We start from the raw sequence: 144,179 nt of genomic DNA, 5'->3' as shown, positions 1-144,179 counted from the left end.
GCCGCAATTTGGTGTAGACGGGGGAAAGTGTACAGAGCCAACTCGGACAGAAAATGCCAACTATGGCGGCAAATGTCACGATAAATTAAAATCATTATGATTATTTTGCGATTCACCATCCCTACATACAAACCAACCATGTTTGCCATGGCTGTCTCCTTCGGTGTCACGAAAAAAGAAATCAGTCCTGTAGAAAGATTGCATGAACTCCAATTTAACATCTGTTGCTGTCTATTGCATCAACGGAGGAGGGAGGCCGGGTCCCCCTTAGTGAGAGAGTTGGCACATGGCTGCCTCTCCGTTAACCCATTTAGGTCTAGCAATATTGACTGCTTTAACCAGTGAAAAATAGCAGATATACAAGCTCACAGCGCGGCACCGAGTGCCGCGCTGCGAGCTTGTAGATCTGCTATTTTTGAAAAATCATGATTTTTCTTTGCCAGTTTTTGAATATATCTATTTAAAAGCGAACATTTGTAACACAAATATCTGCTTCTGGGTGGTCCCTGGAACAACATATTTTGAGATGGGGGTCCGCGGCCAAATACCTGTAATTTTGGGGGTCCTTGACATGAAAAAGTTTGAGAACAACATGATTTAGAAGAAGGATTTAGAAGTCGGGTCAAAGATCGGGTCAAAGATATTCAAAGACTTGGACACGTTTTCACGATTTTTCAAAAATAGCAGATCTACAAGCTCGCAGTGCGGCACTCGGTGCCGCGCTGTGAGCTTGTATATCTGCTATTTTTCAACAGTTAAAGCATAAAATAATGGTTAAAGTGGTTCAAATCTAACGCGACTCGGGCGCGTTCCAGGTATTTGAGCGTTAATGTCAGCCTCCAAGCTGCTGGTTGCACTTCTCGGAGGCAACGAGGTGGTCATCTGTCACTGTGGATGTGTACTTTGACTTGAAGCAGGGCTGTGATGATAATATTATGATCATATTATTTATTCTAATCAATATTACCTTTATTTCAAACTTTGCCTCTATTACAATTACTAGCCCTTACCCGTTCAAAGATATGAGCTCCGAAATGATGTGCAGTGTGTGGATTATGGGATGTGCACTGTGCACACAGTATATGAGGGATGGAAAGTAACTTTAACTGGTGCTTGCATGCTAATATGTAGGAGCATCAATGTAAGAAATACCCGTTCCATTTAACGGCTACAGAGATACTGTGTACCGATCTGCATGATTTTGGACAACATCTGTAACAGGGCCAGAACCACCCCCCCCCCCCCCCCCCCCCCCCCCCCCGCCCGCCCGCCCGCCTGCCCGCCTGCACACACACACTCCCCCCCCCCCCCCCCCCCCCCCGTGTGTGTGTGTGTGTGTGTGTGTGTGGGTTTGTGTGTGATTGTGCATGGCCTGAACAACAGCGCCCCTCCCTTAACATGTGTGGTCACAAAAGGTACTGTAGGCTAAATAGATATAGATACACCATAAAAATGCAATTATACAGCATACGATTTGTGAAAGTGACAAACAGGCTTCACAGTTATGTCAGGTGTGTTCATATGCTGATGGTGATGCGATTTCAGATCAATTGCTCCAGCCACTGAGGAGAAACGCGGTTTCAGACAGACAGACACTCAGACAGACAGACAGACATTCGGAAAATTATATGTCAGATGTATGTATGTAATTATGTATGTTTTAATGGTGAAAATATCAGATCTACAGCTTGTACATTGTCTATTTTTGTACGACACTGTGGAAGTGTAATACAGGGTTTAAGTGCTTAAAGAGTCATGAAACCCAAAATCACTTTTTCTATAAATATATATTATATCAATGAGTCACTTGTGATAGGGAGCAATGATATGGTTCAATTTGCCCATAGGCTTGTGGATTCAGAGCGTTCTGCTGTCTCTGTAGCTATTTCTGTGTTCTTCTCTAGTCCTGCCATTGGCAAGACAGTAGATTTCAAGTGGATTGGCAGAATATTGAGCTTGTAGATCAGCTATTTTTATGACCTTCTCTGACTTCCAAGTTTAAATCTACCTATGAAGGTGGATTCTGCTTTCCAAAGGGAATGGAGTGGTTTCTTGCCATTTGTAGGTTTCTGCAACAAACAAAAAAAACGCTCCATTCTCCATAAAAATTTGAAATGCAAAACAGGGAAAGAAGCCTGTGGAAAAAATGCTTTTCCAGTAAAACAGGAAGACTTGAAACGGCACATCTGTATTCAGTATAGGATATTATTAAATAATTATCTTCCCATTCTGTGTGGGAAATGTAGACTCGTAAAACCACCACTTCCGGAAATCACATTTGCATTCTGAAGTCAAATGCAAATGCGATTTCCAGAAGTAATGGTTTACGAGGCTGTGGGAAATGCATGTCTTTAGTCTCTTGGTACCTCTCCCTAAACTAGTTTCCCAATGGCTGTTGTCTCGTCTTGTCAGCTCTGGTTGAAAAGTCGTATGGGACTGGTTAGGTTTGGCTAAACCTGTTGGGTAACAGGTTTGCGCATTGTTTCTGCTCTACTGGTCATTCTTAAAGACATGGTTTCCCAACCGCCTGGTGTGTTGGCCCAGCCCTTAGGATCAGATTATTTGTGTCAGAATAGGGATGCTAGGGTTCAAGTGGTTAATGTTATTCTTTACAAAAAATAAATAAATAAAAAAAGATCCCTTTCCCACACAAATATTTGGCAGCTTCCCTGCAGTAACTCTGAGGACCCCCACTCCCCCCACCCCAGGGGTCCCCGGACCCCCGTTGTAATAATAATAATAATCGATATTGTCCCCAAAGGGATATTTGTCTTCACAAGTCTGTTAAAAAACAACAATACATAACCATGCAACACAAAACAAATCATGAGGTCCCCACTGTAGACAAAATAACATCCTATCGACGGGGGCGAGGCAGTTTGTTTAGTGCAGCGATGGCTGAGGGGACAAAAGCTCCTGCCAAAAACGAACCTCATGTCACTTCAGGGTTCTGAATCTTTGGTTGAAGTAGCGATACAGGGGATGATCAATGTCATTTGTTATTGAAAGTGCTAAACGTGTGATGGCCTTATTGTTCATATCAGCAAGTGTGGGTGTGGGAAATCTTGCTTTACTGTCTCAAGGACAAGCTGTACCAAAAACAAGACGAGCTGTACCAAAAAACAATAGCTGTCGGGCCTTTAAGCAGAGGCATCTTGGCTCTTAGAACAGTGGGGGGTCCCTAAATTATTTTGGGGGATCCCCAGATGATTAACCTAATGTGCAACATTGTTTTCTCACTCAACAGTAAACAAACAACAAAGTTTAGGTGTATAGAGGGTGTATGCAAATTTCTAAAGTGACAATTTAAGGACTTTTTAATACCTCTGAAATCACAAATTAAACATTGGCCAAATTGTCAAATATTAGAGGAAGAAATTGTGAAAATAGCTGAGCTTTGTGAGGCGTTGTGAGCATGTTGATCGGCTATTTTCACAATAGAACCGTGTTAGACAAAATGTAATGCCTCAACTCATCAGGGTGGGGGGGTCCCCAGTTGAAATATGATTATTTTGGGGGTCGTGGCCTGAAAAGGCTGAGAACCACTGTCTTAGAACATGATGCAACCTATCATACTGGCACAATGATGATGACCAACATGATGGATTGGGATTAGATAATATAAATAACAATGTCATGGAATTCTTCCTCAGCGTACGTGCATGTGTTGCACAGGACAGGCACAGTCAGGGCTGTCATGATTAGGACATTTTACGATTATTTGCCGCACAAATAATTACCATTAACAATTTCTTTTTTTTTATTTTTGGCTTTCAGGCTTTGTAAACTAAAGGTGCACAGGGCAGATATAACAAATAACTTGCATATCATAGCTTTATAAAAATATTTTCTATTTCCACTATTTTTGAAAATGTATGACTAAATGTATGACTATTATGCAAAATAATTGTGATTATGTAATACTTAGGTACACTACACGTAAACACATGCAAATGAGCAGGTTTATATTTATCCATTGGGTGCCACAGTGTGTGTTACAGTATCTACGTATATGCCTACACCTTGTTATTTCTGTCCCATTGATGTGTATTGAATGGCTTCTCGTTAGGCGTGCTGTGAATATCTCATCTCTTCATGTACTGTAACTGTACTGTACAAGCTACTGTACAAGCACAAAAGCTGCTCTATAATTAGACCTCGCCCTTTTGAGTCAACGTTCCTGCTTCCGATTTTTGTGTGCATGCATGCTGCGTTAATTTATGTACATGACTATATGGATGCATGCATGAATGTAGCGATTGTCTGCCAGTGCCTGGTGGCAGTAGCTGAGTGGGTGGAGAGCGCCCTTTTGAGTTGGCAGCCAACTCAAAAGACAGTCTGCCATGCATTCATTTATATGGTCGCTGAGCTGGAGCTTGGAGAAGGGCTATTTTTGGCATGACACCCTTTGTACGTCAGAAGTCTCGTCAAATTAGTAAATTATTTAAAAAAATAATACAACTAAATGAAGTGCTTGATTTGTGTGTGTGTGTGTGTGTGTGTGTGTGTGTGTGTGTGTGTGTGTGTGTGTGTGTGTGTGTGTGTGTGTGTGTGTGTGTGTGTGTGTGTGTGTGTGTGTGTGTGTGTGTGTGTGTGTGTGTGTGTGTGTGTGTGTGTGTGTGTGTGTGTGTGTGTGTGTAGAAAGATGTATGATGGAATATTCATTTATGAGATAATAGATAATTACAGCCCTAAACTGAACGTGTGAGTGTGTGTGTGTGTGTGTGCCTGCATGTCCGTTTTCCCAGCTTCCTTTGTATGAAATCGTTGCTGTCAGGCTGCAGGCAGAAACCTTATTATAACTCCATATTTCAACGTTTTAATATTTCTTTCTTTTTTCGGGAATTAACACTCTACTTCATTATACATGAATGTAACACAAATGTAGTGGAAAATATTAGATACAAGCTCACAACAAGCTTGTGAGCAGCTATTTTCACTATTTTTAATAATGATTCTAAAAAAGGAACGGTTTTGGGACAAACAAGGTTTTTCCGCACCAACAGTTACAGTAATGTACATGTGCATATTGACTGAATGATTGATTGAATACTTTATCAGACAGAGATACAAACAGTACAGGTACAGTCACACATTAGGGCTAAGAGAAGAAAAAAGTCCTGTTGTATTTATTCAATTTATCAACATACTGTAGCATAAAAAAATATAACACCAAAATACAACATCACGAACAAATATAAAACACTATATTGCATGTGCAGAGTAGAAGGGGGGGGGGGGGGATGAGTGCATTGAAGCTCAGTTGTGCATCTACCTAGTACAGTGGCAGCATAGCTCAGGGGTAGTGAAACCGTTATTAGAGCACAAAGGGTTCCTGAAGGGTGCCCAGTTCGAATCCGGGCTCCCCCTGAGTTAATGTCGAAGGGTCCTTGGGCAAGACTCTGAACCCCACATTGCTCCCGGTGAGCTGGTTGGTGCCTTGCATGGTTTCCTCCGCCACCGGTGTATGAATGTGTGCGTGAATGGGTGAATGTAATGCACAAATCTCTGTAAAGCACTTTGGATAAAAGCGCTATATAAATGCACCATTTACCCTTTACCATTTACAATGGTTTTCAACCCTTTTCATATCAAGGACATTTATTTATTTGGTATTTGAGCCACGGACCACCATTTGATGAGATTTATCCTCTCAGACCCAATAACTAATATTTTATTAATTCGTTGGATAAGAAGTTTTCCACACTTCCATGCTGTATTGATGTGGTAGGAGAGATAAACAGGCAAACCTTGATCAAAATAACAATTCTTATACATTCTCTAATAGGGTAGACTTCTTGTAAATTAAGTCATGCAGATGGTTTAACAATAATTTAACTCTTGAGAGCGTAAAATGAAACCAAATGGACCCGTAAAGGTCCATTTGTTTTCATGTTTTACTCAAGAGTTTTAACTCTCCATGCATCATTTAGCTGGGGACCACCTGGAACCCACTCAATGACCACTGGTGGTCCCCGGGGCCACTGGTTGAGAACCACTGATCTAGTATAGGACGGGACAGGTCAGTGCTTCTTTTATCTAGCATGGCTGTAAATAACAAACAGTGGAGGTTATTAATAGACCCACATATTACATAAAGCCTGTGCCCTCCTGAAAGAAAGAAAAGCAATGTATTGATGACCTGCTGGCCTCTTCTGGTTCACTGCACTGGGAACACAGCTAGTTTACATTACAATGATGGGAGAATACATGGTCACTGTCGGCTGGCAACCTTGTATGTCCAAAACTGTTCCTTGTCAAGAAATGGGGGGGGGGGGGGGGGGAGAACCTGTGTTCTAATGTATTTTATTGCATATTGTCACTGTCCAGCAGAAAACTTTTTTTTTTTATGCCCTACTTGATCATACTACACCGTCACACAAAAGCATCAAAGCGCGTTTTGAGCTTGTAGATCGGATACTTTTGCTATTGTTGTTTTAATCTTGAAAACTGATTTGGACATAATGAGGTTGTCACCAGACAGACAATGTTAAGGTTGGGTCTATATTATATAATGCATTATAAGCGCGTTAATAGGTGCATAATTATTGCACTTATAAATTATATTAAATAATACTTCATAAAACTTGTTATAGGTTTATTATGCATCATTATAAACTTTTTTTTATACTATACTATTTATAACAAGTTTTATAATGCCTTGTAACAGCATTATAGTGCATACAATGTAATAGGGCTACTGTTCAGTTAACTGTTAAGTTGAAACGCAGTCACTGATTGGCCCGGTCAATTTCTGATTTCTCATACTCGCTCCTAATGGGCCGAAGTCCAGGCTGATACCATGGAGGAACGCCTGGGTGAATCCACGTTATCAGTCTGGCTAATGCCAGGCTAACACTATAGTGCAGGGGTCTTCAACAGGGGGTCCGGGACCCCTAGGGGGTCCTCAGAGTTACTACAGGGGGTCCTCCAAATCTTTGTGTGATAGAAGCTTGTTTTTCCCCCCTACATTATATTAACCACTTGAACCCTAGCGTCCATATTCTGAGAACTTTAGCCAAAAATAGCAGATCTACAAGCTCACAACGCCTCGCGCTGCGAGGCGTTGTGAGCTTGTAGATCGGCTATTTTTGGCAAAGAGCTTTGGAGGGGGAAAAGAGTCCCTGCTTCATCTCTCTCTTGACTAAGGCGTCCTTGGCCTGAAAATGTTGAAGACCACTGATATAGTGTATAAAGTCTTACCCATGGTTTCTGAGCCGACAAGCGACAATACATTTTCTTCCACTGATGGTCTTGTTCAAAGGCAGCACCCCAGTTTTCCTACCACTCTCTCCTCCTGTCAACAAACACTGATGTGTCCATGGGTGCTTTGCTTCCCCCAGGCTAATGTGTGCATGTGACTCCAGAAAACCTTGTATCTCATTATTTGAACTATTTGGGGGTAAAATTCATGCCCTACTTCATCATATTAGTGGCGCACAAAAGTAGTGAAAATAGAAGATCTACAAGCTCCCTTTTAGATATTTTCACTATTAGACCTGAATACTCACTCCAAATCTTCCGTCGTAGTCTGAAGACTCAACTGTTCAGACTCCAGCACTTAACTTAGCCTTGAACTTGAAGACATTACAGCCAGGCCTATGCAAAGGCTAAAATATATTTTAGACAACATGTTATGTAGACTGATGCCAGGTCATTCGTAGACCTGGTGTCCTATAGTGTGTATAGTTTCAATATTATAGATCTTTTGACATTATACTGTTTAGACTGATGATAGGTTCTTGTTTTACCTACGGTCCTCGATTACTACGTCTATGTGTGTTTTCTTTCTAACTGTAAATCGCTCTGGATGAAGAGCGTAAAACGTAAATGGCATTTTAATGTTTTCAAAATAATAATAAAACAGGAATAAATAAGTAGAAAGTTGATCGGAGAGGCTTATTGTCCGTATCAGCCGAGAATGCGGGTGTCTATCCCCGGTACAATGACTTTGACCCCTGGGAGATGTTTTGCTGAGGTGGAATGCCAACACCTTCCATCAGCTCACAGTACTTTACGACCTGCCGCCCGCCAAAGCTGTGCTACTCATACGCTGAGTAGGCGGTACCCGGGATCGAACCCATAACCTTGTGGTCCAAAGGGGAGAGCTCTACCGACTACCGGCTACCCAAAGAAAAGGATTGAGAGAAAAAAAAAGAAGTGGAATAGAATAGTTTTTGATATATAAGGTTTCCACCCGACAGCAGCGATATATTTATTTAAAAACATCGACCTGTTTGTGCCTCTGGCCTCCTTTGTAGACAGAGGCATGAGTAATGGCCTTTGAAGGCCACCAAAAATAAAGTTTTTCGAAAAAGGTTTTTCATGCTACCACCCAGGGTGTCACACAGGGCAATGTTATGTTTTTTGACAAATACAATCCGACATAGGCTACTCTTGCAAGTGTAGCTTTATCATAGAGAGTTGCATCACAGATTTTGATCTGACCTTTGCCTTTTATTAATATTCATATTATTATTGCTGTTGTGTAATCGTTTAAGGCTGTTGAGAACACATATTTTTTTCACTTGATTTAAAAGTAGTGTGACTTGGCTAATTTCTCAGATCCAGTGTTAATTATGAGAACAGGTCTCTGAAGGAAAGCCCTGCTAATGGACTGCTAATGTCTTCATTAATTCATTAACTCATCTGCCGCCTTACACGTTTATAAACGTTCTATTTTGCCCAGCTATCTACCGCCTCACACGTTACTGTACGTTCTACCATTTTTGGCCACTGGGGGTCACTGTTCACTAATATATGAGACAGCAATGGGTTCACTGCTCTTTGGGCAGCCTGTGATGCTGATAAAAAAATATAAAAATGTTATTCATGTAATCAGCTTTCTGCACACCTTCTTCAAGATGGCTGCCAAAATGGCCACCATCCACATGCTGTAATTGTTTGTGTGTGTTAATCTAAAAATAGATTTTTCTTGGGGTTGATTATATGTTTCTGCCAACTGCAAGGGGGCAATGGACATCTTCTGAGAGCTTATTTTTTTTCAAAAAATGTTTATTTATTTTTTTATTTTCAATTTTTTTTTTTGTAAAAAGCCGGGCAGTACTAAGATAGATTTCTTTTTAACCCTTGGCAGGCATTGTGTTAACAGCCTTTGTCCAGTAGCCTTTGTCTCTCTGCCCAGTCCAGCATTGTATTACAGCACCACAGCTTTCATTATTCTCATCGCTGCTCTCATGACTTTGGATACTCAGTGATTTCGTTTTTCCACAAAGGAAATTGTCTGACATGTCTGTCTGTGTCTCCGTCTGTCCGTCTTGGGCAATGGGCATGTCAATGTCCTTACTGTCAAAATATTTATTTTTTATGGGTAACTTGTCTGGTATACATCACTGGAGTTCCCTGATGTCATCCCTGATGTCAGAAGGGCAAGGTTGCTTGTCGCCCTGTGGTGTCTTACTAGTACTATACTAGTAGCAGGGCCGGGGGTCCCTGCTTCATTTTTCTGTCAGCTAAGGGGTCCTAGGCCTGTTTCAGAGAGCTGCAGCCTCGGGTAACAGCACAGCAGCACTGCTGTCTGTGAGGTCACTACTACTGTGACCTGCCTGCACCTCCCAGGCTAAATAGGGACCAGAGTCACATGCCTTCCTGACACTGTGGTGGAGGAAGGCTAATGTTTCACACTGACTGCCCAGGAATCTCCTCTTCATCACGTCATCACACACACACACACACACACACACACACACTCTGTGCCTGTGTTTACTTGCTTCACTGACTGGCAAAAACAGCGGGTTAGCCGCGTAGCTAAACCCTCTTCTCCTCTTACAGAAACACTCTTGAGTGACATACCGCACTGTACTTGGATCACTTCTTATTCCGTCTACACTGAAATCTCTCTGTCGTGGTGTGTTTCAGCTTGTAGATCTGCAATTTTTTGGGGGGGGGCAGTGTTCCGACAAGAATATGGTTAATGTGTCCATCTCGCTCTTTCGATGTGTCATTATTTCGACAACCAGGTTACTCTGGTTACTTTTTTTCTTTTAAGATTTGTTTTGGGGCTTTTTTATGCCTTTATTTGATAGGATAGTAGACTGACAGGAAATGGGGAGAGAGATGGGGAATGACATGTGGCAAAGGTCGTCCGGATCGGTAATCGAACCGGCGACCCCAGCAGGCATCATAGCCTAGTATGTGGTATGCGCCTTGACCACCAGGCCAGCGGGCGCCCGACTCTGTTTGATTTCTGATCTGGAAAAGATCTTACAAAAAAAAAAACATAGACCACTGACACGGATGTCTACTAGTGACAGACATGTGACAACACACAGTGACAACAATAGTACCTTTGCATAAAGTACCAAATGCCTCTATCAACTTATATTCATATAGTTTTGAGTGACCACGTCCATTTGATCACTGAAGTTGTAATTACAGTAAGAGTGAAGGAAGTGCCCCGTAGAGCGTTACACCCAAATCATTTACGTGCTGTGACATGTTGTTAGCTTGTAGATCTGTTGTTGTTTTTGGCAAGTGACAACCCTGGTGAGAGGGAGGAAATCAAGCTGTGTTGAACAATGTGCTCTGTCAGGGGTAGCTGTACTGACTTGGGTGTGCATGCAATAAAGGTTTTCCTAAGGTTAAGAAGAAGTCAAATTGTGACGTTGAACAAGTTTATGTGGACATTCACTTGTTCTACAGTCTCGCATGACCACTCTTTAAATGTAAGCGTACATTTTAGCAAGAGTGACTTAAGACAGTGGCTCTCAAACATTTCCATGCCATGGAACACCAAAGTGATATTTATTAGTTTGCATGACATTTTTTTATCACAACACTAAACCAACAAACCCTTTTGCCTTTTCACGAAAGCATGCAGTAATAAATACTTCCCCTGTTTGATCTGGCAAGTGATATGTATTAGCCAATGGATTGACCACTGAAACTCAAGACTTTAGGCTCTTTAGTTGGTCTGCTCTTCCCCCCCCCCCCCCCTCAAACCACTTTACTGAAAATAACAGATCTACAACCTCACAACACGTCGTGCTGTGACACGTTGTGAGCTTGTAGATCTGCTATTTCCGATTTTCAACGGTCCTACCAGAATAGGGATACGAGGGTTCAAGTGGTTAACTCATTCGTAGTTTACGGCCGTAAAGCCCGTTAATTTCTCTGTCTTTCACTGCCGGCTTCTCCGAGTCCTACCTGTTAACGTGGGCGCTCGTCCAGTTCCCATCGTGCGTGATCGGACACTGCTCGTGTGTTCGCGTATTCCATCAGCTTCTCAAAACTTTTTCAATTGATCAATAAGTTCTCCATCTGTAAGCCGCGGAGTGCAGACAGTAAGCTGGGCCAAAATAGAGGACGGACTTCCGCTTCCGGTTCAGGGACTCCAATGTTAAAGGTGTCCGCTCAATAATGTGTCCGTGTAGAAACCGATCACGGAGCATTAGTTCCGGCCTATTTTAGTTGCGTTTCGATAAAAAAATGTTTTTTAATACATTTTTATTACATTTACGGGTTCTACGGGCATGGCAGAGAAGGGGTACAATGGGGTATTTTGATGGCAGAGTTTGTGTTAATGTAAAAAAGAAGGGAAAAAAATACCTAAAAAAGAAGGAAAAAAAATACCTATCACATAAAGATTTGGTGGCCCCCCTGTAGTAACTCTGGGGACCCTCTAGGGGTCCCAGACCCCCTGTTGAAGACCCATGACTTAAAGGATCCCTAGCTAATGCCTTATAACTACAGCATAAAATAGAAATAAGCTTTTGCTCAAGGGGGACAACGCAGCGCCCGTCTCAAGATGATGATGTCAATTGTACATGTGTGGTCCAGCCCTGTTGGAATGCATTGAACATTTTTTATCACAACACTAAACCAATAAACCTGTTTGCTTTTTCATGAAAGCATGCAATAGTAAATACCTCCCCTGTTTAATCTGGCACTCCCCTCCTGGCGTGCTGCTAACATACCTGTACTTTAAGCCAAAGGTTTATCGTAAGCCAGAGACTGTGGCATGTACAAGGTTTCTGTGTAAAAGATTTGAAAAGTCTGAGAAGACTCATTGTATGGCACCACTGCTGTTGGTATGTGCTCTTTAGCATAGTACACACTACCTTAAAGGCATAGTATGCAACTTTGCCCTGTGTTTACATAACAAAAAACATATTACAGGGGTCTTCAACAGGGGGTCCGGGACCCTTTAAGAGTTACTACAGGGGGGCCGCCAAATCTTTGTGTGATAGGATCATGTTTTTTACATTAACCATTTGAAGCCTAGTATCCCTATTCTGAGTGGAACATTAGCCAAAAATTATGGCGTTGTAAGCTTGTAGATCGGCTATTTTTGGCAAAGAGTTTTGTAGAGGGAAAGGAAGAGCAGACTAAGTTACGTTTAAGTGGTTAAATGTCTGAAAATACACACTACTCTAACATGATGACAGTGTTGTCAAACAAGTCTAAGCTGTCTAAGAAATCTATGAAAATGTTTAATCTGCAACACAATTTTATACAATATGTAGTGGGGGTCCCTGCTTCATCTCTCTCTCTCTCAGCTAAGGGGTCCCTGGCCTGAAAACGTTGAAGACCCCTGGTATAGACTATAGAGCAGGGGTCAACAGCTTTTTGAAATGAAGTGCCATGTTTTTATTTTCTAGATAGTGTGCCATCATGTCAACATGTTTTGATTTGCAGGACATTGTTATAACGATCATTAGACTCAGAGCAATAACCCAGTATCTCCCCGACTCCCTCCCCAGTCAAAGTTCAACATTTTAATGAATGTAGAATTATGTGCAGGATGTAATTTGTTGCAAATTAGATGACCATGTTTAAAACAATATTTGATTTTAAAATATAAATCTTCTCTCCCACACTACTGCAAGTGTGCCAGTCATCACCCTCCCCTGTGCCATTGTTGGCACCCGTGCCAAAGGTTACATATATATATATATATATATATATATATATATATATATATATATATATATATATATATATATATATAGGTTAACGCAGGGCAAAGTTGCATACTTTGACTTTAAATAATGGATTGTCAAACCTATTATATAAAAACTTCTTTCTAATATAAAGGACCATATAAAGTTTATAGGATCCTGGAGATCTGCATCGGTGCTTTCTACACTCCAGGAATTCATGTGCAGAAGATGACATAGATAGACAGATGAAACCTTTATTGATCCAGAGGGGAAATTCAGTTGTCCTAGCAGCTCTGTAGATAAGGATGAAACATTGATACGGGTGAAGAGCAGAGCGATGCAGAACAAGTACTGTAGTTATAGTAGGCAACACACTGAAAGAACACTGGCCATCTGCACCTGGCCTGGTCAGGTTTGCATAATGTATGAATGAACCATTAGCAGATATGATGCACCATGCAAAACAAAACAAAACAAAAGGACATACCAGGCAAGTTTGTTCTGCACTCATGTAGGGCTGTCATGATTATGTCATTTTACATGACGATTAAATGTCACTCAAATAATTGCGATTAACGATTTAATTGTGTTTTTGTTGTTGACAATTACATTTCTGTTTGGCTTTTAGGCTTTGAAGTTGCACATGGTAGATATGACACATAACCTAAATATACGAAGAAATTACTGACATATTTGACAAGTAGGTCGGGAGTGGCTTATTGTCGGTATCAGCCGGTAACACCCTTTACAATGCGCTAGACCCCTGGGAGATGGACTGCTGAGGTGGAGCGCCACACCTACCATCAGCTTCCAGTATTTGCCGCACGACTTGCCAAGCCGTGCCACTCATACGCTGAGTTGGCGGTGCCCGGAATCGAACCCATGACCTTGTGGGCCAAAGGCGAGAGCTCTACCTAGGCACAAATATATAGGCACATATTTGACAACTTTATACTTAAAAAAGAACATTGATAGTGGAAATAGCCGATCTGCAAGCTCACAACGTGTCGCAATGTGACGTGTTGTGAGCTGTAGATCTGCTATTTCCACTATTTTTTACTTAAAAAATATATATCTATGAACACATAATTATATGAAAAATAATCGTGATTATGTCAAATAATCGACAAGCTCACAGCGCGGCACCGAGTGCCGTGCTGCAAGCTTGTAGATCTGCTATTTTTGAAAAAGTCGTGAAAATGTGTGCAAATCCTTGAATAGATGTATTTTCAAAGCGAACGTTTGTAACTCAAATTTTGCTTCTGGGTGGTCCCTGGAACTAGATATTTTGAGATGGGGGGTCTGTGGCCAAATAAATATCATTTTGGGGGTCCGTCACATGAAAAGGTTTGAGAACCACTGACATAGTAGTCTCTCAAGAACAGACTAACTGAGACTAATAAGTGAAAAGGACCTTTTCTTTGACGATGGCTGGCCAGATTGCTGACAAAGAAACATCGGGTTTTTCAAAAAGTCTTAGAAGGATTCAAAAGACACTTAGAATCAGGTCAAAATTCTAATTTTCATGATTTTTCAAAAATAGCAGATCTACAAGCTCGCAGCGCGGCACTCGGTGTCGCGCTGTGAGCTTGTATATCTGCTATTTTTCAATAGTTAAAGCATAAAATAATGATACACAAAATGTGTACCCGTTCTAAATGGGTTAATCTGATATTGGAGAAGCAAGTTTTTTTTTAAATATATTATATATTTATTTATTTAATTTCTTAATTTAATGGCTGTCAAAATATCCTGAAGCCAAGTCTGACGATGACAGATAATAAAACAAAACAAAGATCCAAGGCGTTGTCAACATCCCAGGATACCAATTATGTGTGATGATGGTGCCTCGTCATCACTATGTTCTTTTAGAGATCTGAGCTTGATTGACTTGTGGTAACCGAGTGCTAGCCCAGGGTCTTCCTTGAGCAAAACAAAGTAGTTAAGAACGGTCGCGCAGCCTAAAGTGTGTAACCCCACCTTTTTGAGATTCGGGATTTGTCTGATGTAAGCAAACACTGGATCAATGGTGGTTTGAGTGGCGCATCCTTAATTCTGTTCGAGAAGCACTTTGAGAAAGCCAGCTTTGTGGAAAAGGGGGCTAAGCGTGCACCTATTCACTTGTGGCCATTGAGCACAGCAAGCTCTGTTCTATATCGGTGTATATTCATTCACTCCAAGCAGGTGGAAGAAAGCTGCTGGTTTTAGTATTGAAAGGTTCACTTTCAATACTATAAAACCTCTTTTGAAGCAGGGCGTCCACTTGAAAATCTCAAAAGCGTTAGCTTTTCTGACATTAAGTGGTCTGATGGGTGGGCCGTCTTTATGGCGTGTTACTTATTTATGATCAACCAAACGACTGTTTTCCAGCTTGGATCAGTGGAACTAACGTAGTATTCTTTACGTTTCTATAGCACTATCTAAATGAACAGTTCCGTTTCAAGGATTTGAAGAACACACACACACACACACACACACACACACACACACACACACACACACACACACACAGGGCTAATGTGTCCTAGTGTATGAGGACCTTTTTTCAATGTGTCATATGGGCACAGAGCCTTCAATAACATTCTGCCAGCTTTGCAAGCTCAACAGAAATGACAGCAGTTTAGTATTCTACCTCAGTAAGCAGAAAAAGGACTCCTGTTTGCATTGTCATGGATGTCAGTATGAACCCAGAACACAGGCAAGCTGCCATTAAGAATACTGCAAAAAGAGGGCAGCACATTAAAAATGATGTGAGACGTGCATGTTTGCAGCTGTTGTTGACAGTGAGACTTAAATCGGGCATGGAACCCAAGACTGATGTTTAGCATGTGGATCCTTTTAGGATTTTAATGATTCTGGTTCCTTAACGATTGCCTCTTAACGGTCCGATTCCTTAAGGGTTCCCTTTTAACGATTCCTATAGGGGGTTCCAAATGGACCCTTACAGGTCTGTAACTGTAACTCTTGAGAGTGTACTAATTGAATCTAATGGACCCTTATGGGTCTGTAACTCTAGGAGTGTACAAATGGACTCTTACAGGTCTGTAACTCTGGGAGTGTACAAATGGAATCAAATGGACCCTTACTGGTCTGTAACTCTGAGAGTGTACAAATGGAACCAAATGAACCCTTACATGTCTGTAATTCAAGGAATTATGATGGTAAGTTTGAGAACCACTGGTCCGGTATTGTAATTGTATAGCAGACGTGAAGTCCATATACCTGCTCTGACAGTGAGATAATATTTAAAAAAAAGTTTTGGAAATGGTTCCATGTGATGGAATACAGAGTCCGGGTTCCTTCAATCCAACTGTCGTTATTTGTTTTCTAATTCAGGTTTAAAAAAAACATAGAGCAGGGGCAGGCTAATACAGTAAGCAACACAGCTGCAGCTAATCAAATAAATTATGTTGTATGTGTTACTGTAGATATAGCTGTGCCCAGAGCCATGGGTGTGCCAATGTAAGCATAATGCAGTATTGACTTAGTATCCAAATCTAACACCCATTATTAATTTGACTATCTATACAGCAGCTTTGCTTACATCACAGGGTACTACTATACACAGTATAAGGTCAGTCTCATGCAAGTATTTCTTTATTATTTTTAACTAGCTGTAGTTTTGAACCTTAACTCAGTGGTTCTCAAACCTTTTCTTGCCAAGGACCCCCAAATTAATATGCATTTGGTCGCAGAACCCCATCTGTTAAAATATTAAGAACATTAAAACATTCTTGCAAGTATCATACAGTATCTACACTGCCTTTGTCTTGGAGGATTTGCCTCGATACATGGGCTGCAGGGGCATTGACACTGCCATTTCTTTTGAGACATGGGTAACCTCCGGCATCAACTTTGCCTCCAGTTACCCATACTCAGATTCCGAGCTGGGCTGACTTCCGGCCCAGAGATGGGTGGTGTGGGAGATGGTTGATTTCGGCAGTCACACCTGGTGGTCACTCTACCACAAATAAATGCTTTGAAACTTCAACCTGACTGTGACCCTGTGTGAGGGGAATCAAGAGTTCCATACATTAAGCAGGCGTAGAGTCAGTCAATTTTGTCAATAATACATGCCATTATTGACAGAACTCTTGGGATAAGTCTCCATTATGAAAGAGAAATGTAAACAAGAAAAAGGAATTGTCAAGTGATACAAAAAAGGGATTAGCATAATATTCCACCGCTCACTATCGGACCCTTTTTTTTAGATGTTCTGGGTTATCATAATATCAGATTAATGTAATAAAACGGCTAGTCCGGAATTCTCCTTTAAATAATTTTGCTGGGGACCCCCTGGAACCCTCTCGAGGACAGCTGGGGGTCCCCCACATTGGCTGTACCCCACATTGGCTGTCTTTCGGACCAATGGGGTTGGAGAAAAATCCATCGTGATCCTTTGGATCAACGATCAAAAAGTCATGAGAAAGTGACTGCTAGTGACGTAAAATGACTTTATTTCACAACTGTTTGTAGGCTCCCTGGCTGTCACCAGCCAGAGCACAGAAAACCCCCCAGTACAGACATGTCAGCCATTCAGAAAAAGCAATCAGGACCTCTATCCCTGCCTCCTGAATACCTCCGGGGGTTTCTCTGTGTGGATCTATTTCTTGAGGCTGGAGAGATTGCTTGACGCATCTGTAGATTCAGTACACGTAACCGCCAGAAATATATACAGCGTTCTTTTTTTTTCTTTTTTCTTTTTTTCATACCTAACCCGACTTATAGCACAGTCTGGTAGAGACTGCCACAGCCCAGCACTTGACAGTGTGACAGATGGAGTCTTTCAATGTGAAATGGGCGGGTCACAAGTCCTTTCCATTGCATCTAACAGCATTTGTGTTGCGGTGCATTGCAGCTGCACTTGTGGCAGCGGCAGTGTGTGTGTGTGTGTGAGGGACAAAAGTATATTTGAGACAATAGCGAGGACAATTTTCCTTATCCTCGCCAAGGTTCATGGCTGCACTCTCTATCTGTCAGTCCCTTTTATGCCGATTTATGGAGATTTCCGTGTCGTGTTTGCATGCAGGTATTTATAGGCCAAGGATGTGGTTTGTACAACTATTCACAGCCTGTGAACCTACAGGAAACTACTGTTAAAGGGGAAGTTCACCAAAAAATGTTTCCTATAAATTACTTACCTAAATAGGTGTATGACATTTAAGAAAGAAGAATAAGAATTTACCTACGTCATCCCACGAGGGAAATTCAGCTTGACCCAGCTGAACCCAGTGCTGCCCACAAGGATCGCGGGGGAGGGCAGCAGTTAGGGGTTAGGTGTCTTGCTCATGGACACTTCGACACATAGCTGGAGCTGGAAACGTACCTGCAGCATCTGGGACCTCCGGAGTCCTAGGTATGGACACTAACCATTCAGCTATGGCCGCCCCATAAACATTTGTTTATGGTTATGTGACGTCAGAGGTCCACCAGCCTAAGCCAATTTTGATATAGGATGGGATAGGTTTTTTGAGATATTAGACAGGTGCCCGTTTAGTTGGGCACCCGACCCGACCTACTTGGGAACACATTCCCACACCTTGTTATGCAACACCCGCTGCCAGAGTACCCGTTCTAACCGTCTGTCTGTGACCACTAGCATAGAAGCATGGCCCTGGGCTGAGTGAATAGACCTCCTCCTGTCTCACACTCCTCTAACATGACCTGGAGCTGGGAAGGCCTTGCATGTGATGATGAGGGCAGTGAGGGCAGAGGACTGGCCAGGGCCGGCGGCCTGGGCTATTAAATAGAGGCCTGTATGCTAATATGTTCCACACTTACATAAGAGCCCGGGCTACAGATTGTACTGCAGTTCATTCTCAGTTTGACCCCCTTTTTAGCTAATGGTCAGCACGGTATTAGCATTCAATTTGAGAACTTGTAACTTTTAAGTATAAACAAATAACTGAACGTAAACAGAAACACAAACTTTTTGATGAAATGCGTTCTTATTTTAACCACCTATTAAAGTCTTATTCAAAAAATGAATACATTTGAGCTTGTAGATCGGTCTGTTTTTACTCTTGAAAACCAAAATGGGGACTCCAGGTTGAGCATGGTTTTACTTTATTAACAAGCTTGTTAACACTACAGGTACAGTAGGGCTGTCACGATTATGACATTTTACATGACCATTAATTGTCACTCAAATAATTGTGATTAACGATTTAATTGTGTTTTTGTTGTTGACAATTACATTTCTGTTTGGCTTTTAGCCTTTGAAGTTGCACATGGCAGATATGACACATAACCTAAATATAGAAAGAAATTACTTACATATTGACATAAATATTTGACAACTTTATACTTAAAAAAGAACATTGATAGTGTTAGGGCGATGCGACATGTTGTGAGCTTGTAGATCTGCTATTTCCACTTTATTTTTTTTAATAACATTTTTCAACATGGAAACGATTATGACGATTATGAAAAATAATCGGGATTATGTCAAATAATTGCGATTAGACGATTGTGTAATAATTTTGACAGCCCTAACTACAGGTAGTTGTACAGTGAAAGGTGGGTAACATTAAACGTTCCTGGGGGCTTGTTTCCATTGCGGTCCATTATACTTGATTCATCTTTTTAAAATCGGAACACACCGGCTGCGTATTTACCGATTATCGATATTGTAAAGAGTCAAATAATAGCCGATAAATCACAGTACAGCACGACAGCCATTCAACAGAAGCAATCAGAACCTCCAGTACTGCCTTCGGATTCGGAATCCCGCCGAGGCTTTCTGTCTGTCCGCGGAGGGCCGAAAGCTATTTGTCCAGGCTTTAGAATGGAGTTCAGTTTGCTCCTGGGGGATCAGGAGATGTATAGATCATAGTCTTCAATCACAGAGATTGATGCATCGCTATAAGCTACCGGACGGGCCACGCACTGCATGTTGAGCTCTTCTGCAATAAACTGAAATGTATATACTGTATATTTCCTCATTGCTTACAAGGGCATATGTAGTGCATGAAAATAATTCGCGCCGCGTTGTGAGCTTGTAGATTGGCAACACCCATTATGTCCATGAATTGAATGCCAAGGACTTCCAACGTAAAAAATGCCGTAAAAGGACTTATTTGGGATGTTCCTTTTAGGTAGGGTGTTTATCTGTACTTGTACTGTACTGCTTTTCTATTGCATTGACTATACTTGTACTGTTCTCCATTTTTGGCTAATAAAATAATCAATCAATGAAACCCTTGTATGACGAAGTAGGGCATTCATTTACGAAAAGAAACGTTGAAAGTTGAAATATGGAGATAAGAGGTTTTTGCCTGACAATAATGTAGTAGTTGAGAGTGAGACCACGCCAGGCATTAATGTTAATTTTCAAACCTTGCCTTTATAGGGTTCCTTGCTCTGACAAGGGAGATGTGTTGCTTCCAAATGGAACGAGATTTTGTGTGGTTTTGGCACTAGGAAAAATGTATAATAATAAGATAATATATCATTTTGATCCTATAAAGTAAAGTTCATGTCTGTTAAATTGCACCAATTTGTGTTGCAGTTGACGTACTGTACACAGTATGTGTGCGAGAGTTAGGGCTGTCACCATTATGACATTTGATTTTACATGACGATTAATTGTCACTCAAATAATTGCGACATGGTAGATATGACACATAACCTAAATATACAAAGAAATGTGTGATATATTTGACTAACTTTACACTTAAAAAAGAACATTGATAGTGGAAATAGCTGATCTACAAGCTCACAGCGCGCCACGCTGCGACGCGTTGTGACGCGTTGTGAGCTTGTAGATCGTCTATTTCCGCTATTTTTGACTTAAAGTATATATTTCAACATGGAAACGATTATGATGATTATGAAAAATAATCACGATTATGTCAAATAATTGCGATTAGACGATTATGTAATAATTGTGACAGCCCTAGCGAGAGTGCATGCAGGTATATTGGCTTTGTGGCTTAGATTGTGATTTGCACAACCAGGCCTCTCACAATTATAATCATCGTTTTGCATAATTGTCATAGTCGTTTTCAAGTTGGTAAAAACAAAAAAGTTAAATTTTCAGAGCGTTGTAGAACTTGTAGCCTGGCAACAGCCGATGCATGTAGGTTTAAAGTGCCTCTTGGCCTTGTAGGCCACTTCTTTTTGGGCTTTTTTTCATAGACCTTAACCCATTTAGGCCTAGGGTTATTGAATGCTTTAACCAGTGAAAAATAGCAGATATACAAGCTCACAGCGCGGCACCGAGTGCCGCGCTGCGAGCTTGTAGATCTGCTATTTTGGCCAAATAAATATCATTTTGGGGGTCCTTCGCATGAAAAGGTTTGAGAACCACTGACATAGTAGTCCCTCAAGAACAGACTAACTGAGCTGCAGTTAAGTGAAAAGGACCTTCTCTTTGACGATGGCCAGTCAGATTGCTGACATAGAAGCATAGGGTTTTTCAAAAAGTCTTAGTAGGATTCAAAAGACACTTATAGAATCGGGTCAAAATTCTAATTTTCACGATTTTTCAAAAATAGCAGATCTACAAGCTCGCAGCGCGGCACTCGGTGCCGCGCTGTGAGCTTGTATATCTGCTGTTTTTCAATAGTTAAAGCATAAAATAATGATACACAAAATGTGTACCCGTTCTAAATGGGTTAATATTACTGGTCTGGTACTTGAGGGCAGGAAATCCAGGAGGTGGTCGATGGAGTGGAGGCGCTCTGACAGACAGTTCATTTCCTTCCTGGCATGAGTCACCTTCTTGCCAAATGTCTAAATTAAGACCCATCACATCACTTATCTGACCTGCGTGGTTCCTGGAGCCGTGGTTCTGAACTGGCTGTCAGTGGGGAAAGTCCAACATAACAGAGCTGCTGGTGGAGAAGCCAGCCTGGCTGTATGAATGTGTTTTCCTCTGGTGGAGTGATCTTAAGACTGACGCAAAAGGATATCTGAAGGATATAGGGCCATAGCAGTGGTTTACTGGTGCCACTAAAAAATATCACATTCATTTTCCCCATAGACTTTTACAAAAAATATTTATATCAATTATTTTAAGCCTAGAGTCAAGCTATCCAGGATCCTAGTATAGACTGGCGTAATTAGGTGAATCATGACCGTAAAACCTTTGATTCTATTATATACCGGTACTACATTTAACACTTTGATTGTCATAGTTTTGCCATAACTATAATGTAGATTACTGCCAAGGCTTTTTGCTATTGTATGTACCTGATTTTTGGGGGCTCCGGTTCCGGTCTATGTCGACACAGTTTAAGGTTCTTGATTCAGTTTTTAGGTATTTGATATGCCCCCCTTCCTACACAAACTACATTTTAACCATGATAGATTCATCAGAAACCCCTGTCTTCGGTTCTGGTGACTCATACTGTCCTTCTACAGTCATACGTGAGGGGCTTTTTTTATATATACATTTAATTTCTTTAAAATAAGTAATAAAAAAAAAATGGCCCCTCACACATTAGAATGCCAATATCAGTCACCAGAACTAACGACGGGTGTTTTCAATGAATCTAACGTGGTTAAAATGAGGTTTGAAGTGTATCAAATATCTAAATATAAGCAACTTCAAGCAACTTCAAAACTGTCTGGGGTGCTCACAGAAGTCACTAAAATGACCCCAAACATGTTTGAAAGTGAAATATCCCCTTAATTCAACACTCACTGACCTTGGTGTGAAGCAGATTGCCCCTTTCCCCTCTCTTAAGAACAAGGAATCATAAAAGGTCACCAGTAGAACAATAAACATTAACAGTGCACTGGACAGTGGCGTTTTAATGCGTGCTCGGTACTATAATCTATCAAGTCGACACTGGTAACGGGGGGCCACCGACACCGTGATGACTTAACTGGAGTGACACCATGCCCTCTGTGGTGTTGCAATGACATCATTAGTTAAAAGGCGGAAAAAAGGTGGGGAAAGCGAGCAGACGGTTGTGCCTGAATTTGACAGCTTCCTCATTATTTATTCGCATCAGGAGGAGGGACTACCGGGGCCATTTTGAATATTTATAACCCAATAACATTGAGCCCGCAGTGTCACAGGTTGGTGTGTGTTGATACTGTATGGAGGAACATGTTCCAGCGAGGTGGATGGATGGTGGCTGCCGGTCAGGGGCGTAAATTGGGTATGGCAGGGTATGCAGCTGCCATACCCTGGGTCCAGGGGGGAAAATAAAAGTTACTTTTAAATATAAATCCATGAATGTCTCTTTGTCTATCTGCGCTGGTTATTATGTTGTTAAATTACAGTAAAATAACTACAAATGCAAAATTTAACAAAACTTCTCTTTAACAAGTTATTATATCTTGACAAAATGGTATATTACCAGGTTCCGCAGGTCAGCTGCACAGGTGCAATGCATTATTGTTAATTGTGGCACTTTTACTAACATGCTAAGTTTAGCTGCATTTGAAAAAACATTCCAGGCTGCCATATCCAGCCCAAGAAACCGTAGAAACCTGTGTAAAAAAACTGACATTGTTTTCAGACATTGTGAAAATAGCCATTCTACATGCTCACAACGCCTCGCGCTGCGATGCGTTGTGAGCATGTAGATCGGCTATTTTCACAATAGAACCGTGTTATCCAAAATGTAATGCCTATTTGCCATACCCTAGCTTTTGCTGAACTGACGCCACTGCTGCCGGTCCCCGTGTGTGATTGTTGTCGCTGTCGGCCTGTGTGAAGACTTATGGGGTGGGCAGATAATGGATCATCAATATTAAGCCACAGACAGACATAACCACTCACAACAAGCTTATAGATCTGCTAGTTTTGCTACTTTATTGTAACACTAGTATGATGAGGTAGGACATTAATTTATAATAAAATAAAATAAAAAGTGAAAAGGGAGATGAGCAGTTTCTGCCCGCCGGTGATGATACACGCTTCCAAAGTCATTTGAACTCTTTGCTTTCCGATGATTCATTGGGTTGGAAAATATTATTCTCCTTCAGTCCACCAAAAGTAGTGAAGACAGTAGATCATAAGATGATAGAATTTAGTTTGATTAGCTGTTTCACTCACCCCTACGGGCATGTCCATATTTTGGCATAATCCGAGCACATTCTAGACACTGCCCGCCGGTGTTACTTTAGACAGCACATTTTGATTTAGTCTTTTGAATAAAATTCTGTTTAGTTTAAGTCATAAAATAGACGAAATAGCCAAACTACAAACTCAAAGCAGCGCATCACAGACACTCTGTGCGCTTGTAGATTGGCTATTTTCGAAGTGCGACACCCACACACTACCATATATAAAATGGCTTGTCTTTTAGTTCTACTGGATCTCTTCTCCACTAGTCCCTCTCTAAACATTTCAGTCTAGCTTTTATTTGTCTTTATATAGGCTATATACTGTATTTAGTCTTAGTTTCAGTCATCATAGCTTAGGTTTTATTTATTTTTTTGTGTAATTTTCGTCAGTGAAAAAAAAGATGGCCAATAAAAAAAAATGTTGTCATTGTTTTTATTCGACACAATTAACACTGCTGACTGCCACAGACATCTGGAGCTTAATATAGAAGACAGAGTTACTGTGAAGACAGCCGGAGGACAGGTTTAGCATTTTAGACGTGACATTTTGGTCCCGCTGTGCGTCTCTCGGTCCCGTAGGTAAAATGCTTTAGCTTTGTTGTCTTTAAACTTTCATGACAGCCTCCGTCTTCTGCCACTCTCTGCCCTTTTGTCACGTTTAATGATGCAACAGCGCAGTGTGTTTAAACATGCAACAGTCACCATTGTCAACGTTTAAAGTAGACAACAGTGCAGCGTCATCATTATGAAGTTTATCCACTTTGCCCCCCCAGGTCTCTGTGCTAGTAACTTTTCTGTTTTCTCTATTAGATCAATGGTTTTCAACCCTTTCCATAGCAAGGTTATTTATTCGGCATTTGAGCCACGGACCACCATTCGACGAGATTTGGCCTCTCAGACCCAAGACTTGAAATATTTTGTTGTCATTGGATAGGATTTTGTCCACAATTACATGCTGTATTGATGTGGTTGCATACAGTAGGAGAGATAACAGGCAAACGTTGATCAAGATAACAATTATTCTGCATGCTCTTATTGTGTAGACTTCTTGTAAATTGAGTAATGCAGATGTTTAACAATAATTTTAACATTTGTAAGTGTAAACTAAAACCAAATGGACCCATAGGGGACCATTGTGGTCCTATGTATTCAATTCATCAACATGGCATACAAAATGTATGTACTGTATAGGTTCTAAACAAACAGTATTTGTACAACAGAGATGGTAAAATTACATTTACCTCCCCTTGTTGTCTCCTTATAGACATATTTTCCCAATGTTGAAAGAAACCTGTGATTATGGATGCTGGGGGTTTAAGTGATTAAGCTGCTGCCGCTCATCACTGGAGGCTCCATGAGTATTGAATTATTGACCAGTTTAGGGCCTCGTTGTAACCGGTAACCTTCGTGTGAAAGTGTAATACAAAGCTGTCCGTACAGCCCTGAGCCAAAGCACACTCCCAAGGTCAGGGTCAGGAATCACTTAGCTGTTCTCTTCCTTTTTCTGTCTAGAAGTAGAAACCCAGCTCCGCCCTCTGGAGAAAGTGGGTTCTCCAGAGGGCAGTCTGGGTCCTCATTTGAAGTGGAAGACATCAGAGAAATCTTTATTTATAACGTTTCGGTCCTCAGACTGAAACTAGGAGAGGAATATTTTTTTGTTTTGTTTTAGCCAAGTAGCCAATTATTTTTTACCCTCTTTTTCTTCAAAAATGTGTCACTATTCCAATTAATTCCTCCCCACACACTTTTCTGTGTTGTCACTGCTGTTGCATCCTACTGTCTCACCTGCCAGTGAGGAGCCCCCACCGGGAGGACGTAGGGCCTTCGTCCTACTTCTCCCGCCCAACACCCAAAGGACCAATGTCACCCTCCCAATTGTGTTCACATACACGCCCGACAAAGGCAGCTGCACTATGGTGGATTTGGACCCACAACCTCCATGGTGGTGGGCAGAGACTTAACCGCTGTGCCACGCGAGCGCCAGAGAGGAAGACTTCAAAATACAAAGTAAACGTCTGAGCAGTAGATCAAAATCTAACCTAAACTATACTTATTGCCCAAACTTGCTATTTATTATGTCCATAATATGTCCTTGTCAATTATGTCCATGAATTAAATACAGAGGGTTTCCAACGTAAAAAAAAAGACAGTAAAAGGTCTTATTTGGGATGTTCCTCTTTGGCAGGGTGTTCAACTGTACTTGTACTGTACTTCATTTCAATTTTATTGACGATACTTGTACTGTTCTAGCCTAGTTCCAGACCCTGAATCGCTAGCCACACCCCTTTAAATTTACGAAATGTCAATTCAGGCTGAGTGTCAGGCTAGTACTGTTCTCCATTTTTGTCTAATAAAATAATCAATCGATCAATCAATCAAAAACTAGCCCAAACTATACTAAAAATGATGAATCTCAGAACTGGGGGTTAAGTAAATGTACTCTCAGTAAAAGTCCTGAATGACCAGAATCAAACTATTAGAATTTTAGAAAACACATCCCGACACTTTCACAACCTTCCAAACCTTTCCAGTCCTCTGAGAAGATTCAGTGAGAGGTTATTGTTATAAGTGTATTCTCACATTGAGATCAGCAAATAAAAGGACCTGTAGTATTTTTCTTACTTGAGGGTGTTTGACTTTTTAAAGAAACCTTTTTTTTTTTCTTCCTCTCTTTTATTGCACCTTCGTTTCTGGAGTTGTGTGAGCACTCTGTGTTGAACTAATTAAGCTGCAGATTATGCGTTTGCCCTACTCCAGGTCTCTGCCATCTGCTATACCTGCAACATCTCTCTCTCTCTCTCTCTCCACAACTTGACAGCTATAGAGATGGGATGTTCACTGTGTGTTTGCAACCACACTAGACCTAATTAATCTCTGCTAGGAGACGCTGTGTGTGTTGTGTGTGTGTGCGTGCGTGCGTGCGTGCGTGCGTGCGTTAGGGTTTGGATCCTTTCGAATATTTAGTAAACATTGTGTGGACAAAATGTCTGGATGTGTCATGGCAGGCCTGCGTTGATTATGGGTATTCAACATGGGGTTCAGTACCCCTAGGGAGTCCACAGAGTTACTACAGGGGCATGACATGAATTATTATTTTTATTATTATATTTGTATACCAGTAAGACTCCCTAATCGGGAGATAAGCGACCGTCAGGTCGCATACACAAACTTTAGAAGGCAATCATAGCCAATCAGGAGGGAATATGGGAAATGGGACAGATCCATGTTGATGACATGACTTTAGAGATACTGTGTGTACGGTTCTGCGTCATTTTTGGGCAAAATCTATAGGAGCAGTGTCCAAAATGTGTTTAGCAAAAATCTAGAAGAGAAGCCATGTGAGAAATCAGGGCTGGAGATTTTGTTTTGCCAGCCAAGGAGAGTGTGTGTGCAAAGTTTGGCATGGATAGGGGCAACGGTGGCGGAGATAAGAGTAGGGCCAAAAGCGTGACGCGACGGACAGACGGACGGACAGCCATTGGAGTTTTTCATAGTAACTTGCGACCTGACGGTCGCAATTTTTAACCATTTGAATAGCAGCCATATTCAGGGGGAATATTCACCGAAAATAGACAAAATAAACCTGTGGCACGTTGTAAGCTTAGATCAGCTATTCTAGAGATACAGTGTAGAAAGGTGTGGAAAAAAGAGCAGACCAAGTACTGTCTAAAAACACACACATTAATGTCATCACATCCAACTTTATTTGTAGAGCACATTTACTTGCAACCAGAGATTGTCCAAAGTGCTGCACAGAAAGAACAAAACACCAGAACATCAAGAGGATCAATATGCACGTGCCTATGAGCCTTCGAAGGCACCAGACATACATAACATAACATGACATAACATGGAGGAAACACAGATACATAAATAAACATTAGTGAACCTCAGTGGACGAGGCTGATCTAATTGGAAGGGGCAGACTATTCCAGAGCCTGGGGGCAGCAGCAGCAAAACCCTGCTAACATATTAATCATTGGTTTGGAAGAGTAGGCCTACTCTTTTTGGAGCGGTGAAAGCGCTCCCAATGAACAGGTATATCCGTGGGTATGTGGCTGGCTGGCTGGCTGGGTGGGTGGGTGGCTGGCTGGCCCTGTCCGTAGCCTGGGCAATACCTTGAGTGGCCACACACAACACACTAGTTAAAGGAGGGGCGCTGTTTTGTGCAGGCCAGGCACACTCACCACTCACTCACAGGCACAGTTTACACTCACTCACTCACTCACATAGGGTACAGCTGCTCAAATTCACCGCTCCACTTCGAACCGAGGTTTGATTTTTAAGTAAAAGTACCAATACTGCAATGTAGAAATACTCTTGTTACAAGTAAAATTCTGACATAAAGGGTTCATTATGCAGAATGTCCCATTTCACAAGTTTGAAAATGGCAGATCTACGCGCTCACAAAGCTACATTATGCTACTAGTCAGGGGATATTAATAAAACCTGGGAATAAATTCCTTATCAAACTATTTCTTCACCAACGTGTTCATAAAGGTGTCTAGTAACCTATCTAAAAAGTTTGAAATTCAAAATCCCTAGGATAATCTTTGACAGCTAGGATAACTTTACACTTACACTATACTATAAAGGAAAACATTACTCCCAAAAATTCTGCTTCAAGTGGGATGTGAGGGATCTGACAATGGATTCAGAATAATTAAAAACACCTAGTTAGACCCCTCACATCCCACTTAAAGCAGATTTTTTGGGAGTATATAATAATTTTTTCCTTTACAGTATAGTGCATAGTAAGTGAATGAGACCCAAACTTACCCTAGCTGTCAAAGATTCTCCTAGGGGTTTTGAATTTCAAACTTTGTTAGATATGTTACCTTTATGAACACATTGGTGAAGAAATCGTTTGGTAAGGAATTTATTCCCATCCTTGACAGGTATTCTGATAATATTCCCTGACTATACAGTATTTTGGAGTGACTTATTGGAAGTATATTTTTCCCCCCTCTATGGGTACAGCTGGCTAATCCACTGATATCTGTGCAGCATCTCTGTGTATCATCTATCACTGAGTCGCTCTATCAGGCCCACATCCTTTCTATCAGGTTTCTCATCTTCATCACGCAGCCTTCCTCTCTCCGTTTCATCTTTCCCACACATTCCATTCTGCCAGGGAGAGGAGAGAGTGTCTGCGTGTGTGCGCGCGTGTTCCTTAATGCTGCATTCCTGTTTTCTGCTTATGTGTGTTCCTGGTCATGTCCAGGCATGTGCACACATAGACATCAAAAGGGGCTTGAGCCCCTGCCCTTTTATCTGTCTGTAAAAAGTGCCCTCTCCATGGTGAAAGAAATGCAAATGCACCCTTTCCATGCCATACCTGAAGGCAGCATTCAAGAGAATTGCCTTTTCCAAACTCTCCTGAACTTAATGCAGCATCTTATGTTGAACGAATTGACCGAATTCACGTTACGCAACTTCCTGGTGCTGACGTCACGGTTGAAGGGGAAAACCCTACTAAAAGCCTGTAGAGTTAACACAGAAATCGCAAATTTAATGCAATTTCCGAATAGTACAGTATAAAATACGGCTAGCATGATCAAGAACACAAGATAGTAAAAGGCACAAAGCGTTATAATTTACTTTACCGTTCGAAATAATTATATGTTGGCTTAGTCCAGCAATTTCTGTACCCTTCAAAGCTGGTGTCAGCACCAGGAAGTTGCTGAGAAATTTGCTGAGTGCGCGTGCTTGGGCGGGCCGTGAATAGGGTCTATTGCCCTCTTTGTGTAGAAATACATGCCGTAAACCACATCTCCATGCAGTATTCACTTGATTATGCATAGTGTGGTATCAAGTACCGAAAATAACCGACCTCCAAGCTCACGTGTCGCGCTGCGACATGTCATGAGCATGGAGGTCTGCTATTTTCAATAGTTTCACCAAAAGCCCCCTTTTGAAATGTCAGCTCCTGCCTCTCTAACGTTCTCAGCACCTCCCTGATCATGTCTCTCTACTCTTTCTTTGCTACAACCTGTGTTGCCAGATTTTGCGAGAGAAACGACCAACCGGGTCTATTAGAAAACAAGCCCAAAAGAAGCGACTGATAGGCCAAGCCATGTGAATCGTAATAAGCAGACTTTGCAACACTGGCTTCAACTCTTCTTTTATATTCCACATCACTCCTCCTCTCTTTCCTTTTTTCCCCACATAATGGACTCTGGCCCTCCAGCTGTTCATTTGTTCTCTCTCTCTCTCTCTCTCTCTCTCTCTCTCTCTCTCTCTCTCTCTCTCTCTCTCTCTCCCTCTCCCTCTCCCTCTCTCTCTCTCTCTCTCTCTCCCCCCCCACCTTCTCTTGTCCTTTGCCAACTGTGTCAGGAGCCACCTCACAGTCAGTGTTGCCAAGTCTGCTTATTATAAGCAATGTTGGGCTTGATTTTCCTGTAAAGTTGCTTGTAAAAATGTTTTGTGCCAGGTACCTCATTGATAAGATTGGTGTAAGGCAATGGGTACTCTGACCAAGCCCACACTATGACTCAGACATACATAGTGGTTGGATCTGTGGTGCGATGTATGTGTGAGTGTGAGGGCCCGTTAGTTTTAGTAAATCATAATTCATTTAAAATTATGGAAAAGTTATCTTTGCAAATTGTGCATTGCAAAGTGTGTAGTACTTGTAAGTTGTAACATTGCTAGTCTGTAATAATAGCCCCAGTGAGGTTTGTGACTGTGATGACAGTGTTGAGACGTGACAGGTTTATGAGGTGAGAAGAGACACTTCGTTCTGCACAGTGGGTTAACACTTAAAGGAGCTATAGTCAACTTTTTCTTGAAAAACGGATGCTAAAATAAAAATAATGTTTCGAAAATATTTTATAAAAATATAAGCTTCATATATGTGTTTCTATTCAAAAATGACCACAAAAAGCATAAAATAATGATAAAATGATCATTTTGGCCATTGTCAGACCGACAATTTGTTTACATTCTAGTCTATAGTCTAGGATGTAAACAAAGTGTCGGCCCTACAATGAAAAAGTTGACTATAGCTCCTTTAAGTTGCAGTGATTTTTTCTCTTCAATGTCCTGCGATGCCATGGTCTCCATAGACTTCCATGTAATTTATAGTGCACGGATCGTGCACGCCCATGCCTAGATGATGCACCACGTGTGTGCACACTGTTCACAGCTTTTAAACAAAAAAAATCCGCTTGGAAATCCGTTCAGGCATTCATGATTTATCAGCCATTATGTTTTCTTCAGATGTAAACAAACATGGATGCCATGTTTGAAAGAATGGGTTGGTATGGGGGTTAAACATGCAATTTCGCGATCGCGATCATGCCTAATACATTTCTGGAGGTCCAAAAAAAACATTTTTGAAAAAAGAAATGAAAAAAATATATATATATTTTTTTCTTCAAAAACGGTCCAAACTCGGGAAACTCGGGGTTGGCACAGGGGTGGTACCTTTTCAAACTCGGGAAACTCGGGTTTGGCACCAGATGTGTTATCTATTCATTATCACCTATAGCTGAGCCTTCTACAGGTTGCAGTGACAGTTTCACTTGTATTTTCTGTTTTCAGTTCAAGATATTCACCCTTCTATTAGTCCTATATTGTCGCTGTCGGTGGAAACTTAGTAAGTCCAAAACTGTTACTTTACACAAGAGCCTGTGTTCCATTGGATTCAACGTAGTTATGATCCCGACACGTTGTGAGCTTGTAAATCGGTGAAAACGGGTCCGAGTACAGAGCCAACTCTGGTCCAGAGGTTTACATTTCCCACTGCTACCAAAAATAACTTCTTTGCATACGTGTTTGTGTGCGAGTTGTGAACAGGAAGACCATAAACAATCATGCACTGTGTACAGTACAGAGCAGCATGCGCTGCCATGTTTATGTTTTGTGAGAGGGTAATGACCTTTGTTTAATCCACTTCTACACCAAGGAATGTATCTTTGTGTGACTGGCTCAGAGCTGTGAGAGACGCTCGGCTCAGCAACCTGTCGTGGCTTCGGGGTGAAAATACTATTTATAATTGGGGTGTTTAGCGTATGCTCTTCTGTCCAGAGAGACTTGTACACCGTACGTGCAAAATGGGAATAAGCAGAGTGAGCATGAACTCTACCAACAAACACAAAGGTAAACAGTCATGTAAATGTAGCTTTGATTGAAGCTAAATATGCTACAGACGCTCCTAGGGCTGATACTATAGATAAGTGATTATTCTATTGTTAACTTTTTTTTGATTAAATCAGATAGTCAAGAATATATGAATGGAATATCCAATCCAGCATTATTTTATACTTTGAGTTAGAATAGCACAAGGTCACAATGTGTCGCATCGCAACACATTATGAGATTTTTGATTGACCATTTTTGTTCTTTTTTTTTCTTTTGCTTTTCACCTATAATGACGGTCCCAAAATAAGGATTGATGATCAACAGACATTTTCATTAAATCATCAAAAGTATTTTTTGTAGAAGTGATTAAATGGATTCGCTTGATTGATTGTTGCAGTCACTTTCCCTCCCCAGCGCAACAAGGGGTTTGTCTCCTCAGACGACAAATGTCACCTCCTCCCTCCCTCCCTCCCTCCCTCTTTCCTCCCTCCCTCCCTCTTTCCTCCTTAGAGGACAAATGTCACCTCCTTTCTCCTTCCCTCTCTCCCCCTGTTGCAGCTCAATTACAGAGACCAACAGGTGTGGAAGAAGTACTCACATTGTTTTACTTATAGACGTATCAATACCGCAATCTAGAAATACTCTGTTGCCGGGACGTGCAGAGAATGTTAGAGAGGCAGGGGCTGAAATTTCTAAAAGGGCCTTTTGGTGAAAATATCCAAAATAGCAGACCTCCAAGCTCACAACGCATCGCGCTGCGACGCGTTGTGAGCTTGGAGGTCGGCTATTTTTGATGCTTGATTTCTAGACAGAGTGGCCAATTCTTTCAACATGATGCAACAGATGCTGCAGTCAAGTTTAGGAAAGTCTGGACAAGGCAATTCTCTTGAATGCTGCCTTCAGGTGTGGCATGGAAAGAGGGGCTTTTACATTTCTTTCAACATAGCGAAAACTGCTTTCATGGTCTGGAAAGGGCACTTTTTACAGACGGGTAAAAGGGCAGGGGCTCAAGCCCCCTTTGATGTCTATGTGTGCATGTAAAGTTGAAAGTTTGTTTTATTTGACAGGGACCGTGCTCATTAATGGACATGTCAGTTTTCACTTCAATGTAAATGAGCCAGAGTTAGCCAGCCGTAGGCTAATTTTCATCTGTGGTCCCTGGACCCCCCTTGGTGGTGATCACCTTGTGCCTGCTCTGTTGCAAGTAAAAGTTTGCTATTCAAAATGTACTTACTTTACTTTACTTTTCCACATGCCCTTTATGCTGGCTGGCATAAAGGGCATAAAGAGTACTTTACTTACTTACTCCTATTACCCCTTCTGGGGCTTAGGCCGTCAACAAGAGTTCTCAAAGCATCTCGGTCCTGAGCCAACATCTCAAGCTGGCCCTAAGTGTGGCCCATTTACTTGGCATCTGCCTCCAAGTCTCGGCGCCAGGTGTTTCGTGACCGACCTCTCTTTCTTTTCCCCTTGGGGGTTCCACTTGAGCGACTGTCCTGTGGTGTTTGAGGCTGGTTTACGGAGAGGATGGCTTATCCATCTCCAAACGCAGTCCGAGGATCTCTTCGTCATTTTTGGTTGGTGCGTCGCCACAGCTCTTGGTTGCTGATTTTGTTAGGCCAGCGGATCTGGAGGATTTGTCGCAGACAGATATTGATGAATGACTGGATTAAAAATGTCCTTGGATTTAAAATACTTAAACCTGATTTATGCTTTGACGAAAAAGTGTCATGCGACGTAATGGTGTTGAGGACATTTGTCAATGACAAAGTTTCAGGATTAAAACATTTCAACCCGGTGTCCCTACTGCATTTTCCCTTCCCTTCCATGCAGCCACAACAGGAAAGATCATGGGGTCACCTATGTTTCTGCCTATGTTTCAAAAGTAAACGTCCCAATTCACAAGTGTCGCGACGCGTTGTGAGCTTGTAGAAAAAAATCCAAAGTATGTATAGGGCTGAAGTGTTTAATGTATGTTTTGTAATAATAATCTTTACGTCTATAAAGTAACTAGTAACTCAATTTTTCAAATAATTGCGGGGGACTAAAAGGAGCAATATTTGCCTCTGAGATGAGTTGAAGTAAAAGTATTGAAAATTGGAATATTCCAGAAAAGTAAAAGTGCCACAAGTACAGTACTCAAGTACAGTACTTGAGTAAATGTACTGCAATTCACCCTTTGTCAAGTCCGGCCTGTTGTCCCGCCCCTCTTCACACCCATTGGTTGCTGTGTCTTGGTGGGACACTCAGTGGGACACTCCATCCACTACCATTTTAATTCAGTTGCTTCGTATTGTTATTCTGTGTTTTAAATTCTAATTTCAAACTTGGTTTCAGTAAAATGGAGCTGTTCAGTGGCAGTATAGTGACTCAGCATGTTTTTAAATGTTTTTGTTTCTCCAAAAATTATGTTTTAGCAAATTCAACATAAAAAAAAGGTGGAACCAGGGCGGGACAAGGCAGATAGAGCCTGCTGGTTGGTCAGTCAGGGACCAACCAGAAGGCTAACAAAGGTTTTTTTATTTGTTTTATTAAGCTTATGCAGATACAGGCTTTATGAAAAAGACATTCAAAGAACCTATCATTGATCTGCAGCTACTCTGCAGCTACTCAGTCAACCTTCACTGGCTAAGTGAAGGTTTTCCTAAGCTTTTCAGGAATTGTATTGAACATTGGTGAAATACTCCAGTGAAAGATTGTACTTCTAATTGAGTACATATACTTTCCATCACACTGGGGACCAAGTAGGTCAAGGTGCTGGTGTTCCATGCCAGACCATTCATTTTTAATGAGCGCTAACAGGTGCTAAACGAGACAGGCTTTCATAGCTGCCAAATTTATCTTCCTTTTCTTCTCCTCTTTCCCCTTGCTTTTGCTTTCAGAGTAGAAAGGTCATTATAGGATCGAGGATACGTCGGGTGGAAAGCTTGTTTGTCCAAAAATCTTTCCTTTTATTATTATTTAAAACATTTAGAAATAGTGAAAATAGCCGAACTACAAGCGTTGTGAGCTTGTAAATTGGCTATTTTCACTGTGTTTTGTGTTACTCTTGTATGGTGAAGTATGGCATTCATTTTATGGAAAAAAATGTTTTTTTTTGTTTGTTTTTTGTAAATGGAGTCGAGACACAAGGTTTCTGCCCAATAGCAACAATATATGAGTGTGACGTTATGGTGTTTGACGTTATAATTTACCCGGCACTATTTATGAATGCAGCACTTTGAAATGTCACACATCCTTAAAGGAGTAGTTCACCCCCAAAATGACTTTTTTTCTATTGATTAGTCACGCCATGTAGACTAGAGTTCAATAATATTTTTAGTTTGTTGTCGCATTCCTAAGACAAAAATGTGATAACAATGAATTTACCCCCATTCGTTCCGGATGGTGACCCGTTTCGAAACGGGTCACCATCCGGAATCAATGGGGGTAAATTTACTCGAATCAAATTTTTGTCTTAGGAATGTGACAAAAAACAAAAAATATTATTGAACTCTAGTCTACATGGCGTGACTAATCAATAGAAAAAAAGTCATTTTGGGGGTGAACTACTCCTTTAATGGACACCACGACAACAACACATGCACAAACGCACACTCACACACTGTATACTGTTGTACAGGAAAACAATAGCACGCACACTAGGATCGGGCAATTAGCAATTAGCCGGAAATATGTGGAAACCGATGTTTGCAACCAATAACCAACTTAATCTTGCTCATGTAGGTTTACCAATTAAAGAGAAGCAGGTTTTGTCTTGATATAATACCTCATACAGTATATCATCTCTGTTGAATGGAAACCTCATTATGTCTAAAACCTTTCAGGATTCAAATTCAAAAACATTAAAAGTAGCAGTTCTACTAACAAGCCCAAAATGCCACATTTCGAGCTTGCAGAGCTGCTACTTTTGATACTTTTGTGCGACACTGTAGTATGATCAAGTAGTAGGGGCATTCATTTATGACAAAATACCTTTCCTTGATCATGGCCAGCTTGAACATCTCGAAAGTGTTCGCAGAGGCCACACCCACATGACCACTTTAACTGAAAGCCTGTCGGCCTGTCGGCTTTCAGTTAAATTAGCACTTAGGATTTTACTGCCACTTTATACTAAGGAACAGCAAATAACCGCACAAAAAACAAAACAAGTGGTGCGTTTGTTCCTGTGCATACATGCGTGCATAAGCATAATATATTTACAAAGTACTAATAGTCCCATGTGCTCTGTTATTGTTACGTAACTGTGCTTTTAGGAGTAGAGTTTGTTGTCTTTCCTTGGTGTTGAGCCTCTCTTGATTAACTATTACGGTGCGGATGATTGGAAATCTGTTGGATTTGCAAGTTGGCAGCAGCTGTGTGAAAGTCTGTGGCTTAATGACATCTGGGTCGTTTGACTACGTCCAGCTGAGGAATGTTGACGATGAGAAGGAGATGAAATGTTGTTTTCTGCTGAGCCAGATATTTTTCTTTTTGCACCCAAACAGCTTCCCATACCAATGTATCGTTGCTGTTGCACAGAAACCTCTTACAGTATCTCCATATTCTAACGTTTTTTTTTTTTGTTTTTTTTTTCATAAATGAATGCCCTACTTCAGGGGTCTTCAACGTTTTCAGGCCAAGGACCCCTTAGTTGAGAGAGAGACGAAGCAGGGACCCCCACAACCTGTTCATAGATTCCATATAGTTTCATCGTTTGACCGCACAATCATCAGTGTATTTTTGGATTCATGTCAATTTGTGTTCTCAGATATTTAACCACTTGAACTGTCAATACTTCTCCCCTCTACACCAAACCTCTTTGCCAAAAATTCTCAGAATCTGGTTAAGAATCTGGCTAGAAAGGAGATTGTATTTTATTCTTTCTATCACACAAAGATTTGGAGGACCCCCTGTGGTAACTCTGAGGACCCCCGAGGGGTCCCGGACCCCCTGTTGAAGACCCTTGCCCTACTTGATCATACTACTGCGTCACACAAACGCATCAAAAGCAGCAGATCCACAAGCTCAAAACGCGTCGCTTCGCACCGCATTTCGAGCTTGACGGTCTGCCAATTTTGCTGTATGTGCTATTTGTTTCATTTGAATCCTGAAAAGTAACAGTTTTGGACATAAGAGGTTTCCACCCGACAAAGGCGATATAGCCTACTATATATTATCCCCATAACATAAAATGTACTCTGTATATTATTGCATGGTTTGATTGCACTTTCCTATTTAATGCACATGACCTGCTCTCTGACTCAGCAGATACATAATGGCACTTGGTACCACCTTGTTGCCGATGTACAAGCTCACGACGAGGTGCGATACGCTGTGAGCTTATAGATCATCTATTTTACAATCATTTTTGTGCGACACTCTTATATGATGGAAGTACAGCATTCATTTCTGGGTTGAAATATTATGGAGATACAAGGTTTCTGCCCGACAGCAATGATATATCCCGAGAAACACGACATGAAACATACTCTGTATATCATTGCATGGTTTGGTCGCGCTTCCCTATTTATTGCACATGACCTGCACTCTGAATCAGCGATTAATATATTACATTGTTTTTATTTATTTGATTTATTTAACAAAAATGGACCCTTTGTTGGGAGTACCGGTAAGTCTAACAAAACAGTATTTATAACGTGAACGTCAAGACAAGATATGTTTTGAACGTTTCGGAAGGGATCCTTAGGCCTAAAAACGTCTCCTGTATTATTGCATTGTCTTATTGCACTTCCCTATTTATTGCACATGACCTGCATTCTTTCTGAATCAGCAGCTTAATCGAATGTGGACCAAAGGGAGGTTTTAAATAGTTGTGTCTATTCTGTTGGGGAGGCTAAAGTACCTTCTGATGCAGTAGATGCAGGTTGCCGTATTATTGCCATTGGAACCTCGCGTATCGGACTCCATGTATCCTCAGTTCCATTGGATCCTGACGTGTGGTGTTCCTCCTGTTGTGTGTTGCAGAAGAGGAGCTCAGGAAGCTCCGAGAGGAGACCAACATCGAGACGCTGAAGCAGGATCTGGAGAGGGAGAGAGCCAGGAGGCTGGACCTGGAGCAGAAGATGAGTGAAGTGCTGAAATCCCCCAGGTAAGACCCCTCATTAAGGCTGTCACATTTATTACATAATCGTCTAATCGCAATTATTTGACATAATCGTAATCATTTTGTGATAATCGTCATAATCGTTTACATGTTGAACATTTTTTATTATGTTCAAACATTTAAAAAAAATAGTGGAAATAGCAGATCTGCAAGCTCACAACGCGTCGCATCAGCTATTTCCACTATGAATGTTCTTTTTAAAGTGTAAAGTTGTCAAATATGTCCTTAATTTCTTTGTATATAGATACATATTGTATGTGCAACTTCAAAGCCTACAAGCCAAACGGAAATGTAATTGTCAACGACAATAACACAATTAAATCGTTGATCGCAATTATTTGAGTGACAATTAATCGTCATGTAAAATGTCATAATCATGACAGCCCTACCCCTCGCTATCAATTCTCAACAGCTACCTACGCTTTAGGACCTCACACACAGGGAAGGGATGATAATTGTTATCGTTTATCGTGATTAAAAAAAACATAATTGTATCGTAGAGATTATTATTATTATTATTGTAGATCTGCAATTCTTTGGCAAATGTTCCACCCCAGGATAATGGATGTTGGGGATATTTTGATTATCGCGATAATATTGTAAATCACAATTTCTTTGGTCACAATAATCGTGAAATGAAGTTTTCATATCGTCCCATCCCTAATCCCTACACACTCAATCAATACTGTCTCCCTTGGGCAGACAGGCTTCTTGTTCTTGTTCTTGTTCTTGCATTACTATAAGTTTGCCCCGAGGTGCAAACAGTAGAATTTGAGAAATCGACGCTGTGAGGACTGTTTTCCTGTGTCCTCACACGATAAGTTGTGGTTTTATGGTTAAACAAGATTTTTAAGAGTTGTGAACGCTGTGAACAAGGAGAGTTTCACCTGCTGATCAAGGGGCTGTGGGATCATACCGGTCCTTTCAATGTTTTTTATTTCATCGGCCCAGTTTGATGCTTTTCTATACTGTAGACACATCAAAAAGAAGACCCCTTTCATCCTATACCGTGGATGATGGTAGAGACACACACACTAGATCAGTGGTTCTCAAACCTTTTAGCTCAAGACCCCAAAAGAGAAATTAGACGTTCGCCTGGGACACAAACTAGTGAAAACAGCTGATCAACAAGCTCACAGCACGTGCGGCTTTGCGCCGCATTGTGAGCTTGTAGATCGGCTATTTTCACTACTTCGTTGTACTTTGTGACATTTCTTAGATTTTTCTTTGATTTCTTCATGAAAATATGAAAAATCGTCGAATTTAGTTTTTTAATTCATGGCTATCAAAAAAGCTTTTTCGGTGGAATGTTTTTTGGGGAAACGCATCACTTAATTTCAAAGTATGTGTCTTTGATTTGGTTGACAACAAGTGAAACAAATGTGATTCGCTTCTGCTTTTTACACGTTTCAGACCTGAAGACTCGCCTCCTCAACCCCCCAAATCAACACCCGCATCCCCCACAACAGCCAACGGTACAGGTGAGTTGGAGAAACGCACTTAGCGCCTTAAGATACTAAACTAGTAAGACGCTTCAGTGCGACATGCAACCTTGCCCGGCCAGTGATGTATAGCAGACCAGTTACCCATAAATGGAGATCCATGTACTAGTACATCCCTTTTATGCCCATACATGGAGATCACTGTCTGAACCAGCCGCACAGATATCGGCTGTCTTCCTCCATATATGGGCATTCCCATATGAAGTCCTGTTAGATATTGATATTGATGACATCAGGCATGGGCATAAAAGGGATTCTGCTAAAGTGGTTCCCATGACATTACAACATACAGTATATTTTATGCCCATCCCTATCTGAACCAGCCTCACAGGTATGGGCCTTGTCTTAGCCATCTGGCCAGTGATATATATTGATGACATCAGGGATCTTCATACAGTATATGGGCATAAAAGGGATTCTGGGGAATACCCATATATGGACGTTTATATCACCTGTGATGTCACAGTGATGTGTCAAGGGAACCAACCCATAGACTCTAAAAAAACGGCTTCACGGTTCACGTCTACACGCAGACAAGCTGTGACATTTCTCATGGTAAACTGCGACCTTCAGTCGCAATAAGAGTAAATACAAAAAATATATATAATAATAAAATAAATAAATAGGCAAGAAGTTCAAATGGAGGAGGCAAGTTCAACCCCCAACAACAATCACAAGTTTAGGTATGACAATTATAACATTATATCGAGTAACAATTCATCATTAAGACCTTTTAAGGGAAAGGGTTTGTAATGATTAGCCATATAAAACATGGCTTTATAGTAGTTAATAAACAAACTTGATGAATTCTCAGCATGCGTTTTATTTTTGTATTCCTCTTTTGTTAGTAATTTTATTTGCTCTGTAAGGAAACAGTGAATTAGATTTGTATTACACATTTCTTTCCCCTCGTCGTCTTCGTTTGGTTTTTAGCACCGCCATGGCAGTGTGGGTCTCGTTAAAACTGAAACGGCGTTGTCAAACTGCGGCTTGTAGGAGCGGAGAGATTTCTTATGAATAATGAACAGTCCCGGCAACCTTTTGAAGCACGCTGCATGGCAATTGTGACAGTTTCTAATTTGCAAAAATGTAGACGGATGTCACTGCTTTTTGAATCCCTCCTCACCCCCTCTCCATTTTCTCGTTCTACTCTTCCGACAGCTCTCTCCATCACCATTGCTGTCTTTCCTTCTCTCACGTCTGTTTTTTCTGTCTCTATCTCTATATCGCTACACGTCTCTTTCCTTCACTCACGTCTGTTTATCTCTCGCGCGCACGCAAGCGGTATCTCACAATTTTGCCATGAACTCACAAGCGACCTTAATTTGCGTTAGTGGAAAGCTCAAGGACTGTACTTAATTACTGTTTAAGGTGCTTTTTCTTTTACTTGAGTATTTCCTTCTTCTATATACCTTATACTTCTACTCCACTACATCTCAGAGGCAAACATTCTACTTAGTACATAACAATTATTTAAAAACTTTAGTTACTAGTTACTTTGCTCACAACACCTTGTAAGCTTGTAGATCTGGTATTTGCAAAAAAGGCTGATCAAAACTAATTAGAACTGGTCCTGTGCCCGGGGGTGTGCACAGTATATGAGGGATTGAATGTTCCTGAGGAGTCTCAGAAGTAATGTTAGAGAACCCAAACCAGGGAATAGTTAAACAATCTTTACTTTAAAAAAAAAAAAAAAACACACACACACTGCTAATTTGCGTTGGGTATGGTAAAAAAAAAAGTCCCATAGGAATAGATGCCTTGTTAGGCAACTCATTTTCTTTCCTTTTATTTTTTTTGTATTTTTCCTCGTCTCTGCTCGTTAAGCTGCGTGGCTATTATGAGTTCTGTGATTAATCAGCGCTGCATGATGACATCTGTGTTGACATCAAGAATCTCGCTGCTATAAACCCGCTTCTCCGGGTATTAAAAAGGCTGATTATGTGGCGTCTCCAAATAGTTTAATTGAAATGACTTAAAAAAAGTATCCCTTTTTGTTCCCCCAACACACACACACACACACACACACACACACACACACACACACACACACACACACTCTTATGCTGTTGTATACTACTCACTCACCCACTACTGCAAGTGAGGAGCCCCCACCTCGAGGACGTATAGCCTCCGTCCTATACTCCTTCCGCTAGGGCATTCACCAAATATTTGAATATTCAAATATCAAAGTCACCATTCGACGTTGTTCACCGAAGTCGAATATTCGCTTTTTTTTTCTCTCTTTAAAAGAAAATATAGTTTATAAAGCTTGGCTAGATAGCAAGTCATAAGCATGAGTTGTCAGTGCCCCTGGTGGATGAATTTGTTAATGCTCTATACCAGGGCTTCTCAAACCTTTTTAGGCCGTGACCCCCAAAATAAACATATTTGAACTGGGGACCCCCACCCTGACAAGCACTTGGAATTGTAGGCATTACATTTAATGTGACTCGGTTCTGAAGATAAATGTTGTGAAAATAGCAGATCTACATGCTCACAACGCGTCGAATATTCGACTATTCGAATAATTTGAGGTCGAATAATTAGAATACTAAAAATCACTATTCGTAAATGCCCTACCTCCCGCCCAACACTCCTAGGTGCCGCCTCCCCAGCACACATGGAAATTGAACCGCTGTGAGCTTGTATATCCACTCCAGGTCTTAAAAGGTGAACCTTCATTTGTAATCTCCTTAGCACCAGTTGAAGCACATGCCAGTGTGTCAGAGACGGATAGTGTTGGCATTTTAAATGCTGTTTTATGCCTCTTCTCATGAAGAGCCCTGGGACATAACCTTGTTGCCTGCCGTCTTAATTGGACTCCGTGGCACAAGGCACAAACACGGCTATTTGCGCCGCTAAGGTGCTGTTGCTGTGTGTTTGAATTGCACTCTGGGTAATTAGCTCTCTCTACTAAGCAACACACGCACTGAAATAAATATCCTCGAGGTCGGATGGCGGAGAATCAGCCTTGTATCATGATAATGAGACTGTATTGATTTGTGTAGTGCTTTTCAAACAAAGTTAGAAAGTGTTGTACAGAGTAAATCAGAAAACAATACTAACGACAACAACAACTGACTAATATCGTGCATCCATCGTTTAAAAAAAATCTTTCAACAATTAGACAAAATTAGACAGCTTTCTGATAAACCAAAGATTTTTTTTATTCAAAAAGAAATATACCACACACAGAGGTGTTCCCAGCTTGAAAGGTATAACAACATGTAGGTGTTTCAGGTCTAGAAAAAAGGGGTTAGACGAAGGAAAATGTGTCAAAGCCTTCATTGAAATGGCTAATGCATGGCAAGAATGAAATATTGTGCGCATACGTGTTATAGCACACACAGGGGCGTCACAAGGGGGGTGGGGAAGTGAGACTGAGTTACTAGGGCCCAAGGTGGAGGGGGCCTTAATTATTTTATACTTTAGCTATCTTTTGAAAATGTGTACAAATCTTTGAATATATGTAATTTTTAAGCAAACATTTGAAACTCAAATTTTACTTCTGGGGGGTCCCTGGAACTAAATATTTTGAGATGGGAAGGTTTTTCAAAAAATATATATATATATTCAAAGACAATTTTTCAAAAAATAGCAGATCTACAAGCTCGCAGCGCGGCACTCGGTGCCGCGCTGTAAGCTTGTATATCTGCTATTTTTCAATAGTTAAAGCCAGTGGCGAAACTAGCCCCCGGTGTGCCCCGATGTGCCCCCCCCCCCCCCGCTAATTTCTACAGCGCAAATGCAGACAGCGCAAATGCGGGACACCAGGCTCCAACAGAAGACATCTACACACTCGCCATCTAATTCATGACAATATGTAGCCCAACCAAGTAGTGTCTCACTGTCTCCATCTCTCTCTGGTGCTAATGAACTCTTCCCTATGGCACTCCAACACAACAACTCTGACATTAGTCTTCACACTACAAACATCACCACGCCGTTTTTCCAAAACAGCATTATAAATATCATCCATTAAGACAACTAGGCCTACATTAATGACAGCACACAGTTTAATTGACAGTGATGCATCACTGCAAACCAGCATTATTTATATTAATTACTTAACTCACCTGCTAAAGTAAGGAGGATGACAACAACAAGACCAGTTGGGCACGTTTTGTTCCATATTCCACATTGTCTTGGTTTTAGAGAGCATGGCAAATATTAACTGTTGCCCCAAAGTCGTGTGTTGAAACTTTATATTCCATAATGCCCGAGTGTTGTTTTTACTCAGAAGAAGTTCAGAACGTCTCTTCAGCCTGTGTTCCGTCAGCAGCACTAAGGGGCCCTGTCATAGCGCCTGTCATAGCTTCCTGTCATACCAGTGGACATTTCAAAACAAGAGTCATTGTATTGGATATTTGTAATGTGATCATTCAACACATGTTTTATTTTGAAATGGTAGCAGCCTACTACAGGAAATAGAAGCAGCAGATCAAGACAGAAGCGGCTCCGTCTGTATACATTGGTATTAGATTTATTTATTTTTTCTCCTCCACCTGCGTGTGCCCCTGGACGTCACGGGCCCTAATGCGCATGCGTCAGCTGCGTCAGCGGTAGTTACGCCCCTGGTTAAAGCACAAAATAATGCTCTCTATGAAGAACATTCATGGGGGTCCCGCAGTGAATCCTTGTACCCTGGGCCCAGAATTTGGTGTGACACCCCTGAGCACGCAGCCTTCATCAGAGTGACTAAACAATGAAGGCTGCAGCCGCAACGCATAGATGCACTCTCTTTTGTATACGTGCCATGCATTAGCCATTTCAATCTAGGCTTTTTCCTTTGTCACCCAATTGAGGTCATAGGTTCAGTATTTGTAGTGCACCCCTCGTCCAGTTATTACACTGGCCCGGGGCGCAGTCCCAAGAAAGAGATAAGAAAGCATAGGACAAGAGTAGACAAAGAAGACTATACAAGTCAAGAAGAGTATACATGTAAAAGTCTGGGATTCAAAATGTACTTGAGCAAAAGTACGAAAGTATCAAAATATACTCAAAGCACCAAAAGAAAAATAGCAGATATACAAGCTCAGATCGGCTATTCTCAAATAGCCTAGGTATAAAATGTATGTTTTTTTTTTGTGTGTGGAGTAAAAGTACAATATTTTCCTCTGAGATATGGTGGAGTAGTAGTGCAAGTATTGGAAATTGGAAATACTCAAGTAAAGTACAGTTTCTTTACACCTCTGTCAGTCAGTCACAACGGGAGGGAGTAGAAACTAAACACACACACACACACCCACACACACACACACACACACACACACACACACAACCCACAAAACAACAGAGCACCTACTGTAGGTTTGGCATTTGTTCTCTTTTTGGAGTGGTGGAACATCGCTCCTGTCATGTCTCCGTCATGCCCTGTCCGGCTGTCCCCCTGTCCGGCTGTCCCCCTGTCCGGCTGTCCCCCTGTCCCGTTCAGCATAAATAGCTGCAATACTGCTGGGTGACTGTTGCACAGCCTAGACACACCAGTACTGTACTGTACTGACAGGAACAGATTGAGAAGCCCTAGACCAGGGGTCAGCAACCTTATTGAAATGAAGTGCCATGTTTTTATTTTATTTTTTTATAGTGTCAACATGTTAATGACAAATATTTTGACATATTTTGTTTGGCAGGACATTGTTATAACGATCATTAGACCCAGAGCAATAATCCACCTATCTCCCCGAATAATGCACCTACCGTATCTCCCTGACTCCCTCCCCACTCAGAGTACAGAGTTTTAATGAATGTAGAATTTTGTGCAAGATGTAATTTGCTATAAATGAGCCAACTTCATTTAGTTGACCACGCTTAAAAAAAAGATTTGTTTTTAAAAATTGTTTTTAAAATAACACACTTCTGCCAGTGTGCCGATGATCACCCTCCCCTGTGCCAATGTTGGCACCGGTGCCTAAGGTTTCCTACCCCTGGCCTAGACACACATTCACTGCTCCACTTCAAACCGATGGTTTGATTTTTTTCATTCTACATTAAGATGTTAATCATGGGTTTGTTCTCTTGTGTTTCACACAGACAAACAGGAGACCCTGTACGCGCGGTCGCACAGATGGTTCTACGAGCGCTTCGGGGAGTACCTCGAGGACTTCCGCTTCCAGCCAGAAGAGAGCACTGTGGAGACGGAGGAGCCACTCAGTGCTAAGAGGTGAGGCCTAATGGACCAGCCTTCCCAAAGCTGTGGGAAAAGCCTGGAGCTTTGTCAATTTGGGGGTCCTTGACATGAAATCACTGGCCTATAGCTTTGTATCTACACGTCGCTGGCTTCCATTGAACATATAGTATTATGCCAGTGTGACCACGTCATACAGTAAGCCTTCTTCCTGCGCACTGGGAAAAACTGTAGTCAAAAGGAATGCATGTGTACACCTCAGTGCCATGACTTATTTTCCATTATGTGTTATCAGTGTGACGTGGTCTGCATGGATTAAAGTTCTCACTCGTCTGATTTCAGTCATTTGGATTCCACAGAAGTCAGCATGTCATCTATGGAAGTGTGTTGCAGCGAAAATAGCAGATCTACAAGCTTGTAGATAGGCTACTTTTGGTTATTATTTTAAGATTGGCACATTTGAAGTGGTCAAACTAGCAAATTGTGTTCAGAAGCATCTTCCATAAAATCTTAATAGTCTCAGATATTTCACATAAAAGCAACGATTAAAGCTGTAATCTGTGAATACCGGTATACCATCTCAGTGGCCTTGTGGTTAAAGTGTCCGCCCTGAGACTGGGAGGTTCAATTCCCTGGCCGGGTCATACCAAAGACTGTGAAAAATGGGACCCAGTGCCTCCCTGCTTGGCACTCGGCGTCAAGGGTTGGATGTTGGGGTAATTCCCTCCTCCTGCCCTATGGGCCTCATGGCTCGTCAAGGCTACTTACTACAGTATGTTGCACTAGTGTGTGTGTGTGTGTGTGGGGGGGGGGGGCTCCTTTCATACTGTTTCACAAATTGGACTTGGCCATACGTAATTTACGTAAACTTGTGAGATTTTATTTTGCTTTAATCTATGGGTCTGATAGCAACACAGACGTACAGATGTACATACTGTAATTGTGGACAGCCAAGCCTACTTCTTATCACATGGTTGATAGATTACTGCATTGTTGTTCCCCATGAGGAACAGTTTGAATGAAGTTCCACTTGTGGGTGTGGTCTGGTAGGTCATTGGATGATAGGCTTTGAAAAGAATGTACAGTGTTGTGTTGAAATGTACAACTTCAAAAGGAGACGTTTATTTATTTTACGACGATTATGCACCAGCTTTGAACCACAGTTGTCTGTTTTGTTTTGCTTGTGGATACTTAGCCGGCTAGCCGCTGTATCTTTGGAAAAAGTACTAAGTAATCTTACTTGAGTGAAAGCACAAAAGTATTGTCATAAAAAGAATATTTGCGACCGAAGGTCGAGGTTTACTATGAGAAGTAAACTGCGCCTTGCACCACGAGTGTGCGAGTGTGCTTTTAGATCTGCTGTTTTCACTAGTTTTGTGCGACGGCCTTTTATGATGAAGCAGGGCTTTACTTCCAGAAAAAACGTTTAAATTTGAAACTTGGAGATACAAGGTTTCTGCACGACAGTGACGACATGCATGCTCTGCTGGCACAAGTAAAGATATGAGGTTTATGGACAGTGGCGATATGACGTGTTGTCAGCACTGTCTGCGGACCGTCTCTCTCTCTCTCTCTCTCTCTCTCTCTCTCTCACACACACACACACACACACACCCTCTCTCTCTCTCTATGACACATGCTTATGTGAGGGTGTGCCAAAATAGAAAGCTGTCTGAATGTTGGATCGTATCCCATCACAGCTGTTCAACCTCCACGTGTCCTTACATGTCCTGTAAACAGCTCACATATCACCGGAAAGTATGGACAAAATAAACACACAGAAAATAGCCTTATTCCCATTATCTGTTTGTATAGCATGTATACAGTGTATGTGTGGATTGATTGATTGATTGATCGATTGATCGATTGATTGATTGATTGATTGATTGATTGATTGATCGATTGATTGATCGATCTATTGATTGATTGATGGGCAGAAACTTTCATGTTTGGGCTTTTTATATTGTTTGATAAATGAATGCCCTGATGTGTGAACAGTGTCACACAGTGTACATTGTACAGTGTACATTAATTTTGTCAAATATGTCCTTAATTTCTTTGTATATTTAGGTTATGTGCCATATCTGCCACGTGCAACTTCAAAGCCTACAAGCTAAACAGAATTGTTAACGACAAAAACACAATCAAATCGTTAATCGCAATTATTTGAGGGACAATTAATCGTCATGTCAAATATCATAATCGTGACAGCCCTATCTGTGACTAAGTAATAACTACACTACATTGGATCCATTGGAACCTTCATTATTATTTTAGTTTCCATTTCCTGAAAACAAGGTCACTGTTTTGGACATGTAAAGTGTGTTTTCTTGGCCTGTGTGACTTTGTAGTGGTTATTACCTCATCCATTCCATCCAGCATCAGCATTGTGACATTTTTATGTGCATCAACATTCTTGGGATGTTCATCTATACACCTCAGCATTCCCTCCCTTCCCCACCCTCCTCCATTCAGGCTGGACAGAAACCTTGTATGCAAGTTATGCAACCTTGGGCGGAAGGGACTCAGAACTCAGGAGTTAGAGTCGGCCGCTTAGTTCGATCCCGGGCTCCCCCAGAGTTGGTGTCGAAGTGTCCTTGAGCAAGACGCTGGCTGAACCCCTAATTTCTCCCGATGAGCAGGTTGTTGGTGCCTTGCATGGTTATGTATTACAAAATGTAATGCCTCAACTCGTAGTGCTCGTCAGGGTGGGTGGGGGGGGGGGAGTCCCCAGTTGAAATATGATTATTTTGGGGGTCACGGCCTGAAAAGGTTTTCTGCACTGGTTTTGGACACACAAGGTTTCCACCCGACAGCGGCGATACTGCTGGAGGAAGACTGCTCCTGATGGAGAGTGTCCTGAATGATGGAGAGTGAGAGAGAGAGATCATAAAACCCATGGCTTTGTAATGGGCCCGCAGTCTTTGTGTGTGCATGCACGCGTCCGCGCGTGTGTGAGCGCTTGTCTGTCTGTCTGTCTGCGTTGTATTCTTCGACACACCCCAGCATCCAGCCATCATAGGTGGAGGCGCCGTCAGCTGGTCCTGTTGTCTGCTTGGACAGGAAAATCACACTGTTTTTACAAGCTCTGTGTGTGTGTGTGTGTGTGTGTGTGTGTGTGTGTGTGTGTGTGTGTGTGTGTGTGTGTGTGTGTGTGTGTGTGTGTGTGTGTGTGTGTGTGTGTGTGTGTGTGTGTGTGTGTGTGTGTGTGTGTGTTTTTGTTGGTGGGTGGGTGGTTGCCGGTATTTTTGTGTCTGACCTCTGGTGGTGTGTCCTGTGCACTGCAGTCAAGTATTCTAAAGTAGTCTAAAGGCAGTTGTTCTCATTCAGGGGGATTCCTGGGGGGGTCCCCAAAATGAGGAGCAGTTTAAAAATACTTAAACCGGAGTCCCTCAGGGCTCTGTCTAAGAGGCCGCTATTCCCCTTCATATTGTTATTTTTTTCCTATTGGATTTCCTATAGGCAAATCCTAAATCACGTCATCTACTGTTTTCCAAAAATTAACAAATCACCCTGATAGCTATGCTCAGCGTTTTCTTTTTCTTTTCTATTTTAGCTTCGCTTCACAGCCTAAATCTCCAGAAAGCTTCCTATCTCTGTGCACATACTAAAGTCACTTCCTGACTTGCCTTTTTTTCTTTCTTTTTTTTTTTGCCACAAGGGGGGCGAGAAGAACTTCTGGGCAGAAACCATTATATCTAACCAAAAAAAAAAAGATCACAGTGGCAACGCCTCTGCAGCCCACGTATCAAGGCGAATCCTCCAAGACTAGACTTGCCTGTGCAACAGAAATACAAGTCAGATAAAGGACCCTGGCCAGACTGAGTATAATGAGAGTGAGAGGCTACTCTAGTTCAGACTCAGAGTTGGGTTGTCATGATGGATAGGGCTGTCACGATTATGACATTTTACATGACGATTAATATTGTCACTCAAATAATTGCGATTAACGATTTAATTGTGTTTTTGTCGTTGACAATTACATTTCTGTTTGGCTTGTAGGCTTTGAAGTTGCACATGGCAGATATGACACATAACCTAAATAGGGGGGGGGGAGAGATCAATCAAAGGAAACAAACACATTATCTACATATTTACACATAGTACCTGAGATATAAAGGCGCGTGGGAATAGCAGCGTAATGTATACTGTGCATGATCTGAATACAAATGGTGGAGGAACGTCTGTGTGTGTATAATCTATGCTGCTGATGGCTTCTAGACTGCAAAGTGCACGTCTGCTTGCTTTACTTTCACAATCCGGCTGTTAAAGTATTTTATTCTTTTAGTTTATTATTTTTTTATACACCATGGCTGCCTTAAGGCAGTGGTTTTCACAGTGGGGTCCTGGAGGGGACACCCGGGGGGGGGGAGGGAAGGGGGGGTTCCTGGAAGTGTTCCTCGACGGGTCCCCAGCTAAATGAAGGAACAGTTTAATGGTGATAAGGTTAAACAACGAGTTATAATGAGAGGAGGAGAGAGCTAATATACTGTACTAATATACACTCGATGACAAGACAATGACCTTGATGATTAGACTGGAAGAAAATGGAAGAGAGAGACAGAAGACCTTGATTTACTGTACGTTGTTACAAGCTGTGCCCATGCCGAAAATAGCCGATGTACAAGCTCACAGTGCGTCGCGTCCGTGGCACGTTGTGAGCTTCTACATGGGCTATCTTTGGTGCACGGCACCGGCGAAAGTGCAAATCGGCCTTGGAGAGTAGGAGGCTGAATCTTCCACTTTCTCTATCTCTCTCTCTTGTCACAGGAGGTACAAAATGAACACAAGGTCACTGTGGCACCTATGCACACCCCTTCCATACAGGAAGTACTGGGGATGGATGGATGATGGATATAGGGGCTGTGCTCTAAACAATCGAGACACCAATATATCGTCCTTGCCGATTACTCTTATCAATGCAGAGGCTACCGTATCGATATGGCAGAATGGTGTTGTACCAAAAGACAAAGACAATACAAGAGCTATCCGAAAAGATAATATATTATTTACATTTGTTAACTCATAGGAGGTCCACGACGGGTCAACGCGTCAAACTCTTTAATGTCTCTGTGTGCCCATGACGCATTCGGCGCGTTGTACAGTAAACTATATTAATCTGTAGCTACTGTACAAGGCAACCGCGGTGAAGAGAAACACTCCAATTCCCGAAATGCAACGGGGTATCACGTGACCGGGAAATCGGTCTCACTCGTTGACTGTAGTGTTATGCTGCTGCACAAAAGTGCGTTTATCTCCTAATCTAACTTCACGTTCATGTTTAAAACGCGGCCTTCTCTACTCAGCACTGATGCCCATAATTGTTATTTTTCTGTTCTGAGTGAAAGAAAATACAAGACAAAATGTAATCATTGATTATCCCCAAGATATTCAAAAGAGTAGGAAGAAGTAAAGATATATTTACTCCTATGCCCTTTTTATATAACCTTCATAATCCATATAAACAATTACAAATAGCAGCCATTAGCATTTGTTTTTGTCGGTTCCATTCAGGACCGGAAAGTCCAAGATGGCGGATTTCAATTTGCTAAGTAGCTTCAAACGGGGTCTGTATTTAGACCACCTCCATTATTCTTATGGTTTGGTCTTCATATCGCCGATAACATGCTCTGAATTCAAACTGTTCTCTCTCTCCCCTTTTCAGGTTGACGGAAAACATGAGACGACTCAGTAAGTAGTGATCACTTACATCCATATCTGCTTTGAGCACTTAAACCCTCATGTCATAATAAGTGGATAATAGTCAAATTCCATTCAGTTCTAGTTATCTGAAATGTTTTAGTTTTAGTCTAGTTTTAGTTGCTGATTAAAACTAATTTGATTTAGTCGACTCAAAAGCATTTTAGCCGGCCGTGATTGCATTGAAATGCTTAATTTGTACTTAGACGTTTTCCCCAGGACCCAAACTAGTGAAAACAGCAGATCTACAATCTTGTATATCCCGCGCTGTGAACTTGTAGATCGGCTATTTTCACTACTTGTTAAACATTGTTTTCTAATTTATGGAATTTCTTAGAATTTTCTTTGATTTCATCATGACATTTCTGAAAACAATCATTGAATTTTGTTTTTAATTTGTAAAAAAAAAAAAAAAAAAAAAAAAAAAGCTTTTAGATAAGCCTATAGATAAAGTCCGTTCCGGGAACACTTGCAAATGTGATGGAACCGATATCCGGTTCCTCAATGTTGAATCCGGCTTCTGAATCCCCAACCTAGTTGTTTGAGCTTGTGGCTCTGAGATTTCAGCTATTTATTTATTTACTTTTCTGCCTAAGTGCCCAAAATGGGAATGCCTTGTTGACAGTGGCCAACTGACGGACCACGAACATTTGAATGGTGTTGGAGACACCATTGAGTTGTACGGTTTTCTAAACCTCTTCATCATTGTGATGCACGGTGCTTTGTCCTCATTGCAGAACGCGGTGCCAAACCCGTCACCAACTTCATGAGGAACCTCTCTGCCTTATCGAGCTGGCACTCTGTGTATACGTCTGCCATCGCCTTCATCGTGAGTGCACACACACACACACACACACACACACACACACTATCAATCGTTCTTCAGTATCGGCCAATATTTACTTGACCCGTTAAGACCTGAGGCCGATTCAGTTTTCTGAAAACAGTAGGTTTCTATGTCAGTGGTGCTCAAACCTTTTCATGTCAAGGACCCCCAAAATCATATGTATTTGGCCACCAAACCCCATCTGAAAATGTTTTGTTTCAGGGACCCCCAGAAGCAAAGATTTTAGTTAAATATGTTCGTTTAAAATAATTTATATTCAAATTATAGTCAACCGATTTGCAGGAGCGTACTACCTATATTATAAAACATTTCTGTTTGGAATGTGAAGCTGAAAAAAGCCTTTTGTGATGGTTGAAAGAGCTGCAGATTCAGTCCATGTGTCTAGGGACACATGGACACACACACACACACACACACACACACACACACACACACACACACACACACACACACACACACACACACACACACACACAGAGAGAGAGAGAGCTTTGTATTACTAAAGGCTACTTGTGAGGACATCAAAGTTAAAGGACAGCATCGAAAATAGCCCCCCAAAGATAGCTGTAAAATAGCAGATCTATGAGCTCTGCTATTTTATCGGTGTGTGATACTGACACGCAATTAAGTATAAATCAGTCATATATGCAACCTAACCCTTAAACCTAACCTTTGTGTCTACAGTAATCCTAACCATAACCCCAACCTGTAATCCTAACCATAACCCCAACCTGCATCTTCTCCTAATTCTCCCCAAAATCATTTTTAGCCAAGACCAGAAACAATGCCCTCAAAAATGTCTATTTCTCAAATTCTACTACAGTTGTTTTTACATAATTGTCTCTCTCACACACTCACACACACACACACACACACACACACACACACACACACACACACACACACACACACACACACACACACACACACACACACACACACACACACACTCTGACTCACCTGTTCAGTCTGTCAGTTGCACAACACACAGATATGTGAGCAAAACAGGCTTTGAGATGTTTTCATGGAATGTGATGGAGCTCACATTGCGTAACAGTGAAACACAGCATTTCTGCAGTGAGATAAACCACAATTAAAGGGATACTGCAATAAACAAACATGTAATTTTTGGGGCTCCATTTGAACTGAAAACGTCACACGAGCAGTGGTGCTGCGGTAAAGTCCCCTGCCCACCGCCACAGAGGTTGTGGGTTCGAATCCACTGTTGACGCTTTGTCAGGCGTCAACGTGAACACAATTGGCCCAGTGTTCGGGGAAGGGAAGCAAGGCGGGGAAGGTGATAATTGGCACTGCACGTATTCCTACGAGTGTTGGGCAGGAAGAGTAGGACAGAGTAGGCAATACGTCTTCCCGGTGGGGGCTCCTCACTGGCAGGTGAGTCAGTAGGATAGGCCTACAACAGTTGTGACAACACAGAAATGTTTGTGGGGAGGAATCAGTTGGCTTAACGACTAAATTGGGGAGATTTTGCTACTCTAAATTATAGGAAAAAAATAAAAGATTCAGGAACCACTGGGGGCGAGCGGTCCGCTTACCATCCGTGGTCCTCTAGGGCTCTTCCCAAATCGGAATCGACTCCAAACTAAAATGTGTGGCATCCGGTCCAGGCTCTAATAATTACTTTAGTGGGAAAAAAAAAAACACACATTCTGTAAACCTCCACGAGCCTTGTGATAAAGCCCAGACCTCACGGAGAACGCTGTCTTTAAGAGCCGTTTTCCACTGACGTACACCAGCTATCTGTCGGCGCGCCGCACGCACCACAGGAAGCCATTGATGTGTTGGAAGTTGCATTGGGAATAGGCTCATGACAACACATAAACACAAACAAAGTAGCACACACACACACACACACACACACACACACAACAAGCACTTAAAGTCACTGTCGGGTGTAAACCTTGTATCTCCAAAACTGTTTCTTTTGATAAAAAATATTTATAAAAAAAACACTGTCAGACTTAAAGTTGTACTATGTAACTTTTTTTATAAAACAAATCTTAAAATTCTCCTAACTATTAAATCACAAAAGTTTTAGAAGATCCGCGCCGTGAATTTCAGCCTGTAAAGCCTTCTCTATATGTAAACTGAGATCCTTGCCGTGGACCGGATCTCGCGCCAAAATTGCGTCATCACACTACCGGCCAATCACAGCGAGGGTTATACAACTGCCGGCCAATCACAGCGCATCTTGAAGTGGGGTCGCTATGGCAGCCATATTTGTTGTCGCCCGTTTGTACCATCCCTTCTCTAGGTAATTTCGCCTACCAGGCAGGGTGAAGGAGTCCGTATCTCTGGAATTACTGAACGCACAGGAACAAGGGACCCCTTAAAAGATAGATCTCAGCGAGGTGGAGGCAGACGCGGGGGTCTGAAGGTACGAAAAACGGACGAAAGACGCGGACGCGACCGCGGTTTGCTATAGGGCTAATGACCACTAGTTGGGCAACTTACACAGTATGGCTTTAAAGTATACCAGCTTCCAAAGCGTCGCATGGCGAGGTGTCGTGAGCTTGTAGACCGGCTATTTTGCTACTTTTATGTGACACTGTAGTTAGTATGACAAAGTAGGGCATTAATTCAAAACAAACCAAAAAACATATAAGTTGAAATATGGAGATACAAGATAGAAACGATATGTGTGCACAGTTACACAGACACACAAACAGCAAACACACACACACACAGGCACCACACTCACTCACACCCACTTCTCGTCACTGTCTTGCAGAAACCTTGTATCTCCAGGTTTCAAATGTATACGTTTTTTCGTAAAGTAAAGCCCTGCTTCATCATTCAAGACTCTCCCACAAAACTATTGAAAATAGCAGATCTACAAGCATACAACGCCTCGCAACTGTGTGCTTGTAGATCGGCTATTTTAAATCATTTTCAAAAACGATCAATACAAAACGGAACGGTTTTGGACATACAAGGTTCCCCCCGACAACAACGTTATACACACAGTTAGGCATTTGTGCAAGTGCGCTCATATATACAGCCAATTATCCCCCTACTCCCAGGAGGGATGTTTTCATCTACAATGTACAACATCCTACATTGTAGGATACTTGATAACTTCTGTCTTCCATTGGTGCCTTATATTGTCCATCTTAACAACTGACAGTTGTTTTGCAAATGAAACATACTGTGGTTGTTGAATTTGTGAGAGAGAAAAATCTCAAAATATCTCGAAACAATGCGTCCATTTTGGGTTAATTTTGGGATTGACTGATTGATTGGTGGGCCAGTCAAAATTGTGCCACGGGCCGGAAGTGGCCCCCGGGCCTGAGTTTGAGTATCACTGTCCTACAACACAGCTAGCTACTGGAAGGCAACCATGTACATTTAAGTGCAATTATATATACTTAGTTTGTTGTTAAGATTCTTCATACTTTCAATCTATTAAAAGACAAGTGAAAAGATTGCAAATGTACAAGCTTGCTGTGCAGCATGGTGTGTCGCACTGTGAGCTATTTTCACTACTTGTTAAACATTTGTTTTCTAATTTATGGAATTTCTTAGAATTTTCTTTGATTTCATCATGACATTTCTGAAAACAATCATTGAATTTTGTTTTTAATTTGAAAAAAAAAAAAAAAATATCTGCTATTTTTGAATAGGCCAAAAATATGGATAAAGTGTTAAAATATAATGTATGTATTTTTCCAATACTCCTACTCCATTGCATCTCAGAGGAAAATATATGTATTTCTCCCCTTTTACTCCACTACAATTATTAGTTTATTAGTTTTAGTTACAGATTTAGAATATTAACCGATTAAGCCCTACTTTTCTACTTAAGCTATTTACTCATAACAGTTTTATGTCATCAGTTTTACAGCCATCCTAACACACAAAGTCTGCCCTCCTGTGGTCGTACGGTGCAACTGCTTTGCTTGGATCACAGCTCAGTGCCTCTCCTCCCATCTCCCCTTGTGCTCTATTTATAGAAACATCCTGCTCCGGCTCCCTGAATCCATGAATACTCGCTCATCTTTGCATCTATTATTTACCTTGACTGCTGCTTGTTAGCTCAGTCACAAACACTGGAGGGAAATGTTCATAGAGGGAGATGACTTGGTTTAAAGACTTGTCGACATTAAATGACAAAGGATTACTGACATACAGGCAGGCAGACATGCACGCAAGCGCATACATACATACACCAGGAACATGCAGTGCACAGAAAATTAGAGGTGTAGGGGTTGAAACATCCAAAGTGGCACATTATTCTGGCGACCATAGGTCCATAGGTAGCCGGCGAAATTTGTTGACATTTCTAGCCAGATTTGGAGGAATATCTAATTTCAAATAAACACTAGGTATATAAATAAGTCTACATACACATAAAAGTGGACTGCAGGAAATAAGTAACATTGTTTGCCATCCAATCCTGGAAGTATTGTCAATACTGTCAACTAGTTGGACATTTTCTGTCGGCGTACCAACAGAATCTTTCAAATCGTCCCTCTTGTTTGCTTCGTTGCGAAACAAATTGCACAGCCGTCCCAACAGAAATTACATCGTGCTCCAATATGGAGAATTGGAGATACAAGGTTTCTGCCTGACGGTGACGACATGAGCCATCAGCATTTGCTTTTGAGGTGTTGCTACTTTAGATTCAGAGTGCTTCTTCCAACGCTGTGTAAACTGTAGTTCACTCATTTGACAAACGGGGTCGGAGGCTCGCCTCTCTTGTCTCGTACCCTCTCTCTCCCTCCTTCTTTGTGTGTTCTCCACAGATATACATGTACGCTGCGTGGCACGGCTGGGCCATCCCCATGTTCCTGTTCCTGGCCATCCTACGACTGTCCTTGAATTACCTCATAGCAAGGTGAGATGTCGTCCATGTCGATAACACTCACTACGTGACTAAGTAAACACTTGTATTTTTATTAGGGCATTCACCAAATATTCGAATATCAAAGTCACTTTTCAACGTTGTTCACCGAAGTCGAATATTCGCTTATTTTAATTTTTTCATTGTTTTCTCTTTAAAAAATATATAGTTTATAAAGCTTGACTAGATAGGAAGTCATAAGAATGAGTTGTCAATGCCCCTGGTTGATGAATTTGTGAATGCTCTATACCAGGGGTTCTCAAACCTTTTTAGGCCGTGACCCCCAAAATAAACATATTTGTAGGTATACATTTAATGTGACTCTATTCCACAGATAAATATTGTGAAAATAGCTGATCTACATGCTCACAACGCCTCGCGTTGCGAGGCGTTGTGAGCATGTAGATCGGCTATTTTCACAATGTTTGTCTCTTGCTTACTTAATATTTGACAGTTTGGCCAGTCCTGTCGAATATTCGACTATTCGAATACTTTGAGGTTGAATAATTCGAATACTAAAAATCACTATTCGTGAATGCCCTAATTTGTAATCATACATGGTTTCATACTATGACAAAAGGGTTATATGGGGGGCACGGTGGTGCAGTTGGTAATACTGTTGCCTCACAGCTAGAAGGTCCTGGGTTCAATTCCCGCTGGGGGATGCTGTGGGTGCTGGGGGTGTGTTCCCTCCTCCACGTCATCAGTGCCCACACCCTAGGTGGGGTTTGGCGAAAGGGCCTAACCTTTCTGTGTGGAGTTTGCATGTTCTCCCCGTGTCTCCTAGGGTACATACCCTCACAAAAACATGCAGTAATCCTGAAATCCCCCCTGTCAGGTGAAAAGAAGCAACTTGGACTACTCATGCATAGAAGGGAGCATGAGGTCAGTCCGTTGTCTCCCCAGGCGCGGCAGAGAGAGAGCAGAGCCCAGGATTTCCGATATCAACCGATAACGATATATACCATTTAGTTTACCTTTTTCACCAAAAGTAAACTATATCCCATACCAAATCAAATTAATTGGCTATAATATCAATGTAATATCTAGTTCAGACCTCACAGATGTGCAACAGATAAAAAAAAGTCGATTCTTCTGCTGTAGATTTTTGTTTAGTCTGTAAAGGCACCTAGACTGCTAATGCAATGAGAGAGAGAGAGAATGCATAAAAACCGACACCGATATTTTCCAATATTACATTTGTAGGCTATTATCTGCCGATAATATCCGGAGGCCGATAATAATAAACAAAAAAATGACTGAACTAAGCATCATGACATTGTTGTCTTTCTTCTGCTGCTTCTCAGAGGCTGGAGGATTCAGTGGAGTATTGTGCCTGAAGTCTCAGAGCCTGTGGTGAGTTATACACCTGTTTTACATTTACTGTATGTCAATGAATACATCGTTATTTTTAACAAATCTCTACGGTAGAGCAGGGGTTCGGGAACTGTGGGTCGGGACTCACAGGGGTCCCCAAATTGGGTTCCCAGATAAATGCTTTAAAAAAAAAAGAAGCTAAATGTCCAACATTGTTTTCTCACTCAACAGTAAACAAACTACCATACAGTATACGTGTATAGGGTATCTTCACATTTCTAAAGTGACAATTTAATCACTTTTAAGACATTTTAATGCCAAATTGTCAAATATTACATCACCATAGCTTAGTTTTTATTTAGTTTTTATTCAGTTTTCGTCAGTTGAGTAGTTGAGGTAGTCGTCAAAGTTGTCGTCGATGAAATGAACACTGCTACTGTAGGTCTAATAATGACGTATTTCTGTTCGACAGGAGCCTCCCAAAGAAGACCTTACCGTTTCTGAGAAGTTCCAGTTGGTCCTTGATGTAGCGCAGAAGGCCCAGGTGAGCTGTGAGTGTATGGAGGGTGGCATTAACTGACATTTTGTCTTATAGTTCACTAGCCTGGAATCCAGACGGAGGTGCTTATTCAGCGTTTGTTTATTTTGTTTCATTTTTAACTCATTCGTAGTTAACGGCCGAGGAGCCCGAAGTTTTTTCTATGTCTTTCACTGCTGGCTTCTCCTACCTGTTAAAGCGGCCGCTAATCCAGTTCCCATCGTGCGTGATCGAACACTGCTATGCATGGTGTGTTTGCGTATTCCATCAGCTTCTCAAATCCTTTTATTTTTTTTCAATTGATCCATAAGTTCTCCGTCTGTAAGCTGCCGTGTTTACACAGAAAGCCAACAGGCTTTAATTAAAGCTTATTAAATCTACGGGTTCCTCGGGCATGGCAGGGAAGGGGTACAAAGGGGTATTTTTTTGGCAGAGGTTGAGTTAATTATTTATTTTATTTTCCATCTTCCCTTTGAGGAAGTAACTCTGATCACATTTATTAACCTAGTCCTACTAACTGGTCAGATGGGTGTGCCGCAAACACTTTGGAGTCACTGAGCAAACTCTTCACAATGTTTTCTTTTTTTTTTGTGCTCTTCCTCCTTCAACCAGAACCTGTTTGGGAAGATGTCCAATGTCCTTGAGAAAATCAAGAAGTGAGTCAATATTTCCTTGCTGTAATAAGTGTGTGGGCGTGGGTGCGGATGCTAACGAACATCGATTAGCATCCGCTAATCCGCAATATCCCGGTAAATATCTCTCAAATACCTTTGCCCTTGATCCACCTATCTTTACACATCGTGTGCGTGTGTGTGTGTGTGTGTGTGTGTGTGTCCAGTTTGTTCATGTGGGTGCAGCCAGAGATCACCCAGAAGCTGTACATCGGCCTGTGGATAACCTTCATCACATCCTGCCTGCTGCCGTACAAGCTGGTGGGCTTCATGATAGGTACATGCACTCCACTCACTGTACCGAATGCACTGATTCTGTGGCCGCGATGGTACTTGCGAGTCGGCACCCAAATAATTGGCAAAACACTACGATTTTAATGATATGTACATGAGATTATAGTATCAGCGCTGTGTCAGGTTCGACCACATTGTCAACAAAAGGTAACTTTGATACACACCCCACGAAGTCTTGAATTCATGGATCCTTTTTTTTGTTTGTTTTTATCACATTCCTGAGCCAATAATTTGATGTCATAGGTCAATACAATTTGAGAAGACTCAGAGTCTCCTACCTGAGACTACCGCGGTCATCAAATTGTTGGCATAAAAATGCGACAAAAACAAAAAAATATATAATCTACATGAATTCGAGGCGTCATGGGGTGCGTATTTGAAAATACGTTTTTTGGCGGGGTGAACTACTCCTTTATGTAGGGTTGGAAGCTTAGTCTCAGAGTAGAGCCGAGAGCCGCTGCTCCTTAGCGTAGGAAGGAGGTGGTTGAGGTGGTTCTGGCATCCGGTGCGGATACGTCTTGGCCGCTTCCCCAGGGAGGTTGTTTTCCAGGCATGTCCTGCTGGGAGGAGGAGGAGGATGCCACATGGCAGACCCCTGGACCAGCTGGAGGGATCTGGGAACACCTCGGCATCCCCCAGACGCAAAGAAAAGGATAATCCCTTATTTATATTTAGCTGCGCGCCGTTGTCATGCACCGAAAATAGCTGATCTGCGAGGTCGCAACTCGTTGTTCATTACAAACGCCGGCCTACACGAGACCGAAGTGTGGAACGACGCGAGGTGGGAATGCAATATAATGCATGTGCCATGTCTGGTTATGCAACATCCCTTGTACTTGTCGTCAGAGAACTCATTGTGCCCATTATCAGATTATCCGGTGTCCATTATCGTAGGACTCAGAGGCTAGTTTATTATGCCAGGACGGGGATCTCCATACATGGCTATAAAAGTGGCACAAACATGACCCAAAGCTTGGCTGAATCTGTACAACCTTATTTATTTAGTTTGACTAACTGTTTGTTAGTAGTTAAAGTTATACCATGTAACTTTTTTTATAAAACAAATCTTAAAATGGTCCTAGCTGTTAAATCGCTAAAGTTTTAGAACCCCCACTCCGTTATTTTCAGCTTCTAAAGCCTTCTCTTTATATGTTTTCTATGATCCCTGCCCGGGACCGGTTTTCGCGGAAAAATTGCGTCATCACACTACCGGCCAATCACAGCGAGGGTTATACACTGCCGGCCAATCACAGCGCAGAACATACACTGCCGGGCTCTCTGGTGGGTTTAGGAAACACGCCTTCAGGAAGTACACTGCAGTGTTTACACTGGAGGAGTCTAGCATGTAACTCCCCAACCGCTGCTCGTAGAAGGACACGGGAGACCTCATTGAAAGCGTCTCGGCGAGGCGAGGCGGACGCGGTGGTCTGGCCCGGTCCGCGAGCGAAAAACGGACGAAAAAAGCAAACGCGACCGCGGTTTGCTATACTGCTACAGACCACCAGTTGAGCAACTTACACAGTATAGCTTTAAGTTAATATTGTTCCACCTGCTTTCTTCTGATATTCCTCCCCCTCCTCCCATGCAGGGCTGTATGCGGGCATCAAGTTCTTCATCATCGACTTCATCTTCAAGAGCTGTCCAAAGCTGAGGGACAAGTACGACACGCCACACATCATCTGGGCCAACCTGCCCACGGACCCCCAGCTGAAGGGCGCCAACGCCATGCTGGCACGACGGGTGAGCCAGGGGGATTGTCTGTATGTCTGTCTGTCTGTCTGTCTGTGTGTGTGAGAGTGTGTGAGCGTGCATGTGCGTGCGTGCACTCGTGTATTACCACAGTGGTTCTCAACTTGTGGGTCCCCAAATTATTTTGCCCAAAATAACATCGTTTTCTAACTCAACAGTAAAGAAACCAACATACATCTTCACATTTCTAAAGTGACAATTTAAAGGGGAAGACCACCCATTTTCAATATTGAAATATGTCATTAATATACCTTATAGGGATGTCACCGAATAATCGATTTTCGAATATTCGTTTGATTAATCAATATTCGATTTTAATATTTCATAATCGAAAATCGAAAAAATATTAATATTTTTTTTTTTTTTTTTTTTTTTTTAATACTATTTTTTGGCTTAGTTAGTTAGTTTCAACCAAAATATAGAATATAGGCTAACAATAGTATTAATGATAATAGTAAATGGCCATTGATTTATTATTCACACCAGCACCAACTGTAAACTGTGTAGACAGAGTGAAGGAGCACAGCAGAGTGGCAGCTGCCTGCTACACACTCCCCTCCCCCCCTGTCTCAGACACAGGTGTGATTGATTCAGGCTTGATTGTTTGGTACTTGGTGGCCATCATCAAAGAAAAGGGAAAACAGCGTCCTCTGTATTGTAAAGCATCACAGAATCTGTTCTTGAGAGATTAGGTGAACAGTACACTGGCACACTAAAAAGAAAGATGAAGAGTAGTAGTTAGGCTACCAATTACCTGAAGAGCCATGTTGTATTATGTAAATGTGCATTGAAATCCAGTAAAAAAAAAGAAACAGATTTTTTTTTTTAATAAAAAAAAAATAATAATAATTAATTATCGATTTTCGAATAATATTCGATTATTGCTATAGAATAATCGATTTTGATAAAGGTCCATTTTTGACATCCCTAATACCTTAGAGGAGTTGTGTGGAAATAGAAAAAAAGTTCCCCCCCTTCTGTGTTGCATAGAACTGGAGGATTGATTTTGGGGTTTGTATTGTAAAGTACAATGTGTGATGTCATCAAGTTGTACTTTACAATACAAACCCCAAAATCAATCCTCCAGTTCTAGGCAACACAGAAGGGGGGGAACTTTTTTTCTATTTCCACACAACTCCTCTAAGGTATATTAATGACACAGTTCAATATTGAAAATGGGTGGTCTTCCCCTTTAAGGACTTGTAAGACCCTTCTAATACATGTAGAATAAAATAATTAAACATTGGTCATATTGTCAAATATTAGTGGCAGAAATTGTGAAAATAGTTGCGAGGCGTGAGCATGTAGATATGCTATTTTCACAATAGAACCGTGTTAAACAAAATGTAATGCCTCAAGTCTTACAACTCCAAGTGCTCGTCAGGGTGGGGGGTCCCCAGTTCAAATATGATTATGATTTAGGGGTTGCGGCCTGAAAAGGTTGAGAACCACTGTATTACCATACCTTGTGACGACCAAAATGCCCCACAAGTAGGGCTGGGTGCAACATCCGCCATACCGCCATACCGTGGTTGTGTAATGCATACCGCAGTGTCGAGTTCATAACCACGATTATACCGCGATTATCTTTAGTTTAGTTTATTTTTTCATTCAAAACAACTTTTGGGGGGGGAGATACCACCATACTGCCATATGTCGGTAAACTTTTTTACCACAATAAAACCACCCCAGCCCTACCCACATACAGTAGTCGAATTTTAGAATTGGACATTGGGAGGACCCTTTTACCTGGTCCTCCTCTCAAGAGAAATGGTTGTTTTTATGGTTAAAAGCGGTTAGGATTGGGCATCTAGAGGTCAGTTTTATGGGGTTAGGGTTGGACTTATGCCTTATTTATACTTAGTTGAGTGCAGGTTGTCATGCACCAAAAGAAATAGTCGATCTACAAAGTTGGGAAATATTAGATTTATTTTTGGCTTTAGGATTAGTTAAAAATGCCAACATGACGTCTTAAAATGTTGTGTAGGGATACAAATGTGTGTTTGTTTTTTCGACTCTGAGGAAGACTAAACGTCGAAACGTCAGTCACCCTGTCGCTCTAATAAATGAACGTGCAGACCAGTTGAGTGCTCCATCTTTTTTATCTGGGTAGTCATTTTTGAAGTGCCCAGGTAATATGTCTTTTTGTGTGGTTGTTTTGTTTGAATTGTTCTGTAAATGTTCCTATTTTTAAGCAAATGTATATAATTTTCACCTATAATAACAAGACCAAAATAAGGGCAACAGGTTAATATGTGCATTCCTTTCTTTAGCCACTGTGTGTGTGTGTGTGTGTGTGTGTGTGTGTGTGTGTGTGTGTGTGTGTGTGTGTGTGTGTGTGTGTGTGTGTGTGTGTGTGTGTGTGTGTGTGTGTGTGTGTGTGTGTGTGTGTGTGTGTGTGTGTGTGTGTGTGTGTGTGCGCGCGTGCGCGCGCGCGTTTCACTGACAGTATGACCAGTGGGGCTTTATTTATTTCTGTTTCTTTTTGGTTCCAATCACATGAGTTGTTGTGTTTCCCTCTCTCAGCTTTCTGGCTTTGAAAAGGTATGGTCCTCCCAGTGTGCCCTTTGCTTTCACACAGCCTGTGTGGGTGTGCGTGCGTGTGTGTGTGCGTGTCACCTTTACCACCTCTTGTTGTGTGTGTGTGTGAGAAAGAGTTAGAGAGAGACGGCGTACACAAACGTGTACAAGCAGCTCTGTGAAGGATCAAAATATTTCTCTTATCTTCTCTTTGCTCTTGTTTAATTTCTTTCAATTTGCATCCAAAATGTGGTTCAGAATGAGAGTCAGATCACATTGCTCTGTATAGGAATATTTTGGTCCATTTTCACAGACACAACTGGTTTGATTTTGTTTTGGTGTGTGTGTTTGAACTGGGGTTAGTTGAAGGTAAGCCGTCTGTTAGGTAATTTCAGAGCTAGTAGTTGGTAGTGTCGATGGTGAAGTAGATTTAGAGGTTTTATGCTGAAACCAAGGTCATACACGATGCATTGCGACAGTCAAGCAGTAGTCCTGTCTTCCAAAGTCTTCATTTGAAAAGTCTTCAACAGAATCTACATTTGTTTGAGTGGTGTCTAATTCATGGATATCTAATTGGTTTTATTCTCCACATATTTCCATGCAATGCATTTGGTTTCAGAAAGCATAATTCTGGGGCGCCTGCTGGCCTGGTGGTCAAGGCGCATATCACATACTAGGCTATGATGCCTGCTGGCGTCACCGGTTCGATTCCCGATCCAGACGACCTTTGCCACATGTCATTCCCCATCTCTCTCCTCATTTCCTGTCAGTCTACTGTCCTATCGAATAAAGGCATAAAAAGGCCAAAAACAAATCTTTAAAAACAAAAACAAAAAAAGCATAATTCTATTATTTTCGTATGTACCCAAATTCAATTCTGCACCTGACTATAAAATAAATAATTGTGAAATGTTGGTGTATAAAACATGTCAACATTCACTAGTCAAAGGTGAAGTAATCAACTATTTTCAACCAAACTTCAGTCACTCTTAGTGCTTTTTGTATCCAGGGACCAAATAGGTTGGGTTTGCCTATAGTACAAAACTATAATCAATGTTTACTATTTTTGTATTATTATTTTTAGATTTTTACCTGAGGCTATGTCCATTGACCATATTCACACAGCAGCCATCTTGCCATTAAGACAATATATTGACAACCTAGTTGTAGGGACAGTTTTCAATGCAAATTTCAAACATGGCCGCCAGGTGAATATGGTCAATTGTCTTGTTCAGTGAACCCGACCTACCGAGCAAAAAAAAAAAGTATAAATTCAAAGATTGAAAAACCTTATTTGACCATGGCATTTGGAGAGGAAATCATAAGAGACATGGAATATGAAAGTTCCTATGGTTGTCAAACATTTTTCATTTCAAGGAGAAGGACCCCTAAATGTATGTGGTTGTGAACCCCCATCTTGAAATATTCTATGCCCCCATTCAAAAAAAGAAAAGAAAAGAAAAAGCCAAAAAAAAGCTGATCTACAAGCTCCCGACGCGTGGTGATGTGACACGTTGTGAGCTTGTACATTTAGTTGGGGACCCCCTGAACCCCTCTCAAGGAACGCTGAGGGTCCCCACTTTGAGAACCACTGCTTTACGTTTGATGTGACGCTTTGCACTGGCAGAGAATGAGGCGGCCCACATTGAATAGATCATTTGGTAAAATGATCAGTCATCAAACTAATTTGAACATTCGATTAGTTTGATTAATTGCTGCGACCCCTACTGAAGACCCACAGCTTCTTGGTCACAGCCTTATAGGTGCTTGGGGGGCGGGGGCGGTTTTCCCATATAACCGCGGCCCTCCCCCCCAAAATCCTAACCTTCCCTTGTCCTCTTGTCTCCCTCCTCCAGATGACTCCCTCCATGGCGCGGGGCAGCCTGGCGGCCGGCGTGACCCTTGGCGTCAGCAGAGAGGAGGATGCAGGCCGGGCGTACAGCACCAAGAAGTCTGCCTTCCACGAAGTCTTCAACCTGTCTGAGAATGAGCGCCCTCTGCCAGGTGGGGACTGGAACTGCCAGGAGAGGGCTTTTTTTAAAACATTTGTAACCCAGAGCATGCCTGCAAGAAAGCTTTTTTACAGTATTCTGTATTCTGTATTCTGATTGTACTCATTGCTATAGAGCAGGGGGGGGGGCAACTTTGATGATGGAGAGGGCCACTATATTTTCACACTCACTCCAGAGGGCCACATTGCATATACTGTAGCAAAAGTAGACGATATCAAAACACGTCACATTTTGAGCTTGTAGATCTGCTATTTTTTTAAATTGGAATCCTGAATAGTTTTTTAGCTATCTCTAAATTTGAATCCCGAAAATTAGCATTTTCATTTAATTTAAAATGCATTTATATGTTCTTAACTTTATGAACTTAAATACAAATACATTGGACAATGGACATAAAAAAGACTTGTACTAGTCATTAAGCTACTAGTATAGGCTGAAGTAATTGAAGCGGGTCATGTTTTCATGTTTAGAATTGTAACCGCTGAAATCAATAATATATCAGTGTTCCAATATTAACCTGCGGGCCGCATTAAGTGAAGGTGGGGGCCCCCGGGCCACCAGGGAACAGAAAATACATTTTCGGTTCGGGATACCAATTTGATCCGATCGGGAGAGAGGATACAGGATAAACAAGTGAAATTGGAAGTGATGACACAAAGAAATAATGAGCGGACGAAAAATCGGAACACGATGACATTTCCCCACTCGACACCAAATCTCTTCTTGACGAATATGTACGCCAGGGTGCGACTTAGAGGCAGGCCTAGTTAGGGATTTACAGCTCATTGTATTAAACAGTGTTCAACTTCTGACACTTTCCCTCCTTCCTGCAGTGTGCGAGAACGGCTGGCGCTGCTGTCTGATCAACCGGGACAGAAAGATGCCCACGGACTACATCCGCAACGGAGTGCTCTTTGTCACTGAGAAGTAAGCCTCTCATTAGCTCTAGCAAGCTGTTCCGTTCTCAATCAAACTACTAAACAACAAACCAGAACAATTGTGTTGAGATGCACACAGGGACTGAAGTGGCTGCTGCTGCCAGACACTTGGAATTAAACTAGAAGGAATAATGTCAGCAAAGTCCAATTGGAGCTCCGCTAGCTTTTTGTTAGCTGCACGCACAAGCCCCTCAACTTCAACTTACTTAGAACAAATGTTGCTTTGATTACAAAGCGTCAACAGTGCAAATGAACATAAGAATGACCCTGGGCTTGCTCAATTATCCATGTTGTGTGACCTGATGTACCATATAGTCCAGTCATTTTAGGGTTAGACCTAGAACAAATTGCAATAGTAGCAAACTCAACTGATTTTGTATCCTCATTATGTCCTTAGTGAGGGAAAAAAAGTCCCAAGGAATCCCATCGGGGCAAAGTTTTGAAAACGACCTACCTACCTTCAATTACTATACACTACAATATAACGGAAAAAATGACTGAAAAGAAATCTGCTTTAAGTGGGATATGAGGGGTCAAACTAGGTGTTTTTAATTATTCTGAATCCATTGCAAGCATTTGTTTTGCATGAAAAACATTCCTTGGGCTAAAAACGGACCCCAAAAGACTGAAAATTGATGAAAATTTACGTTTTGAGTGGCCATTTCTGGCCCAAGGAATGTTTTTCGTGCAAAACAAATGCTTGCAATGGATTCAGAATAATTAAAAACCCCTAGTTTGACCCCTCATATCCCACTTAAAGCAGATTTTTTTTCAGTAATTTTTTCCGTTATATTGTAGTGTATAGTAAGTGAAGGTAGATAGGTCGTTTTCAAAACTTTGCCCCGGTGGGATTCCTTGGGACTTTTTTTCCCTCACTAAGGACATATTGAGGATACAAAATCAGTTGAGTTTGCTACTATTGCAATTTGTTCCAGGTTTGGCCTAATTTTGGCCTAAAATGACTGGACTAATAGGCTACTTTTAAAAGATGCGCAGGCTAAGGTATCGGTCAGATTTCACATAATGTTTGGGTAACAGTGGCTGATGGATTCATGAATGAGCTAAATTTATTGAGCTCTGCAAGGTGGCCTAAATGCATAATTGTAGATGATGACAGATGTTTAGCTTAATGTGCAACATTGTTTTCTCACTCAACAGTTAACAAACCAATATACAGTATACTTTGTAGTGTACACTACAGATACTTTGTATCTGCACATCCTTAATGTGACAATTTAAGGACTTTTAAGACCATTGTAGTTTGTAATACCTCTAAAATGTTTTATTTTATTTTATTTATGTATTTATTATTATTATTGTTGTTGTTTTTTTTTGGGGGGGGGTCGTGGTCTGAAAAGTGTGAGAACCACTGCACTAGTTTATTAATGATTGCGTTGAATCTTCTAGTGTGTTTACTACTAAACCTTTCTGTCTCATCTCTCCCAGCAACCTGTGCTTTGAGAGCTCCAGCTCCTCCAGATCTGGCTCAACCAAGAAGAACAAAGTCATCAAATTGATCGACATCACAGACATTCAGAAGGTACGTTTTATGGCTCCGTTTTTATCCTCTGGTGTAGGTTTACTCAGTTCAGACAGGCAACGGAAGGCTTATCTTGCTGGATCAATGTTATGACCCTATATAGGGTCCTATGTGTATAAGCTAAGCTAGATGTTCTTAAACATTTCAGGGACCCCCAATTTGGGCATGTTTGGCTGATTTAAACACAAGATCAGAGTTGCCTCTAGATCTAGAACCATACACGTGATTGGTCCCTGGTGATTGACACAAGATTTCAGCTGTGGGTTAACTCTGACCGTGTGTTTAAATTGAGTTGAATCTATGTGATGTGAATGCTCTGATAAATGCTCTTGGCCAAAACCCATAAGCATATAAGTGTATTGGTGTGTGGCAATAAATTAAGTGGAAATGTGAGTACTTAGTCCTCCATTGACTTGACATTTTGGATGTCTACCTGTTTTTTATATGTATACTGGATTTTTTATTTTTTTTTGCACTCCACATAGAAAGCCCATTGTTGATGTGCAACCTCTTATTCTATATAAACATACATACAAGCGATATGTAGGGCTGTCACAATTATTACATAATCGTCTAATCGCGATTATTTATTATTTGACATAATCGTGATTATTTTTCATAATCATCATAATCGTTTCCATGTTGAAAATGTTCATATATATATTTTTTTTAAATCAAACATTGTGGAAATAACAGATCTACAAGCTTGTAGATCGGCTATTTCCACTATCAATGTTCTTTTTTAAGTGTAAAGTTGTCAAATATGTCAGTAATTTCTTTGTATATTTAGTTTATGTGTCATATCTACCATGTGCAACTTCAAAGCCTAAAAGCCAAATAGAAATGTAATTGTCAACGACAAAAACACAATTAAATCATTAATCGCAGTTATTTGAGTGTAAAATGTAAATGTCATAATCTTGACAGCCCTAGCGATAAGAACATTTGCTAATGCTTATATGATAAATATCTGTCCTCTCCTGTTTTCTCCCACGATGCTGCAGTATAAAGTCTTGTCAGTGTTGCCTGGTTCTGGAATGGGCATCTCCATAGCAACTCCATCCACACAGAAGGTAGGAAGGTCAACCCTTATGGGAGGATGTGTAGGACATCCTAAAAATATCCCTAAATTATTCAAATCACAACATTTACTAATACTCAGGCTGCAGTCACGCTGCGGTTCTTGTGTGCAAGGAAAAGTTGACAGCTCGATTATGATGAATTGAATACATAGGCTTTTTGAGGGGTGTTGTCCTTTTAGCATTGCTTTCCGTAATCATTTGCAACGTGGTAAATTAATAATCAATCAGACAGATCAATCTTACTAATCGTGCCACTAATGTATTCAATCAATCGGTTCAATCTTCCTAATGAAAGTGTTGAAGTTCTGAATGCCGGAGTCACAAATCAAGTTGCACTGCATTTTTGTTTAATTTCATATAAAACTGTCAGCGAGAATTAGCAGACCTACAAGTTCACAACGCGTCCCTTTTGCGACATGATGTGAACTTCTTTTAGGTCTGCTATTCCCGGCCGTTCTCGTCACCATCGCGCAACGGCGCATAACTTAGGCAGTAGCGTAAGTAACGTTCAAAATATTTTATACATTTGAAAACTTGTAATGAGTACTTTCTACTTTTGGCACTTTAAGTACATTTTGATGTCAATACTTTGGTACTTTTACTCGAGTAAATTTAGAATTCCGGACTTGTACTTGTGACAGGGTACTGTATATCTACATAGCAGTATCGATACTTTTTCCACCACTGAACTTGGGCTTCATGCAGCCCCAGTTTGATCCATGCTTTACTACCGACAAACACATTGAAGTCTTTCTACAAATCCGAGGTCCCAGCAGCCCACTGTGTGCTGACTGCCGAGTCGTGTGGAGCTGTGTTATCGTCTGATGACACGTCAAAATGTGACAGCTCTGTTGCTGTGTGATTGACACTCGCTGATTGTCATTTTCACACAACTGTCTCCCATGTGTCCTCTACCTGACGTGTCTCTCCTTTCTGCCACTTTCTTTTCTCTAGTCTTTATTTAAACTCTGAGTTCTTGCTCTGTATTCTTCCTTTACTTGCTTTACTTACTTTACTTTAGTTATTTAGTTATTTGGTCATGACAGTGCACATTGGTGAACACAATTGCAGGTGTAATACACACGCATGCGCAATTGTAAATATGTCAGAAATTATGTCTTGTAGAATGTAGAACAGCACAGATCTACAAGCTCACAATGAGTCGCATTGCAACACATTGTGAGCTCATTTTCAAAAAATTATAAAGGGGTTTTGTCATAATAATCCAAATCTACAAAGTAACTTCTAACTAAAGTTTTCAAATGATTGCAGTGGAGCATATCTCCTATGTAGTAGAGTTAGAAGTAAAGGTACTGAAAATACTCCAGTATGGCCAAAAATAATTTCCACCACTGCTTATTTATGTGGCAACTGTGTGTGCTCTTACAAGGTGTGCCACTTGGGGCAGCCGTGCTTCAGGCTACAGTACATGTTTTACATCCTGTCAAATATAGTTATTCCTCAACTAAACACACAACCACAGCGGAGGCAGAAGTAAAAAAAAAAAAAAAGATGTAGTACATCTGCTCAAATCAAATACATATAATTCTAGGGGTCCTTGACATTAAAAACTTTGAGCACCACAGATAAAGAAACATACGTTTTTTCAGAAACCCCTTAGGTTTTAGAAAACAATTTAAGGTATTTGTCTTAATGGGTTAAATAATTTATTGCAAATAAATGTATGACAACTCTCTCTCTCTCTCTCAGCCTTTGGTGTTTGGCGCCATGATCCACCGGGACGAGGCCTTTGAAGCCATCTTCACTCAGTACATGAAGATCCTGACCACGACCACGGTGGCCGCCGCCGGCGGCAGCGGCAGCACCGAGAGCACCTAGAGGCGAGACGAGCCCGCTGTGAACGGCTGCCACAACCATGGATCCAACATGGGCGACAAAACGGCTGCTTCTTTCTATTAGTAGTAAAAAACTCGCTCCAACTTCTAGCGCCAAGTCTAGCGGCTGCTTTTTCTTCTTTGGAAAAATAAAAGTGACCTCCTCGTCTTCCCGGTGCGCCACCGAGAATGAACCTTGCCTTCACCAGTAAGCGACTCTACCGTTAGTAGTAGTTTGGGGCGCACGAGAGACGGCCGCCATCGTTCGTTCGTTCGTTCGCCATGGAACTTTCTCGTTGTAAAACACTATCTCACCGAAAGGCCAGCTGCCAAAAAGCTGCTGCCGATAGTAGATCCTGTAATGTCACCAGTAACACGGAGAATGTTTCTCTCCCCCCCCACCCGGTCTCCTCTAAAGCAGTGAGAGGTGGGGAGGAGAAAGGAAGGAGGAGTTTTGGAAGGACGGCTGCTTTACCTTTTGAGCACCACCTCTTCTCCAGGCTTATTAAGGATGTTTCCAGCTATACAAGCCTATAAAACAACACATGGATGATGATGATGATAACCTGTTAGGTATTTAACTGTGTGTGTGTGTGTGTGTGTGTGTGTGTGTGTGTGTGTGTGTGTGTGTGTGTGTGTGTGTGTGTGTGTGTGTGTGTGTGTGTGTGTGTGTGTGTGTGTGTGTGTGTGTGTGTGGTGCACGCACCTGCTTGCACACAATCGTCAGTACGTGTGTGGAATGTGCCTGTGTTGACCGTGTGTGTGTGTGTGTGTGTGTGGTGGGAGGGCGGTAGGTAGGTAGGTAGCAGCATCTCTTTTAAACACTGCTGTGTAAACTGACCTTTTGACCTATAGGATGGAGGCTGGCTCTTCATCCGCGTCTCTTGGCTTTAGCCACCTAGTCGTTCAAAGTAGTGTGTGCCCACTGACTCACTGCGTCGCTGCCTTTTGGTATTATATGTCTTTACAAAGTTTTTTCCAAAATCTTTTTTAGTATTCTCACTTGCTATATTTACCACACGCACATTACGCCTTTTGTTGGTTTGTTTGTTTGTTTGTTTGTTCACGTTCATCATGAAAGCCCTCCAGTCTTTCTGTGGCCTAGATAGATTAGGGAACGATGTTCGTTACAGCACTGCCTTTCATTTTGCTGTTTTTGTTATTTAAAATGTCTACGGGAGTAGAGCTAAAGCGACCGAAGTTAGCTTAGTGATAATGGATTATCACTAAATGTAAGGAGTTTGCATGTTGTTTAACGTGGCCAAAGCGCATGCCAAGTTAAAGGAGTAGTTCTACCCAAGAAATGACTTTATTTTTATCGTTTACCTACCACAGTGGTGTCTTTGAGTTTTAGTTGGTAAAACATTCCAGAATCCAAAAAATAAAGGAAAACCTTGATGGATGGAATTAATCCCTAATTCAGTTTCAGTTCAATTATTTCCAGGGCTGTGCATATTAATGATCATTTCAATCAATACACATGGTAGCTAGAAGCTAATTTCCATCCGTAATTCCACATACAGTACAAATATTGAAGTGACAACACAACATATAAACATACAAAAAACAACTGCCTATGAATTAAAAGATTGAAATACCATAGCTAATTTAAGCCTAACAACCTAAATACCTACTGTAGGCTATAGTCTATTACCTAGCCAATTGAAAATTAAAACCTATGTTGACACATCTAAGATTTAAAATGTCCCACTGCTGAGGGATTCTGGACATTCTAAAACTCAAAGACGCCACGAAACGATATAATGAAATAAATTAATTTCTTGGGTGAACTATTCATTTAGGTAGCTAGCTGTCAAAGGGGAAACTAGATCAAACAAATCTTGTATCTTTGATGACGGGCCCCATTTACAACCTGTAGGTTCACCATGAAGGGGTAGAGGCTAATGCTCTGTGTAGAACCAACATCTACATTCAAGTGGGAATTATTTTCAGAGCATAATACAGTATTGTATGACGTCCCTCTCAATGCCTCCCTGAATCCTGTCGCAGTCATCTCTCTCGGTCAAATAATTTTGCACGGAACTCCACATTGTGGCACTAGAGGATGCAAATTGACATGTTTTCTCACTCTTGGAAGTTTGCTACTGGAAGGCATACAAAGTAGAAATAAATCATATGTTAGTAGGTGGTATTCACTGTTTTAGCAAAATCATTCTAATGTACATGTGTATGCAGTAGGAGATTATCCCCACTGTTTTTCTGTGTGACAGCAAAACAATTACACATAATTCTAGATATGAACGCCACTATGGCTTTTGGATGTTAAAACAGTTGTCCCACTGGTTTCGTTTTGTGTTTTTGCACATTTTGAAAAAGGCCAGGACCCGCCAAAACGGCACAAATTTCTTCTTAAACGTATATCCTGTGAACTGGCACAGCAGGTGATCTCATACATCACCAGCTGCAAAGACATGGCTCTTTTCTCCACTTCAAGAACTAGGTGAACGGTGTCATGCCATGTAACGTATTTGTTTCCATTACGCTACGGCTAGGGTTCAAACAGGGTTCTCAGAACGTCATTTGGGCCCAGCTCGGCCAGGTAAAAAAAAAACAGGTTGTAGTTTAGACATTCTTTGCTACTCCTTATCTTCCTTGATACTTTCAGTTTGACGCGACTGACTCTCATCTCATTTTTTGTTGAAAAAATAATAATATAATAATTCACTCGAAACTCCACAAGTACTCCACAAGTGGAGTTTCGAGTGGGTCGGGTGTGGGACACCCGACCCACTCGAAACTCCACAAGTATGACACTTTCAGGGATTGAGGAGTTTCATTCCAAAATGATTGAAATATTAATTGTATAAATGTAAACACCTGCACCTAAATTACAATAGACATGAGAGTTAAAATGTTGAGTTATTGAAGCTCTTGAACCCTTTGCTGACATAAGAATCTTGACTGACAAAAACAAACAAAAGAAAATCTCTCTGGAAAAAATATTGAGCTGAAAATGTGTTCCCAAAATGAATGAATGTGCAGTGTTTCTTTCTGTCTACTTAAACCACTTTCAGTGTCACTAGAGGCGAGAATAGTTTGGCTATTTTCGACGTGACACAGTCGTATGACGAAGTATAAAATAGGGCTTACTTTAAGTAGTTAATAAATTGTGCAATCTGAGTTGTTCTTATAATGCAGAAGAGTCGTATAATCTGACTGCACCATGACTCAGGCTGGAGGAAAAGCTGGTCTTTTTCTTGTCAAACGGCCTGGTGGATGGATGGATGGTCAGCGAAAGATGTTTCCTAACTGACAACTGGAGAAAAGATAAAGGGAACAATGCACCAATGTTAACTTTTAAGGTGTTATTAAAAGAAAAAGAAATGTAGTAGTTTTCATAAAATTCCTACGGTTCTTTTTTTTCCCCCTCCCGACTGTTGTTTCAGGAGTTTTTTAAGTCTTGAGCCCCAATATCAAGGAAAAATGGTGATTGAAACAAGGACATCTGCCTAGATTTGCTGAAGAAGGACATGAGTTGTCCTTTCGGCGCAGCACATTGTACAAAGATTTAAGATGTTAGTGACTTTTGTTTTTCTGACTCTTTTGAGGAATCCATGTTGGATATTTAGAGGCTCCGGATCAGTACCTTTGCACCGATATTATAGGCCTTTGTCTACATACGATTTGTTTTGTAGTTTCATTTGTACATTGGAAAATGTTTAAGAATTTAGAATTAAGCATTGATTTACATTAACTGTGTCTTAAAGAGCTGTTGTGCGTTCGCATAGGAACTTTTGTAAAAACTTGAGTCAATCAGTCATCTATTTTCTTCCTTTTTTTGTCATCAGCATTCTACATTGTAGTGTATGGTACCTTTCTTTGTCAGTAACAATGTGTGAGAGCAATCTACGATGGTGATAGCCATGTATGTACTGTATATGATTGTCCTACCATGCTTTTCGGCTGAGATTTAATGTAAACCAGATGCTTAGTCCTTTTTGCTTCAACGTATTTCTCACAGCGCCTCCTTGTGGTGGTCATTTATTTCGTGGTTATGTTAAAGCAAAATTATACCTTGGTGGAGGTGGAGGTTATACTTCAAATATTGGCGAGATGTTTTTAATAGTTACCCCGCTGATTAGAAATTGATATCCAAAATGTGCATCGCCATTAAGGCATCATTGACTTGTATACATTGTGTCTTTTGGCACATAAAAGAAACGCAAGCAAAGCAGATTCTTCTCCCTCCCTCCATTTGTGCTCGTTTGCGTGTGATCTTGAGTCCTTTTTCACCGCACAATGTCAATGAGGAAACTATTTTTTTATCATAATTTTAAGGAGCAACTGTTGGGAGTTATGTGTGTCATGGCAAGTTAGCTACACAACCCAAACCTCTACCAAAGTGTCATGCTGCTTTTAAGTCTATCCACGTTAAAGCGTATAACCCCAGGGAAAAGACTAGGATTCAAAGGTATTACCCCGTCCAAAACCCCTATTCCCCCTTTAGTGTCAAACCAAATGAGTACTTGTAAACTTCAGGTTGCACCCTCTACTGCTGGTTTAGCCTCAGGTTTGGTTAAGTCAAATGTTAGCAAAGCTGCGCTTTCCCCTGTGTTTTTCTGCCCAAGGTGATTTAACACTGAAACTGAGCCTTTTGAGGCCCATTTGATGCCCTTCCTTCGAAGGCACAGAATGTACTACTAATCATGTGATAGTCTTATATTTGCCAAATCATTTTTTTTTTTTGTTTCGTTTTTCAGTTGCTGTTTTAATGTTGCTGTTTTCTCTTAGAAAATGTAATGTTTACAAAAGTTCACTGTTTTGAGGCCAGTTTGAGTCCCTTTATGCAGGGAGAATGACAACTGTGCCAGCCTCCTGCTGAGAACATAATTTAACATTATTACAGCACCTTCCCTGCTAATATATTTTAATCGTTGTTCATCTTTTGTTTGTTTCTGACTGATTCTTGTCTGAAATGTATGTTTCACGTTTTCTTTCTTTTCTTTTTTTCTTTTTCTTTTTTTTTTTGAAGATGCCTACAGCTGAGGTGGCTGACATGTAAACATGTTTCTTTATCGCGTTGAATTTTCAAAACGCACAAGTTTTTGGTTTTCTAATGATTAAATAGACCGTACATGATTTCATGTACAGTACTGGTCACCAGTCAACCATTATTGGTACTGTTGCATTTGTATTTCATTTTGTTATATATATAACCAGTACATCTTCAGAAATAAATGGAAATTGGTACCAAGTTTGTATCATCAGAATATTTTAAGAGAATGCCCAGAGTTATGAAAAAATAAACATACATAATTAGCTAGTAATTTCAAAGAAGAAAATAATCTATCATTTTGAGCTTGTAGATCTGATACTTTAGTGTGTATGATCAAGTAGGACGTTAATTTACAAACACAACACAAAAACCTAAAATATGGATATACGGTATGAGGTTTCTGTTGGATTGAAATCAAGACTCATTGCTGGCAGTTTAAACAGTAAAGTACCTCCCAATTCACCTCCCTTTTCAATCATTTGGATGTCTGCATTGAGTCTTAACCCGTGATCCTTGTGTACCCCAAACAAGTTATTTTCTTTCTTTTATTACACTGGGTAGCATATTTCAATCAAAAGTCCCTTGGCAATCATCTAATTAATAATGATTGCTTATTTACGTTCATGTGTGTAAAAACGAACATAATTATGTAAGTCAAAATCTTCTTTCTCTGGGTCCCTGGAACATAATATTTTGATATGGGGGTCCACGGTCAAATATATACAATTCTAGGGGTCCTTGATGGGTCTTAATGGGTTGATTTCATCATCTCTAAATAAATGTCCACAGAATAATTGGTCTTGTGTTTGTATTTCGGCAGTGAGGTCTTGCTTGACTTCCAGCCCTGAAGTCCTTCTTGGATTAGCCACTTAAACCCTCTGGTCTAGTGGTTTTCAAACTTGTTCATGTCAAGGACCCCCAAATGTTTAGCTGCGGCCATCTAAAAAGGTTTTGTGGCACGGACCCCCATAAGAGAAGATTTGTGTTAAATGTGTTGCGTTGCGACACGTTGTGAGCTTGTATATCATACATTTTGGGGCTAATGTATCCCCCCTCCCAGAATAGGCAGGTTTCAGTGGTGGAAAAAAGTACTCAAATGATTTACTTACGTAAAATTATCAACGCGACGTGTTGTGAGCTTGTAGATTGGCTATTTTCAGATAGCCAAGATATAAAAATAGGGCTGAAGTGGTTAATGTATATTTTTTAATACTATAATTTGTATCTGCAAAGTAACCAGTAGTTCAAATAAATTGAGTTGAGTAAAAGTACAATATTTGGATCCGAGATGTAGTGGAGTAGAAGTAAAAGTATTGGAAATGCTCTCAAGTAAAGTACAAATGCAATTGGAAATACTCTGAAGTAAAGTACAAATGCTTCTAAAAATTGTATTTAAATAAATGTACTTTTCACCACTGCTGCTTGGTTTCAAGTGGTTTAGAGCAGTGGTTCCCAAACTTTTTTTAGCTCAAGACTCAAAACAAAACAGGGAAAAAAAGTGATAATTTTACTCGCGAAACCCGACCCACTGTTTGGGAAACAGTGGTTTAGCGTGCAGTCAAACGGCACGTGTAGCAAACCAGAATGTCTTCAAGTTAACTTCAAGTGCAGTTTTTCACTTTCCCCCCGCCATGATGTTATACATGCTATTCTTAAAAGAATATTATATGGCATCATATGTGCCAATAATGGTGACCAGAACTGTATTGTCTTAATTTGATGTTGGTTTAATGGCATTTTCTGTTACCGAGTGTTGATCTCTGATTGTGGGGATTGGATGCCCTGAATGAATTGATCATGTACATAAACCACGGCGCACATTCAGACTTGTGTGTGCTTTTTACTGCCTTTCCCCCCAATTTAGTTATGCCAGTTGATTCCTCACCACACACCTAGCCTATCCTCCTCACTCACCAGTGAGGAGCCCCCACCGGGAGGATGTAGAGTCTTCGTCCTACTCCTAATACCGCACAACACTTCCGCCTCCCAGCCCGTGGGAGTACATGTAGAGAAAAAAGGTAGTCGACGAACATTTTTCGTCAACGAAATCAGCACTTGTGTGGACTGCCTTCCACTTGACTTTTTACATTACGTTATGCATAGTGCTCACTGCTCGGTGGCCCTTCAGTCTTGGTCAACTCATGAGTGCAACTGACATAATACTGTTGCACTTTCATAGTAATGACATGCGTTCAGTGTGCACCGCAACGCCTGAACTTCATAAAGAGAAATGCCTGAGCACTCATGCAACCTGAAACTAGTTTCCAAAAAAAACCCATAACATAATTCTGTCAAAAAGGCGGTCACGTAACAGAGGATTTGTATACTTCGTTTTAAACAGCAGATCAACAAGCTCTGCTATTTTCCACCTACAAATCCGTCCTACGACGGAAAGACCCTTCCTCACCACGAGGAAGACCTGCAATGTGTTATGGCCTTTATTATTTATTTTAAAGCCCACCGACAAAGTCTCTCGAGATCAACCTGATCTGTGTTGTCCAAATACGTAACATCTTTTTCTTTCTTCCCCCCATCATGTTGGTGCCAGCTGCTTCCAGACTAAATTGTTAATCATCTTTTATAAGCTTCGGTGTAGAAGCGTGTGGTCATTGTTTGAATGATTGCTGCGATAACGGCTGACCTGGACTTGACGATGCTTCTCGCTCTCCTAACATTTTTTTTTTCTCTATATTTTTTTAATCTGTAAGGAACCTGCCACCTTTGTTTTGTTTTTTACATAATACTTCCTAACCAGTATGTCTAAATTAAAAAGCCTTTGGAATAATGTATTGTCTCTCAATCACATTCTAGTTGTGAACACTTCTTTGTGAACTAATGCTAACAAAGAAGGATTTTATAAAAATCTGTAATTGTATACATTTCTGTAAAGTTTTTAAGAAGAGAATGATGTCTATTGTAAAATGTGATGTACATTTTTCTTTCCTTCTTTTTTAATTTAAGTAAACCAGTTTAAAATGGATCAGTGGTTGTGGTTGCTTTTTTTCTCCAACACGCATCTTATTTCTTTGTAGGATGCAGGGCAGGAATTTCATGGAGGCCATGGCCGCCATTGCCCCTCAGTTTGGCCTTGTGAATCCAGTGACCAATCCAGTGAATCAGTGACTTTGTTTGGAGCAGGGCCGAGCATGGATTCATCAGATTGTAAATACCATATTTATTTATCTGCAGATTAGGTTATCATCCCTAAACCTTAGATTCGATAAATTCTTTCAGTGGACTAAAATCTTGTTTTATTTTGTGGCCTTCCTGCCCTGGCATTTGGCCTCTGTGCCCTCAACAAATGGACAACACCAAAGGCCAAGTGGCTTGCCCCTAAAATGACAAAATTCCAGGCCTGGTAGGATGGGTTAATTTCAACCACCGGGTGGCAGTAATGTATCACATAAAGAGGTATCACACAGTTTCATTCATACAGGAAATAGACCAATAGTTCTCACGTTGGGGGTCCACCTGGGACCCTCAGGGGTCCTTGGAGGGGGTTCTGGGCTGCATATAAAGCCAACACTTGTCACCTATTTTATTGATTATTCACATAATTTACATTACATATAATGTATAGTAGGCCTATGTGTAGTTTGTTACTTTACATCTAATGTAATACCGTGTGTGTGTGTGTGTGTGTGTGTGTGTGTGTGTGTGTGTGTGTGGGGGGGGGGGGGGGGGGGGGGGGGGGGGGGGGGGGGGGTCTGCACTGCAAACTTTGCAGAATAATCGTGAGGGGCCAAGAACAGCTACTAGTTTGTTCATTATGCACAAATACAACTGCAGTTCCACAACTCATCACAAGAGGTCAGAATTAACATTTCTTAGGAGAATCCAGTTGTCAAGCACTGCCACTGCTAGAAGAGGAGAGAACCAATTTACATATTACAGACATGGACACATTTGAAAGCCAGATGAGGTCATATTGCAAGGATGAAATAGTCATTCTAGTTCTCCACCTGACTTATAACCTACTGGTACTTCAAGCATCAGTCACTTTTTCTGCAGTTCCAGAATAACTACAATGCTAGAGGTTGAATTGTGATGGTTTAAATTCACACCAATTAGTTGTTTTCAAGAATAGAGTCACACCTCTTATACAGTGAAATCCTTGGTATTAATTCAACTCTGAAGAGTGTAGGCTACAACGACCATTTGGTAAATGTTGTGTAAACTCTTTGTAGTTTAAAAGTAACTGAGGATTTACTGTGCAGGGTTGATAGTTAATTAGAATTCTTAGAAACCTATTTTAGTGTTTATTTTTATTTTTTATTTATTTATTTTTTAAATCACAAATGTATTTTGTATGCTTGCTTAATACTGTCGACTCTTCGTTCATTGCAACTAATTTAGCCAATTTAGGCACTTCACCCTATTCTTTTTTGATCAACTTTCAACTATGAAACAGTCTGTTGATGTATGTGTCCTATTGGTACTGGTGAAGATGATCAAAATAAAAACATATAAAATAATAAAAAACTAAACTAACCACTTTAACCTCAGTATTGGCGTTCTTTCCCATTTTGTAGGCCTTTACTGATGTCATAGGCTTGCCACATGGTAGGCTACACATGGAAGCCTTGCAGTTATTAAATCCCTTCCTGTTCTCAACATAAATCCAACCACGATGATTGCACTGACACCTTAAGGCAGCAGCAGCACAAATAACAATTTATTTATTATTATTACTTTTAATCCACTACACTTATTTGAAAACTTTAGTTACTAGTTACTTTGTAGATTTAGATTATTATTATTACAAAATACACTTCAGCCCGCTAGGCCTATAGATATTTCAGCCTTTTGAAAATAGCAGATCTACAAGCTGTGTCGCGATGCAACGCATTGTGAGCTTGCAGATTGGCTATTTTCAAAATATATAATGCATTTTGAACTTGTGAACTTCTGCACAATGAGTAGCCTACTTTTACTTTTGGTACTTTAATTACATTGTGATACTAAAACTTTTACTCAAGTAAATTTTTAATTCTGGTCATTTAATTGTAACAGGGTATTTCTACATTGCAATATTGACATAAAACAGTGGGTAGGCCTACTTTTTTCCAACCACTGATCAATATTGACATGATATGGATGACCCCTGCAGTGCTGTTGTTATTTCATTCATAACACAGCCTAGGTAGGCCCCTGGCATTCTGAGTGGTGAGAATCCCTCAACCAATGAAAGCGTTCCTTTCTTAGGGCTGGGCGACAGACAACCAATTACAGGCCAGACCAAGGGTCACGTGGTCATTGTTTTTCCCCCTTCGCACACTGACACAACGTCATACACCATTCTGGAAAGAAGAAACTGTCAACAACACACGTTAGTTTAGCCTGTGCGGAATGTGAAGGAACGCCTGTATTTATTACATTCACCACTTTCTGAATGATATTTGTAATGAATGGCGGAAAGGGAATGTATTCTTTGTAAAGCTCCCATGAAGAAGAACACTGGTATGTTCACTTCATCATACTTGTTTATTCAATTCGGGTTAGCATGGCTGGCTATAGCTAGCCTAAGTGATCTCTGAGTTAGCTAGCTGTAATGCTGATGAATGTGAAGTGTAGTTACATAACAGCTTGTAGTTGCGTGTGCATTTATTTAATGTCAGCCACAGTAGTTTAATAAAAAGGGGGTTTACAAAGGGGAATATCAAGTGAGGTTTAAACGTGATGCTAGCTATATCTATCTATCTCATCACCACCACCACCACCACCATCATCATGTCATGATCATCACATTTTTGTAGCATTTTGTTTTCATTGTATCTTCTTTCACTCATGCTTGCATCATGTTTTTGTTCTTTTCTGTTGCTCACCAGCTTTATGAAAAGCAAGAGTGCGTTGATCAATGTAATGTTTCCTTGGATGGAATAATAATAACCCCTTTGACACACGTGACCTCAAAGACCCAAAAGCAATGGCTTACAGAGGGGCTCCAGAGAGCTGGGTGCTGAAAGTGGGCAGAGCCGTTGACTTGTGGCACACGGCGCACGCCCAGAGGCCGGCGTCGTCGCTTCAGTTGTCTCCTTTGCGTGCCCCTCATTACAGGCTCTACGTGCGACGCACGCCCGCCATCCACGGGTTCGGCTATCTCAGGTGGAAGCACGTCCAGAGCCTGCGGGGCCGGAAGGGCTGGCTCGGCAGAGCCAGCCAGGCGAGACAGCGGCTCGGACTGCACACCAGCGCCCTGTGCCTGAACACATCCACCTCTCGCTGGTCCGCTGGTCTGAGCCAATACATGGCACGCTTCAGGAACACGCTCGACACCGTCTCCAAGGCGGTCAGCGCCGCCGGCACGCAAACAGAACTGTTCTCTAAAATTGCCAGACTCAAACCCAGTGCTTCCCAACCGAGCAAAGAGGTTGAGACCGCCAGCCTCGGGGTACAGCCAAAGGCTGAAGAGACCACAACCGCACCCACTCTCAACCACCCTCCTCCTCCCATTCCCGCTGTTACAACATTGTGCACACAGACACCCACCTCAGCCGTGTCTACCGCTCCTGCTTCTTTTTCTGCTGCTACACCTGACGTCAGTACCACTACCTCTGTACCAAACCGTAATGCTGCTGCCCAGGTCACTGCCACTGCTGCCCAGGTGTCTGCCACTGCTGCCCAGGCGACTGCCACTGCTGCCCAGGTGACTGCCACGCCCGCAGCTCCGAACGTCCGCGAGCGAGGGGAGAAAAAGCTGAGGCGTGTTCATCACGCTTCCACTGTCAAAACAAATGGTGCCACGACAAAAGCGTCGGTAGAGATTAAACCGCCACCATCGCCAAATGGAAGTGACACCAGCAGCAACAGAGCAGCAGTGATTTCCAAGCCTGCCCCCGCCGCCACACAACCGCTCTTCCACCCCAGCAGCACCTTCTCGGCCAACCTGGACGAGACTTACAACTACCTGTCCCATCACATCAACGCGTACTTCAGCAGCAGCTCCAAGACGGACGAGAAGAAAGTGGACAGTGGTGCCACCGCCAAATCATCTATTTCCTCCCCGGGCCAACAGACTAGTGACCTCGTGCAAATGACCAATACCTCAGCCTCGGAGGCCGCTGCTGCTGCGAGCGCCCCGTCGTCATCACACAAGAAGGGCATCGGTCACTACCTGTCCTACTCAGCTCCCTCTGTCCAGGCCTTCGTAGGGAGCTACATCGCTCCCTTGGTCCCCAAGTTCAGGACGGCAGAGGCCAGAGGCGCTGCTCTAAGTGTGGAGGAGAAGAAGATGTCGGAGGTCGATGTGCAAGAAAAACAGTCCGCCGGGGCCACGGTCACAAAGGAGCAGAAAGCCGCAGAGGAGAAGGCCAAGAGACTCCTCCTGCAAAGAGAAAAGGTATGTTGTCTGTCTGTGGTACGTTCAGATTAGGGCTGCACAATTAACCACATCACAACTGTAGCGTCCCAGTTCTGGGCATGTCGAAAATAGCAGATCTACAAGGCTCACAAATCACAATACACTGTGTTGCAGCGGTTTGTGAGGTTGTAGATCTGCTGTTTTTGGCAAAGAGATTTTGTGTTGATGGGGAAAAAAGGAGAGGAACAAGTAGGTATAGACAGTTCCAGGTGCTTCGGTCAATCAACTAGTACATATTAAGTGGTAATGGAAAGTAATCTACCATACTGTTTTTAGGATTCACACAATTGTATAATTGTGAAACTCGATTCAATTATGTTTCTGCAATTAATTCAGACGTCTTATATTTCGTCAGCTATCATTACAGCTTGCCCTTGTGTCCTCACACATACAGAACAATGCACATCTCATCAGGCTCACAGAGCTACAGTAAGATCATACAGAACATTTAACGTAAGGCCGCCCTATGGATAAAGGGATGTCCCTAGTGCCCACCTGACCTGTTACCCTGATGACAATAATGATTTACAAAGTCATGAAGATGATAAAAACATTTCCACCAAATGTTATTATAAAATGAAGCAAAATAATTGTAATTTACATTTTTATTTAAAAGACAATTGTGCTGCCCTAAGTTCAGACATATAACCTTGAATTTAGTTTGCTGCTTTTGACCTTGCTAAAGCGTCTACTGAAATACAAACTAACTAGGGGATATGCTTCTTGTTGCGGTGTCTGTATGTGTTCCATTCACTTTAGCTTGGTTTGTCACTGTACTGATGCTGACAAAGATGCACAAATGCCAGGGCGGTGAAACTTAATCCCACAGGTCATGTTCATGGTTGTGACTGAGTACAGGCCAGGGTATAATCATGGAAATGTTCTCAGACTGACATTGGCTTAACATGTGATGTCAAACCATGTGACTCTTTACTGTGTGTGACGCGTGTAATGGTGTGCTGATGCACTGGCCTGTGTGTGTTCATGGAATGTTTAACCAAAAATAACCCAGCTCCCAGAAACAGATGCCTACAAACTGTTGATAAGATATTGTATGTACTTTGGCTGTGTAGGTAGTATTCCATGTGGTAGGGAGATTATGGACACACCTTTCCCAGTTATATTATCAACAGCAATGTTGTTAATAATTTTATAGATAATCTTTGTATATGATAAACCTACAAGTATTTAAACTGTTTTTTTTTTTTAACCAGGCAAGGCTAGATTAAAGGAGTAGGTCACCCCCAAAATGAAATTTTCTCTATTGATTAGTCACACCATAGAGACTTGAGTTCAATAATATATACAGGTATGTATATATTTTTGTATTCGTCGCATTCTTAACTCATTGAGTGCCTATCCCGAATTAGTTCGGGATATATGATCGTATCACAGGGTGCCTATCCCGAACAAGTTCGGGATATAAAAAAAAAAAAAAATTTTTTTTTTTTTTTTTGAAAAATTTTTTTTTGATTTTTTTTTTTTTTTTTTTTGGACCCCATCAAATCTGGTGAACATGATTTCAATCGCGATTTTGCATGTTCCACCCCCATACAACCCCATCTAACATACAGGGCAGCCATTTTTGTTTACATTACATGTAAAACATAAGGGCGATTATCTCAAGAATGCCTGAACGGATTTCCAATCGGATTTTTTTGTTTGAAAGCTGTGAACAAACTGCACAAATCCACTCTGGATTGCATTGGATTTTTCAGAGCTCATTCTTCTCTGTTTTTTTCCCATGCATGAGGTGTGCAAGGTTTAATCATGGCTAAGTTGACAAAAATAAGGCTTCTAAAATGCTTGGTAGCCAATAGCTAACTTCAAGCTAACTTCATCCTCTTCCTGTACATGCAGTCATGCACAAAGGAAAGTGTTCAGGCAAGTCATGGCTGCAGGGCTTCTGCATATACCAGCATATCTCTATGGGATTTTCTCTGGCCACTGGGCGCCCTCTAGTGGTGAAAGGGGTGGCACTAAATGAGTTAAGACAAAAGAAATATATATATATATTAGGGATGGCCAAATGGAGATTTTTTTCTTAACCGATAACCGAAAGGCCTTATCAGTTAATTAACCGTTAACCGTTAACACATCTACTGCCTCTTAATCTGAAGGTTGCTTGGTGCCTCGGTGCCACGTGGTTTCCTCCATAGGCCGCCGCTATTATTTTGAAGGGCTGGAAGGGGGTTGTTTTTGTTTTTTTGGATTATCACTTGACGGCAACGATTACGTCATCTAGTCACATGACAGTGTGGGACAAGAAGAGGGAAGATGGCTGCGCCCTGCCTTGGCCCTTGTTTACATTTAGATCTGCTGCAAAATGTCTCAAAATGGCTATTTTGTTTAAATGAAGTTTCTTTATGGGCCTCTCCATTGACTTAACATTGAGGAGCTTCACTTCGCGTGCACGCCCAACGTGCGTTGTAAACAAATCGCCGACATTACCGATGCGAGCGGGACCGGAGCGACATTAAGTAAGTAATAATATCTTTACTGTATATACAGTAAGATTCACAGTCCTCACCGTCAACGGCGCCATGGTATTAACCCTTTCAATGACGGTGAGGACTGTCAACGGCGGCGAAAAAGTTAAGGAAATGTCTTCAAAAATGTGTTAAGGAAATGTGTTCAAAAATGCGCTATTTTAGCGATTTAAAAAAGGAAAATACACCCGTTTTTCCCCATAATAAAGTGCCATATTTACACATTACAAACAATAAAACTAGGAGAAACAAGAATACAAATGTTTTCTAAAAGAAATGTGTTTTTGCAAAGAAACGGTGGCATTGAAATGATCAGTCTGTAATGTGATGCGCTTTCGCCAGGCACGTGCGCACATACAGCAAACGGGGCTGGAGCCCTTAACTTTTATCAACAGAATTGTCCACCAAAAGGCCATTCAGCCCATGCCTCTCTAACATTCTGTGCACTCCCTGGCTATCGCCTAACTAAACAGCCGCAGCGAGATGCTCGTATGTAGAACAATAACTTTCAATCGTATAACTTTTGGAATGGTTGAATCGGCTAAACGTGATGTCCATTTCATTAATTTTCTTCTCTCTCGCCCGTGTTTTGTGTGTGCTGATGCAGCGATCATTGAATGTGCGACTCTGAGCTCAGCTTTGTTATTTTCGCATATCCTACTCTGTAACCAAGACGACTTTAGCGTTCCTCACGTCATCAACATGTAACATTAGAAAGTTGTGTTTTAAGCTCTTCTTAAACGGGATTCAATGTGACGGGGTCTGTTTTGTAAAATCCAATCGACGACGGAGCATTTGTTGAATAAGTCAGCGTGTACGACTCGCGTCGCAGACTCGCAGTTGCGTGAATGCTGGATGTGTTACACAGACAATGGTGTCCCAGAAATGTGTGACCACAGCGCTATAGTTGCATGGTTGATGACTTGATGTTGCGTAGATATTGGTGTACGGGGCTTTTGGTGTGACACATGGGTTGATTTCCTTTTCCTTTTCTTTTTTATCGGTCAAAATTGACCGTTAGTGCTTACCGGTAACCAATTTCTTATCGGTTTAACGGTAACAGTTAACCGTTGGCCATCCCTAATATATATATATATATATATATATATATATATATATATATATATATATATATATATATATTATAGTAAATTTACCCCTTATTTGGGTCCCCATCCAGGGCCTTGTATTTTGGCCCCCATCCAGAATCAATTTTTTGTCTCAGGAATGCAACAAATTCAAAATAATTATTATTGAACTCAAGTCTACATGGTGTGACTAATCAATAGAAAAAAGTCATTTTGGGGGTGAACTACTACTTTAAGAGCAAATTCCTATTTACAACTGCTGTAGGGGGCTGGCAAAAGGCAAGGTCTCTTGAGGGAGAGTGTAAAGAGGCTGAAAAGAAATCAACATTCTGTTAAAGTGTGCACATTACTGCAGAGCCCAACAATAAAGGCTAAAGCCTCAGTTATACTTAGTTGTGTGCCTGACTGCCCGTGTCGTGCTCAGTAAATAGCGGATCTACAAGCTCACAGAGTGTCACAAATCTGCTAATTATGCAACCCTAACGTGCAGCAACCAAGTATACAATTTAGGACGGCAGCATTTGTCTTTCCGGATGCTCGTAATGGAGACTTTAAAGGCTCATTTAGACATTCACACTATAACGATAACTTTAAAGACAGTTCTAAATCGTTCAGTCAAGTTGATGGCATAGTTCACACACCACAACAACTATAAAGGGCCATTCAAACTGAGCACTACAACTATAAAAAATCAAAAAGTCAAGTGGTTGGCAGAGTTCCCACCAACTATAACAAAAATACAATGGTGAACAATATAGTTTTAGTTATCTTTATAGTTTACAGTGCTGGATGTGAATGGCACTTAAAGTCAATGGTGAACTAAATGTATACGGTTATAATAATAATAGTTGTGCTTTTCTTGGCACTCAAAGTCGCTTTACAACAAAACAAACTACTTTATAAGGAAAAAACTAGTTAAGAAGGCTAAAAACTAAGCTATAGTTATAGTGCTCGGTGTGTTTACGGCCCCTAAGTGTGTCCAGTTTCAAAGGTTTTTCTCTTAGGTCATTCCAGACTCTGGCTGCAAGTGGATTGAAATAACAAAAACAAACCTACTAACCTAGTTTAGAGTTTGGATTTTTTTTTTTTTTGTTTTTTTGATAATGATACATTTTTCACCCATGCCACCTTGGGATAATAAAGGTATCTATCTATATATATCAGTATAAAATGTATCATTTAAAAAAGAGGCCCTAACTAACTGGATTCTGTTTATGTGCTATTTGATTCTTCTTAGATCATTGCCAGGGTGAGTGTGGACAATCGAACCCGGGCCCTGGTCCAGTCTCTGCAGAGGGCCTCGGATGTAAGGGTCTACACCAACAGAGTGGAGGACTTCAGTTACCACCTGCTGGAGTTCCCAGAGACCCGTGTCGTGGCAGTCAAGGTGAACTCCGCAGTTTACCATGAGAAATGTCACAGCTTGTCCGTGTGTAGACGTGAAGCCGTCCGTGTGTGTGTACACATTTTTACAGTCTATGGGTTGGTTCCCTTGACACATCACTGTGACATCACAGGTGATATCACAGCAGGTGACATCACCTATGTAAAAGTCCATATATGGGTATTCCCCAGAATCCCTTCTATGCCCATATATGAAGATCCCTGATGTTATCGATATATAGCCAAACTTGTCTCAACGGGACAACAACAACTTGACTTGATTTATTCATTGAAGAATTTATTAGAAGTTAGCATAGGAAAAGGTACAGATTCATGACAGTACAGTTCACTGGTACAAGGTCAACTAAAAGGATACGCTCAGGAAAGCACATGGCTTATTTACATTGAGATCCTTTTTTTAACTCATAACATTGAATGACAGACAGAACACAGTACTATGCAGAAAAAAAGAAGAAAACAACTACAAATATTTACAATAGAAAGGTCAGGGGAAGGTAAGGTTAGGCTAAGGAAGCCGCTTGTAAGTGGCTTTTCAGAGCGGTTTTAAAGGAAGTTAGGGATTGACACTCCTTTAAGGCCTTTGGTAGGACGTTGCACATTTTAGCGGTACAGCAGGAGAACGAACTTGACCCACTCACTGAACAACCATCTACTTACAGCTTATAAACCCCTAAAGCAGCACTTCCCAGAAACGAGTATGAACAAGAAATAACAAGACTAAAACCAAGGACAACTGTCTCCAAGCCCATGCCTTTAACCCAAGGGTCATCTGATAATAAAGGGTGCGTCTGGACAGAGAACGCGGGACAATAGATCTTATCTAGATACAGCTGTTCTACAACCGCGCTGGTCAAGGCAAGCAGCGAATATACCTTCTACATAAATAAATACCATGCCCTCAAGACTTTCCACAATGATTTTTTATAGCATAGTATATTTGAGTTCATATTAAATGCACACATATCAAAATTATCGGGACATCTGACTGATGGATTTAAGCTCAGCATGTCAGAAAATCTCAAAACGATTCAGTGCGAGCAACCCCTTGTGGTGCCAATAGGACACAGTCAGTTATAGCGCGTCTATCTGTTGTTGCCTTTTAAGAACACATGCCTAAGCTGGTCGTTGCTAGCATGAATCATCATGGACAGCTTTTGTTTGTGTGGAAGTTGTCCAGTGCCAGCCTGAGTTCAGTTTTTTTTTTTGTTGCGGCAACAGCGGGTCACATGTTGCTACGTATGTGGAGCAGCCAGCCTGCTATTATGCTGACGTTTTTCCTTTAAACGTTCATCTGCATTTCAGATGCCCTTATGTGCTGCGGCTTGAGTATCTCATTGAACAAATTGCATATTTTTAATCAAATACCGCTTTCGCTTGTCTGAGGGACTTAGATGAAAGCCTAACAGGCACTACGTGGAGAGAATTTAAAGTCATTGTATGCACACTAGGCAAAGCACTAATTTGCAGCAGGAGCAGTAATATTCAAATGTTTCACTGCTGACGTCCTGTGTGTGTGTGTGTGTGTGTGTGTGTGTGTGTGTGTGTGTGTGTGTGTGTGTGTGTGTGTGTGTGTGTGTGTGTGTGTGTGTGTGTGTGTGTGTGTGTGTGTGTGTGTGTGTGTGTGTGTGTGGGTGTCGGTGTCGGTGTCTGTTATACAGCTTGGTTACAAATGTAAACTGCTTGTGTTGATATTTGGAAGCCGTGACAATGTTCATAATTTGGTTGTGAGAGGCCTGCAGATTGCAGAAATGCCCAAGCCGAGAGCTAAATTGGCAAAATTCTGTAAAGTGTCTATGATTGTGATTTGAATTGTCCGAAGTGTCCTGAAACACTTATTGTTGAGTTTCCCAAGTTTACTTTATGCATCTACTATTGTTTGTGTTCAAGAATTTCTTGTTAAATGTGATTGCAAATATAGATGTTAAAATGTGTGTGCGTGTGTGTCTGTGCCATTCAGGAGAAAGTGATCCCGTGTCTGCTGCGTCTGAGACAGGCCAGTGACCCGGGTCTGAGGGCGGCGGTACGAGAGGCCCTGGCTCTGGTGGGGTACAATGACCCTGTGAAGGGCCGGGGAGTACGGGTCCTGACCATAGACGGAGGAGGGTTAAGGTAGGGCTCAACTTGTCATGTTTCATTTCATTTTCTAATGAATATTCATATAAAATCACACAATGTATGCTTTTATTTTAAGATATTTCCGCTTTGCACTATAAATAAAGTGTGGGGTCAGCGAAACAAATTCCACCATAAAATGGGGTTGTGGTATAAAAATGTTTGCTAACTCCTGGTATGCACAGTTCGATTCTGTACACAAGCTACTGTATATAGCGCATGAAATGTGTATCTCAAGGAGTGTATTTGTATCTTGGGATGTCATTCTGAACTATGGTGGAAATTAACTAATTACATTTACTCATGGACTGTACTTCTGTACAAATACACTACAGTATATCTCAGAGGCAAATATTGTACTTTTACTCCACTACAATTATATGAAAACTTTAGTTACTAATAAGTTAATTTGTAGATTTAGATTATTATTACAAAACATACACTAACCACTTCAGCCATATGTACATTTAGGCCATTAGAATATAGCCGATGTACAAGCTTGTAGATCAGCTACTTTCAAAGTATTTTTACAGGATTCACAATTAGAAAACTTGTGAAATGGGACATTCTGCCTAATGTGTACTTTGACTTTCTACGGTACTTTTGGTACATACATTTTGATGCCAATACTTTTCGTACTTTTACTTAAGTAAATTTTGATTACCAAACTTTTAATCTTAGCAGAGTGTTTCTACATTGCAGTATTGATACTTTTACTTCAGTAAAAACATGTAGTACTTTTCCTACCACTGATATTGAACTGTTCGGTTAATTCCATGTCTCCGGGTGTACAGGACTAGGGATGAGACGATACGCAATATTATCGTTTATCGTGATTGATAATGTGCTCCGTCATGCCCAGTTCACCTTTTATTTGCAGAGCTGCATATCCGGTACCACTTAAACCCTCTATAATTGGTAAAAAGGTACTTAGTTATAATATACGTACTTGATTCAGTCTTTTTTTCACTCTCTATCAAATGTCTTTGCCAAAAAATAGTCAATCGACGTGTTGTGAGCTTGTAGATCTGCTATATTTTGGCAAATGTACCGCCCCAGGCTAATGGATTTTGATTATCTCGATAATATTGCAATATTATTTCTTTGTCACAATAATCGTGATGTGAAATTTTCATATCGTCCCATCCCTACAGAGGACTGGTTGCCCTTCAGACTTTGCACAGACTGGAGTCTCTGACGGGGAAGCGCATTTACCAGCTGTTTGATTACATCTGTGGAGTCAGCACAGGTATGTATGTTGTCCTCCTGCCCTACTTCATGTATATGTAGGTCAGTGGTTCTCAAACATGGCTTCACTCCACTTGTGTATTTTTCTATTCATTTTTTGGGAGACTCCTCTGCATCCTCCAGAGGGGGGATCTAGGGCTGTCACGATTATGACATTTTACATGACTATTAATTGTCACTCAAATAATTGTGATTAACAATTCAATTGTGTTTTTGTCGTTGACAATTACATTTCTGTTTGGCTTGTAGGCTTTGAAGTTGCGCATGGCAGATATGACACATAACCTAAACAAACAAAGAAATGAATGACATATTTGACAACTTTACACTTTAAAAAGAACATTGATAGTGGAAATAGCGGATCTACAAGCTCACAACGCGTCGCAATGCGACGCGTTGTGAGCTTGTAGATCTGCTATTTCCACTATTTTTTTAATGTTTGAACATATACTGTATAAACATTTTTCAACATGTAAATGATCATGACGATTATCACAAAATAATTGCGATTATTTCAAATGATTGCGATTAGACGATTATGTAATAATTGTGACAGCCCTACAAGTACCACCAGTGCGTACAGGTTGAGAACCACTTGGTGTACAGTGTACACTGTAAATCCCGAGTGTTCATTTAATGTTGAGAGTGTGTACACTTCAGAGTTACAGATGTAAGTAAGTAAGTGTGCATTTGAATTCATCTGTACGCTCTCAGTGTTAAATTAACAGATGTATAAACTATATTTAAAAGCTGCACCCGCCGGTACCCAATCTCCCATTGACCCATTTAGCACTGTGTTCTTGTCTGGTCTCACTGGCCTCACTGGCACACTAATCTGAATATGGCTGGACCATAATTATAACAAAGCCAAGGCCATTATTATTTAAGCTGTGTTATAGTTTTTAATCTTCAATAAAAATGCTTTATTCGGACCGCTTTCTTTCAGCTGTAGCGTGCTATAAGTGTTTTTTTTACAGGCTGTGTAGTATTTTGCGACCTGTGTGGATGCACTTATGTCATGACCCGATGGATTAAAGTTCTCAGTCGCTACTACTGGTTTCAGTCATTTGGATTCTATAGAAGCCATCATGTCATGCACGCACGCACGCACGCACACACATGCACGCACACACACACACACACACACACACACACACAAAAACGCCCCTGGTGTGTAGGGACCTTATTTGTGCTGGACATGTTAATGTAGAAAACAAGAGTTTCACAGTGAAGATATTTAGACTAGGGAATGTTAGTTAGTTGTGTGTGTTTGACATTTGGGATGTATGTTGTCACCTTAAACTATTATCCTTGCATACTGTAGTTTTATCTTTGAAGCATACAGTACATACTGTACAATAGAGCCCTTTCTCTTCAATATGCAAAACCACCACTAGAGGGTACTGTGGATCACACTCAAGTCTGTATGTGACCTTGCCATGTCACATTACAAAGAAATGCTTTCTCCCAGTGAACAATGCAGTGTCCTTAAATCAACACCTGAAGTTCCAATTTGTCGCAGGCTGCTAGCCATTTCCTGCCTTCTGTATCTTCACTGTAAAACTCCCAACCACACTCAACCTGTAATCCCTCCGGTTGGAGTCAGCATTTGTGCGTGTGTGCGTGTGTGCGTGCGTGTGTGCGTGCGTGCGCGTGTGTGTGTGTGTGTGTGTGTGTGTGTGTGTGTGTGTGTGTGTGTGTTGCAATACCATGGTAATCTCCTTGCCAGATGAAATTATATTTGCAACATTCAAAACACATCTGTGCCACATCTGGCTAGCGCAGACCATGGAAATCATCTCCCTACCCCTCCCTACCTTACCATGGAGAACCAAGTTCTCTTCTCCCATTTACTATCGTGCCAATGAGGGCAATGCCATGCCCTCATTTCTTTATTTAGACATGATGACACCAGTGTAGAGGGTGGTGGAGTCACGCAGCATTTTTGTTTACAACAGGATGATGTAAACATGTCATTTAGATCATGGGACTTCAACAGGGGGTCCGGGACCCCTAGGGGGTCCTCAGAGTTACTACAGGGGGTCCTCCAAATCTTCAATCTTTTTTATATTAACAACTTGAACCCTAGTGTCCATATTCTGAGAACTGTAGCCAAAAATAGCGGATCTACAAGCTCACAACACCTCGCAGCGCGAGGCGTTGTGAGCTTGTAGATCGGCTATTTTTGGCAAAGAGGTTTGGTGTAGAGGGGAAAAAGAGCAGACTAAGACAGAGTAAAAGGTCAAGTTTATTAGGTATTGACGGTTCAAGTGGTTAAATATCTGAAAACACAAATTGACATGAATCCAAAATACACTGATGATCGTGCTGTCAAACAATTAAACTATATAAAATCTATGAACAGGTTATGGGGATCCCTGCTTCATCTCTCTCTCAACTAAGGGGTCCTTGGCCTGAAAACGTTGAAGACACCTGCTATAGTGTGTATAGTTTCAATGTACAGGCTATTGATTTTGTTTTTGGATATTCTACTGTTGGACTGATGATGGGTTCTTGCTTTACTTATGAGCTTAGATTACTATCTATGCATTTGACATATTACCTTGTGTTTACCTTGCTTACAGTAAAGCACTCTGGATTAAGAGTGTCTGCTAAATGCGTAAATTGTAAATTGTGCGTACAGGATGTACACAGTAACACCGACAAACAGAACAGCTGTGCTCTGTCCATAGTGGCCACAATAATCGCATCCACTGGCTGGGAATGGATGAGCCCTGTGTAATGATACCCTTAAGAGATAATCCATCCATCAGGCAATTATCCCTCCCATCAAGTCCCTGTCAGTAGACCTTAGGCCTTGGCTAGCCGGGGGAGAGAGGAGGATGAGCTTTATATCGATGCTTTGTCAGCAACTCCCATACCTTTTTAATGGTGTTCACTGGAGACAGGCTGAATTTTCTGGACTTCCTGTTGACGAGGGCGTGTTCAAAAGGCTTCTTGTTGTCTCTCAATCATTTGTGTCTGCCTTTACGTGGGTGTATGTCTGTATGTGTGTCTGCCTCTGTGCACATTTATATACCAGTGTTCATTCGGTCGACTAAATCTATGACGAAAAATTATGGTCGGCTACCTTTTTTCACTGAAAACCAAATAAATACTAAAGAAATCGTCAACAAATAAAAAATGTTACGGAGGGACTAGTGGAGAAGAGATCCGGTAGAACTAAAACACAATTGGCTGCCCTCGGGTGTTGCACTATGAAAATAGCAGACCTACAAACTCACAAGCTTCGCGCTGCGACACGCCGTGAGCTTGCAGATCGTCTATTTTCAGCATGCAACCAAGTGTTGACTCAGGCATTACGACTTCATCGAGGCCTGCCAAAATGCATTTTTGTCGACAAAATCAGCTGCAGATTTAGTATTTATGTAGTCAACTAAAACTAAAACATTTCAGACGACTAAAATGTAACTAAAACTAAATCAAAATGTGCTGTCAAAATTAACACATTCATACACACGCGTTTGTTTCTGGTGTCCACACAGGAGCCATCTTGGGCTTCATGCTGGGTGTGTTCCAGCTCCCGCTCAGCGAGTGTGACGAGCTGTACAGGAGGCTGGGCTCTGACGTCTTCAAGCAGAACCTCATCATGGGCGCCGTGAAGATGGGCTGGAGCCACGCCTACTATGACAGCGAGGCCTGGGAGAACATCCTCAAGTCAGTTCCACACTGTGTGTTATGATATGTCATCACTAGGAATGGGACGATAATCGTTCGTTATTATCATTTATCGTGTTAAATTCGTGGAGATTTAAATTCATTGTGAAATTGTCCTCCGTCATGCACTGGGATCAATTCAGCTTTTATTTGCCGAGCTGCATATCCATACCATTTAAACCCTCTATAATTGTTAAAACGGACCTGGACACGTCTTTATTCACTTTCTACCAAATCTCTTTGACCAAAAATAGCCGATCTACAAGCGACGTCATCCGACATGATGATTAAACACAGAGGCGAATGATCCTGAAGAGAGTTATTGTCAGCGACAGCTGACGAGTGGATATTATTCCGCTTATTACAAGGCCACTTAATAAATAGATTAATAAATTGACCCAAGAAGAATAACAAAACGAAGATTTTCCTTGATTACGGTAGTGAAAGTATTCCATAAGTGTTGCGCTGTCCAACACAACGCAGTCGCCTCGTAAAACAAGTTGTTGATCAAGTAGAATACATTTTTGGTTACTGCATCGTCTTATTTCTCGCTTCAAATGTTTTCAGAAATATTATTGAAAACGATGTTTAGCCATGTAAACATTGTGTATTTGTTTACATGGTTGTCATGTTGGATACAGCATAAAATCCATTCAGTGCAGCAGGTGCCCTGAGCCCTTTGATTAGAGCGGTGTGTTAGAGCATAGCGGTCATTATCAAGAATAACACACTGCTGTGCTGAGTGCTGAATTTAGTGCCCGTCCATTTACAGATACAGGCCTCCGAGTCCAGCTTGGGCTCAGCCCCCCTCCCAATACACACATTACGAGGTTTTTACTTTTTTACTTTTTTTCTCTAAAAAAAGGAAAGGATGTTTTGTTTCGGGCGTCGGAATCAGAAAATATTTGGTGACCCATAGGCTAGCAATCAGCACCATCCAGCGTAAAAAAAAGCATAACTCGTTAAACTCTTCACTTGGCAGCGAATGGGTTAATTTATGCCATGTCACGGTGCGTCCAGTGCAATGTGTCGCCTCGGAAAACAACCAGAAGAGTTGATCAAATAGAATACATTTTCGGTTACTGCGTTGTCTATTTCTCCCTTCAAATGATTTCATAAACATTCTTGAGAACAACGTTTGGCTGTAAACGACGTTGTATGTTTGTTCATGGCTGCCATGTGGGGTACAGCAAAAATCCAGGAGAGCAGCAGGCGGTGCTCTGAGACTTTGATTAGAGAGTATTCTGTTATTGAGCTGAGCAGTCATTATTCAGAAACAACACTATTAGACAAAAAGGAAAGCATAAACCAAAGAAAGCGTAAAAACCAAAGTACCAATGCTGTACATTATAATGTCACCCCTTTCGTCTCCTCCACAGAGAGAGGATGGGCGCTGATCTGATGGTGGAGACTTCAAGAGACCCCAACTGCCCAAAGGTGAGCGCCAGAAGACGTTTCTGACTCACTGCCTTCTACCTGTTGTCTCTTGGTGCAGCATGGCCCAGTCGGCCTGCATCCCAGAACGTTGTCTATAATGAGGTTACTACAGAGAAAGCTCGCTGGCTCTCTCTCTGTCTGATTATACTACCACCGCCTTGCTCAGATATTCCACTGCCTGGTCTTGGATGTGATGTGCAATCCCTTGCACCTCACATCCAGGGAAAAATGCACTGTAATGCTTAACCCATTAAGACCGGAACTGACTTTCTATATCAGTGGTTCTCAAACCTTTCATGTCAAGGACCCCTCAAAAATTATAGGTATTTGGCAGGCCGACTTCCATCTCAAAATATTTTGTTCCAGGGACCCCCAGAAGTAGGGGTGGGCGATATGGTGATAAATATAATTTATTTGAGACGATGCAATGTCTCCACGATATGCCTTTTCAAAGATATCGTATATATCGTGATACAATGAGGGAGCCTTATAAAATATTGTGTTGAATTGTTAAAACAGATTCATTGCAGAATTGATTTAAACCTGCATTTTTGTCTAAATCAGTAGTTCTCAAACTTTACAATGGCAAGGTCTCCCCTTAACTCTGACGGTATACAAATGAGACCAAATGGACCCTTGTGATGTGACGGTTTAACGCCGTGTGAGACATCGTATATTTGCTATTTTTGGTGCTGGCACGGTGTTATGTCAGCCTCTGCAGCCTGGCTGCAGAGCAAAATGAGTTGTACCAGTAGGATTAGACTTGATCTTCTGGAGCTGGAGGTAAGATTTAAATTGATTGCCAAGAACTGTGTTCTTTCCTTCCACTGGTACTGTATATTTTATTGGTGTCGATGCTGGAACGGTAGAATAAAGCAATAAGCCCCAAGAGGCGGTGGTTTAAAGGGATTTTAGAACAGCTAAGGGGCATTGTTATGGGGCTCTGCCCGTTCTAATATCACTGTAGACCACCTCCTTGCATGGCTTATTGCTGTAACGAAACAGTTAGCAAGTATGTCATCATAAAAATCTTAGACGTTTAAAATATATTACTACAAGAAGTACTCCCCAACTGCCTACAGACACAAACAAGAAAATCACTTTTTTTTGTTTTCTGCTGTAATACTGATCACAGTGGTCACGTGGTACTGGTATTATACTGTAACTGTATGGGAGCATTTTACGATGGCTTCGAACACCTCTCAGCCGATCACAATCAAAGACCAAAACTATTCATTTTATAATGTCATGTCTATGGGGGGGTACATTCCACTTTTCATATATTTCAATACAAAAAATGTTTCATTATGTAACGTACATTACATGACACAGATCTCAGTATATGACATCAGCAGAGAGGATAAATCCGAAGCCCATGGCTTATATTATATTCCCTTCAATCTTTAACCTTCATCTGTCCATTTGCAGACTCGCATAACCTGCATTTTACACCATGATCTACTGTACCTTTTTACACCATGATCTACTGTACTGAGAATTCTTTTTGATCTACTGTACTGAGAATTTTAATCCATGCAGTATGGATTAAAATTCTCAGTCGCCACGACTGATTTCAGTCATTTGGATTCCATAGAAGCCTGCATGTCTTCTATGCATGTTGCACAGCGAAAATAGCCGATCGTTGATACGCTTTTTTTTTTTTTTTTTAAGATTAGAGCAATCTAGCAATATGATTAGAAGCATCTTCCATAAAACCCCAATGGTCTCATAAAAGCGAAGGTTAAAACCTCAATGTGTGGTTTCTTCACCTGGTTGGCAGTATGTAGAACAGCAGGAATAATAACATTAAAACATCATCATTTCTACATGTTAATTGTTTACAGGTAGTGTTTGTGAGGGTCTCCCTTCACACTGTTTCACAAATCACATAATAGGACTTGCACGATACACTGGACTTTTTTTCAGTCATGAGATTGTATTTTGGTTTAATCCATGGAAATGCTACAGTATGTGTGCTAAAACAGTGGTTCTCAACCTGTGGGTCAGGCTCAGGTCCCCTCCTTTTGGGGGGTCTGCAGATGACAGTGACATTGCTTCTAAGACCGTTTCAAGAAAATGTCTGTTAAAACCTTACTACTACTACTACTATAAAAAACTGGTCAAACATTGGCCAAATTGACAAATAATCTAAGAAGAGGCAAATATTGTGAAAATAGCCAATCTATAAGCTCACAACGATCTGCTATTTTCACAATATTTATCTGTGAAACCGAGTCAAAGTCCTATAATTCCACATGCTTAGTGTGTGTGTGTGTGTGTGTGTGTGTGTGTGTGTGGGGGGGTCCCCATTTCAAATGCCATTATTTTGGGGGGGTCACAGCCTGAAAAGGTGGAGAACCAGTGTGCTAAAACTTCAGTGACGATCATGATCACCGTCCTGCAGGTGGCAGCAGTGAGCACCATAGTGAACCGGGGCAGTGTGCTGAAGGCCTATGTGTTCAGGAACTACAACCTCCTGCCAGGCGTGCGCTCCCACTACCTGGGAGGCTGCCAGCACCAGCTGTGGCAGGCCGTCCGCGCCTCCTCCGCCGCGCCCGGCTACTTCCAGGAGTTCACCTTGGGGAACGACCTCCACCAGGTCAGAGAGAATCTCATTAACCCATTCAGGCCTAGAATTGTTGAATGCTTTAACCAGTGAAAAATAGCAGATATACAAGCTCTAGATCTACAAGCGAGCTTGAGATCTGCTATTTTTGAAAAAGTCGTGAAAATGTGTGCAAATCTTTGAGTACATGTATTTTCAAAGCGAACGTTTGTAACTCAAATTTTGCTTCTGGGGGGGGTCCCTGGAACTAAATATTTTGAGAAGGGGGTCCGTGGCCAAATACATATCATTTTGGGGGTCCTTCACATGAAAAGGTTTTAGAACCACTGACATAGTAGTCTCTCAAGAACAGACTAACTGAGCTCCATTCAAGTGAAAAGGACCTTTTCTTTGACGATGGCTGGCCAGATTGCTGACATAGAAACATAGGTTTTTCCGAAAATCTTAGAAGGATTCAAAAGACACTTATAAAATCGGGTAAAAATTCTAATTTTCATGATTTAAAAAAAATAGCAGATCTACAAGCTCGCAGCGCGGCACTCGGTGCCGCGCTGTGAGCTTGTATATCTGCTAGTTTTCAATAGTTAAAGCATAAAATAATGATACACAATGATGTGTACCCGTTCTAAATGGGTTAAGATGAAAAACAGAGGCTCTGATTGTTGACACACAAACAGAGCAGGGGTTGTACAATAATTACACAAACAGAGCAGGGGGTTATAGTACAATAATTGTACTGAGGCTGTCTGTGTCCCGTCAGGGGGTTTGCCCATCATCATTGCGTAGGAGAGCACGGATAGCCTAAGGCGGGCGTTTTCAGAGTCCGAGACATACTGTAGAGTCTGTTTTTTTTTTTTTTTTTTTTTTTGGCTGTACCAGCCAATCACAGCATGACTTTTCCGGGACTTCCGCAAAACACATAACGGCATAACATCTGTTTTACAGACTACGACGGCTTGTGTGGGACAACCAAGGCATGGGTGTTTAATGACAACAGATTCATGGAAATAATAATGACAGCAACAAATAGTAGCAATATGCTTATGGGCTCCACTCTATGCTATGATGTCTGCTGACAGGACTTGGGCAATTCTACTAATAGACCTGCAGCAAGCCCTCAAAAAAGGCCTTAGTTTTTGAGATACCCCTACCCGAGGTATAACCAAACACAACCATGTTTTTTCTTCTCTTTAGGGTCTCCCATTAATGAAATGGATGGTTGTGAAATGTTACTTTTGGCGGAAATGTGTTTTTTTTGGCTATTCTTTAGACCTACCACAATCTCTGAAAAAGGCAAATCTGCCTAGGTCAAAGGTGACAAAAATGCCTATAACTTGAGAATGCTCACTCTTATCCTCATAAAATCTGCTGAGATGTGAACCAGGTGTCTACCCTACATCAACAAAGAGTCAGAATGCAATTTACCTAAAGAAATACTGAAATATTATCCTTTAAACACACCTTTAGTTTAGGCGGAAATTGTACTTTTGTGGTGAGGACTTCTTTACTGTCTCTCATTTACAAGAAAAACATACATTTATGTCAAATAAGATGTTACTGCATTGCCTAAGATGCTACTAAACAATAACCAGTGGTTGTGTGTGAAATGTAAATTAATATTAATGTTAAACAAGATTTAGAAAGCTGCCGCTATGGTAGCTCACTGTTTGTCTCCTCTGTCTGACCCTCTCTAAATACAGCAATCTATGGACTGTCCTTTGGCTCGTGTCTCTTATTTTGGTTATGGATTTTATCCATAATCCATATTTATTTAACATTAATAACTTACATTTCAGTGTGGAGATAGCTTGTACAGTTTTATTGCAAATCAGATTTCTTTAGACACACCCCCTCCACTGAAAAAGACAAATTAGGGAGTTAGGTGACATACTGCAAGTAATTTTTGGGAGGTCCAGTTGGCTGTACTGTACCACAGAACCAAACTATCACTATATGAATAAACCAATAATATATTTGATCTAAAATGACTACATTGATCAAAACACAGCAATGCCTTTTTTCCCCTACTACTCCCATTCATAAAGTAATTGTTGTGGAAATGTATTTTAAGGCAATGATAAAATTGGCAACTAAATTCAGAAAAAAGTAGAAAGTGGTCTTTCTGGAGCGTACCAGGGCAAAATAATGATATCTGGCTTTTCAAGACACTGTCTGAGTACACAAGTGATAATTTCACCTGTGTATTTTAAGCCTCTCTCTATATATAGGCGAAGATTTCCATGGATAAATAACACTCGACTTTTGGATATATACCAAATTATAAGGTTATAAGTCCTTATCATTTGACATTCACTAACACTAAAATAAATCAATTATCAAGTGTTTTTGGAGGTATGGAATCCATATAGAAAGACAATATGGATACATGGCAAATGGTGCATTTGTATAGCACCTTTATCCAAGGTGCTTTACAAAGATTGTGCATTACATTCACCCATTCACACACACATTCATACACCGATGGCGGAGGAAACCATGCAAGGCACCGGGAGCAACTAGGGATTTTGAGTCTTGCTCAAGGACTCTTCAAAACGAACTCTGGGACAGGGTCTTACTTAATCCCATTCAATAACCTTGCTCTTTGCATGTTCTCTCTTGGTCAAAACTAATGTGGGCTTGATTGGATCTGTAATACTCTGTGTCAGAGTGAAGCAGAAGTCAGTAATCCCTAAAAACAGAATAGAATCTATGGGGGTCAGACTTGGCTGTGTATACTGATGAATACTGGCACAAAGGACTGACCAAATCATGTTGTGTCTGACCCTGGGATGATCAATCTGTGGCTGACTGTGCTCCTCATCCCCACTGGCACACCATAGAACAGATGAGAGGAGTTCATCAGGACAGCTTGCTCCTCCCCTCTGTGACCACCTCCAGACTGTCCTGTTTAACTCAAGCTTTGGAACTTGCTCACCGGCTGATTTTTTTTTTTTTTTTGCATTGCTTGTGTTAATAGGTTTCCTTCCACCACCACCAACTCCTCCCCTTGGATAGGTGTCTGTGTGTGCGCATGTGTGCTCCTGCGTGCACACACGCTCGCTCGCTCGCTCGCTCGCTCGCTCGCTCACTCACTAGTGACTACCCTATGTAGCTCTGTAATCCCCACATTGTCATCCATGAAGTTGTGAGGGTGGACAGGAAGGGTGACAATATGGCTCCTTGGGGAGCACCAGTGTTGGTGACATAGTCTGCAACCAAGCCTAGATCCACTTGCACTGACAGCTTCAAGGCCAACTGCTGTGGATGTATGGTATTGAAGATGCTTATGAAGTCAAAGAACAAGTCTCACATTGCTACCAGGAGCAGAATCTCAAAGATCTTCTTGACATGTAATGTCAAAACAATTAACTGGCATGTAGTCACTGAATGCACTGGGTGTCCCTTCTTAAACACCAGGACATTTTACTTTACTCAACCTCAGGAAGAGGTTGAATATATGCTGGAATGCAGCTGCCAACTGCCCAGTGCACACCTTGAGCACACAGGGGTTGTTGTTGTCTGGACCCCTGGCCTTGTTAATGCTGATCCTGTTAAGGGGTGGCCATATCTGAATGGGTATAGGAATCTGGGGATCTTAAGGTTGCTAGTTCACCAATCACTAATCTGCGTTAAAGTGTAATTGGGAGAACCAGTCTCACAAATCTGTCTGCAGTGATATTAATACAAGTATAGGAGAAATGCTGTGGCTCTACACAAGAGGGAGGGTGGGTTGGAAATTAGGGTGACAAACTGCAGTCTCCTGGGATAGGATTAGGTGGAAGAGAGATGCGGATGGGAGAACTGGTGCTGGAGGGTGGGTCTGGGAAAGTAACATTGTAGAATTCCTTGGCTGCCGCCAGAGCCGCCAGAGTCAATACGGACAGTATTGATGTTAGTATATTATTGTGTATTATTATTATATTGTTGTTGTTATTATTTCATCATATCAAGACAAGCTCAAACTTGGATTTAGGTAGGAGATACTGATTTAAATGATTTTTTAACATACATGAAAATATAATCCATCTTGTTTTAGTCATTTTAGAATATATAAACTACATTATTGGGTTATTCATATTCTGATAGTTTGGTGATGTGGTACAGTACAGCCACATGGACTTTCCCTCCCCAAAATGTCATCTCCCCATTCAGAATTACCTAATTTGTCTTTTTCAGTGGAGGGGGTGTGTCTAAAGAAATCTGATTTGCAATAAAACTGTGCAAGTTATCTCCACACAAACACTGGTTATTGTTTAGTAGCAACTTAGGCAATGCAAGAACATCTTATTTGACATAAATATGTGTTTCTTGTAAATGAGAGAAAGTAAAGTAGTTCTCACCACAAAAGTACAATTTCCGCCTAAACTAAAGGTGTGTTTAAAGGATAATATTTCAGTATTTCTTTAGGTAAATTGCATTCTGACTCTTTGTTGATGTAGAGTAGACACCTGGTTCACATCTCAGCAGATTTTATGAGGATAAGAGTGAGCATTCTCAAGTTATAGGCATTTTTGTCAGCTTTGACCTAGGCGGATTTGCCTTTTTCAGAGATTGGGGTAGGTCTAAAGAATAGCCAAAAAAACGAATTTCCCCCAAACAACAATCCATTTCATTAATGGGAGACCCTAAAGATAAGAAAAAACATGGTTGTGTTTGGTTATACCTCGGGTAGGGGTATCTCAAAATCGGACGGCCTCTGCTGCTAGACTATAAATAGACCCCATGGAAAGTCATTTGGGATAAGTAGGAAAATGAGCCTACGGTATATGTTATTTAGTCTCAAGTTGTCCTTTATATATTCCAGTAAAGTAAAACATACATCCAAATTGTACAGTACTTTAGTAAATGTGCTTAGTTTCTTTACATCACTGATCTTTTATGCCATGATGTCACTCATTTTGAGTCGTGTTTCACCTCCCTCTATGCTTGAAAGGCCTATCAGTGCCAGCCGATTTCTGACAGAGAAAAGGAGGGAATAAAAGGAGAGTCGGATCCTCTGAGTTGTGTTCCTCATGAACAGACAATGCACCACTTTAAACTGATACAAATTCAAGTAAAAGGGACGACTTTGCCCATTGCCCTGTTTCAGTTGACACACTCATGCATGCACACCGTTTACAAATGAGTGAGCACCAGAGCAAGAGCACAATATGAATGCAGAGCTAGCCAAATGCATGAAGGATCAAGATTGAGTGAATGCTTCCTGTGGACTTGTTTCCATTGTGGTCCAATGTATTCAATTTGTCAACATAGCATAACAAAATAACACAATTATACATGTCATCAACAAATACAAAACACTATATAGACAAATGAGAAAAAGAATGCCTGGTGTCAGTGAATGACACCTCCTTTCTATGGGATTTTGCATCTATCTCCCCTTGTGGTCTCCTGATAGATAATTTGTCAGGGCAGTTTTGAAAGAAACCAGTGATTTTGCACATTTTAATGGATGGTGTCAGGGCATTCAATATTTTTGGGTCGTACCAGATCATGGTTGGTATACCCAGAGCAATCCAGGCTAGCAAAGTGTGTTGGAAACTTGGAATTAAGATGGAACATGGGCTTTAGGCCGAGAAGTTGTCAAATCAGTCCTGAAGCTTTATACTGTAGTTTTGACACGATGACTGGAGACACTGCTGAAGGGCTGGTCCAAGGGCAACCTAGAGAGAGTAGTTACACAATGCTGGGTGTACAGTAGCAGTCAAACTAATATACATAGATATTGTAATGACAAATGTCACAGCAAATAATCATTGTGTTAATCTGTGGACATAAGTTCATGTTGTTCATCCAAAGTAACCGTAGCTGTCTCACTCTCTTTCTTTTTATTGTTGTTATTTGATAATGAGACACAGCTGTATAGTATAGTGTTTGTACTATGTCACTTCCTCCAGCCGACATTTACTGACACTGACGAAGGCCTACGCGCCGAAACACGCCTGTCTTGTTTGGACATAAGCGTAATGCTGCTGCTATTCATTATTAAAGACCCTTTAAACATACAGTACAGTGAATGCAGATTGAACTTCCCTCTAATGTATTGTCTGAATCTGCACCCAGTATACCCTGAAAACACTCCAGACCGTCCTTGACTGAAGCGAACCTTTCCCTTGAAGTCACTCTCTTTCACGTCATGTCTCTCCATGCAATACCCTGGCTCTCCACCAGGGGAGTGTGCCTCACACTTTGCAAGCCCCTGGTCTCTAAATGATTGCAGGATGGTATTGACAGGATGAGTCACAGTCCTGTTAAAGGCTCCATTATGGTAGTAGAGATTACATTTTCTATTGGATAGTTTTGGTCGAAGGACATGAACAATGAACGCTTCTTATCTATGCCGCCAAATTTAGAAAATTGTCATCTGAAAGCACCGACAATCATCCCCAAAATATCATCACATTATCGATGGCAAGATAGTGTGATTAAACATACAGCGGTATTTGATTTGGTCGGTATGATCCAGAAGTTACCGTTGCTGGGGTTTGTGTGGCCTGATGTGGATAAAAACATTCTCATATGTCAAGATGGAGGAGAGAGCTACATTTCCTCCCAGTCAGCGTTCATTTCCAGGCAGTTGCATTTTGACAGGAGCGAAGGAGTGAAGTGATGGAGTCAATCAGAGTTGAGTCAGGGTGACCGCACTTAACTCCATCACCATTTAACAGGTATGCATTAGCCAACACACAACACACACACTCCCTCCGCCATTTTTACCAATCAATAGAGAACCTGACAGCTTTACACGTTAAGGGGCTTAGTCATTTGCAAAGGAAGCCATCAGACACGACATGCAAGAGATGGAAGTCGTTTCACTCATGATGGATTCAACGCATGTAGCCTGGCCCTGACTCCTTGTGTCAAGCTGTCAGTATCTGCTTGATTTGATATGGCAAACGCAGATGTAGATACGTGCCCTGAAAAAAAAACACACGCTCATATACACACACACACACACACACACACACACACACACACACACACACACAGATAAATGGCTGTCTTTGCATCAAACAGATTCCCACTCCCATCACGCCTGTGCTCTCCCACACTCTTTAATTGGTAGCAGGGTTACGGTGTGCTGGTGAATGGGAAGCATGCGTGAGCAGGAGACTGAAGAAAGAGACTGGCTGATCAAAACCACACCTGCGTTGGGAGGTTTCATTCCAGGTCTCATCCAGTTGTGTAAAGTACATTTACTCAAGTACTGTGCTTAATACAGTACAATGCTTAGTACAATTTTAAGGATTTGAGTTTAGTATTTCCATTTTTCAGTACTTTTACTTCTACTCCACTACATCTCAGAGGCAAATATTATACTTTTATACTGCCCTAAATTTCGACCATTTCTAAATAGCCGTCTATTTACAAAATAATTTGATACATTTGAAAACTTGTGAAATAGGACATTCTGCATAATGAATACTTTCTGCTTTTTGTACTTTTTTCTCAAGTATATTTTGAATCCAGAAATTCTACATTGCAGGAATTGATACTTTTACTTAACTCATTGAGTGCCAATCCCGAACTAGTTCGGCTTTATTAGCGTATCGTAGTGTGCCGATCCCGAACAAGTTCGGCTTTTAAAAAAAAAAAAAAAAAAAAAAAAAAAAAAAAATTTTTTTTTTTTGGAAAAAATTTTTTTTGAATTTTTTTTTTTTTTTTTTGGACCCCATCAAATCTGGTGAACATGATTTCAATCGCGATTTTGCATGTTCCACCCCCATACAACCCCATCTAACATACAGGGCAGCCATTTTTGTTTACATTACATGTAAAACATAATGGCGATTATCTCAAGAATGCCTGAACGGATTTCCAATCGGATTTTTTTGTTTGAAAGCTGTGAACAAACTGCACAAATCCCCTCCAATGCAATCCAGGATTGCATTGGATTTTTTAGAGCTCATTCTTCTCTGTTTTTTTCCCATGCATGAGGTGTGCAAGGTTTAATCATGGCTAAGTTGACGAAAATAAGGCTTCTAAAATGCTTGGTAGCCAATAGCTAACTTCAAGCTAACTTCATCCTCTTCCTGTACATGCACAAAGGAAAGTGTCCTTTCCTTTGTAAAAAAAGTCATGGCTCCAGGGCTTGGGCATGCATTACCAGCATATCTCTATTATTCTCTGGTCACTGGGCGCCCTCTAGTGGTGATAGGCTGGCACTCAATGAGTTAAGTAAAAATATTAGTATTTTTTTCCACCACGTAACGGTAAAGAATGAAAGAGACTGGCTGATCAAACCCCATCTGTGAAAGGTTTCCCCAGGTCTCTTATCCTACTCTGAGATGCATACGTTAGTCCAACTCAGCGAGTGCTGCTTCTCTCCTGAAACATCACTGCCTGCCTGCCTGCCTGACTGACTGCTACAGTCATGTCTGTCAGTCACCCTCAGGAAAGAAAAGACAATCTAATTATGAATCTCTATTTCAAAGCTCTTATGAGCCGGAAGCCCTGATACCAGGGGAATGTGGAACACCATCAGTTTTACTTGTAATGTATGCAGTATGTGGATTGTTGAAAATGAAAATTTACTTATACAGTAGCTGTGAATAGGTGTACATGGGTATATTATAATATTTCTAAAATGTTATAATGAATGATGAGTGAATAGTTGAGCATGGAGCAGGTATGCTGCATGAAAATGAGCAAGTATGCTGTATGAAAATTAGCAGTGCTCTATGACCATTAAATGTGAATTCTGCGCCGGGATGGTTTACCAGGCTACCAATCCGCACCAAACTTGGCAGAAACGCTGTTCAGGGGTCTGCCATCAGAATAGTCATACTTAACTCGGACCCTTGTGGCCCCAAGTTAGGAACCCCTTGGGGGCCACGGGTTGCTCCGATTCGCACTGAACTTGGCACAAACACTGTTTAGGTTCAAACATGACAATAGTCGCACCGAAAAATCTGAATTGATAAACGCTCTAATCACGCAGTATGAAAACTAGTATATGAAAATGGCCTTGGATGGCAGCAGACGGCGGACATCACAAACGTAACATGCCCTTTTATGGAGAGTGGTGGACAGTGGATGACGTAAATGTAACCTGCCCAATTGCCCATATATGGAGACTGGTGGGCAGTGGATGTCACAAACGGTGTGATGTAGAGGTGAGGGCAACATGTCATGTTGATGACTGGTTATTGGTGACGACAGTCTTACCAAAATATGTAGGTGCGGTGGAGGGACACAAGGACACACACCTGCTCTTTTACAGCCCACCGCTTATACAACGTCCTCATCTATCTATAAATGCGACAAATCTCTGTCTGTCTGTTTGTTTGTTTGTAATCCGCGTATCTCGAGAACCGTTCGTCCCACCGGCTTCAGATTCGGCACGCGCGTTCCCCGCCGCCGCGCGGAGTGCAGTGCCGGGCCTCGACCCGACCCGACTCGCGGTTTTCCGAAACCGGCGCGAAACGTTCGGAATCTCCTTATGCGGAGCTGATTGTTGACATCAGGCTGTTCCGGAGGAAGCGCTGACTCATTGTGACATCACTTCATAAAAGGCTCTGACATCACGTACGCCACATGAGTCAACAAAAAATCTCTGTGAATGTGTATGTATGTATGTAATCCGAGTATCTCTAAACCATTCTTCCCACGTTCTCCATATATGGGCATAAAATGAATGCCCGTATGCGGAACTGATGTCTGACATCAGAGTTTTCCGCAACCAGTACTGTGTGTGCAGAGATCTCCATATATGGGCATAAGGGGTATGGGCATAAAATGAATCCCCGAATGCGGAGCTGATGTCTGACATCAGAGTTTTCCGCAACCGGTACTGTGTGTGCAGAGATCTCCATATATGGGCATAAGGGGACAATGGCAAACAGATGGTCAAAACGGGTCCTATGACAACAGGTATATTGGGGTTTGCATTAAAGGGTGGGGACAAAGGCTAACAGAAGGCAAACAGATGGTCCAAACGGGTCCTATGACAACAGGTATATTGGGGTTTGCATTAAAGGGTGGGGACAAAGGCTAACAGATGGTCAAAACGGGTCCTATGACAACAGGTATATTGGGGTTTGCATTAAAGGATGGGGCAGGCATAAAATGGACGCAAATAGACAGATATCTCCATATATGGGCATATGGACATAAAATGGACCCAGAACTATATCTGCAGTGATCTCCATATATGGACATAAAATGGACGCCGACAGACAGACAGATACAGATATCTCCATATATGGGGAACTGATGTCTGACATCAGAGTTTTCCGCAACCAGTACTGTGTGTGCAGAGATCTCCATATATGGGCATAAGGGGTATGGGCATAAAATGAATCCCCGAATGCGGAGCTGATGTCTGACATCAGAGTTTTCCGCAACCGGTACTGTGTGTGCAGAGATCTCCATATATGGGCATAAGGGGACAATGGCAAACAGATGGTCAAAACGGGTCCTATGACAACAGGTATATTGGGGTTTGCATTAAAGGGTGGGGACAAAGGCTAACAGAAGGCAAACAGATGGTCCAAACGGGTCCTATGACAACAGGTATATTGGGGTTTGCATTAAAGGGTGGGGACAAAGGCTAACAGATGGTCAAAACGGGTCCTATGACAACAGGTATATTGGGGTTTGCATTAAAGGGTGGGGCAGGCATAAAATGGACGCAAATAGACAGATATCTCCATATATGGGCATAAAATGGACCCAGAACTATATCTGCAGTGATCTCCATATATGGACATAAAATGGACGCCGGCAGACAGACAGATACAGATATCTCCATATATGGGCATAAATGGACACAGGAAAACAGATGGTCAAAACGGGTCCTATGACAACAGGTATAATGGGGTTTGCATTAAAGGGCGGGGCATTCATTCTCTATTTACATCGTTCCCGAGTTGGCCAGGTCGCCGACTAGACGCTGGGCCGCCCGAAGGGCGGCCCAGCTTCTAGTTCTTTAAAATGAGGACGTTGACTTTTTTTTCCGTTGTCCTTGATGTATCAAACGGAGCTCTTTACATTTTATATAAGATAACATTTTCTTTTCCCATGGAATCCTTTAATACTCCTTCATACTATGGAGGCTGGGATGAAATCAAAGGATGTCCCTTGTAAACTCTTATCTGTTTCATGCAGCTTGTTGTAAGTAACCACTTTCATGTTCAACTTGAAGGACCGGGCAGATTCAGAATGCCTATCAGCCTGATGGCTCATTATGCTGCATGGCTACGTTAGTGCTGCTGAAACACGCAGCAGCGCCAAACGGAGCAGAACATGCCGTCTGTGTGATGTCAGTATTCCCGCGTGAGGGAGTCATCTCGCCATTTTGTTTTCCACGGGCGCCCACTGAGTTCTGAGCTTTACTCCCGGGGCCCTCACAATCACCCTTTTGTATGCAAGAGTGCAAGAGAGCAGTGGTGCCCATGTGCTGAACGAATGCCGGAATTCTCAAGCAGCGTTTCGAAGAAAGTTCCGATTGTCTGTTAAGTGCCTCTGGGATATTCTGCTGGCTGAAATGGAAATCTTAAAAAGAAGTGCCAGAAATTTAAGATTCATACTGCGGCGCAATTGCAGAAAACGCGACTCTGTGTGGGGCCTTTTGAGACGGCACAGCTGTGGCATCATCGCAGCCAACGCTCGGCCACCATAGCCTTGGAGAAGGAGGTCTTGTTGCGAGGGAGCCCTGTGGTAGAGTAAGAGTTCCCAAACTTTTCAGTCCACGACTCCCCAAAATAATCATATTTGAACTTCGGACCCCCTACCCTGACAAGTACTTGGAAATTTGGAGTTGGGGCATTGCAATTAGTTTGATTCGGTTCCACAGATATAAATATTGTGAAATTGTGAAAGGGACAATAGCTTGTCTACAAGCTCATGTAGACCAGCTATTTTCAACTGTTTGACTCTTTCTTATGTTATTTGACAAACATGTTTGACCAGTATCGTTTGTTAATTACTTTTGTTGCAGTAATGGTCTTTTCTCATTTAGTTTCTTTTCTTTTTCTTCTTTTTTTCTTTTAGATATTAAAAGTCCTTAAAGGCTGTTTTTACAAAACATAAAGTCTTTATCATGGTCCTCTGTGTTATAAGCATCCAGTGTGGACACTACCATCTAGTAGTTCATCTACTACTTCAATTGATAAAGATATATATTTTTTTTTATCTTTATCTTGCCCGGTGAGAATGACCCTTAAGGCCTTAAAATGTACCTTTTGCATGCGGTGTTGAGGGATTTTGCCTGTCGGTAATCGCCTTTCCTCCGCCCCTATTGGGGGAGAAAGAGAGGGGCGGGGAGAGGGGTGGGATTGCCGTCTGTGATATCAAAGCCCCATCTTTGAGAAGAAAGAAATGTGATGACCTTTAAATTGTCACTTCACTGTAAAAAAAACATGGTACTGACCCACAGGTTGAGAACCTCTGTGGGAGAGGAGGAAAAGAAGAGATGGCAGGCAGGACTCCATGGGAGGGAAGGAGGCAGGGAGGAAGGGAGGAGGCTCATGCTCAACATTAAAGCCCTCTCCGTTATCTCTGCTCCAAGGACCACAGAAGTGGGAGACTTCAGACGATTGACAAAAGGAGCATGTCGGGCATGCATTGAATGGTGAGGAGAGGGCCCGATTCTCTCCGCCTGGTTGCCATGGCGTCTCCCAAGGCATCGGGAAACAAATGGAATGGGAGCGTGTTGATGCCCACCTCTGCCAGCCTTTTGACAGTTAGGTCTGGGATCACCGCCCCTTACCACCCCAAGTGCCAGTTCTGAGATCCCCCAACATGGCACCATCCAGGCAGAATGTATAAGCTGTCAGTTCAACACTTCCAGACCACACTCTCTCTGTCACGCATGTAAATGAGAGAGCAAGAAACATATGTGACTGTCAGCCCCTAAGGCGAGCACAGAGCGCGCGCACACACACATTTCTGTGTTGCCACTGCTATAGTTTTCTACTTATACCTGCCAGTGATCTAAGATGACTTGTTACTCTGTTCTTGATTGATTCATTCATCATTCAATACTTGATTAGTCAGAAATTTAAACAGCATGAAGTACAGTCAGACATTTAGGCTAAAAGGATAACAAACAAGTCCTGGGAACTTAATTCCATTTTGGTCCCGTCCTATGTCCTACTCCTCCAATCCCAACATGTGATGGCAGTCATAGCCTGTAGGAGTCCCATGCCATATTGCAGCGTCAAAGATCACCCTCCGGCCCCGTGTCCCTTCCCAGAACACGGCCAGTTGTGTTTCTATTGACACTCGCCCATGCCGATTGCACCGCAGTGGCTTCGTATGAGAAATGAATACTGGTGAAATCCCTCCATTACTAACATTCCCAGTGAATCTCAGTATTCATACTCCCATCTTACGACCGCATCGCTTGCTGACCAGAACTGATATATTGCACCGCGGTGCCCTGTTAACTTGTAGATTAGTTCTTAGCAGTCGACAGAATTATGCATAACGAGCATCGATGTGAGCCGCATGATTCCTAACCTCCTCCTTTCTCTCTCTTTTGGCATGGAGAGGCGGTCCTATTGGTCATAAAGCACATGCAGCATTGCAGTGGCGCAGGGAGGTGAGAGGAGGCTGGATTCAGGAGGGAGGGATGGGTTTCATGCAGTCTCCTCATCAGGGCCAGCTCTCCTCCTGTTTTAAACCCTGCAGATCAGGGCCCTGGGGCTGGTGCAGGTTGGTTCTGCTCAGTACTGTTCAGCCCTGCTGCAGCAGACAGCTTGCTATGCTCAGATTGACGTACAGTAGGATTTTCTTTTTCTCCTGACACACACACACACACACACACACACGCTTGATTGCATGGGCACTGGGCACACTTCTTTACGGATTAGGCCAGTCCACTGATTACATTGACTGACTCGACTGTGTGCAACCCTCCATGGCTTTAATTTCCCTGTTCCTCTGCCCCCTCTTAGCCCCCTCACAGCGCTGCCTCACAAAGAGCCCACTGCACTGAGCAAGACCCCCTCACTGCGGCGGCTCCAAAATGAGATTTCCTGGAATAAATCACCACATTACCACCTGACGGACGCAAAGGCAGCCTCTTGCACACGTACAACGTGTTCAATATGCCAGTGGGTGTGTTGTGACACCGTCCACCAAGCTCAGAGGGGACACCCGTTTCCCCATTGGCCATTACTTTGCTTATCGTGATGGACAGCAAATATGCTTTTCGAATATGAGGCAGCCAAATGTGACCATCAAAGCCCTAAGAGGGATTGAGAGAAGAGCCACCCGCCCGTTCCTATCGGTGCAAGAGCCGTGGCAAGCTCCCTCCCATCTCATGGGTCACAGCAGACGAGGGATGATTCACCGTTTCAATATTGGGTGTCGTCCGGCGTTTGGGGAATAGGTAATGGCGCACGATAGCCCTGAATTATTTTTCCTTCCCCGAGGGCATGGCTGGCATCTCTGTCTATCCCACGCACATGGGTCCCTCCTCCATTCATAGCCCGGGACGGCGACTTGAACCTCATGGTGACCCTTGGAGGCCTGCAAAGTCAAGAGGCCAACGGCGAGAACCGGTCGATGTAATTACATAATGTGGCATGAAGACCTCTGTCTTTGTCCTGCCCATTCCTTCTACGATGGCACTCATCACACTAATGTCATTGTCATTCTCGTCCTTGCATGATGACAATGAAAACCTTTTATATGCATTAGATATTATCTAGGCAATTGATTTGTTTCAGCTGAGCGGATTTATTTTCCGGATTACGTGGGACAATGATTTAATGACAGCACATTGGTAATGCAAACAACGGAGATTGATTTTGACGATTATTGATGAGTGTTGTCAGTCTACACACACACACACACACACGCAGGAATGACAGGAGAATGAAATGTGAGCTGAATCACGTAGAATATACGGAACGATCACAGCAGAACATGAGGAGACTGCTCTACACAACAGAGCACACATTGTGGCAGGCCGAATCCGACGGCCATGACTTACGTAACCCCCTCTCCAATTAAACAATTCTCTGAAAGACCGCTCATTGCCAGAAGGCTTGTGATAAATCAGAGACAGACAGAGAGCTCAGGGCCCCCTCGGCACGACTCTGTCAAAGAAGGAGAGCTTCCTAATGACTGCAGAGGGACGGCAGGAGCTGCGGTGTGAATGCCCCCTTCCAGGGCCTTTCAGAGACCCAGAGAGCAAGCATTCTGTTGTGTGTGTTGTGGCCACTCATTGTGATCCATCACACAACAAGGCAGCGTTGGAGCCCAGTCCAAGAGAGCATGGGGAGAGAGAGAGAGAGAGAGGCATGCTCACAGAATGAAGAGGAAGAAGCTTGCTGTCCTTGCTAATTGGAGCTGAAGTACACTGGGGAGTGAAATTACTTCACCGATACTGACGATGGTACCGCTTTCCTATTCAAATCAGCTCTCTCTATCTCCAAGACAGCATACCGTTACAATAGATAAACTACACAAACTTTTACGATGGGAGAAAAATTACGTACATGCAAGTAGACTGTTAAACAAGCCTTGTCTTGATTGTATCCGTTCATCGTGGCTCATATCGTCTTGGAAGATGCCGCAGCGGAGCATAAATTAGGCTTGTGTGCCGGACAGTTTGGCTCTGGTGCCGTGGGCAAAGGCAGCGCTCCCTCCGTGCGTATTTCGGGCTAATGGCAGCGACTGGAGGCAGGGTTTTGAGGACAACCGGTTTGAGAATCCTTCTTCCTCCACTCTGGGAGGAATAAGTTGGCTGCTATTAGTGTGACGTTGTGTGATAAGGTATCAATAGGTCTGGAGTGAAGCTGTCTTTTGTTGAAACCAAAGCCCAACTGGTTTGTCCATTATTCGGCAGCAGTTCTGCAGCAGTTTGTACACTTTTTGCTCACTGGCTGGCACAGCCAGGGAGCCTACAAAGAGTCCTGACGAAGTAGTCGTTTCCCACTACAGTACCTTTTGATGATTGATTGAAGGGCAGCCAACGAGATCCCTTTCCCATGCTCCGCAATCGCTCCTCATGCTCTGGACGGGCGGAACAGCTCAGGTCACAAAAAAAAACATCAGCAACATAGGTCACCACGCTGGACGCAACACTCTTTTTCCACAAAAAATGACAGGGTTGATTTGTGAATCAACCATTAGTTGCCTGAAGGGGAGAGGTAAAACAGGAGGAGAACCAAGGCCTGAGGTATCAATGACCAGTGCTTTATCGGAGTAGAGAAACACTGGCATCCTTGCAGAAGAACTACAGTAGTATCTTCACCATTACCTAAGCAAGCTTTTAACCCATTTAGGCCTAGAATTATTGAATGCTTTAACCAGTGAAAAATAGCAGATATACAAGCTCACAGCGTGGCACCGAGTGCCGCGCTGCAAGCTTGTAGATCTGCTATTTTTGAAAAAGTCATGAAAATTTGTGCAAATTTTTGACTATATGTATTTTCAAAGCGAACGTTTGTACTCAAATTTTGCTTCTGGGTGGTCCCTGGAACTAAATATTTTGAGATGGGTGTCCGTGGACAAATACATATCATCATGGGGGTCCTTGACATGAAAAAGTTAGAGAACCATTGACAGTTGATAGTAGTCTCTCAAGAACAGACTAACTGAGCTCCATTTAAGTGAAAAGGACCTTTTCTTTGACGATGACATAGAAACATATATTTTTTCTTTTTTTCAAAAAATCTTAGAAGGATTCAAAAGACACTTATAGAATTGGGTCAAAATTCTAATTTTCACGATTTTTCAAAATACAAGTTCGCAGCGCGGCGGCACTCGGTGCCGTGCTGTGAGCTTGTATATCTGCTATTTTTCAATGGTTAAAGCAGTCAATAATTCTAGGCCTAAATGGGTGAAAACCATATCAAAATCCTGTATCGGTTCAGTGTCAGCGTTTAAATTCCTGTCAGATGGCCTCAATGGAGAAGGCGGAGGACATTTTGACCCCTGAGACACGCCACCGTTTGGCAGTCAGATAGAGGCGTTTAAGTAAGAGCTGCATTACAGCTCTAAGTCCCCATGAAGGGAAGTGACCTTTGCCCCGAGTCATGCTGAGTGTTTGACGGGCAGCTTGAGCAAGGCCTTTTTCTGTGTGCAAATCTCATTTGCACAGTTTGCCCCTTAAGTACACCATTGTTTCCAACTTGACTTCTCTTCTACTGCCCTACCCTCAAGGAAACGCCTGTGTGAGAATGTGGCGGCGGGCCAAGATTGGATCTCGCGAGTGCCCTGATAAAGGGGCGAGGCCCGCAGCCGCACCATGGGTCCGAGACGAGTTCTGATGTGTGCCAAATGTCTCTCATTATGGGACAAGCCTGGTACCGTCTCCCTCAAGAAACCTGTTTGTTCCTGACAGCTATAGATGGGCATGATGAATGCAACGACTATTTGAATAATTGGTCCTGCCAAGAGTACCACTGTGCATGTCACACTCAACAAAAAACGACTAGTATTCCAGTAGCACCGTGGAGCCACTTCACTGTTTCAAACCAGACGTTTTGCTTTTCAAGGCTCCATCTCTGGTCATTAACGCTATACAGCCCTTAAAGTTGCATTGAAATGGAGACAAGTTGTAGCATTCTACTCTCAACTCACAAGGCAAGTGTGTACTTGGCTGCTGGTACTAAATGGTTTTAGTCATCCCCAATGGAAAATCACCAGCACCAAAAATATACATCCTTTGTGCCCAAATAAAAGAAGCTGTTATTTGTCTATCAACAAATCTTAAGGATTGTAGTCAATCAAATGGTTTATGGCATTCCACTTTCCCTTCCAATGTTATAAGAAAATACTTGAAACTAGTTTTCTTAATTGGGGTTTCATTACTCAAATATAATAGACATTTGGAGAAACATTATTATAGATTTCTGTCAGATAAGGTAATGGGTGAGGTTACAGACGCATTGCATCATAGTTGTGCATAGTCACGACACAGACGGATCATGCTTGCTTACTCATCATCATCATCATCTGTTTTAAGTCCGCTTTCCAGGCACCGCTGGGTTGGACTGGCTTCTCGCTATGGCTTTCCTCTACCGGGAACGGTCCATGGCCACCTCATGGTCGATGCCGAGTGCCCTCATATCAGCCACCACAGTCGTCTGCCAGGTCTTCTTAGGCCGGCCACTGGGTCTTGTCCCCTCTACATTAAACGACATAACTTTCTTCACCCAATCATTATCTTCCTCACAACATCTGCTATGGCCTCCACTCCCATCTTCTGTCTCAGTTCTTCTGTCTCGGCAAAGGCCCATTTTAACGCTTCCAGTGCCAGCCCCTAGAGGGCACCAAAGAATGCCAGACTTTCTCCCATAGGGGACTGCATTAGCATCCGGGGGCTCACGTTGCAGTGACGCGCGTGCTCACGTTCGTGCACGTCATGGAAAGGTCCCGGATGATAATGCTAACAGAATAGCTATTCCCATTTTGTCATTTTAAAGATCATTTTTCGGCGATTTCGCCGTAAATAAACCTCGCGCCACATCCCTAAAAACACAATCCAGAGATATGGGCCTCCAAAGATGTGGTTTTTCATTGGATTCGGCGGCGATTCGCGGCTACGTTCGCGGCTCACGGCCGGCATGGCTTCCCCAGGATTTGGACCACTGGATTTTAAATTTAGGCTCAGGCTTCAGAAGGCCTCGGATCATTTTATTCATTTCATTAAAAATCCCGAACATGTTCGGGATAGGCACACTGGACTACGTTCCGGAAGCGGCGCTGAACATTCGGTGAACATTGGGGGTCTCAAAAATGTATTTTAAACCATTTTTAATGGAATATATCGTCGGACCATGTAAAATGGCTAGCTGGCTAGCGTAGGACGAGCCAGGACCACCCACGGCTCTACAAGCAACTCAGGGTAAGTCAATTAATAAAAAAAAAAATGTTTTGGATTGAACATATCCCGAACATGTTCGGGATAGGCACAGAATGAGTTAAGTAAGGACAAATCCTGACTTCCCCTATAGTTATGTATTGGTAAGAAGTAAGAACCCATGCACTATTGGGCCCAGGCCTTCGCCATAATTGCCGCAGAGTTTAGAAAATGGAGCCGCCCGCAGCGGCGTGTGAGCGATAAGTTTACAGTTTACAGTTTAGGCATTTAGCAGACGCTTTTAATCCAAAGGTACTTACAATAAGCAGGTAATACATCACTATAATAAACAAGATAATATGTCAGTACATCAACAGCAATATAACAAATGCATGCATCTAGAAAACAATATAATCAGTCAAGAAAAAAAGGTTCTAAAAAACCTAAAAACAAATGCTAACTAGCTTCATGTATGGTCATTGAGTGTTACAGTAGTGCTAAGGGTTTAGGTGGAGATAAGGAAACTGCTTAGCTGTTTTATCTCCAACTGTGCTCGTCTGATGTTGCCTTTAGTGTTAGTCCCTTCTAATTCTCCATCAGGGGTAAGGCAAGGCCAGGCACTTTTCCCCTCTATTCTGTGATTCATTCCTCGGTCTGCCAGACACCCCTTAGTAGCGCATAATGACGTCCTTCGGACACAAACAGCCGGCTCAGCAGTTCCACCCAGGCTCCGTTGTGGGGGTGAGACAGCTTTTTGTGACTCCCATCTCTTGAATTAAATCAGCAGCAGCCTCTCTGCAACGCATGCCACGTTTATTCGTGTAGCACGTTTTAACAAACAAAGTGCATTATGCAAAATTAAGCATTAAGAAACATTATAAAAGGTCATTCAAATATAATTAAAGATGGCTATTAAAGAGAGTGTAGAAAATAAGAATAAGCTAAAATACAACAGATACATAATACTAATTACAGTACATTGCAGCACAAGAAATGAATAAAGTACCTCAAAGGCAGTGGCAAATAGAAAAGTCTTAAGATACTGTATGTGGTGCATAAGAACTGAGTGCTGCTTCTCCTTGTTTAGCTTTTTTCTCTTTCGGGACAAAGTATCTCTGAGAGTTCTCTCTTTACTCATTTAACATTTTTATTTCGATTTTTGCCCTTTTTTTCTCCCAATTTAGTCGTTACGCCAATCCCCAAATTCCCTACGCACACTGTTTGTAGTAGTCTTGTCACTACTGGCTAGGGTTTCGCGATTCCGGTTCCTTAACGCTTTCCTCTTAGCGGTTCGATTCCTAAATTGTTCCTTTTACCGATTCCTGTATACCTGTGTGCTTGACCTGAACTTCTACATAGCTCATAACGTAGTATAATACCAGAAATAGATTTTTGGCCCTAAACCATTCAGTGCTTCATTAAACCCACTGAGGTATTTTGAAATCAATTGTTTGATAGACGTGAAGGCATTGTAAAGATCTAAGAACTCAAATGATATGTTCCACTTCCTAAAAGCTTTGGATCTCACAAGGAACTGCTGCCTTTCAACTATGAAGCACGTTCTAAATGATTCATTGAGCAGAGCACGTTGCTGGCAGATAATTTACTCCAACCTTAAAATAGCTCTCCTCTGTTGCTTTTAATCAACTGTTTTCTTCACACACTATTCGTTTGGAGCTACAGTGTTAGTGTGATCATTTATTTCCTTTGGCTACCGACTTTGTCATAATATGTCCTGAAATCCCTCAGTGTCAAATCTGTCAATCCTAGTGTTGTTATCTGATTGGGCAATAGCACTAAGAACAAAAGACCACAGATCATTCAGTGATCAATATGTAGTCCCGACTATGCAATCTATTACTTTACTTTGTAGATTGCCCCAATCATAATTATTCAGTCCTCTTCGTCTTTCTTTCTTTCTTTTCCGATCCACAAGTGTGCTTGTAGATCTGCTATTTTGTTGTGTTGTTGTACATTTTGACAACAATGCTTTTTTTTTGTATTTGAAATTCCGGGAGTATTTCTACTTTGCAGTTTTGGTACGTTTACTTAAGTAAAAAACTCAACCACTGCTTGCTTTCTTTCTTTCTTTCTTTCTTTCTTTCTTTCTTTCTTTCTTCTCTTTCCATCTTTCTTCTCTTTCCATCTTTCTTCTCTTTCTTTTTTCACCTTGAGGCAATGACACAATTTATCAGTCCAGCTCCCCGGATGATTAACAGACCATGCGTCTTGGTAGACAGCCCTCATATTACCCATCATGCCGCACTGTGCGCCGCCGACATCGATTGGTACGGGGAGAAATTCTCATTACTCCACGGGGTTGCTGTGGGGCTGGGCTGGAGACATGGGACACACCCCTTCCACCTTCCCTAAGGCTTGATCACACCTCCTACTCACTCAAATGAGTTCACCCCCAAAATGTTTTTGTCAATGTCAATGACCCCCAAAATTACATGTATTTGGCTGCGGACCCCCATCTCAAAATATGTTGTTCCAGGGACCCTCAGAAGCAGCGATTTGAGCGATAATATTTGCAAACATTTTCACGATTTTTCAAAAATAGCAGATCTACAAGCTAAAGTATAAAATAATTCCAGGTCTTAATGGGTTAATGCAAAAAACACACATGCACAGTATTCCTATTTCTATTGACTTTTCTGGAAATGGGAAAAAGATACCTATATTGCAAGGTTCCAATATAGTTTTAACCACTCCTCTACCTGGCGTCTGTACTTTGGGCATGTCGATAGCCTATAAGCGATTGTCAAAAATCTTCTTGAAAAATATTTGTGCGACACTTTCGTACAACAAGTGTAAAATAGGTCATACCTTTTTTTAAAGGTATTTTTAGGGGTCTTTCTCTGCCTTTTATTGACAGTATATAGGAAACGGGGAGAGAGAGATGGGGAGTGACACGCAGCAAGGTTGTCAAGAACAGGATTCGATCCCGCGATGCGCTGTCAGGCTTCATTAGAGCCTATATAATGTGCTATTCGCCTCGGCCACAAGGCGCCCCAAAGGTTATTCATTTAGGAAAGAAAATAAAACGATGAAATATGGAGAACGAAACAAGGATCTCTGCCCCGACGATAGTGACAATACTAAGTGATCTTCTGAGCTTCTTTCATACAGTCAGTCGCACTCCTCAGAAGAAGCAAGAAGAAGCCGTGTCTGCCCCCCCCTAGACACCCGGGGGCCCTGCAGGTCCCGCCCTGCCAGCCTGGGTTTCTTTTTTTAATGAGGGGCTGCACTGCCCCTGTGCGTTTGATCCAGCTGCCCCTCCCTCCCCCTGGCGCCCCCTGGCCTCGCTCAGCCTCATGCCTATTCAACACTCCCCTCCAACATCCTCTCCACCCCTCCCATCATCGCCTCGGGTAGACTATATGGATCCATACCAAAAGCAATCCTGGGCGGCCCGCTTGATATCAAAGCCAAGTCAGACAAGAAGAAATAGGGGGGGGGTCTACAGCAACATGACAGTGTAGACGTTTTCGTTGTAGAACTACAGTGGTTCAGAATGATCATATTTGAACTGGGACCCCCCCGGGGGGGGGGTCTACAGCAACATGACAGTGTAGACGTTTTCGTTGTAGAACTACAGTGGTTCAGAATGATCATATTTGAACTGGGACCCCCTCGCCCCCACCCTGACAAGCACTTGGAATGTAGGCGTTGAGGCTTTCATTATTGTTTAACTCTATGCCACATATAAATATCGTGAAAATAGCAGATCTACAAGCTCACAATGCCTTGTCATTTTCTTAGATTATTTGACAAACTGGCCAATGTTTGACTGTTTTCTCTTTATAGTATAGTTTGGTGATCTTACTTTTGATGCAGTAATGGTCTTTTTCTCTCTCTAAAAAGGTTTTAAAAGATGTTCCATTGTCATTTCACTGTTATCTGGAGACCCACGGCGAAATCAGGTGGGGAACCCCCTGGGGGTCCCATCCCACAGGTTGAGAACCACTGCTCTAGAAACCCTTATTGATCCATTCCTTTTTTTCCCCCCTTTCACTAGATGTTCAATAATTTATTTCTTCTCGATTGTTGAAATCCGTGGAAAACCAATATATATATATTTTATGTCTCACGTTGCACAGATAATTGACTTCACCTTCTGTGATTGTGGCTTGATAACAACCAATAAGTCCAATTGTAAGCAGCTGTCTGCAAATTACAATTGGACTTATAACTCCATCCCCCCACTAGCTCGACCCCCAGAGAGTCAATCGATCACACGGAGCTGAAGGTGGTCTTCTTCTGTCGTGTTTTTGTGTTCTCCTTTTGTCAGTGGTTCTCAAACTTTTTCAAGTCAAGGACCCCCAAATTGATATGCATTTGGCCGCGGACCCCCATCAGAAAAGGTTTTGTGCCAGGGCAGGGACTATAGGATGACACGGGACGGGAGTGAAAATCCACTCCCGTCCCAATCCCAGAGTAAAAGGAAAAACATCCTATCCCGTGGACTCACAGGGACCCCCCAGAAGAGAAGCGATGTGTCCGTTTCCGGCGGAAACAAGAAGAACTTTTTTTAGGGCACTTCGGAACCAAAAATATCATATTAAATAAATGTAAATCTCTGGAAACTCGGGTTTAGCAGGGAATGTAGTACTATAACAACTCGAGTAACTCGGATTGGCAGGGAATGAGTTTTAATAGCCAAAGTAAATACTGTAAGCCAAAATAAATGATTAAAGTGGTTAAAATGATTGCGACGCTGTATTAACACATTTTGCCAGGGACCCCCTGGGCCACCCCGACAATAAGCTGGCCGAGCGCGGACGTTCTATGACCCAGAAGGGCGGGTATAGGAGCCGATGAATTTCAGCGGACAATCCCGATCGCTGTGCTCCCGAGGCTACCCCAACAAGGACCGCTGGGGTTCCCCTGACCCCCACTTGAGAGAACCAACTGTGTTAAATTGTACCTTCCCACCATACTACTGTTTTCAACATGTTAATAACAGTATTCAATCAACTCTTTTTTTGTATATTTTGCCACAGGACGGAGGTTTGCTGATCAATAACCCCACAGCCCTGGCCATCCACGAGTGCAAGTGCCTGTGGCCCGACGCGCCCGTGGAGTGCGTGGTGTCTCTGGGGACGGGACGCTTCGAGTCCCCCGGCATGAAACCCAGCACAGCCTCCTACACCAGCCTCAAGACCAAGATCAGCAACGTCATCAGCAGTGCCACAGACACCGAGGGTAGGTGACAGTTGATTTTGACAGCACATTTTGATTTAGTTTTTAGTAATAGTCTTTTGAATATTTATTTTTTTTGTCACATTATTGTAATCTGAAAAGGTTTTAGTTGACTAAATACGGTATGATACGATTTTAGTAGACTGCAGTTGATTTTGTCGACAAAAATGTATTTCGGTGGTGCCTTGATGGCGTCTTAATGGCAGATTTTACTCTTGGTTGCATCATGAACATAGCCGATCTCCAAGCTCACAACGCCTCGTGCTGCTATTTTCAGAGATCAACACCTGAATGCAACCAAATATAAAATGACTTGTCTTTTAGTTCTACTAGATCTCTTCTACACTTATTCCTCCCTAACATCTTAGACTAGTTTTTATTTGTTAACGAAATTGTTAACAAAATTGTCAATATATATATATATATATATATATATATATATATATATATATATATATAGTTTTAGTCATCATAGCTTAGTTGTTATTTAGTTTTTGTCCCTGAAAAATGTTTTCATTTTTCGTCTTAGTTACAAAATGAACACTGGGTGACACACACTCATCTTCTGCTCTCTGAATTTTGACTTTGATTGATTGATTAATTGAATACATTAATAGGCATAAATGTAAACTGCACAGTCAGACATTTGAGCTAAAAGGATAAAAAAAAAAGTCCTGGGGACTTAATCATTCATCAACACATGCACAAAAAATAACACCAAAATACAATATCATCAACAAAATATGCAGCTCCGGGGTCTGTAAAATGAAATCATCATGTTTGTTTGTGTCATTTTGTGGTGGTGGTGTTGTTTTTTTCCTTTTTTACTGAGAGGATGCATAGATCTCGATGGCTGCATTGACCAAATATCTGCAATGCAGTCTTGAGTTTGTTCCAGATTTGTCCCTCGTTGACCCGCTCTGAAGTAGCAACCAGTTTTGGCTCCTCATCACCCCTGGTCATGGGGTACCTCTGCAGTTCCTAAATGTGTCTCCCCCCTCCCCCTTCTCCCTGTCGTTGCGGCTGTGTGTGACGCAGTGTGACCCAGATGCTGCTACGCAGCTTTTCCCTCCTCTTGGGATTAAACTCTCCACCCTAGCACTCTTGTTCGGGTCTGTAATTTTAGACGCAGCACATTTGGCAAGAGAGTGTGTATCACAGATTATCCTCTCTTTCCCAAAAATGTCCCTCCTACCACAGTGATTATCTTGCCTCGTGCGTTCCCCTGAGAGTAGCAGTTGGAGCTTGAGTCGGGTCGGTGTGGACGGAGATGAGGCAGATTTGAACAGGGTTCTGTAAAAGGTGGATGCCACTCAATTATTAATGTGTGTTCCTTCGTTCACCCAGGACAGTCTTATCCACCTGGTTCTGCTATCAGTATCCGTTTTCTTGGCAATTTACTTGCCAAAACTAAAAACCTAAAGAACCAGGAGGACTTGGATGTGTGCCGTCATGGTGTCGGGTACAGGTACTGAAAATCAAGGACGGGCTGACATTTCAAACGCCATTCTCACAGCCCAAATGGCCTGAACTTTATGGTTAATCTAATAGTCCTCTTGAACCAATACAAAAGCTGTCAAACACCCAGAGAAACACATTTGTTTTCTTATGCTACACTTTGTTATGTTACTTGGTTCAACTTTCCCCAGTTCATTTCTACTTCAATTTCACCCATTTGTGGAACGGGGCAAATGTCATCACAACACCACATAACTGTAAGAATAACATATTTCAGCTGACATTTTTGTGTTTGATACATACAGTAAAGTACTATGTACCCAGTGCACATTTCACTCCGTCTTTTGCATCCAAAACATTCAAGGTGCCAACATCTACGTGTATGAACTGGAAAGCAGGTGAACGTCTACAAATAGAGCCTCCAGATAAAGGATTGTTGGGTAGAGTTTGCTGCATTGCCTGCCAGGTAGATCATCCTGGCAGGCTTTTAATAGAATCCACGTCTGTGGATCTCTGAACTACACCTGACCTCTCGGCGAACGAGCGTTCTGTGGGAACGTCGACACAAACAGCTGCTGTTGCCTGATGGCTCCCTTCGGGGCATATCTGTCTACAGGTCTATTTCTAAGCACGGTGCATTTTCCTTTCTTTGTCTATTATTTACCCGCCCTAGTGTAGCGGTTAGGTTGTGAGTTCGACGTCCGCTTAAGGGCGTGCGGTCGCAACGGTCCCTAACGCCAAATCAAATAGGTTCAGATCTGAGTCAAGTCTCTGAGGAGGCGCGTTTGAAGCCTGTCTCCAGACGTAAGATCAGATCCATTCTGCCCTACAAGCCAATGTGCAGTAACTAAACGTTTTTGGACATACTGACTTATTTGTGTATCCCACATTTTAAACCAATTTTTCAGTAATATTTTTGTTCATAGTTTGTGCACTTTGACTTTGTTGTTATTATTGTCTCCACCAGCCGAAAGACATGGGGAGAGTATGTTTTCGCCTTCATCCGTCCGTGTGTCCGTCCGTCCGTGTGTCTGTCCGTCCGTGTGTGTGTCCGTCCGTCTGTTACCAGCTAATCTCTGGCGCCGTTGGCTTGGTCGCTGCCAAACTGTGCACACACACTCCCTGGATGCCAATTCAGAATCTCTGCCCCAAAATGTTCACATGAGCCTGTTTTAGCGCCACCATTAGGCCGAATTTTGCAAAAACTAACCTGTGGCCAGTACTCCTACAGATTTTGTCCAAAAATCACGCAAATCAGTATCTACAGTCATGTGATCGATATTGATCTGTCCGATTTTCCATATTCCATCCTGATTGGCAAAAACTTCCAAAGTTTGCAGGATTGGTCCATTTAGAATAAAATTCCTGAAATCATGAACACGGTGTGCAATTTTGGTGAAATTGTGCATGCACATTCCCAATGGGCAGAGGATAACTGCCACTTAAAAAAAATCAGATCACCCTCATGGTGGCGCTATAACAGGCTGATTTGTGTTTTTACCTAAAACTCCACTGATCAACTTTGTATGTGCAATCTCTAGAGGCCAAGGAAAAGCCTTTGCCCTGCATTTTTCATATCTGCCTTTTATAGCGCCACCAGGAGGCCGACTTGTTATTATTTTTTTCTTTCTTTTTTTTTGTCACTTCAAACTAAGCACCCATAACAGAGTTCCCACCCAGACGTGACACCCTCCAGCCCAGACATATGCACTTGGATTAACCTGATCCTGGCCCCAAACGTTCTCTCAGCCCTGAAAACAACATCCCATTCTGAACACACCATGGTGTCAACAAGGGCCTGACAGGCTGGTTTACATTAGCATGCCCTAATGACTTCTTCATATAATCAGTGAATGTTTGTATGTATTGGGACTATTAGATGCTTACTTCCAAGAGTTCCCAAATTGCAGGCCACGACTAAATAATCGTATTTGATTACACCCCGACAAGCACTTGAAGGAGTTGAGGCATTACATTTTGTTAGACTCGGTTCCACAGATAAATATTGTGAAAATAGCCGATCTACACGCTCACAACACCTTGTGGTGCTATCCCCCAATGTTTGCCTCTTTTCTTACATAATATTTGACACTTTGGCCAATTTGGTATGGTATTAAAAGGGTCTTAAAAGTTATGTTAGTTAATTGTAACTTTATAAATGTGCACATACCCTGTATATACACTTATAGACCGATTTCCTGAGCGACAAACTGTAGAGGGCGCCACCCACCACAATTGCGGTGCTAAAGGTCCCACTGTTATGTGCTGTTACAGTATGTTGGACGGTTCATACAGACTTTCAGTACATCTTTGTTAAGTTATGTTAGGAATAAGCAAGTGAAGAGTTTGAGCAGACGGACAGCTGTCTCCTCCCGTCGCTCAGGAAATCGGTCTATACTGTATGTTGTTAACTACTGTTGAGTGAAATCAAGAAAAAGAAGCCCCCCCCCCCCCCCCCCCCCACACACACACACACACACACACACACACACACACACACACTTTGATGACATCATCAAAGTGTACTTTGCAAGGAAATGAAAATCTCTATGGTGAAAATATGAAGTAATCAGATGATTTACCTTTTTTTGTAAGTAAAACATGCGAGTACTTCTTACATCCCCATACAGTTGCCATCTGAGTGTAACTATATTTCTCCCCTCCTCTTCCCAGAGGTCCACACCATGCTGGACCACCTCCTGCCCCCCGACACCTACTTCCGCTTCAATCCGTACATGAACGAGGAGATCGCCCTGGACGAGAGCCGCGGCGAGAAGCTGGACCTGCTGCAGGCCGAGGGCCTCCGCTACCTGGACCGCAACCAGGAGAAGCTGCGCAAGGCGGCCACCATCCTCACCCGCGAGAAGGGCTCCGTGCAGAGGTTGGCCGAGTGGGCCCGGCAGAGGGCCCACATGTTCGACGTCCTCCCCTCTCCCCTCTCCAAGCTCTGAAGACTAGAAGAGCTGACACCACACAACAACTACCAACCCAACACAATCCCTCAACACTCAAAGTCTACCGAAATCAAGCGTTTTCGAACAGTATTGCTACTTTTTCACTGGATCTGTACCGTCAAGCCAAGATTATTAGTATATGTGTCAATCGATCCGCTGAATATATTTCAGCGGATCGATTGACACAGGAGTTTGTTTCAAAGGAAGACATTTCTTCTATGCTAAAAGAAAAAAGTGGAATGCTGTAAATACCGCATATGGTAGCCATGCTGAAAGTTGCTACATGAAAGTGTAGCCTTTGTTTTTGTTTTTTGTTTTTTACCATAGAAACACCTACGGTTTTCTTTGACAAAGGTTAACAACCAGCACATATTAAATAAGCTGTTTTTTTTATTATTTTTTAGAGGAGGGGAAACAATATAGGAAGGCATATTTACCCGGATCCATTTAGCTCAATTGTAATGTACTGTAGTTTGGTTTTGCTCCTCAACTCAATCACTAAAAATGTTGTAAAAAATCCCGGATATTATGTCAACATAATATCACGGTTTTACTTGAACTCCTCATGATTCTCAGTGTTATTAAATATTAATGAGTCAGATAATGTGTGTGAAGCTTGCACTAAGAAATGCAGCTAGTGATCAATGTAATCTTTATTGCTTGATAAATGATGAGGGTCTAAATTAAAGCATTATCTTTGTACTGTATTCTAGATTGTAAAGTAATAATATACTTGAGCAAAAAGCTACTGATCTGGCTATCATACCTGCACATTACAGGTATAGCAGATGAAATGCACCGTACGGAGGTGAAATCCATAGGAAAGTTTAAGATTCACTCTTATTTCATATTATTCCACTGCTTAAATCATGTGTATAAATTAAAATCATGTATCAAGAAGGAAAATCTTGTGAGTGAAAAGAACACATTTTGCTTTGCTGTATTATTTTAGCTTCAGGGGATTTCTTTTTAGCCTGACATGGACATGCCGCCATCAAGGCCTGCCTGCTGTCAAAATCAACTGTAGATTAAAACTAAAACAGACTAAAACTAAAACAGATGACTAAAATATGACTGAAACTAAATGGCATTTTATTCAAAAGACTATCGAATTTTGCTGTCAAAATTAATACTGCCTGCTGGCTGGCTGGATGGTTCGGTGCCCCAACGCGTTCCTCCTGATGTGTTACTACGTCCTCCCAGTGAAAGTCTGCGCCATCGGCTGAAAAGAGACATGGCAGGCAACTGTTTTAAACCAGAAAGGAGGGTAACAGGATAATGGATGGCGTTTTTATAGCACTTTTCTAAGCAAGTTGCGAACTCAAAGCGCTTTACAATGGTCCATTCATTCCTACATTGGGATAGGTGGGTACCAAGGAAGAATGTGTTAAATTGCCTTTTTTTTTTTGGAAATATTTGAAACTATTTTTAAGTAAATAAAGTATACATGATCAGAACATGCTTAAACATTCAACTATATTAAGGTCTAATATTTCTACAAATTGCTATAAAACCTGTATATCCAGTCATTTGGGGGAATAAACAAGGAGTCGAAGGATGAAATTAAAATGTACCGGTGCATGTTCACGTCATATACATATACATTTTTCAAATATGGAATTTTTTTTTAACATTTTGGTCAAAATAGCCAATTTTACATCGAGGTGCCCCTTTGTCCCTAGTGCCCACCTATCCTGTATCCAAAGGAGACGTGTCAGTGGTTCTCAAAGTGGGGTCCGGTGACACCCAGGGGTCAAATTGAAAAGGTTCAAAATCATTGCTATAGAGCCGTGCTGTAAAAACAACTTTTATGGGGGTCCCTGGCATATCTTTTTCCGTGGGCTAATTATGTATCTATTTGACATGAAAAGGTTTGAGAACCACTGGTCTCTAGACTAGTCTCTACACCCTCCCTGACCAACAGTAGGGATTGGCAATTTGGCAGTGATGGGGAACTGTACAAAGAACATGATGGGGAAGTGTCAAAAACGATTTAATTCATCATTGTGTGCATGAGAGTTGATATTTATGGGTTTTCTATTCGTATTCACCACTGGCTATGAGCACTTTTCTTGTACCCTGCGTGCCCTCTCTCCCTTTGATGCCTCTTTTGTTATGCCTCTCTCTTCCAATCTTACTTTGAAGGGTTGTTTTCCACGTCTCTATACTCTGCCACGCTACTCTGCTTGTTTAAATCACTCTGCTTTAGCTGAGGTACTGGCTTTGAATAGATTATAGGTTTATTGCTTTCCTACTGCTGGTGTAATTTGGTCCAACCCTGACTGAAATAACACACCGCATAAAATTCATTTCAATGGCCTAAACCTGGCCAATTACTGTATCGTGAATCATGTCTTCATCACTCCAGAGATGCCCGAGGCATAATGGACGCCACTTAATATTAATCCTTGGATTAATTTAATCCAATTGTTCTCCCGTTGATCGTGCGCGTAGGATGTGTTTTTTTGAATGTGTATAATACTGTAATTAAAATCCATCACTCAACCTTTACTGCATCTTGCCTCCTAATTGTGTGGAGATTAGATGTTTGCTATTGCCGGAAAGCTGCTATTTTTCCACAGCTTGTGGATTATCTCAGGAAGAGGTGATGTCGGGTGTTGTTTGTTGCAGTGGTAGAAAAATGTTGTTTTACTTTTACAAGTAAAAGTATCAATACTGCAATGTAGAAATAATTGTTGCAAGTAAAAGTACAGAAGTATTGGTATAGAAATGTGCTTAAAGTACCAAAGTAGAAAGTGCTCAGAATGTCCCATTACTCAAAATACCAGACTCATTGTGAGCTTGTAGATCTGCTATTTTCAAAAGGGCGAAATGTACAGTATGTGTATGTTATGAGTTTAAAGGACCATATAACTGAGTGTACAAATGCGGGTACATTTGGTTCCATTTGTACACACTCAAGAGTTGTACAGACCTGTAATGGTTCATTTGGACCACCTTCAAGCTACCCCTACATAGCAGTAGTAGCATACATTTAGGGCTAGCTAAAAAGAAAATCCACCACAAGCCGGCAAGATGTACAGCGGCAGGAATAACAACAATGGTTAAGAACTATAAAGACTAACAAATATAGCTGCAAGCAGTGATAACGGGGCCAAGCTATAGTATAGACTAAGGCATACAGGGGAAAAAAACTGAAAGCAATATGCACTATAAGCCATAGAAACATGGAAGACTGAATTTGAGAGAAAGAAGACCTCACCCACCTTCACTCACACCCACTCACCTCCAGCCACTTCTACCCACCTCCACCTACTTTCACCACCCTCCTCTACCCACTTTAACCCACCTCCACTCACTTTCCCCTACCTCCACCCACTTTCCTCCACCTCCTCCCACTTTCCCCATCCACTTTCATTCACCTCCACCCACTTTCACCGACTTAAAAAAAGAAAAATTGTGAAAATAGCCGATCTACAAGCTCTCGTGTTGCTGTCAGAAAAGTTGTGATATTGTGGATCGTCTATTTTTAGTATGTCATACATAAGTACATTGAAAATAACTACTCTCAAAAAAGTGTTTCATGTTATCTTTAAATATTTTACATGCATTCATTAACAAGGTCATGTTTTGTCCAATGCAATTTAAACAAAGCCTGCATGAGGTAGGGCTTGAACCGGGGACCTCAATTACTTGGCCACACCTTTGCCCCTTTTTCTATCTGTCAGCCTCTGTGGAGAGTGGGAATATTTAACTTACCAAAAACTATGCTTAAACCTACCCTTAACCCTAACCTCATAGAAATGATGCCTAAACCTAACCTCAAAACCCCGTACACCTGGGCGAAACACCGGGAAAGGAGACTCCTGTTGAGACTGTTTTGTGCTCTCCGCAGTACAGTATGTATTTCCATCAAACCCCATGTTTTGGTTTTCTTGTGTTTGGGAGGAGGGCAGCTGACTGTAATGTAGGTGAGGACGGTGGCGATAAGCGAGACGAGATGACAATGCAAGGCTGCTCAGACACCTGGGCAAGTCTGTGATGGATCACGTTTCCCGCCAGGAAAAAACAACACGCTCTAATACTGTTTCCCTGCTTGCATGTGTGAAAAACACAGCCATGAGCCAGAGAACACTGATAACCACAAAAATGTCTAGCCTATAGTGAAATTGATTGTGTTGTGATACAATGGAATTATATTGCTATTGTTGTCGCACTTGCCGAGCTAATTCAAAGACTATTTTACACTTGCTCATCATGTGTATGTGGATTGAAATATTGGTGCAGCAGACTCTACCATACTGTGCTGCCTGCAAGTAATCTGCAACATATTGAATACAATTTAATATATTGTATTCAATATGTTGCAGATTACTTGCATGATATATTGAATATATCGTGCAAGTACGGTAAGGGAAAAAATTAAGGAACTACTGGAGGTTATACAATAATGTGTGTATAAAACCTAATACTGTAGGTGTGCAAAAACAGCATCAGTAAACGGGTCTTTGATGTAATGGATGACAGACTATTATAGAATAATAATTTTACTTTCACAATTGTTTCTTCTTCCCTAGTGTTATGTTATGTGGTGAGCTATGATAATTAGAGAACTATGCAGTAAGTAGGGTTTGTTTTTCTTTAACGTCAGTGTCACCTGCAAATATTGGTGGTTGTGGGTTTTGGGGCTTGTCTCCTAATGTCATTTAAACCAGTGGTTCTCAAACATTTTCATGTCAAGGATTTTGTCCATTGTCCAATTTTCTGTCTGAGGTGGTGCAGGTGCTGCCTATAGCGTTCCATGATGTGCACAGTCAATCACAGCAGCAAGAAACATTGGTTGAAAGCGCAAGAAACCCACCTGAAAACCAAGTATACTTAATGAACAGGTGGGTCTGGCCACATAAAACATAATTTTTGTGTGTGTATGTGCAAAAATCTTCCTCCAAATATAATCATAATACCTGATGATCAATGGAGGGAAAAAAGGCACTCTGTCTTTAAAGATGTGTAGTCAACATGGTCAATGTCATGATGAAGTCTACTGTGTTTGTTTGTTTGTTTGTTTGTTTGTTTGTTTGTGTGTGTGTGTGTGTGTGTGTGTGTGTGTGTGTGTGTGTGTGTGTGTGTGTGTGTGTGTGTGTGTGTACGCACGCACATGTGTGTTGCAGTTGAATGCAGCCATTCGAGGGCTATTTCTATACATAATCATTGTGGTAGTATTTAGTGCTTTTCATGTCGTGTTTTTCCCTGCTGTGTGTTAATGTGGTTAGGTAAGCCTGCAGGGGCTGTTTCCACTCAATATAGAGGGGATGTAATGCAATTATGCTGCAGGCTTGGAGAGGAAATGCATCCTCCTCCTGATGTAAACAGACTTGACTTATGAACTTGTCCCCTGGCAATAATGATGTTTGTAATTTGATTTCTTGCACCTTTTGGCCAAGCCTCTTGAGTTTGCATATCAATGGCTCTCTCCAGTCTAACCCTGCTCTCCATGTTTGAGTGTGTTGAGCATGCAGTGCACATCAGATTTTGAGATATGCCCTGCTCTCCTATCTGAGCTGTTATGTAAGGATTGTTTACGCTTGGGGTGGCGTCTGGTACTCAATTATGCCTCCATATTTAGCTGAAGCGAATAACCCCACTCATTATCACTTAATTGGTTTTGCAGAGAGTTTCTGATTCGGGGATGAGATTATGGACACGTCATCCAAAAAGTGAGCTATCCACAACATGAACAGGGTCTGTCTCTCATCAGGCATTCAAAGGATCTGTAAATATTCTCATAAGATGAAACGAAACAACTGTACGGATAGAGTTGTGCCATCTGTAACATCTGCATTTCAAAAAATTAAGGTCCGCGAGGAGCCTCTACTACAGTTTGTTTACACAAGAACACAAAAAGGAGAGGCTTTGTGCATGTGTATTTTTTCTGGTCTATCCTGCATTTCATCCATGAGGTTCACTATATATATGTATACACAGGCTTGAGGCCTGTATATCCCATGTTCTGGTATATGCTTGAACTCATAGCAACCCCTCAAAGTGTTATTTTGATAATGTGCATGCAGGGAATTAAGTGAATATTTTAATGGGGTTCAAATGTTGCACAGACGTATCCGGAGGCGGTATGAGATGAGAGGTGTGGACAATTACACATGCTTCCCCGTGTGCCATTGGATTTGAGCAAGACTCCCAGAGTTCCCATCACTCGATATAATGAGAGAACTGATGGTGGATCAGTGGGCACGTGGAAACGTGCCGTGGGGTTTGTGGCGTAATGGGATTGGGTCTGGCTAATGACATTTCTTGTGCAGTACTGTATATGTCATATCTCTCAAGTATTCTTTAAAAGGAAGCCAGGAGTAAGCTTGGTGGCATGAATTGAGCCATTATTTTGAGTTTGGTTTGTCATTTTGAACGTCCTTTTATTCTTGTTTTTGTCAGACACACTGAGCAAAGGGAGTGGACTGACGCCAAATGTGTCAGACCAGCTCTTCAGCTCTCCTAAGCAGGACTCTTATATTTACTTTACCTCAAAGCCCCTTTGGGCGAAATCAGTCACAAGCTCACTTTCCGCCACCATAGAGGTTGTGGGTTCAAATCCACGTGGTGCATCCGACTTTGTCGGGTGTCTATGCGAACACAACTGGCCCATATTTGGGGGAGGGAAGCCGGGTGGGGAGTCGTTGCACATACTCCTCCAATGTTGAGTGGGAGGAGTAGAACGAAGGCCCTACGTCCTCCCGGTGGGGGCTCCTCACTGGCAGATGAGTCAGTAGGATTACAACAGCAGTGACAGTGGGCTGGCTGTTTGGTCTGTGTGCTGTGTGGGCGTGTGAATCTCTGCCTGGGCGGCACATTACATTCCCTCATCATACTGTGGAGCTGCCTGCTCACCTGGTGTTCATCTTCTCATCAAGCCCAAAAGATATAAGCCCAGCTCTTCCTCCCTATTTTGCCTATTATGAAATGCCCAGAAGAATCAACAGAAATAAGACAGAGGTTGTATACTCACTTAGGCTATACATCACAATTTGCGTTAGTATGGCAAGATCCGCAAGACTGTGATAACAATAGCAATATCAGGTCAGGGATGGAGAAGTCATTGCTTACCTGCCTCTTATAAAAATGATATGTTTTAGTAGTACATTTGCCCATGGTTTGTATCTACAAATGCAATCTACCCCAAATTGGGGAAGTATTTCCACCTTGAGCCCAGAGTTGTGCTGTGCACAATCTACATTTGGCTAATCTCAGTCAGCCAGCTTGTGGATGGCAGTTCAAAGCAAGGGAAAAAAAAGGAGAAGTGCTGTCTTCTTGCCAAAACGAGGCTTAGTCGCTAGTGACTGTGAGGCTCTAAGCTGCAAATGGCTTCTCTGAGAAAGTCTGAGATCATGCATACGTTGTAATATGGATGCAGTCATGGACATGAGACAGAGACATCATGCCTGATTGGCTCCAAATAGAACTGAGGGGAAATGTCCACTTTAGAGTCAAATGACATCAGCCACTGGAGTCCTGGCTGAACCCACAGGCTAGTGAGGCTATATACCCCATGATTATTGGTGCAACCCCAATTTTGGGGGTGGGGAAATGGTGAAGCGCATCAGGGAATGCAAATGGCTCAAAGCCATTATGTTTCAGGCAGCACAGCTGGAAATGGTTCACTTCCTCTGTGACAATATGAGTGTCCTGCACTATCATGTACCGAGTGGATCTCACTCTGACATAGACCTATGCTGCACATATAAACTGAGCTATACCTTTAAACACATTTGAGAAAGCTTTTGAGCGGTGCTAAACCGCTCCATAGAGTGGCCGTGCGTGTGTCTGTAGCCTTTTTCCTCAGCGTTTTGCCATAGCAAAACGTGTGTGTGTGTGTAGCATAGCCTGTCCATAGAGTGGCTGTGCGTGTCTGTAGCCTTTTTCCTCAGCGTTTTGCCATAGCAAAACGTGTGTGTGTGTGTAGCATAGCCGGCACATCCTAGACTCAAATCCTAGTCTGAAGACGTTATGCAAGCACGACCACCGCTCACTTCACATTGGGTGTGATTTTTTATATACTATTTTGAATACACAAAGAGAGAGAAAAGTTCAGTAAATAAGGGATAGTATGGGCTACTAACCAGACCTAACTATGTTCAATTCAATTCAAAGGAGCTAAATGCATGCACGTTTGCATTGCCAAAGCAATTGTCAAAACATAAAATACAATTTAATTATTATTTTTTGAAATATAGCCCACAGATGTTGTTCTTTGTGTAGGCCTAGCTACAGATGTTGAGACACAATGTATGAAATTATTAGCCCTATGAGGCACTAAATTGCTTTACACGTTCATAAATATGGATGTTTCACATTGTAAAATGATGCATAAACCCACGAATAATTGAGAAATATAAATCTGAACTGCCACTTCTTTTATAGCTTGCCACATGACACACACACACACACACACACACACACACACACACACACACACACACACACACACACACACACACACACACACACACACACACACAGATATGGATATGCTTTTTTACCCTCTAGAGGGAAAAGTAATAGGAGCTATTATCATATCTATCTAGATATTATTTTGCTGGAACTGTTCAGTGCCTCCAGGCCACCATTCTCAGGCAGAGGCGAATGTTGCCATGTCTGCTTATTATAAGTGAATTGGGCTTTTTCCCCCCCATAAAGTTGCTTATGAATATTGGCCGTTGCAGTTTAGGCTGCTTTACTTGTTTCTAAAGTGTAGTTGCTTATTTGTTCTTGCTTCCAAATGTTTTAATTATTATTTAATTATTTATTTATATGTTCATGTCATGGACCCTCCAAATGAATATAGCCTATTTATCCCTAAACTAACACCCCCATCTGTTATTAGAATGTTTAAAAATCGAACAAATATTCAAAATGTATTATTGCGACCGTCAGGTCACAGTTACTATCAAAACCTCCACCAGCTGTCTGTCAGTCTGTCCGTCACGTCACACTTTTCCCCTACTCATATCTCCGCCACTGTGTGTTGACCCATGCCAAACTTTGCACACACACTCCTTGGCTGCCAAACCACTCTTCTAGCGCCACTATGAAGCCGATTCTTGCAAAACACATTTTTGGACACTGCTCCTACAGATTTTGCTCTAAAATCACGCAAAGCGGTACACAGTATCTCTACAGTCATATAATTAACATGCATCTGTCCCATCTAGCGCCACCATCAGGCCGATTTTTGCAAAACACATTTTTGGACACTGCTCCTACAGATTTTGGCCTAAAATCACGCAAAGCAGTACACAGTATCTCTAAAGTCATGTCATCAACATGGATCTGTCCCATTTCCCATATTCCCTCCTGATTGCCTATATTGCCTTCTAAAGTTTGTGTAGCCTATGCGACCTGACGGTCGCTTATCTCCCAATTAGGGAGTCTTACTGGTATTCCAAAAGATTATTATTATTATGTATGTATTTCTTTGGAAAATAGCAGATCTACTGACCTGACTGTCACTCACACCCGGTCACTCACACCCGGTCTCACACAGATCCCGCCCGTAGCTGCCGCTGATAGGTTCGAACCGGGCGCTGTTTGGTGTAGCACCAATCTCTGAGCGAGTCTAGATGGAATTATGAGGAACACATTACGCCACCATCTGGCGGAGCTGGTTATTTTGAAATAACCAATGTACAGTATATCTATTTAAAGTGCTCATAATTTGATTAAGGCCCAACTATTTAAAGGTATAGGGTAAGTGATTTCATTTAATTCAAATAGTAACAAAACGGGTCTATGTTCTGATAGTACTAGTTAGTAAGGGTTGTGGAAATCAGGGATCTCCATAAATAATAAAAGGGATTTGTTCCCCTGGCATCACAGGGATCTCCATATCTCCATGATATTGGCATAAAAGGGATTTGTTCCCCCTGGCATCATAGGGATCTCTATCAGGGCATCATTAATAGGCATCTTGATGACATCAGGGAACTCCATACTGTATGGGCATAAAGGGGATTCTGTTAGTGTGACATCACAGCGAAGCCAGAGTGTGATGTCAGAGTGTTAGAGTGGTTCCCCTGACATCACAGTGACATCAGAGAGTATGATGTCAGAGCGCCAAACCCATAGACCGTAAAAATGTGTAGGCCTATACGTCTTCACGTCCAGACTGACAGACACGGACAAGCTGTGACGTTTCTCATGATAGTAAATTCCGACCTTCAGACGCAACCATAGAGTGTTTGGTCCATATCCACCTGTTTCCGCCAGACTTTACTGTAGCATTATCTGCGGGACACTTCCAGTTAACAGCAGACATACAAGCTCACGTCGCGTCGCAGATGCAACCGTTGTGAGCTTGTAGATCACACTCGGCTGCGCCGCCGGAAATGCCGCTCGCCTTCTGCGCAATGCACGATGGGATGTTGGAAAGTTGTGGATAAAGGACTTCCACCCTATCCCCTGTGAGGAGGGGGAAAAAAACAGATTCAGTTTTCCCTGTAGGTGCCGGCCTTCCTCCAATCAGGATAGAGTGGGCGCCTTCCTCCAATCATAAAGCACACCAAGGACAGAACATAGATCAATTTTATTTTTATTTTTATTAAATGAAATCACTTACCCTAACTTTAACACACATTATAGTCTGGTTCGGGCAGAATTTGAGAACTACAGTATACGAGCTTGTTTTCCTAGACCTGGTTGCTTATTTCACAAGATCTGGCAACACTTGGCTCGCGCCCGCCTGCGTGAACTGTTGAGAGAGGAGAGGAGAGGAGAGAGAGGACCAGGGACTGTACTGGTGCGGAGGAAAGGAGGAGGCAACGGACGGGACTCCACCGTAAAAAACACACACAGGAGAGGAGACACACACACACCGCTCTGTCGCAGAAAACGCCGACAACACGAGTAGGACTGCAACCTTCGGCGTCCATTGCGCACTATATATACGGAGACGGGCGATATTAAAGGTGAGCGGAAATACACTACTGCCTCGTTACGTTTCACTGTCAAGAGTTTGAGCGTTGCCGTTGACTGTCGGTCTTTTTTGAGTTGTTGTTAACGAGCGTGTGTGTGCTGGTGTAGGATGCTGCTGGGTGCCTCTGGAACGTTGAATTTGACAACACTACTAGGCTACTGTCTGCTGGGGCTTTAAACATTGTTGTCTGCTGCTGCTGGGGTTTTAAACATCTTATTTGTTTGCTGCACCGTGGCCGACTTTTTGAAAGCTTCTCGTCTTGGTGGTTCCATCCATCACCGGTGCTTATTAGAAAACAGGTGCACCCACCGCTCGCGCTGCTGTGATTGCTCGGTCTGGTGCGCAGCTGTCAAATCTCTGACTGGTATGTGTGTAGCCTGTGTAGGTAGGTAACATTGTACTGTACTCTTACCTATGCTTAATTATTTATGCCGAAAATACGCCGAAGGAAATTATAACGGGAAATTATTAACACTACGCACATTGTCAAATAGTCCAGCCAGCAAATGATGCATTATTATCTTGCGCTTTTTGAAATAACCAGGGCAGGACAGATAGGGAGAGGGAGGGAGAAAGAGAAGAGAGATTGCTGCTGCTTGTAATGTGTCAGTCTGTTTCACAGTTGGGTTTCTCATTTTTTTTCTATGTGCTCTATGAAGCCTCTTATAAATCCTTCCTGCGGATTTTTTCCTATACATATTACATTTCTGAAGATATTGGCATTTTTAATACAAACCTAATGTGTTTCTGATGCACGCTCTCAATGTGTCCAGTCTTGGTTCCCCCTTATAGGCTATACCTGACTAGTAGAGTCCCTGGGTGGGGATTTTACAAATTACATCTCGTCATGATGTCGTTTATTTCAAACAATAATACTCAGCCAAACAACTGTCTTTACTGGAACCCCCCCCCCCCAGACCTTCATTCATGCACACCCACCCCTCCCCTATCCTCCTCAGACACTCACTCTCTCTCTCTCTCTCTCTCTCTCTCTCTCTCTCGCGCGCGCACACGCACGCACACACACACACACACACACACACACACACACACACACACACACATACACACACACACACACTCACTATTCCCTGCACACACTTTCTCTCTCTAAGTCCAATTAATACATTAATGCTAATGACTGTTGCTGTATTGTCTGAGGGCCTTGTTCTTTTGCTGCGTTCAGCGGGGCCTGACACACTTTCTAGTAAATGTTTACTCTGTCTGCCTATAAGCAGACTATTGTTAATCTCTCCAAGAAGATAACAATGTCTAGCTGTGCTATCTGCGCCGTATGCCGTCTCTGCATTAATTCTGAAATAGGCGGCAAAATATAATGCAATATACTATTATAGCATCCCTCGTTTTGTTGTATCCCTTTAGCCCGTGATTCACCAGTGGTTTTGACTGATATTATGTCTTATTGCCCTATCCTCCCTGTGTCATACAGACTTCAGACACTATTTTTGATTGGTTGATTGTAAACAGGACGTGGTACAGTAAGACGTTAAGGCTAAAAGTCCTGAGGATTTATTTCCATTGTGGTCCTATGTATTCAATTCATCAACATTGCATAAAAATAAATACACAATACTTGTCATCAACAAATACAAAGACAAGAAAGGAGATCTCCTGGATATATATATATATATATTTATTTATTTTTCAGGCCAATTTTGAAAGAAAGCAGTGTTACACATCCTTTAATGGATGGTGTCAGGGCACTCCACATTTTGGTTTCAGAGGACGAGAACTTTCTACCCATGTTTGTTCTAAGTTTGGGTGATAACAGATCATGGTCTCTACCTGTTAGTGTTGTGGCTGTGGGTGTCACTCACTTTTGATTACTGCAAAGTCCTGACTGACTGTCATTTTAACTAATATTTCGGAACCAGTTGAAGCCTAGCGTCCTTGTTCTGAGGCGAACATTTTGCCATTTTCAGTAAAGAGATTTGTTATAGAGGACCTAGTAATATATACAGTAGACCCCTGTTGACTCCCATCAAGTATAAAGTATAAAGGGTTAACCTGACACTCATCTCTGACCACTGCTTCGATCCTGGAGCCCCAGCGATCTCTCACCCAACCGCCACCGAGCGTACAGGCTTGATAAGATTAATAATAATCAAAAGATTGCGGCCTACATTGTGATGACCTCCATCTTTTACTTTCACCCTCGGCACAAATGGCACTAACACTATCCTATTCAGCCCGGGGAGGAGATTTGCATAACTAAGAGATTATCAGGCACACGTTGGCTGGATGTTATTGTGAGAGCACCCGGTCATCAACCACCGCTGACCTAGAAGCAGTGGCGGGCCAGGCGGGCAGCCAGGCTGCGCTACACTCCGTGTGGGCTATGGGAAAGGCCTGGGTGGTGGAACGAAAATGCCACTTATTCATCTCCGTGGGCTGCAGAAATACGCAGACAATCCTGAGCGAAGTAACTGAGCCCAAGGGATAGGCGCTCCTTGTTGTCACCGTCCGTCCAGCGGCGGTCGTGTACTCCCCCAACCCATGGACGAGACAATATAGTCTCAGTTCGTCACACCGGTGACGTAACTCTGTCTCCTGTCTCAGATGAAGTGGTTTGAAGACTGTGACACATTGGATTGTGGCCACACTTCCTTTTTTTGCCCAACTTAGTCTGAGTTATCTTAGAGCTAAGACAATAGTAGGGTTGGGATCGTTTAGGATTTTAACTAGTCTGATTCCTTAATGGTTAACTTTAACGATTCCTAGGGGGTTCCAAATGGACAGTTACAGGTCTGTAACTCCTGAGAGTGTACACATGGTTCTGTTTGAACACTCAGAGTTATGATGGTCCTTGAAATTAAAAGGTTTGAGATCGACCGGTATTGTAATTATATAGCAGACGTGAAGTCCACATAACCAGCAGTGTGATAAAGCGGTTACCAGAAACAGAAAAAGATTCCGGTTCCTCAATGTTGGATCAATGTTGGTTCCTCCACTACTTCCGATTCCGGATCCCAACCCTAGACAGTATAGTTTGGTAAAGATGCAAGGATTTTTACAGTTGAGATATAACTTGGAAAACATTTATAACTTTTTTGCCATTTCTATACTATGAATGATTCAACAGTCAGTTTCACCAATTGCTGCATCCCACTAGACTACAGTACATCCCACTGGACGTAATTAAAGGCTTATACTCCTTATACTCTTCTTTTTTGTTGGCATATTATATGAAGTGGAACTGGATGGGCAGCTTTCAGTATAACACGTCATTATGGGTCATTCTGGTTGAGCTGCGTTCTAGAAACACGTGTATCTGCTTTAGATGGAGATGATCTGATGCTGATCGTGAATAGAGCCGCTGCGCTGTTCTGCTGTGATGGTGGTGCGGGGTGGGCGGGGGGGCGAAATCTCTGGGGACCAATGGAGGCCCCTGCACATCCATTAGTGTCACCGTAGTCTGGTTGTGTGTTCCCACTGGGCCAGTCACACACACACACACACACACACACACACACACACACACACACACACACACACACACACACACACACACACACACACACACAGCCCTCTGTCACAAGCCTGTCCACCTCATTTTGGGACTGATGAGTGTCTCATTAGGCGACCGCAGAGGGAAACGGTGTCTCCCGTCCCGTGCCGCCTCACGGCTGTTTGAACTACATCTGAGCGTGGCTCTAATTTTGATGAATGTATACATATATGTTAGGACGCACACGCACATGTAGACATGTGTGCTCACTGACAGACATTCATAACATATGCTGTTGCTGTATGTCTATGCCACTTTATTGGACACTCACCGACCGGGCAGCCTACACATTTTGGGTGACTTGTAAACCTGCGGATTCCCTGGATTTTGACAATTGATGGAAAACTATATTAGTCCGAATTTAAATGAAAACAGCACAAGGTACAATAAGACATTAAAGCTAAAAGGAAAACACAAAAAAGTCCCAGGGGTTTGTTTCCATTGTATTCAGTTTTTTTGTTTTGTTTTTTGGTGCGTTTAAAAAGAAAAAAAAGAGAGAAAAGATTCAATAACTTTATTGCCATGTCAACAAGTTGATAGGAATTTGTCTTGGTTCACTCTCAACATAAAACAAAAATCACACCCGTGTGAACTGAGCGGTGGTTCTCCCCCCCCCCCCCCCCCCCCCCGTGTGTGTGTGTGTGTGTGTGTGTGGCCTGGACAACAGCGCCCCTCCCTTAACATGTGTGGACAGAAAAGGTACTACACAGGCTTGAGGCTACATACAGACATACAAACAAACTAACAAACAAACATACCTACACACACGGCCACGCTATGGAGACGGTGTGACCACCGCTCAAAAACAAAGACAAGGACAGTGCACATATACGGACATCCATAAACACACAAGAGTAAACAACAGGAAACAATCCCCAGCAGCAGTTTAAAGTGCTATATACATACAGTATATTACCACAGGTGTCTAATACAAGACAAGGAACACGGAGAGAGAGCAAGGCAAGTGGCGACAGTTGCGGAAAAATCAACCCTGGCCCGAAAATAAATACGAAACGGGCAGCAGAGTGCAAACATGATTGACATGACGTGAGGTTGATTCTTTTTATTTACGTGCTCCAAACTTCGCTCCGATATTCGGCAGAAAAAAGCAGCAGTGTGTAAAGGTCTTTAGATATAGATTTTTGTCTTATCTTCTTCATCCATGTTTCATGTTGTTGTCCTGAAGGAATGCTGTTTCTTTCCCTTGTATATTTGTATATACTGTACTGTAGATGGGATGACAAATAAAATCAAGTCAAGTGAGTCTCACCT

The 144,179-nt window shown here is 41.9% G+C and overlaps 2 protein-coding genes across 3 annotated transcripts; both read left to right on the top strand.

Moving 5' to 3' along the window:
• Positions 1-31,943: 31,943 nt before the first annotated feature.
• On the top strand, positions 31,944-72,188 carry LOC308293502 (GRAM domain-containing protein 4-like). The gene is made up of 17 exons (XM_080736065.1): positions 31,944-32,030; positions 37,980-38,103; positions 39,532-39,599; positions 45,657-45,786; positions 51,416-51,441; positions 52,188-52,279; positions 57,064-57,155; positions 58,469-58,517; positions 58,951-59,022; positions 59,629-59,672; positions 59,855-59,964; positions 61,570-61,721; positions 66,107-66,254; positions 67,096-67,189; positions 68,647-68,740; positions 69,745-69,813; positions 71,533-72,188. Exons 1-17 carry the CDS (start codon positions 31,985-31,987, stop codon positions 71,659-71,661), a joined length of 1,539 nt encoding a protein of 512 aa, XP_080592191.1. The 5' UTR covers positions 31,944-31,984; the 3' UTR covers positions 71,662-72,188.
• Positions 72,189-81,991: 9,803 nt separating this feature from the next.
• On the top strand, positions 81,992-128,562 carry LOC308293550 (calcium-independent phospholipase A2-gamma-like). Of its 2 annotated transcripts, XM_080736121.1 has the most exons (10): positions 81,992-82,134; positions 82,503-84,013; positions 88,849-88,998; positions 90,973-91,124; positions 92,282-92,376; positions 95,882-96,053; positions 97,433-97,490; positions 99,895-100,089; positions 123,826-124,027; positions 128,156-128,562. In XM_080736121.1, exons 2-10 carry the CDS (start codon positions 82,601-82,603, stop codon positions 128,431-128,433), a joined length of 2,715 nt encoding a protein of 904 aa, XP_080592247.1. In that variant the 5' UTR covers positions 81,992-82,134; positions 82,503-82,600; the 3' UTR covers positions 128,434-128,562. The 2 variants fall into 2 exon arrangements, with proteins under 2 accessions (XP_080592247.1, XP_080592248.1); XM_080736122.1 differs by lacking the exon at positions 81,992-82,134 and having other exon boundaries at positions 82,306-84,013.
• Positions 128,563-144,179: the final 15,617 nt, after the last annotated feature.

This window comes from Nannobrachium achirus (genome assembly GCF_963921795.1).
Source record: "Nannobrachium achirus genome assembly, chromosome: 11".
In the NCBI taxonomy this organism is placed as follows: domain Eukaryota; kingdom Metazoa; phylum Chordata; class Actinopteri; order Myctophiformes; family Myctophidae; genus Nannobrachium; species Nannobrachium achirus.
Note: the sequence above shows the minus strand (reverse complement) of the source record. Positions and strands in the feature narration are given on the sequence as shown.

What these genes read in the sequence shown, in the direction of transcription:
- LOC308293502 (XM_080736065.1), top strand. Translation starts at nt 31,985, where the DNA reads ATGGGAATAAGCAGAGTGAGCATGAACTCTACCAACAAACACAAAG. An exon ending in GGAAAACATGAGACGACTCA is followed by an intron (nt 51,442 to 52,187) that starts GTAAGTAGTGAT and finishes TCCTCATTGCAG; the next exon opens with AACGCGGTGCCAAACCCGTC. An exon ending in ACATCACAGACATTCAGAAG is followed by an intron (nt 68,741 to 69,744) that starts GTACGTTTTATG and finishes ACGATGCTGCAG; the next exon opens with TATAAAGTCTTGTCAGTGTT.
- LOC308293550 (XM_080736121.1), top strand. Translation starts at nt 82,601, where the DNA reads ATGGCTTACAGAGGGGCTCCAGAGAGCTGGGTGCTGAAAGTGGGCAGA. An exon ending in CCCGTGTCGTGGCAGTCAAG is followed by an intron (nt 88,999 to 90,972) that starts GTGAACTCCGCA and finishes TGTGCCATTCAG; the next exon opens with GAGAAAGTGATCCCGTGTCT. An exon ending in CAGTGCCACAGACACCGAGG is followed by an intron (nt 124,028 to 128,155) that starts GTAGGTGACAGT and finishes TCCTCTTCCCAG; the next exon opens with AGGTCCACACCATGCTGGAC.